At 39.5% G+C, this 144,179-nt stretch overlaps 1 protein-coding gene across 7 annotated transcripts; it reads right to left on the reverse strand.

The window, feature by feature from the left end:
- Positions 1 to 6,100: 6,100 nt before the first annotated feature.
- On the reverse strand, positions 6,101 to 112,414 carry ZMYND11 (zinc finger MYND-type containing 11). Of its 7 annotated transcripts, none has more exons than XM_040055380.2 (16): positions 112,169 to 112,382; positions 67,963 to 68,097; positions 50,162 to 50,321; positions 37,064 to 37,108; positions 34,144 to 34,305; positions 25,128 to 25,205; positions 24,671 to 24,763; positions 23,137 to 23,224; positions 21,968 to 22,023; positions 21,068 to 21,145; positions 20,400 to 20,518; positions 18,352 to 18,559; positions 16,484 to 16,552; positions 14,476 to 14,748; positions 13,214 to 13,399; positions 6,101 to 8,590 (listed from the first exon to the last, which is right to left on the reverse strand). In XM_040055380.2, the coding sequence occupies exons 2-16, from the start codon at positions 68,076 to 68,078 to the stop codon at positions 8,468 to 8,470; spliced, it is 1,854 nt and encodes a 617-aa protein (XP_039911314.1). In that variant the 5' UTR covers positions 68,079 to 68,097; positions 112,169 to 112,382; the 3' UTR covers positions 6,101 to 8,467. The 7 variants fall into 7 exon arrangements, with proteins under 7 accessions (XP_039911314.1, XP_058275433.1, XP_039911333.1 ...); XM_058419450.1 differs by lacking the exon at positions 112,169 to 112,382 and adding an exon at positions 111,690 to 111,791; XM_040055399.2 differs by lacking the exon at positions 112,169 to 112,382 and adding an exon at positions 110,779 to 111,075.
- Between the last annotated feature and the right edge of the window lie 31,765 nt (positions 112,415 to 144,179).

Consider the following 144,179-nt stretch of genomic DNA (forward strand, 5'->3'; position numbering starts at 1 on the left):
AGGATAAAGACACCAATGGAGGAAGCCGTAAATGAAGGGCAGTTTTAGGAAAAGTGTTTGGTGTAGAAGGGGAGGCCAGGAAAAAGAAGATTGTGCATATGGAAGTAAAGATCAAGCAGCTGAGACTATCTAACCCTGTGGCATCAGGCACCCAGTTTTAGGGACCCACATTTTCATTTTCTCACCTAGGAGTGCGCATTTCAATCAGGAAACTCCAGATGCTGGGACACACCTCACTGCTCTTAGCCACCGGTTCTGACTGGAGGCTTGGATCAGCTACCCCTGCTGAATTCATCCAAGGGAGCTGTGGTAAGACTCAAGGGAGGAGGTGGATGGAGGTAGGACAGACGTGGCAAGGCATGGACAGAATTTATCCCAAACCCAGTGGTTTGGGAAACTGAAAAACAGCCAGGTCTGTATCAGGTAAGTGTCAGACTGAAGAACAGAAACCCTGGGAGAAGACAGGAGTAGGAGAAGCAGCTGCAGGCTAGAAGAAGATAACGTTTCCATGAAGCCAGGTCAGGAGGCGAGGATGGCATGGGCAGTATTCACAAAGCAGCAGGAGAGGAGAATTTGAGCCAACAACTGCCCAAAGGAAATGAGTGGCTGAGGAGGTACGAAGGAATTAAACTTTCCATTGCAGACACACGTGCTCATTAGCATTTCTAGGATGCCTCTTTTAAACATTTGGGTTTGGATACTTTCCTGAAATCCACAGGAGGATTTTTTTTGCATACCCCCCTGTCTCCTAATCACAAGCAGCTGCGGGCTGGGGTGGGGCTCCACCCTCGTGTGTCTTTGTGGGGTCCCTGCGTGGCTCAGTCCCGGCTGGCTGCCGCAGGGGCAGGGATGGATTTGCACTGCCTGAAAATGCCTCTGGCTGCCGGGGCAGACATTGGGCACTCACCGTGGAAACCCACAGCCTATCCTGCCAGTCCAAGGTGTAAGGCCACTAAAACTGAATGGGAATGTTTAAGTTCTTCTCTTGCAGCTCTTTGGCTAGCAAAAAGAAAGAAGTGTGGTCTCAGCTAGAATTTTTTTTTCTTTCAGAGGAGGGAAATACTTTTTCATCTTGCAGCAAAGCCTTTTCACAGTACAAGAGGGTTTTAACTACTGTTTTAAGCCATAATAAAATGACTGTTAGAGATCACTCAGTTATGAAAATTTTCCAACAAATCCCATTTTTTCTTAAATGGACACTTCCATTGAAAATTCCTGTTTCCAGTGGAGCACCTAACAGTGCCATAGCCTTGCTGCCAAACTGGTGTGGCTGCATCTTCCTATGCCTGCATAAGCCACATGTGCTGTCATTGCCCTTTACTTACAACTACCAGCACCATTTATTTCTACAGCATGATAAATCCGCAGGAGGGACACAAAGTCAGGATGCAACCTGTCATTTTGGGATGTGGCAAAGTCCCATTTTGATTGGGAAATGCTGACCCACAGGAACAACAATATTTAGATAACGGGACAGGCAACTCCAGACACTGCTTTCCTTCACCAAATGGTGATAGCAGTAGTTGGGGGAGATGGAAACACTCCCTCTGCCGAGGGAGGTCCGGAGCAGGATCACAATTGGGAAAAAAGGGCAAATTCTAAACAAGGTGTTAAGAGAAGCCTATAAATAGGTTCTGTCTCTGCAGAAGATTCTGCAGAGAGAGTGTGCTTCCAGGAGCCTTGGGCTAAAGAGAAAGGCTCTGGGAGTGGGTGTAGTACCAGGGGCAGAGGTTGACAGAGGCCTGGGCTGTGCCAGGCTAAGGAGGAGCTTGGGAGGTCTCTGGCTTTTACACTTGGGCTCCTGCTGCTCTCCTGCTGCAGGGCCCTTCTCTGTGGCAATTGTCCATAGCTTTCCAAGGGAGGTTCCTGCATCAGGAGAAGCCAGAGATGGCTCAGAGCTTCTCAGTGGCACTTCAGGACAGATCCAGTCCCTGCAGCAGGCACCTGCTGTGTGAGCAGCCTCCTGCTCCCCTTCCCAGCCCCGAAATTCCAATGCCACCCCACTGACTGAGGGAAAGAAACTCCAGGGCTTGGGGGCTTTCCTAGCAAATGCAGCATTGTCCCTCCCAAATTTGTCAGCGAGAGGCAGCAGGAGCACTGCTGGTGGGGCGGGCTGGGCAGTGCTGGACTCTGGCTCAGCATCCAGCGCTGACTGCCAGCAGCTCGGCCAGCATGGAGCAGCTCCCTGCTGAGGCAGCCACTGGCACTGGGGAGCCCGGGGTGACAATGCTGCTGGCTCCAGTGTCAGTGGGGAAACACAAGCAATTGCACGACCGAGCTGCACATCTTGCGTTTCTCTGGGGCAAAGCTAAAAGGCTTTCCAGCCCTTGTGGTCTTGAGGGACTTGTGAAAAGACAGGAAAATGCTCTGTCTCCCAGTCAAGCCTTGTATCAGCCAAAGAAATTCTCTCTCCAGCGCATAAGCCACGCATGGCAGAGTTTCTGGCTGCGCTTCTCCTTTGGGAAGGAGCCAGGGTTGCTGCTCCTTGGCGGGGCTGAGCTGCAGGGCTGGCAGCAGGGGATGTCCCTGCCTGTGCCCTGGGGTTTGGAGGCCTCATTCTGCCAGGGGGGTGGCACACGCCAGCACAACCCTCTTTCCTGGTGACAGGGACTCCAAGAGTTGCTGTGTGCAACTCTTTTTTCACTTTTAATGAAGCCATTTTTCACCTTGAGGGCTCTGTTACAAGGGACAAAAGCACATTGCTGTGGCCAAGCATGGTGGGATCATGGCTCAAAACTGGCCCAGTGCAGAGCTGGCTCCCACAGCTTCCATGTGAGTGAGAGCAGGAGAGAGGCAGAGCTGGAAAGTGGCAGCAAGATGGGCCCCAAGGAGCCTACAGTGGCTATTTGCAATAGTTACCTTTCCTGTTAATGAAGTAGTTACAAATTAAAGTGCTCTGGCTTTATTAATAAACACTGTTTTCTTCTGCAGAAGTCCTTTTCCAAGCATTAGTAAAGCAGTTTGTGTAACGGGATTCACAGTGTCTTCTGATGCAGAACTCAGTTTATTTTTAGATACCTCTCTAGGGTAAATCCTATTTCCATTGAAGCTTCATGCCAGCTTAGTTTTCACTCAGGGAGTTTACAGCAACTGGCCCTGGCGTGTAAACAAACACATCGCTCTGTCTTTTAGCATGCAGTGTTCTGGCTCTCTTGGCATTTCTTCTGAATAATCTTATCAGTCCCCTTCTATGTACAAGTTATCTACAAAGTAGGTGCTGTGCTTAATTTCAGCCTCTTTGTTGTTGTTTGCCATCCCTGAAGGATGAAACATTCTTTCTATACCTCATTAGTGGCTCCACATTAATGGGGCTGGAGAGGTCCTGGGGCAGGCATGGCCATGGGGAGCAGGAGAGGCAATTCAGAGTTAATTTTTTCTTGGTTCTCTTTCTTTCTCTGATTTTACAATTTTGAACCTCGAGTAACCAGCATTTCTTTTTCAAAGAGCATAACTCAGAGTCGATCATACTTTTGAGGCTCTTGACATCTGGAAATAGGTTTTATTAGGGTAAAATATGGGGTTTGAAAGGTCCAGGATAGTTGGTGTTATTCCTTTTACATTACCTATAATCATCTTAACTTAACCTCAACAATATTCTAGTATTCTCCCAAATGAATGGACCTTTCTACTTGCAATTGCATTTCCTTAACATGAAATGACACAAGAAGGGCCTCTCTGCTTTAGATACCCTCCCTCAATTTGATTTATGAAAGCATTTGAGAAGCATATACACAAATCACGTATGTACTCTCACTCAGGGGTGCTAAAATTGACAGGGTGGCCCCTAACTACCAGTAACAAATCCCAAACATATTTCACATACTTGGTCATTTACAATTGTGAAAGGCAAACAAGCCATGAGCTGGGCAGCTCACTCCACCTAAAGGAAGCAGGAGGGAGAAACCACAGCTCCTCTTTACTAAAATAAAGGAATAGCCAGAGTTAAAAAAATAATAAAAATTAATAAATTAATGACAACAACAACAATAATGATAATAATAGGAAGAGCCAGCAATAAAATGTTTGCACTTTTAAGACTGGTGTTCTAGGACCACCGCGTGCAGTGGTGATGCTGCAGGAACTCAGAGAAGCCCCCACTCCCCCTGAGATTCCGGATGGAAGGAAACTTGCAGAGCTGGGGCAGTGCAAGGACAGCTCTGCCAGCTGGCAGTGACAGGGCCCAGTGTGGGGCAGGGATGGAGTACAGCAGGTCGCAGACGATCCGTGTGTTACACTGCAGGTGAGAGGCTGCCTTGGCACATCCGAAAATCTGCTGTGTCCTGATCCTGGCCACACTGGTTACTGGTAAATGCGCATGGGGAGGGGAGGAGCATTTTCACTGGCCACACTGGTTACTGGTAAATGCACATGGGGAGGGGAGGAGCATTTTCACTGGCCACACTGGTTACTGGTAAATGTGCATGGGGAGGGGAGCAGCATTTTCACTGGCCACACTGGTTACTGGTAAATGTGCATGGGGAGGGGAGGAGCATTTTCACTGGGGATTTCTGCTGTTTGAGTGCTGGTGAGCAGTGCTGAGCTTGAAGAGCGACCACAGTCATCAAAAAGGGAAAATGCCCTGGACAGGAGGTGAATGGAGATTCTGCTTATTCCTGATCCTGCTTTGCCAGTTTATGTGATTCGCTGTGCTGGCTGTGGATATTTAATTGAGTTTCATCAAGATGAAGGAATACAATTTGGCTCATGTAAGAACAGGACTGTTTGGATAGTGAAATAATAAAAGAGTCTTTGAGGGATCCCTTGGGACTTGCAGGTCTTGCCAGGTCCTAATTTCCATAGGAAAATTCTGAATTGCCACACTGAAACCCACTCCCAGAGAGTCCCTGCTGCAGCCCTGAAGTCCCAGTGGAATTCCAGGGTGACCCCCTCTGCTCTTGGGTTTTTCTCCCGAGATTCAGGTGGTTTTAGAGTCTTTTTGCCTTCTGCAAAGCCCTGAGCCGGACACAAGAAAGAGACGGAGTCTTCAGGTTCTGTTTTTTCAAGGTTGCGCGCTTTGTTTATTGTTTCTTATCTTACAATTCTCTCAGTGCCCAACTAAGGTCTGTGCAGCTGCTCGGGCATCTGACGACTCCTCCCGCGCTGGGCTGTCACTACCTCTTATACTAATTGTTACATACTCTTTATTTTTCATTATTTGCCAATACCTATCACTTACACTAAACAGGTAATCTCTATTCTGACCCAATCTCCTTAAACTACTTTGTGCCATCGTCACTACAGAAAACAGAGTGAAGGAAGAAGAAAGAAGCAGGAGGAGACAACGCCCCAAATCCTCCATCTTGCTCCCATCTACTTCCATACTAAAACCCCAAAACCAGTTTTTCATCATCTTTCACACTCTTGTGGCCTGTAATTCATCTTGCAGTGCAGGAAGCCTTTCCCATGGACTGAGCTCAAAGCCAGTGTCTTCCTGGGCTCTGTGCCAGGGTCCCAGACCCCCCTGTCCAGATCCCCGACCTTCCAGGGCAACCAAAGGAATGCCCTGGGCCCTGACACTCTGTCTCTGGCTTGTCCCCATGTGGCCCTTTCTCTTGGGGGGCTGCAGGATGTGCTCCATGGGCCCTCACTGGCACCACGTGGCGGCTTCCAAGCGAGTGGGACTGTGCTGCTCAGCGCTTGGCAGGAGAAACCCCGCTGCACTCAGGTGAAGCTGGGCTCCTGCAGCCGCTGCAGAGGGGATTACTTCATGGATAAAACACGCGACAGGCACAGGCTCCGGGGGGGGGTGAGCGGGGGAGGGAGGAGGCAGAGCGGGGCCTCTGGGAGGGGACGCGCAGGGTGAAGCGGGGCCGAGCCCTGACTTGGCTGCTGCTGGAGCAGGATCCGGCTCTAAACCTGGGACTCGATGGCCCTGCAGGGGCTGAAAGCATTCACTGTGGGTGCAGAGAGCCATGTTGGATGCTCAAGCCCTTGCACGGCCCTGCTGGCTCCCCTCGAGTCAGGAACAAGGTTCCTGGGAGTTCAGGCACAGCCCCCCGTGCACAGCCCCGGCCTCCCTTGGTGAGGACAAGCGCTGACAGCAGCCTCGAGCCTGCCCACCCCAGGATGGCCAAACTCAACACAGACACATTCGGTGAGGGGTTTTTTTTAAATACATTTATTAACCAATGTTAACACATTAAATGACTCTATATATTGCTAGTCAGAGCAGCTTACAAAATGCCAGAATGCATCATAAACTGGACAGCCACAATGAATAATTACAATGTGCATAGTGGCTAAGCTCAACACTTTAATATAGCTTTATGATTTGCAGAAAAATTAATTTTAAATCATGGTTCCTAAAACAATCAATTGTAATTTTACCTAAAACTTATACAAAACCAGGCCACAATCTTTTTTTTTGTTGTTTTGTTTTTTTTTTTTTCTTTAAAACACACAGTTTTCACACTGTAGTAACTTGGAAATGTGCAACCGTGTCAACAGAGACAAAAAAGCCAAAGTAACACGAATCTTACTTTCATGCAGCTATCAGTTAAATATTACATATTCTGGAATGATTTTACACCAAAAATATTTCCACAATACTTGCTTTCATAGGGGTGGATCGAAGTTTTGGAACTCGTAAAGTAATCGAACAGGATTGATTTTTAGTTGTGAAGTGTTTTACAGTCACAACACAGAGGCGACAAAAGTTAATTACACATTTATCAGGCAATAATGTAGCTGTGGTAATACAAGTTACCATCTACTTACTATTTTTTTGAATCAACTTACCACTTAAGTTCTGCAACATATTGGGCATTATTTGGCGGTATCTAGTCAATTAACTTACATCACCACTTTAAGTAAAAAAGGTCAGGATTTCAGTGGTAGTTCACAGAAGTCTTAGTTATATTTTTGTCTTTACAATGACCCTGACAAATCCTAGAGAAAACTTTTTAAAAGGCTTTCCTTCTGATTCTTCAGCTTCCATCGTTCCATCATGTAATTGCTTTCAATAAATATCAAAGATCTAAATAAATATTTACAAATTATTCCTCTAACTTCTCAAAAAATAGCTGGATGATTAATGGGCGTATGACTCAGTCTAAGACCAATCTTTGAAAGAAACTAAAATGTGGAGACACTTTAAAAGAAAAGCTATTTAAGTAAGCTTTACATCTATTTAAAAAATTGTCTCTGAACATGGATGCAATTCATATATCTATATATAAAACAAACAAAAAGAAAATAATTTTTCAACTATCGATCCATTCCTATTGGTAATGCTTCTTAATCCAGACATTCCGCAAAATACAGACTTTTTACAAATCACGGCATCTTTAATACAAGAAAATTAACATGCATTATTCTTCATTCTGAGTACAGTGATGGAGCTCATTATTAGGCAATGACCCATTACTACAAACATAACGGCTTCTGTGAAACTTAAGTGCTTTTTCTCCTTTTATTATCAGTTACTATGGACCAGGTGACATCAGATCAGAGGTCGTCAAATGACATTGCATTGGGGAGGCTGAAGGGGGGGCGCAATAAAGTAATTTGTATGCCTCAAAATTCCGAGTATGAATAAAGGTAGTTGGGTTTTTTTGTTTGTCTGTTGTTTGTTGGTGGTTTTTTTGTTGGCTTTTTTTTTTTTTTTTTGGCTTTTCTTGTTCTTGTTATAAGCACTCATGTTAGAACAAAGACGAAATGTGCAAACTTCAAAATTTAAATATTCATTTTTCTCTAAGATCCAGCTCAGTAAAAGATTACCCCAGTTCCCTGTGATTTTAAACTACAAGATCAAAGCTAATATTTTGTTATAAAAGTTATATATTGAAAAGAAATAATGAAAATAAAACACAGTTGGGAAATATTTAAGAAAAAATACGCAGGACTAGCACCTGCTGTGTGAACCCTGTTCCCTAAATTCAATCATGTACCCACTGGTATAACCAATAGATAATGCCTTTAAACAGTAAAATTAAGCTGAACAAAACCAGCTCAACAAGGTTAGGAAATAAATGTTACATCAAGGTAGTATGCTTCGTTTTTCTGAAACAGTTCTGTACTTCTTACATTCAGAACTAGTTTTTAAATGTTCCTTTCATTAAACTTGCATCATTTTTTTGTTTTCAGATCTGCTGTTTTTAAAGATTAAAACCTCTGTAAAACCTAAAAATGTCTTAAAATTTGCTGAAAATGCAACAAATCCTCTAGTTTAAAATTATTTGAAGTAACCTGCTCCCACAGATGTTCAATTCATTTTGCCGACAAAATTTTGGAGGAGCGTTTTTTAACAGAAGACTGAAATAACTGTGCAAAATCTCATTTTACGAAAAGCGTTTAAAGGCTGGTGCAAAATGGGAAGCAAATTCTAAACAATTTTGGCTTTCTTTTTTTTTTTTTTTTTTTTTGTTTTGTTTTGTTTTGTTTTGTTTTGGTTTTTTTTGGAAACAAAAACCGCTCTGTCTGAGAATAGCAATCATTGGGGTGGTGCTCTAGGGGAGGAGTAACTCTTTCATCTTTTCCTGCGGCAGGTACGTTTGTGTTCGGCATGCCAGTGCTCCTGCTGACACTTGATGGAGCAGTAGGAGGTGTTCCAGCAGCAGTGGTACATGGCCTCCTCTTCACAGTTGTAGCACTGGGGAGAACAAATGAGATGGGATTACCCCCCTGGCAGGATCCCTCCTCACCAGCCCACCAGCGTTCCCCCATCCCTGCACACACCAGCACGTGCTCCTCTTATTTATGCTCGGGGCACCCAGGGGCATGAGGGCATTTTTCACACGTGCTGAGTGAAGCAGCAATCTTCAGCAAATCCGCGCAACGCTTTCCTGTTTTCCAGAGTCTGGTTTATTGCTTTTCAAAAAATCACCTCTCACTTAAGAAAACTCATCTCTCAGAATGGTGGACTGATGTTTTTCAGCCACACAGCATAGGAACCATCTTTTACCCTACATTTGTGTAATAGCACCCTGATCTATGTCTTAAAAGCTACAGTAAATCAAATGCTGGCGTGAACAGGCTCTGCACAGGCTTGAAAATCAGTGTTTCTGAGGTTTCTTTATAAGCCCAACCTGTCCAGGGGTTGCTGGGGAAAATCCTTTTGGTCTAGAAAATCTCAGAAGTCACAACAATAACATCTCAGGAGACAGGAATTATTGGTTGGTTATAGCCCATCTGGGGTCAGGCTGCGAGGATGCTGCCGTCACCAGGTTTTGCTGACTGCCAGCCAGCACTGCCACCTCGTGAAGGGAAAACCTTGTGCTCCATCAGTGCTACTGAGCAGATCAAAAAAGTGATTTTTCCTCCAAGTTTTAGATAAACCCAAGAAGGGTTTGGCTGCTTGGGCTTTTTGACCTTTGTTGTGCCTGCCAGAACTGCACAAGACTCCTGAAAGAAAGATGCTGTGCAGCCTGTGATTTATGCAGAATTATTTGGTTCTGAGGAAAGCTGCAGCAAAGATGATTTCTACCTTGGAACACAGAGAATGCCCCCAGCTTTCTGACAGCTGAAGGAGCTACTTGGAAAATAACCCTGTGGCCTCTGAGGGACTAAGAAAGGGAATGCAACATGCTGATCAGCACTACGGGTGGCCATCAAGGAGGTCCAGTACCCACACAGGCTGTCTTCAGGTGGGTTTATGCCCTGTAAGAGAGTGCTGCAAAAGCAGTGACTGTCATTTTGACAAAACTCCATAAAGAAAGGTGGCATTGCTGCTAAAGGTAACCATTTATACCTCTGAGCCAGCTCTTAACAACCTCAAATTTGTCCTTCTGAATGTGGTCTGCTCAAAATGAGGAAGCATCTTTAGGAATCCAGTCTGAAATGCTTATTGTGTGATGGGGAACAGGGGGAGAGATATCACACAGTCTGTGCAGGCTGCTATCAAACCACAAAATAACACACAATTTACTTTTTATGTCCGGAACTAGCTACAGCTTTGCCAATAAAACAAGGAATTACAAAGAAAACAAACTCAACTGCCCCAAAAGAAAAACCACAACAACTCACACTACTGAAAGACAGATCCAAGAAAGCCAACATTTACATTGGCTAAGCTGATAACCATTTGTTTACATCAGCAATAAAGGGACTGCCCTAGCTGTGTGAGAAGGGAGCCTCTCCATTTTCCTTTCATAATTTAGCTCCTGGGAAGTTTATTTGTAAAAATGTCTGCAAACAAGTGTCCTCTCGAGAGCTGTTTTCCTGCTTTTTCATGTTGCTGGCTGCCCACAAGCCTGTGGGAACCGTTAGGATCATCTGCTGGAAAGGTGCAGGGAACAGCTGTGTCTCTCCATTATGTACAGCATGGGCCTCAGCTCAGAGACCAAATTCACATCTGCTGGTTTGGAGAGATCAAAAAATGCTACGACAGGAGAGGACAACTGATCTGTGGGTCCTGCACTTCCTTTTACATATGCTGGCCATAAGTGTGGGATGTAAATCTCCACTTACAAAAGGAAAATAGTGTCATCTGTGCTGGAACCAGCACATGTGGCACTGGAGGCAACATGCCAGCTGGCCTCAGGCCTCCTCTTTTCTTTGTATTTTCCTCTTTCTAAACGTTATCAATCACTTGGGGTTCTGTTTCAGACAGTACACATCACAGACAATGCTCATTCACTTAAAGACCACCTGTTGCAAGTTGAAATAAATATATGTGTAAATAAATCTGAAAGAGAAAAAAGTTAAAAGCTGTCTATGGAAATTACCTATGCACCAATTTAAATGAGGCTTATACACAAATAAAATAACTTGGAGAAACTAAAACAGAAACATTGTCAAGACCAGCACTCCAGCCTGCACCCTGAAGGCCATCGAGCTGCATAATCTCATTATCGTTATTCCTGCCTTTACATTTCTTCCTTTTGTTTGCTATTTGCTTGAGGTATCTGTATTAAACCCAAATTTTCTGAAGGTATAAAAATGAAATTGAGCTAAGCCAAGGCGACTGTGACCAGCTAGAGAAAGAGGAACTGTTATTCTTTAACTATGCATTAGTTTTCTGAGTGCTGGAAGCACATCTCATGTCCCTGTACACCACCAGCAAAATGATCCCTTCATCCCCAACTGAACGTTTTTTTTAGGTATGAGAAAAAGACAAATACAGTGTGAATAATAGCAGCTGTATTCCCAAGCCTAGACATCAGCATTTCACAAAACCAGAGGTCTCTGCTCCTAATTAAAAAGCAAAGACACCAAAACTAATTTAGTATGTGTGTTAATTACATGAGATTTTGGTAAGGAGGTATCATTATAATAGCAGCATACAAGTGCAGTACTACACACCAGGGACTGTCATTAGTACCACTGAAGGAAGAATCGCTGGGGAGTTGTGTAATTGGACCAAGTCCAGCTGCCTGGGGCTGTGTGTTGGCAGGCAGATCCATCAGCTTGAATGCAGAGGTGTTTATCCTGACCCTCCCTCTACTGCCACATGCAAAGCAGCTGCCTGCATGATGCCTTCATTTAGGGTGGTGACTGACAGGCAGTTTGAGGCTACAGAAATAGGCAAGATTGTCAAATACTCTTTCTATCTTTTGATTGTTTTGCTTAGTAAGAGAGGCTTTATGTCCTCATTAATAAATTCAGTGATGTGGTACCAGGGCACTTTCTGATTATTCTGAAGGATATGGTAAAGGCACATTGGAGCAGATAAAAGTAACTCCAGTCTCTTTTGAAAATCCTGCCTTCAAAACCACCAAAAAGCAGCTAGAGCTGAGTCCAGCCTCACAATCAAGATACTGTGCCTGAGTTACTGCATGTCAGCTGAATGGTGACAACCATTCACATGTGTGCTCTTCACTTCTGACAGAGCAGAGGTAATTTGACATAGTCTATAGTGGGCAAAGGCAATTGCATTTTCCTGTCCAGTGCCACAGGCAAGCCCATGCACACAGGCATCAGCAGCTGGTGACACACTGAACACAGTAACTCGATCAAGTCAGTCATAAATAACTTCTCTGGTCTGCAGAGACAGGTAGACAGGGAGGAATTCTCTTATTGACAGAGACCCAAGCACTGCACCATCGTAACACCCCAGTAAAACCTCTGTGAGGAACAGAAATAAAGACTCTACAGGAGCTCTGGCATTTGAAGTAATTCTTCTCTTTCCAAAAACCAAACTCATAACTGTGACAGTCAGCGATCAACTTTCTTGACTGAGTATTTTTTCCACTCTTCTCCAGAGTAGACCCCTCCCTGCAGGGACCATTGTTTCATGTAAGCACAGGGACTAATGAAGCTGAGCAGCAGCAAAACAGCCCTTTAGAGCAGAAGGCAAACGGGGCTGGAGGGGGGTGGTAGGACTGGCTGTCCCTTGGCTCATGCCATCTCCTGGAGGCTCCTACTCCTTTCTAGCCCCACCAGTGCTACAGACCTGTGCCCACCCCCCTGTGTGTTAGAGACAACTGTCACAGTGCTGTGTGACTTCCTGAATGATGGCTTTCACTCCCCTGTTCTGTGAAAATCCGCGAAGGAATAGCAGAGTTTGTGTGTGTGCCAGGTCCCAGCTCCTGAGCGGAGCAGTTTCCACCTGCACTCTGCTCCTGGCAAGCAGAACACTTCATGGTACTTGCAGTGTTTGGCTCTAGGTGCTGTACAGCCATGCGGGAGAACATACTTCAGCCTGAGAAAACATGAGCCACAATCCAAATAAAACCAGGGAGAAGTTCGTGGCGTGTAACAGAACAGTAAGTTAGATGTCTGTCTAAAGGGCACACCAACATGGTTTTTGTAGCTGATGCTGCAGGTTTGCACTTAAGGACCAAACAAGAGAGGAATACATTTCAGAATGTCATGTCTTAAAGATAAAGGAATACAAAAGAGCTGTAGAAAAAGCAAGTAAAGGAAAAGGCCAAAAGGATATCACTAATAGCCTTATTAGCAGGGGAATCCAAATTGTTGCAGCCAGATATTGTACCCTCTGAGGTCTCAAGATCAAAGGAGTGTGAACATAATGCAAAGTATGTCTTACACTGAGTAAAACTGCACTTAGAAAAAAAAGATTTTTGATACTATCTGATTGGACTCGAGAAGTTGTTCCTGTTAGCACTAACAAATTAAGATGGAAAGTAATCAAAGCACCAAGTTGAAATTTGGAGAAGAGTTGAAACAGTAATGTGAAGGAGAATGCCTTAATGCTGAGAGACCAGTGAAAGAGCAGTGCATTTAAAAGCAAGGAAGAATTCCCCTTCAACTGGCCTGCAGAATACATTATACATTTCCACTTACTCTTTTGTGATAAATTTCTGAAACTTACCCACTGCTTCTTCTTGGTCTGGGAAATCAGTTGCTTGTGCTGACCTGCTAGTTTCTTAATTTCTTCTAAAAATTCTTCTTTGCACTTCTCCTTTACCTGCTTACATTTTCTGTCCATCTCTCCTTGTGCGTTGGCCACAGCTTTATTTACAGCCTGCCTTTTCTCTTCTTCCATTTCTGTACGCAGCTGCCAAAGACAGTCAGCAAAACAAGTCAAGGGACAGTTATTGGAATTAAAAGCGTCTTATTTAAACCTCTACTTTTTAAATCTCTATTACTGATGCAGGTGGATTTCATCTAATTTTATTTCCTATTTAGGAAATAAAAGTTACTCAATTAGAGATAAAACAAAATCAGATTTAATCGAAATAAAGATGTCATGGTATTTCCACTCTGCTAGGCATCTACAATAACAGCTAAATAGGTTTTATGTATATTTGGTCAATGATCAGTTTATAAATTTATTAATTTCCCTTATAAAAAAGATTTTGTTTTTTCCAAGTCTACAACTGCATATAAATCTACAGCAAATGCACAATGGAAAATACAAAACAGAACATCCCTGAGTTCATTAAGAGGTACCTTTTAGTATTCATTGTTAGTGAGGTTCCTTTGCCCTTGCTCAGGTATCTAAATGTTCAGTGTCTTAATCCAACAGGATTAACACTTGAACTCCCTAGGTTCATTTCACAGTCCTTCATCCAGAAGGAAATTCATCTTATCTTAAGACAGGTACCTAAGAGAGGTCAGACAAATCATTCTCCAAACTGCCCTGCTCTCTCCAGCCAAAGGTGACCAGGTCAAGCTTAGACATTGAATTTTAAACAGGTTATTATTAAATAAGAAAATTCCAACAAATTTCAGTGACCCTATTTGATCTTTAGGTCAGAAGATGGACAAAAGAAGAATTATTTATGATAGCAGTTAAACAATGACATTGTTTAGAATCACACTTAACAATGGAGAGAAAGGCTTTGGAAACAGATCCTCATGAATAAACAATTAGTTTCAGTTTTGGATCACACACAGATATCACTGGAAAAGAAATCAAAAAAGCCAAGAGTCTTCTGTTTAAAGTAGGTTTGTTGGTATAGAAATGGTCTAAAAAAGCCATAATGGGGACTATTTTTTGTGGTCTCTTTGGAAAAGGTTTTTTTATTCATTTTGGTAAGAGTGGTTGTTACAAAAACAGAAACGAATGGGAAAAAATCCCCCAAATCGCCTCTCCTCAACCCAGTGTAGGTGGTGTTCAACAAGTGTTACCTTTTCCACTGCCTCTCGCACAACTCTCTCAGTTTCTCTTTTGTGATCAGCTTTCATCCTGTCCTTGAAATCATTAAAGATTTTGGTGTATTTGTCATGGCACATGTTCTGACACACTCCATCATTACTGGTCTGGGTGCTCCGATGCAGCATTTTTGGAGAAGAGGCACTTAACTTCTTGGTCTGAGTTGAGACTGAAACTTTTTCAATAGGCTGAGGCATTGTGGGAATTTCCTGGCTTGAACTTACTGCTTCAGTTTCAGGTTCTGGCTCCTGCAGAGAAAGAACAAACTTGTAAATCAGGTATCGAAATAGAACAAGTCAACCTGTTAACTTCTTGGTTCCCCCTGAAGAGAAGATGTTACATGACTAATATTAGTTTAATTAATGTGAAAGGTGTCTCTTGAAGACCTGTAGTGCTAATGGGATGTGGGATCCCTGTGGAAAACCGGCTAGAGAGTGGGTAGGCTCTTGGGTCAGGCTTTTCTGACTTCAGCCTCACCTCCCCAAAAGTATGAAAAACCTCAGAGGCTGCGCTGACTCCTTGGGATTGCTAGAGGTTTGCTAGAGGTATTTTTCCCCGCAATATTCTGCCTAAAGAGACTGTAGTTGCATGGCCAAGGCTTCTGAATTGTTTTGGCAAACTCTGGGCTTACTCTGACCCAACAGGCTGCACTGGAGTCTGTGATATTCCACTGATTCCATAGAACTGCTGGAAAGATTGATTAGTACTTCAAAGGTCCTTTGAAGATGAAAGGCTAATGAGAGTCTACGTCTTGCTTCCAATAATATAGAACCAGACTTGGATGACCACAGAAGCTCTGTATAATTACACAATTACCAAGAAAGAAGTCACTGTTACTGTAGTGTACTGTGCTGAATTCAGCTGCCTGTGTTATTACAATGTAACACCAATTGCTCCTGCTCTTTAGAACAGATTGAAGTTATACTCCTGGAAATGCTTATTGCTATTTGAAGTGTCTGAAGACACAAACGATTTTTTTTTTTTTTTTTTTTTTTTTTTTTAAGTTAGATGTTTTATTGCTTATTTAGCAGCGTAGAGACAAAGCCTTGCTCAGGACCGGACTTTGTGCCTGTCTGTGTGATGAGGCATTGCTCACACCATTCAAAAGGCTGACTTGTGTATTCCCTTTTGCAATCAATTACTCTCTAAGAGGTCACTGTGATTGACTTCCGGATCACTGATCAGAGCTAAGAATGCAAATGTTAAGACGTAAACATATGAAGCAAATTACAGCATTGACAGAAAACACAGTACGAACGGCGAGACATCCTCCTGTAATGTCGCTATCTTGCCCTCAAACACAGTCCGTGCCCCGGGGCACAGCCTGGGTCAGCGCCTCCATCCACGACTGCCTCCCGCAGGATGGGGCACAACGGGGAGGCACTGCCCAGGAATCAGGAGCGGCCATGTCCCAGTTCCAGCCACCGCAGAGAGCTCTGCCGCTTCAGTACCTGCACCTCCTCCGCAGCGGCATCCCGAGTCCTCTTGCAAGGAACGGGCACAGCTTTTCCCCGGGCGGCTGGAACAAGGCCAGAACAAGCCCTGGGCGGCTCGGGAACAGATTTACGGCTCCTCTCCCAGTGCCCCCTTGTGTACACGCGCAATAACGCAGCCCTTGGTTCCCGGATCCCGCAAGGACAAAGCGGGTAAGGTAGCTCATAAACTTAATAGTCTCGACTGCACTTCCTAATTTCTGCTGTTTATGCACTTACTGATATCCTGAATTTGTTATTTAATAAGAATTGTGGTAAGCTGGCTTGCTTTACTCTCGATACAGAATATTCCCATGATGACACACGTTACTTGTGTGTGGGAGGCACAATTACATTTGTTAGGAAGAGGCACCAAGCTGTGGGGCTGGAACTTCCAAGACTAATACTGCAACATCACTAAAAGGTGACTGAAATTGAAGGACTATCTATTAAAATTTCAGACATTTTGTACTTTGCTATCTCTATAAACACAGTAATTGAGGTTACTCACTTCTTTCTTGAGTTCCATACTCTGGTTACGTCGTCCTTTCTTAGCTCTTGGTTCCTGAGTAACCTTCAGCTGTGAACGTTAAGAAAAGCACATTGAATCAACCCCAAAACCAGTTCATGTAAGTAGCTTTCATTGTAACATGACTGATGTGCCTTTTATTTGTCATTATTTACAATTATTAAGGGTATCAGGTAGAAAAGTTAATTCTTATGTTCTTAAATAAGAAGTGCACACAATAAACTTTCTACATTATCACTGATGACTATGACTGCATGAAGGAACAAAACTAATGAACAAGTTCTATCATTCAATATGCACTTTGTAAAATACTCTTAACCATTCCTTTCTTCATTGCATACACAAGTTCAAACACTTGTTTTCTGAGATATTCCAGTATCAGTGGCCCATACTTAGAAATCAGATCTTGTTGTATGCCAGAAAACAGCAGCGATTATGAAGAGAATGTAAGTATGTAAATATGGTAAGATCATCCAGGCTGGATTATAACTGGAGGGGTATGGAACTTTATGCTTTAGAATAAAGAAACAAGGATGAGCTCTAACTGGATGGTAATTATCTCACAGTAGAGATTAAAGCTTGTAGCGAAGTTCTTAGGCCTGCTTTTGAAGCATGCAGTATTAGCAAGTGTTAGTAACAGGATATTGCAGACTACAGCAGACCGCTGAGTTTGATGGCTACTCCCGTTCCTGTATCTGGGAAAGCAGTTGAACAGGTATAAGCATTAACCAAGTCAAGGATGAATAGCTGGCATCGAAGAGAAAATATGTAAATGGACACTTCAGACCCTGTGACTGATAATTTCGAAAAAAAAAAAGGGAAAATATCAGTTTTCTTTTATTTGTGACCATTTCCCTGTTTTACCACAAGATGCTGAATGACTGCACATGAGGCTTTAAATAAAGGGGCTACAAAGGGGTAGCTAAGCAAAATAGGGTAAAAAACCACTTTGATAACTAATAACCTCCCACCACAACACAGAGTTTTATAAACTTTTAAGTTTTTAGTTCCAAATTGGATGATAGACCTGTTTGACAAAAGGACAAAGGAAGAGGGTCAAAATACACCGACTTTTTTTTGAATACAGACTAGTGGTTTTAAATGAGGAAAGATGTTGCCAGGGAAAGGGCTGCCAAAAATACAGAGAAGCATCCTGCAAACTATGAAAATCTTACTGCCAAGTCACTAGTAGTGAATACACAGCACCCTCCTGGACAATGAATGATTAGTAAAGATAGCTATGATAAGGGAATTTCCATGTGAAATGCAGTTTTGCATCTTGTGCTCTTTGTTAAAACAATATAATTTTTCTTGTTTTGCAGAATTATTTTTAATTACTTTAATCAGTTGCTGGTCACGTGATCCTCAAGTGCAACATTTGCACCTAACTTTAGTTGGACTTGCTGAAAATGTCATGGCTGGTGTTACTTGTGGATCTGAAGGCAGAACAGAGCTCAAAGTGAACATACTCCAGCTGTGAAAAGGCTGAGCAGCTACAGGGCTGTCCCTTGATAGGGCTCCAAGAAGGCAGCGTTGCAGTCCATCTGATATCTGTGACATTTGACTTGAACATTCCTATTTAACTTTAGAAATCTTCATCTGCCTCATCAAGGTGCTGTACGTGACAAATGCTTTGAAACTTCACAAAGGTCATCTGAGAAACTGAGGAAACAGGAAAATCTATATTCTTGCTATTACTGAGCTACAAAACATAAGTCTTTGAACCCTCTTGTCATCACAAACCTGCAGACAGAGCACAATGCTAATTTAATAGCACATTAATCAAAACCACATTGTCTTTGTACTCTTTAATGAATTGCCCCAACTGCTAATACTGTAGCAGCACTCACTTGCTCATTGCTAGTGGAAGAGATACTCGACTCTGCCTCCTCTTCCCCTTTGTCCTCGTTCTTTGATTTCCAGAATCTCCCCTCACGAAGAAAACGCTGGTGCAGCTCCAGTTCATCACAGGCTTTCTTCCATCCCATACTGCGCTTCACGTGCAGCCGGTGGATGTTAACTGTGATGTCTTGAATGTTTTCAGAGGGGATCCAGGCCCTTTTGAATACACAGAACAGACAGCTTCAGAAACATTAAATACAGGTGAAGGATCTCAACCTGAGAAACTGACTTCAAGAGCAAGTTTTTCACAATGGCCGATCACTGACAATTCCTTTTTACTTGGATATTTTTTTTTAAACCCAATACATTCGGAAAAAAAATGGACTTCACGCTGTTAGAATTTTTTGTTATTATGAATAGCTGTTGGTGCTATGGCTAAAAGTCCCTCTCATTTTAGAAGAGCCACAAACCTTCCCCAGCACCATCTCTTACCTGCTCTCTTGCTAAATGCCCTGACTCAGACACAGAAACATCTTTTCACTGGAGGTTAATATGCTAATCCAATTTAGTTCTTGACCTTTTTCCTAAAACTGTCAAGGAACGTACCAACTCATCACCTTGAATAGAGACATTTTGTGTCCTGGGCCCCCGTCTATCAGGACTGAATTTCCATGGGGACTGTCATGCTTCTTTGGACTGAATTCATGCCAGTGACATGGTTCCAAAGTTACTTTATCCTCTTAAATACGATCAGAGAATCCTCAGAGTTATATATTCAGGTCTGGACATTTTGAAAGGTTATATCCAGCACCAGGCAACACTGGATATTGAAGATATACAGCCACTGCCATGCACATCTGCCTAACAGATTAAACACTCAACAAATGATATGTTCGTGAAAAGATTCTCGATTCTTGCAATATAAATTTAATTTGAGTAAAGACAAAGAAACAGTGCCAATTTACACCACCCAGGAGTTTGGCCTTGTGTCCAAGTCCAGCACAGTAACTAAGCAATGGCTCACTAGTTAAACACCCTTTGCCTTTTGTATCAGCACATATTTAAGAAGTTGCAAGGACCTCATCCCACAGGTGCCAGGTTACTTTATTAAGTCATTTTAAACTGTGTGAACTTAAAGCCAAAGATAACTAATGAACTAAACAGAATTCATCAACAGATGCAAGGTAAAAAACATTCTGTGACGGAGGCTCCAGTAAAGATCCTTTACTCACTCTATGATGATAAGAAAGTCTTGGTAATTCATATAAAAAGTGAAAAGATGTTATATACTGTGCAAGTTACATGAAAGAAATTTAAGTAAACAGTCTCCTAAAACACTGTTACTGAATTGTCTAGGCCCTTTTGGGATGCACCAAAATATACCATCTCCCAAGAACTATGAATTACTTTAGAAATGTCTCCTCTCCTCACATTATAGGCATATAAATAAAACAGCAAAGAAATCCAAACCACTGTCACACTGCTACAAACCTCCCCAACTGCTGAACCACCAGCTGGAGAGAGAACCAAAAGCTGATCTCTAACAGCCAAGTCTCCAATGTAAAGAGGGATTCTCTGAAATTGCAAACTGGCTCCCAGCAGGAGGCCTGTCAATGTTCTAGCAGTGAGACACAAACATTTGTGATATATATCATGGTACTAAACCACAAAATTGTAGTGCCTCAGCTCAAATGAGAAATTGCCTGAAGTCAATACTGCTGGTAGAAGAAGTACATTTCTGTCCAATTTTCACCTTGGCCTGGATTAGCAGACTGCTATACATTTGAAGACACAGCTGAAGTTCACTGACTGACTTTAATTAAAATGGCATTAAGGAACATCCTTCTGGCAACTGTGGAGAGAGAATCTCTGAGCCACTGAATTTGGACGCTTCAGATGTGTTAGACTGAGCTTTAAATTTTCTGAAGCAATTACGGCAAAGTATTCAGTATTTCTAATGTTGGCAACAAGCTGAGCCAGTATTTACAACATGACAGTTGAGATAAATTATTTTAATATTGTTTGTAAAAGACATCACATGGAATTAATAAATTACCTTTGGTGGTGATGGCCAAAAAAGCGAACATCAACTTGATTGTCCTCTTTCTGCATGACTTTGGCTGGCCAAAACCCAAAGCCTTTCATTTTGGCCCAGACCAACTCATGATTAGGTATCTGGAAAAAAAAAAAAGCTGCACTTATTAGGGGATATGAAATATTATATTGCTATCTCCCCAAAATATTCTGCTGTAGCACTATGCTAGTACCTTAAGAGTATGGTTATTGTTTGTGTCTAGTGCTGTTTTCATCTTCTTACAATACTTTTCCTTGTTAGATTAGATTGGATTCATGTTAAAAAAACCAACTCAAAACTACAAAGTCTGAAAAGGGTATAACTGTCTATTGAAAACAGAGATCTTAAGCAGCCTAAAAATTGACTTGTCTTTCTAGCTTCATTCAGGAACAAAGTTTTAGTTCTGTAAGCTCCTTATTTTCTTGTGAAACTGTTGTAACTGGCTGATACCCAAGTTTTATAACCTATACTGTTACAGCTTTGAACTTCAATCGACACCTCACTTACGTAAAATATCCAGGCTTAGAGAGCCTTAACCATGCTTTCAAAACAAACCCCCTGAAATGAAATATTCAATGCATTAATGGCACCAAAACTGCAGGCTTTCATACAGAAAAGCAAACAAATAAAAATCTGTGTCAGCAACATACACAAGGGTAGCAGAACCAGTTGTCAGGTCGCGCATTTGACAAATAGAAACAGTTCTTGCAAAGCTGCAGTTCATCCAGCTGAAAAACAAAAAAAAGGTAAATGAGCAAAAATTATCCTATTTATGTGATTTCGGTACCATCCCTCTCCCTTAAGTAGTAAAAGTTTTCAGCCCTGCTTGCTAATTTGATGGAGATAATTCCATCCTTGCAAACTAAAGGTGTGAAACTGAGGTGGGCTGTGAGAGGCTGAAAGACAACCTGAAGAGACATTATTCATGTTTCAGAAAACCCAGGCAGAGGGAGAAGACTAACAGACATATTAATGATCTATTATAGATGAAATGCAAAGAATAGTTCTTAGAATTCATCAAATATTTAAAGCACATTGTGAAAGAAGTAATTCAGCTGTACAAAAGGAGAAAGTGTGCCAGCTCTGCAGCTGTATTTTTTGGTCTCCTCTGGAGAAATGTTTTGATGACAGTTACAGAATTTAGTAGGAATCTCATCTCAAACTCAATTTATATTAGTAAGTACAATTATTTCTAGTCCAAATCTGTATTACTTATTTTCAAAACTAAATTTTCAATATCAGTGTTTTTAAAATTATAATCTAGTTGCAAAAAAAAAAAAAAAAAAAAAAAAAAAAAAAAATCCCCCAAACCACCAATGAAAAATAACAAACCTCCAGTAACAACAACACCCAACCAACCAACAACAACAACAACAACAAAACCTAAAGAAAAAGAAAAAGGAATTCTGAATTAGCTGCTAGACTGTCTGGAAGAAATTTATAACTCAATTTCACACACTTTTTATTGTGTAATATGAAGAATAATTTCTTAGATTCTGAAACGAAAATCAAGTATTTTGACTATATCTTGGTTACTTGGTAGTACTTACTTCATGGCAGGTGTCTTTGTAAAGCATCCTTGCTATATCAGCTTGTTCACTGTCCGCTATAAATTAAAAATAGATGGCATAAACAATCCCAGTATGATCACAGTGCTCACAAAGATATGCAGCTGTCATTGCCGTGACTTTCATGCTATAATTGTCATGCTTAAGAAGACAAAACATAATTTAATCACTTGGACAATTTAAAATTTTCTAACAATCAGTTCAATATTTGTTTTCTGCGTCATATTTATATCCCACAATACTGCTTTTCCACTGAACAACACAAGTACACATCTGAGGAGAGGCACCAGCAGGGAGACACAGTAGCTTTTAATACGGGTTCAGTTCCCTTCTCTGCTTGTGTCTTAATGGCACACTGCAGCTCCTAAAACATCTCCTCTCTGCTCTGTGCTCTGAGTGATGCTTCACAGGCTGCTCATCACCGAGTCTCCCTTCACACCCGTGTACTCCTCTCTTGGCTTGTTCACATCTTCCCCCACAGCCAGTGTCAATCTCCTGGGGCTGCACTGGTGCCACTCTCCTCCCAGTCTCCTTGATGGGAGCCACATCTGCAGGGGAGAACCACATCCTTCCTGAAACGGTGGCTCTGGGAAACAGGACCTGACTACAGCTTCGTGACACGGTGGTGATGCTCTGTGACTTCCAATCAGTCACTCATTACTTTCCCAGAATCTGGCAGCTTCTCTGCTGGCTGTACCTGCACACTGCACCAGCAGCACACTCCTGGTGTGCATGTAGCTACATTTGCAGTCACAATATGGCAGATAATTGCCCAAAAGTAAAAGAAATATGTCTATAGTACATGTTTCTGCTGGCACAGCACACAAAACCCTACTGTAGCATAGGAAAACATGTATACTGGCAAAAATCTGCAGTATGGACTGACTTAGGACTTTGCTGAAGAAGAAGAAGCAGGATAGAACAAGTGTAATTTTCACTTAGAGGTTTAGCCAGGGAGGATGAAAATAGTTCTGTGTAGTAGGTGGGCCAGAAAGGACCCTAAAAAGTCCTAATGCACTTTGATTTTCAAGGGCTTTCAAGTTACCTCATTCACACTTAAGACTACTTAATACCAAATTCATTCTGGACTTGTGAGTTTCCTACAAATAAAGACAAATCAAACATGGCAAACAGTAAATGTAGTCCTTTACCTCCATAGAAAATCACTGTGTTGTGTAGAAGCAGTTGAGCATCTGCTTTGAACTCCTCATAACTCCTGTACTTTCCTTCATTCACTTTCTACACAAAAGAAAACACAAGACTGTGAGAAAACTCTTCAAAGCGCTCTGTCTGCTTTATGCAGAGAAGCTTTCACAGAACCCTGCATTATGCAACACAGATCAGACACTGCTTTTTCTGCATACAAAAGGAATACTTAGAACTCTTTGACATGGTTTGTTAGCACCTGAGCAGTGGCTGCCCTTTATGCAATGCCCAGAAGTAAAATAGATTCTTTAATACTTGACCAAGTTTAAAAAAGACTTCCTCAGTTGTAATAAGGTGAATCTGGAATAGCTGCAGCATAAGGTGTGGCCCAGAACATTTGTTCAAGCTGAAATATGTTCCCTGAGGTGAACATTTTGTAGCTAAAAATATCAGCTAGTTTCAAATCGCTGTTGACTGCCTTTGAACTTCCAGGATCTTTACTTGATAGTCCACGTTATCTGATGAAAGCTGATCTAGTCCTAGTCTTCCAAGCTCATAACAAATACCTACATGAGGCCATGCAACTAATTTTCTTAGTATGGATTTGTCCAGTAGGGAACGCAGCATTTTCAGTTGTGCTCTCTCAAGAACATCTATGACAATTCCAATCATCAAACAGAACAACATCAGCTTATAGAATGCTATCAAGGCCAAGAGACCTTCCATGGAAGCAGGCGAATTTGACAGAGTGAAAGGAAGGCCTGACCTATTTTTCAGGCTCAACCAGTGGTGCCAGCACTTCTAGACAGGCAGCAGTGCTGGACTCCAAAACTGTCAGTGAAGCTATTGTTTATTCGTGCATTTTAATAACAAAACAAAGGCTCTTCACATCTGTGCTTGTAAAGGGCAAGATACACCACAGCAGTGCAAAGCAATCCAGTTCAGGAATGAGTAAAGATGAATATGCTGTTCATTATGGTCATGTGCAGTTGATTTAAATGAGTCATGATCAGACCTTTGGTTCAGAGAAAAACGGACAATATATCTATTAGTACTTTATTTTTGGAACAATTAATGCAAAACAGATGCTTTGGGTGAGTCTGGTTTTTCATGATTGGTTCTTTATGAATCATTTAGATGTTTATAAAGCTGACACCCACACAAGGGCATTATGACTGAAATCAGAATATGGTCAAAAACATCGGGCCAGAGAAACACACACAGGCACTTGAACCTATATTCATTGATTTAGTTAAATAGTACTTTAAAGATTTTAGCTACCTGCAGATCCTAGCATAACATTAGTACAAAAGGAATTGAGGATACTCTGTGTCTGAAAACTAGGCACCACTCAAAGTGGTTTTATTCAATTACCTATTTATGAGGAAAAGTTTGACATGTTAAGCTTCCATACCTAATGCTGGATACAATACTGAAATGCTGATCATAAAGAGAATTAAACAGGATTAAGACTTTTTAGACTTTCACTGTTAAAAAACACCAAAACCAGTGTGGAAGTTAGAAAGCAAGTCACTCTACCTCCTGTATAGTAGGAACATCAACAGCTGAGTGCACCAGCCTTCGATACATTGGGTGTTTGTTGTCCTTCCCTTTCTTGTTTAGATCTATAGCCTGAAAGAACCATGAGACAGTGTTTGTTATTGCATTTAGAACCTGCTTAAAACACATAAAAGAAGATTAGAAAATGCAACAGTTTGGAATATTTCAGGTGGGGACTACACAAGGGCAAACTGGGGATCCACAACCCATGAGATCACGTGAGTCTCAAACCTGAAACTTGTCCATGTCACCTGGTGGCACTGATCCAAATCACAGGGCCTGGTAAGTGCACGTGAAAACACACACGGTGCTTATGACAGGAGAAATAAAAACCACCCTCTTGTAGCCCTCAACCCTGCACACTCACACGTGGGCAACCAAATGATCCTCCTCAGAGCAGCACAACACTGAACAAACCTCCCTGCCTCACACTCACCCGCTCCTTCATACGAGACACTATGAATCGCAGGTATGTGCTCATCTCTTGTTTACTTGTGTTTTTCTTCTTGATACTCTGCCAAAGAAAAACGGGATCATATTATTATTTTCAACTTGACTTCAAAATCCAGCCATTAAACATTTTCTCTGCTTTTCAACTTTTTCACTTGGCTTGAAAAGGTAACTTTGGATCACATAAAACACTGTTTCTTAGGGAAAATCTTTTCTGGGGAATTAGTAACACTAACACATCACAATGACTATATATGTTGTTTTGAATTACACCTGGGCTGAGAACTTCAGCTACAGAAAAATTACACGTTTTATTTCCACTTTGTATCCATAATAGTTTGTCAAAACCTCTCATAAAAAAAAAAAGTGTCTAATTAGAATAAAGCAATGAAGAAAGTAATTTTAGGGAGCAGCTAAAAATTTATTTAATGGCCTTTTTATTAGCAAGGCATTAATAATTTTAGTAAAATAAGAAATAATTTAAAAAATAATATCCTGTACCATCTACAAATTATGTGCTTACTAAGCAAAATGACACCATCTGGGAGGAAGACAAATTGGCTCTAGCCAGCAGAAACTCAGAGCACTTTTTAATGCTCAAGAAACATAGCAGACTGGGATTTTTGTTGTTCTTCCTTAACAAAATTTAATTCAGATTCTGGAACACAGATCACTACTTCTTAGCAGTTCAGGATCCAGAGTTTTCCCCTCTCATCTGAGACTATTATAGAGACTTATCCCCACCCTTCAAAGCATAACCAGGCTAGTGGGAAGCCCTGCACAGCAAAAATGTGCTGCTAAAGAGAAGGTGTCTCTCTGCAAGTGCCCAGTGTGCCCTTACAAAGCAGCCTTTCCAATCCCAGCTCACAGCAGCAGTGCACAGCTCTGCATGGTCCTGTCACAGCTGGCTGGAAAGTGCTACCTCCTCCCTGCTTTTACCTACAGTAGCTCTCCGAAACAAAAGCACAGCGAAACAGCAGCTCTATGGGTTCCAGCTCTATTACCCTGAAGTGTTTCTAACTGCTCACATCTCCAGCAAGTCATTCACTTCCTCACACCTTGTGCACTGACTGCCAGGCTGAGTTCTCTCCTTCTCATGCCTCATTTCGTCACTTGTGTGCAAACTGTGTGGACCAAACTGGCTCAGTTACACCTGCATCCACAGAATCTGGTCTTTAGCAAGATCCATGTAACTGTGTGGATGATGGTTGCTTAGCAAACACAAGAAAAAAATGAATCCATGTTCTAATAGGTCAATAAAAGAGGCTTAAAAATTATCAGTCACTGGAGGCATTGCTGTTTTTCATTGAATTACGTACATATGACTCTGGACACAGGGAGCACACACACTGACTACAGAGCACATGCTTTTACAAATTTACTTGGCAGGAGTAAAATTACACATTAGCACAAAAAAAGCTGATAGGATTTGGTTGTGTCTCCCCTGTTTATATTCCTCCTGCAAGACACTGAGAACACTGAAAACCACAGGCTACTCCCCTGTGCTACAGCAAACTTGCAACCTATACATCTCAGGACTGTACTTTCTACCTTTCCTGAAACAAAACTGTACACAGCACTACCTACAGAGCTGCTCATTTGATTGCTTAACAGCAATTGGAATCATTACAAACTGTGCTGAAATACCACTACAGCCACAAACTTACTCAGATACTGCATTGTGCATAACAACATTATAGCTTCCTCCTGCCTGGGAAAAACTGCTGTGGAAAGAGCCAGACCCAGGTATTTCTAATACCTGCAGTTCCTTTAAGCATTATTTTCATAATATTAATGGTTGCCTGACCATCCTTCCAAACTCTGGACTGACAGAGAATTTATCCTGCACTATACATTTGAATCACGTTCTGTAGATTCATGTTTCACTCTGACTGCCACGAGAACGTGCATTCTGCTGGAATTCAAATCACCTACTCAGTTTCTCATAAACCAACATTGCCACTGCAAATGAAAACCCAAATGTGCATTAAATTATCTGCATTATGAAACACTGCTGTCATTTTGTCATTTCAGGCACTGGAGTGCTGTGTGCTTGCTAATGACACAGCATTTTAAAAGACTGAAACTTCAAAGGACACAATAAAACTCACATGCACTGACTAGTCCTACACCTCTTTTTCTGACATGGTTCTGAATTTATCAACCTTTGAAAGTATTTCAGAATTCATGTGAACCATTTTTCTTGCCCTGCTGGGCAAGACACTTTGAAAGAGACTGTTGAGATAGATGGTTTACAGTCTTATCCTTGAGATCATAAGAAAAGATAGATAGCTGGCTTTGTATAGTTATTGATGTCAGCAATTAATATCAGCTTAAGCACCAATGAAAATTATATAATTAACTTGCCAATTCTGGCAAACTTTAATATTTCCACTTTTCCTTCAATTCCCTACACTGATTTATTTTAAGAAAAACTTGATCTCCATGTTCCTCTACTAAATTTTGAAAGGTAATAAATTAAGGGAATTGGAGCCTATGAGCCAGAAAAATGTCTTTTTATGGCAAGGTTGCTCACCCTTTGTAGAAAGCAAGTTACATTTCAAGCACTTTATTCACTTTTCAACAATAATTAACCACTTAGAAGGTAGCATTTGTACATTCTTTGGAAGTTATAATGGAAAATGTGTAAATTTTTAATTAAAGAAACCTCCCTCCTTTGTATTTTGAAGACTTGTAGTCTTCTCAGAGAAGTCAACCTAGAGTCACGTAAAGCAAGAAAACAGATAATACCAGATGGGGGCTATGATTTGCATAAAATCTATTTATATTGCTCTGACACAAGATAATATACCCACTTTCAGGTCCCCTTTATAGGCAGAGTGATATAGAAGCAAATATAAATGAAAATTAGGTCTTCAAACTTCCTACTTTCAGGAAACAAAAACAATGATAGTGGCAAGATCCGCTATCTTTTCCCTGTCAGATCTACTAAAATACTCCACTGGAAACCTTGTTCAGGTCCAAGTTTGTTTCAAGGAGACTGCTGAGATTCAATTCTGCCCCCAAAATGTCAGGATCCTTATACTTTTAGATAGCCTATTTGTGGGATAAATTACCTTAATGTAGGACTGTACCAGGTCTGGCTGGGATGAAAGTAATTGTCTTTACAGCAGCTTGTATGGTGGTGTGGTTCAGATTCGTGACCAAAACAGCGTTTTGGTAGCACCTGGATGTTTTAGCTCTTGCTGAGCAGTGCTTGCCCAGTGTAAAGGCCTTGGCAGTTTCTCCCTCTGCCCCCACAGTGAACGGACTGGGGAGGACACAAGAGGTTGGGAGAAGACACAACAAGGCAGACAGCCTGAACTAACCAAAGAGCTACTCCATGCCATATAATCTCATGCTCAGCAACAGAAAGGAAGACGAGGGGGCCTAGGGGGGATTTAGCCATCTTTAACTCAGGAACCGTCTGGGCATTGATCTCTCCATGAGGGTGGGGAGGGATTGCCTTTGCACCACCTTTGTTTTGTTTGCTTTCTTGGCTGGGAGTTGAGGAGACATGAGAGTGCAGCCGTGTTGTGCTTTGCTGCCCGCTGGGGTTAACCTGGAACATGGACAATTCCTAAGTGACACCACTGCTTTAGAGAAATCTGCAAACCTGCTTTGAGTCAAGGTAAACTGAAAGACTTGGTCAGGCCTATGTGTTTACAGAGGGGATGAAGGAGTGAAGTAATAACCTCCACAATAGCAATCCTCATGTAGAAGATTAATGAGATTTGGTAGGTGAAAGGCCAAGCCTGCAGCCTAGCTCTTTTCTTCTGGGTGCAGGAAATACCTTATATGAGCTTTATACCGTGCAGCACATCTGTTTCTTAGAAGCTGGTACCTTAAGGTTACATTGCTCTTCTTATTTAGTATTCCAGATTAATTATCCTGCCTAGCTGTTCAAGAGGGGTAGCAATATATTGCACCATGCAGGTGTGACTTATTTAGCAATTCTGACATGCTTAGAGTGCAGGACTTCACTGCCAGGCTTTACAAACCACATGAGGCTAGAGAAGCTAAGGGCACTTCCAAGAAACACTCCATCCTGCAGTAGCACCAGGGATGATGGAAGTGACAAACCTCTGCAATCTGAGTTAGCTCTCAACTCCCACGGTGGCAGTGGCCACTGTGCTGCAGTTGCTGCAGTCTTTCATTTGAAGAGAAACAAATACGAACACTCTAAGAAATGCAAGGTGTCAGTGCCAGCATTCTGTCTAGCTATAAGCATTTATATTACATTTGCACTGTTTAAAGAGGTTTGTTTCCCTATAACCTCCCACTAATGAATACTTTTTCCCTTCTTCTCTCACCTATCCTGGGTATACACACATCAACGAGCTGCATTTCAGTTCAGTGATGGATTATGTGAAGGCTGCTCAATGACAGATACGTGTTTGGAAGGCATCAGTTGCATTTTCAGAAGCAATTCAGGTTTCCAGGGGTCTATTTGCAGAGGGCAACTATGAGTATGAGTCTAACACACACTCACCACCGCTCTTTAGAAACTTCTTGCTTTTCATACTGCCCCTTGGACAATTTTAGGGCTTAAATTGCCAGAGGAATTTGGTGCTACATATGGAAAGCTTTACCGCTCTGCTGCCCTCTCAAACTTCCAACCCTCAGGTCCTCATGTTTCCTGTACCATTAAGAAAGGTATGCAGGCACATGGAATGGGTCTCAGAGCAATCAATGCACTGTGCCCTAAGTATCACACAGAAAAGCTCCTGCAGGAGCCTAACATGCCCAAAGACTTGCCTCTTTCATGATCAGGTGAAAAATCAGGTAAAATTAGACTTTTTAACGCATCAGGCGCTTTTTAAAGCATCAGGAAATGTTACAGCTGAATCCACAAATTGATTTCTACTTGTATGGTGCATTAAACACTTTCTGAATATGAAGCATCACATGATTTAAATAAGCTTTTATCTGCACAAAGAAGGTGGCAGGAGGCTCTAAGTGGAGGTTTCCCAGTTTTCTCACTGCTGTGGACAAATTCCTTTTTACTTCATTCAGTACTGTCCTATGCAGCACCCAGTTCTGTCAGCTCCCTGATCTGGTGCAGGGTGCATGGGAGGGACTGGTGAGGACTAACACCTCACAGGCGTGGGCTCTGTGCACTGAGCCATGTGCTGCTAAAGCTGGTCCTACTCTAGGACTTCCCTTTACCCACCAATCTGTGACTATTTGTGTGATCACATCAAATACTGTTTCAAGAACGTGTTTCCCCATACAGGTCTCAAACTCCTACCATAACACTATGAATGAAGTCAATAAAGCTGGATTCTTTCCTCCTTCCTTGTATTTTACATTAACCACCTTGACTGACAGCTGGTACCTAAACCCCCCTGATCGAAGCACTTGAGTAACTTCACTTCAGTGACCTCCATCTTCCTGTGCTTCTGTCTACTGCTCGTCATACTCCCTTGTCAAATTTTGTCTGAAGCTGATTGTGAACTGCATAATGGTTTATTTTTATTTTTATGTACTCCAGGAAATGCTCAGTCCAGTACCAGAACTGAGAAAAAGCCTATCTACAGAATACTTACCAGCACAGTATTTCATATCTTAAACTCTACAGATTACTTTGGTCTCTTATGTATAAACCCCAGGAATATTGGAATATTCACCATGATAGGTAAATTGGCTCAAAGCCCTTGCAAACAACATGCATGGAAGACCAATCTCTGATCAGATGACTGTAAAAAAAATTTTAAGTGAAACCACATGGCTAATTCTTTCCTTCTGTTTCATAAATCAAAATCTATTTCTCTGGGACAAATTATCAAAATGCTAATTTTGCCTTCTTATATATATTTTTTAATTTGGATTTTTAGACAAGAAATAATAATAGTCAGTTACATGAACATGATCAAAAATCTCTTATTCGTAATTTTGTATATATCTATTCCCCCTCCAAAAAATATTAGTATTTTGGCAGCACTTTTTGTAGTCTTTAGGTACTAAATTAACAGCTGAAGAAAATGAATTCCCTTGTTTTATTTAACTGAAGAGAAGCAATAAATGTACAGAAAGCCTCCTACATCCTTCAGAGACTGAATTGACTAACCTTGTCTAGAATGGACTATTCCAGTAGTGAAAAATGTAATCTCTAAGCTCATTCAATATTAAGTTTTTCTCTTGTGACCTGTCTACCAGGAATTTTGCTGATAATGCCAATTTATTTCATTTAAGGCAATGATTAGTCAACAGTCAGGGAAAAATTTCAATCAGTGCAATGTGGTTTGAATTGAACTTTCTTTGACTTTTGACTCCGGCTGAGAGTTATATAGGGTACAAAAATATTCAGAGTGGTTCCGTCAATTAAAAAAAAAGAAAAAAATGAGGAACTGGACATTGTTGTTTATGGATGCAATGGAGAAAAACTACAGGCAGGCAAACAGAGTTCAGAACAAGGTTTGAAATTACATGGGAGGAAAAAAAAATAAGTTATGAACAAATCCTCAGCAATGGCCTTTATAAAATATTTCTGAGTAGTCAAGTGTGCAAGATAAAGCTGCACAGGTTGATCTAATGAATACAACTAGCAATTGTGAAACGAAAAATCCAAAGGCTTGCTGACCTTGGCAGCATTACAGAAGCAATCTTTACATAAGAATGAAGTGTTCTTAGATTATTTCTACCAACATATTCTGTTTTAAACATACTTTTACTTCATCTTTGTAAAGAGCTTTGAAATCTCCAAGTGAAAAGTGTTATGTCCAGTTATGGAATTAAATATGAAAATATATGTATCTCTTTGTCCCAGCTATCACTTTTCTTGAAGATACACATTTACTGCTGATAATGCAATGTAAATCCCCCACTGCCCTTATGCAAGATGGTTAAGCTCTGTTATGCCCTCTGGACATCAGCCAGGGTTCTCTCCACATTATTAGTTTTTTTGAATATAGGCCACTTTCTTGCTTTAAAAATGAAATTAGAGCAGTCATTTCCTAGGAGGGTGGGGAGAAAGTAGCAGAATACTGAAGGATGAATACTGACACAAGGATGCTGACTCCCACACTTACAGGGACAGTGCAAGCCTCCATAGTCCAAGTTGCAGAATTAGGGCTTGAAGGGATTTGAATTAACAAGAAAAATAGGAGCTGCTGGCACAGGGGGAGAAAGGATGCCATGGCATTCACAACGGCAATATCCACAAAAATAGGCTGATCATCACCTGAGGCATTAAGCCAAAGGCCTCTGGGGCAGGAAGTACTTAAGAGCCCCCAAAACCTCTCCTTAATATTTGTATAACAAAAAAGATACCAATATGCAGAAAGACAGGCAGAGAGCACATGGATCAAGTTTCACAGGAGGGTTTTTTTTAGGTAAACATTTATTTAATATCATTGCTATACAGGACTGCAAGGCTTCATGATGAAAGTCAAACTGTGCTCAAAGCTGACGTATCAGAGCATATTTCAAGCAATGATTCAGCATTTCTACTTTGAGGACATCCATGGTACAAGATAGATGTTATGAAACCATCTCATACACAAGGTGGCATAAAGCATGTACATTCTCTACTTTCACCAGGTGTCATCTAAAATTCCTGGCAAACTAGAGTGGAGACTGGACACAGTTTACCTAATTTTAACTATTTATAGGAATTCTCAATACTTATTCTACAACCCAACAATTATTAAAGAGATTTATTTAAAAATCTGGAAGTAATTAATCTATATATGGTCATACTATTTGTTTTTAACAGAGGGAATACTGAGTAGCTAAATTAAAATGCCAGCAATTCAATATGGAGAGATAACAATATACGTCTTTATGCTTAAAGGTTTTTTTCCTGCCACTACTTTTTTTTCATTACTTTTAGCTTCCTTGAGGCAGCCCTGATTTTCTTGCTATTTCCCTAAACCCTGAGAGCTCCCAATCCGAGGCAACAGCAACAGGTTTTCTGGAACTCATTCTAAGGTAACAGCAGTCAAAAAGTGCTGTTTTGAAACAACCAATCCACGTGTTTTCAACAACTGCTTCCCCATCCCACAAAGTGCCTGAAACCTCACATTCCTTGCAGCACAGATCATCTTAAGGTCAGTCTGCTGCCCTACAGCTAATCCAAGCTTTTAGCAAAGGAATTGCCTCTCTCTCCAGCAATCCTAGGCAGAGTGGAACTGGCAGTTTTATGCCTTTCTGTAGCAACACTTTTATCTGAAACATTCATACGCATTATTCCTTCCACAGGAAGGGAGCCTAGCTCTGTAGGAAGCCTAGTGAAGTGCTCCATCTGGGGAGGTGACACAGAGAGGACAGCAGCTCCATCTGGGGAGGTGACACAGAGAGGACAGCAGCAACTGGTATCTGGCTGATTCAAGGCTAGGTACCAGTAAGCACCACCCTGACCAGAATGTTTAATCTTCTAATGACATGTAGACAACATATCTGCCCATTCTTGGAAAGTATATAGAACATGCTTCTTGCTGTCTTCCTGCCATACTCATAAGAATAGCATCTCTAAAGAAAAAGCAACATAGATATGGATGCCATGAGTGAAATCCAGATTGCCCTTTTTGCACCAGAAACCACATTAGTAAATGAAAAGCAGGATTTAACTCCATATTTTTGACACTAGCCTCATCATGATTGCTGCTTTATAACGTAAAATACCATTCCAATAAAATATTAAGAATGCAAGTCATCAAAATACAAAAATGATTCATTAAAAATGACATTAACTAAAAACAGTAACATCTTACACAGCAATTTGTTTACTCTTGTTGAAGGTTCCCACACTCTACTGGACTCAGGTGCACAATCTCTGGCACAGGGTACAGTGCAAGTAAAACTTGCTGGAGTCTTCAAAAACGGCCATCTGCTGCATGCACCACGTTTTGGTACCTCTGTACAGATGCTCTAGGTATGTACCATCGTTTCAATATTCAGTTCTTTACCCATTAACCTGGCCAGACCATCTGGACACCTTAATAAATCTATTAATGATTATAAATCCTCTAATCAGCACATGAAATCTCATAGGTACTCACCCTGCAAACTGGGCACTGCCAGTGACTACTGCTGTCTCTAAGCCTGAACTCATCAGACAAACACTTGGAATGATACACACGAAAACACAGGTCACATATCAACACCTCTCCAGGCAAATGGCATTCAAAACAATACCAGTCATGATTTTCTGTTTCCCAGTCCTACAAAAAATACAAAATATTTTGGTATGACATTCTGTCAAAATCTGCAGGAACTAAGAACAAAATTGATATGTCTTGAAATCCAGCAGCAATTAGACATTATAAACATTTTTAAGAAGTGTATAATGTTTAAAAAACAGGGGAAAACCTACGTGCTTAAAGATCTTCATCAATTTAATACACACTAATTCCAATAGAATATGAATGCCAAGTTTTAATTTTTTCAAGTGTCTGATTAGTTACAATTTCAAATATGAGCTCTGTCCACAATGAAAAGTGGGTTTGTTCTCTACCTTTGTGTAAAACATTTGTTGACCTCTCTGTATTAGACTGCAAACAAAAGCTTGTGCACCTCAACAGACCATACCAATTTTCTTGGACTATTTCCCTTAGTTTGATTGTTACATTATACTTTCAACTGTAATTTTCTGAAGGGTGGTCCCTTCCAGACTTAACTCTCTTAAAACTGACAACTTTTCAGCATCAAAGTGTTGAGTTACAGAAATAGATGAAATCATGAACCAATTACTGCAAGAAATGTTTCTGCTAAGCAATCCCAATGCAATTCAAAAAATATAAAATGTTTCACTTGCCGTGCTCAATAGCACCCGGCTCATTCCTGAAATGTTCTACAGAAGACAAAGGATATGGTTCTGCTGATGCACAGATGCCTTTAATATACTCTTCCTTGAAAATTCACCCCCAACGGCCAAATTCTGACCTTTGAAACATGCACAAGCTTTGCTGAAATAAATGAGAGCAGCATGCATATAATTTGGAGGCAGAATTTTGCTCTAGGAATCTATACTTCTAAAAACAAGCAGAATTGCCAGTGGCCACTGTTAAATGTTTATGTTTGTTATCTGAAATGCCACAGTTTTCTCTACACTTAGAAGACAAAATAGCTGTCATACCTCAGATAAAACTCTCAATGCCTTTTCATGTCAAATGTCACTTTTCAATGGGTTCAGATCTCTGAAAAAAACTACTCCTATTCTTCAATGTATTATCTTGATAAAAATGTGATCGAGCTATTTCTAATGTCATGTTGTAAAGGTGGTGTTAGCAATTCCCGCCGACTGCCAGAACTGGCATTTGTCTGATTTTCATTATTCTGTGCCTGGGAACTGCAGTCCTTGCGTGAAAGGTCTCCTCCAGCGGAGCAGCAGAAGTGCCACACTGAAGTGGCGCTTCCAGTCCCTTGTGCTGAAGAGTGTTGAGTATGGAACTCATCTGACCAGAGCCCCCAGGAACACAAGAGATTTTGGGACAGCCTCAACCCAGACTGCCTGCACTAAAATCAATGTACCATGAATGTACGTGATTGCAGGGGCAGCAAGTTTAGAGGGGGAAAAACTGCCCTACGGAATCTTAAGCAGTGATTTTTGAACTCAGAACTTTGCCCTCCTTTGTTGTGCAGATTAACAGTGTAACTTAATCTTTCGTCATTTCTCCTCGTTCCACTTTATTGGCAAATGCTGTATATCTCAAAATGGCATGACACCACCAAATTTAGCTATAAAGAACACATTCCTGTTTCACCAAATTTTTCCCTCCCAAGTCTTGTGGCTGTGTACTTCGGGAGCCCCTTTCTTTAGGATATTTCGTAAGCAACTAAAGATACTGCATTGTTAAGTGTACTTGATTTGCCTTCAGACTGAGAAAAATCAGGATAAAGTAGTGCTTTGTATTTCATTTATATTAACTGTGTGTAGGAAATGGAAAAAAAAAATCAGATGGCAGTAAAGGGCCAATTAAGCAAGAAAAAAAATCAGGTTTGTTTGAATGTATATTTAGATAAAAAAATTAAACTGAGAAGACCCCAATAGGTCCTGCAATTTCACCACAGAATTGGGATTCCAGGATGCTTAATTTTTATTTGTACTAGTTACGTATTCACATCTCCCAGATATTCCATTGTTAAGAAATATGCTGGCAAAGAGATGTGGAATTTCATAAACATACGGAAATATACTTGCTGGCAAGAAAACTCATACACTCAAGCCAGAAACCATGACGTTAAATAAAACTCCAGAAGAGGCTTCCTTCAGTATTCAGACCGTAGAGTTTTGAAAACCTCACTATTTCTAAATACGAGGGTTTTCACAGAAAAAAAGTTTTAGTTTAATGCAGTATATTTAGCGCATAAGTATACATAAAACATTCATTTGTGCAATATATTTTAAAAGCCAGTAAAAAACAATTTTTAAAAGGTACATAACCCTTGCGGACAACCGCCCTATTGACTTCAATAGCGAGGTCAGAGGCATTAATTTTCCTCCAACAGCAATGAAATGCCGGTTACCGCTTCTCTCGGCTTACCCAAGCGCGAACGGGAGGGGAACGCGCTCCCGGCACTTTATTTATTTGCTTATTTACTTATTATTTTCATGCAGGAAATGGGATTAGTTTAGCTGCGCCCAGCTCCGGCTGCCGGCGCTCGGGGTCGGGCAGGTCAGGGCGCTGCCGCGGGCGCGGCGGGGCTGCAGTTCCCGCTCGCACCGCCAGGTGTCGCCGGGCGCTCCCGCAAGCGCCGGCCCAAGGGCGGCCGCGGTGACAGCGCCGGCAGCTGCGACAGCGGAGCGGCGCCGGGCCCCGGAGCCCGCCCGACACACGGGGTGCACGCTCAGCTCGGGACCGGGAGTGACATGGATGATGGTGGTGGCTAAGAGAGTAAACTAAGCTATCCTAATGGAAGACAGAAACGTAATAGAAAATATGACAGAATTCAAAACCACATAGTGCAAAAATTGTTCACCTTGTTTTTTGCTGCTGTCTGGGAAAAAGGCTGCATACCGTAGGCCTTTCAAAATAAAAACAAAACAAACTTTGTATCTATACTGTAAGCCATCTGATTATCAGGATATACACAAGGCTAGAAAGAATTCATGCACAGTGACCGGGAAATCAATCTGTTAGTTCTAACTTCTGGTTGCATACATTTCCTCCTGCATTCCCGGAATGCAACCTGACACTTTCACCACATTTTATTTCTTTAAAATATCCCACGTATTTTTATGATTAAAAGAACCCAACACCCAGCATTCTTATCCATATACACACCCACCACCAGGCCAATTTAAAAATCATCAAGAATATTAATGATTGTTAATAAATGCACTCTCTTTGATGCATAAACCTTCTCCGGGCATCTAAAAAAAGAGCCTTCCGACAAAATTTACTGCACAGGGAGCGTCCCCACCGAAAGCAAAGCGACACCTTTGCCGCGTAATATCAAAGGTTAGGCTATCACGTTCTCAATAAAACTCACAGTCCTTATTTGTCTATAGGAGGTGAGACATTTTCCCAGGGCCATGGCGGCTGCAGGAAGGATCTCTGCCACAGCGACCGGCTTTCCTGGCGCAGGGCAGGGCAGGGCAGGCCTCCCGGGTCCCTGTGCCGGCACACAAAGGCAATCCTCTGCCCAAGTTCAGCGGTTCAGCGGCACCAGTGACCGGCGCCGAGAGGGAGCGGGTTTGGCAGCAAAGCCGCGTAACTGAGATCCAACAGGAGGCCTTCCCCCTTCCTTCTGCCCAGCTGCCCGCTGCACTCGTGGATCTCCGCATCAGCGGGGCAGCAAGTGAGGTTCGGGGGACTGCGTGCAATAGCCAAAGAGCTACGCTCCGTTAAGCAGAGCGGGATCTTGCAATCGTGTGGGTCGCAAGTGGTCACTTGTTCTTTATATTCAAATCTGTCAAATATTGTATCATAAAGGTCACTTTGCACTGACATAAATAGCTGAGATTTCTCAGCAACGTGAGTGAAGTACGGCAACAATTTCAAAAATACATCTTAATTTATGACCGGCATGTAAGCTTACTTTTCTTTGTCATTTGTCTTAAGTAGGTTGTCTTAAAGCAAATACATACATTTATTCTGGAAGTACAGAAAAATAACATGGGATAGAAAATGTCAGGCTATCCAGAACACTTGACAATTTAAATACAGATAAACCCAACAGAAAGGAATGAATCATCATGTCGTAGCCTTTACTGTAAAATAAAATACATAGTTGTTGTCAAGGAAAGAATAATTTTAGTGCACAAAGAAAATGTCCATTATAATGCAAATGTACATGGAAAAGAAATGCTTACTCATTAGTAATGGAGATTTACTTAGCTGTAATTGAAATAGGGAATCTGTATGTTGGAGAATGTGACATCCTGCTGTACAATTAGCATACCATTAAGTAGGAGATGTGAAGCACATACTGGCAGTAAAATTAACAATAACTTAGAGGTCACAATTGTAACTATTAGGTCACTTCCATACCACAGCAAGCCCGTAATTATTGTAAAAAAAAGATGCTAAAACAAGTAATAAATTTTCATTTTCATATAAATTATATGTAGGCATAGCAGATGAAAACAGTATAACCTCCCTTCTTAGACTTTGTCTAAAAGGACCACTTTGGCTTTTTATAATGCATATTCCATTAACATAGCTCATTTCTTACCTGTTCATCTGTTTTCTCCAAGTCCCTTAATGGTAGCCCAGATACTCGGTATTAAGTCACTCTACTATCAGGTGGAGAGAGGAAAAGGGAGGGGGGAAAAAAGCAAAAACTCTATTCATGGAACTCCCCCTTATGGGGATTTGCTGGTTTCACACTGTTGAACTAGATTTCCCAAACAATCCAAATTATGGATATCCTTTGGACCCAACCAGTAAGCTAAAAAAAAAAAAAAGGGTCACACAGATGGGAAAGACAGTTATAAGTCAGTTATCCCTTTGGAATGATCACGTTTATTTACGAATAGTATACATACAGTTCTGTTGTCCTAAAATCAATATGAAGCAAATGAAGGAAATCATTTCCCACGGAGTTCACGGTACCCAGCATTTCCTGTGTGGTACTTGTCCCATACCACTCTTTGCACTTTTTTACCCCAGCTGTTCTGTTTCAAGTGCTTCTCCAGCGTTTCTTTTACGTGTGTGCTGCTGTGGTGTTCCTCTCTCCCTCCCCAGCACTCATGCACACACAGCTCCTTCCAGATCACCGGATTTCCATTCAGACCCTCCTGTGCACAAACTCACTGTCAGCCCTGCACGGTGTCTATGCTTTAACAGCCCCTAAAGCTCCAGCTGCCCAGTGGATAAGAAACTTGGAGCAGTTTTTCACTAGTCTAAAGGAAGAGTATTAGCAGATACACAGTAGATTTCACCCACTGTGTATTGTAACACTTTTGGCCTGTCACAGTGGTGGAATCTAGAATGGCAACAAGGTCCTTGCCAGCAGAAAGAAGTAATTTAAAAAATATAAATTATTTAAAAATTGCAGTATTTGCATGCTATGTTTATTTCAAGACTTTTTCAAATCACCAGCCCAAGACTTCAGTGCAATCTTTCCATGACTATTTCAAAACCCTTTAAAGAAATGTCAATAAAAGAGTTCCTACTATTTCTCAGATTCCCATTTCTTTAACATGTAATGAGATAGGCCATACTGAATTTAAAGATATAATTTCTGAAGCAAATGTTCTGGATTCTGATATTTTAGGATTTGGGAACAGCCATAAGGAACACTTCCACCTCTTCTCACCTCTATCAGCTTTAACATCAGTGTTCTTTACGTTTTCCCCCCTTCAAATAAGAGAGAAGCTTTTAAAATCTTGGGTACTGATGTCAAGGTTTCTTTGCTGGCCTTCAGTAACTCTTCACTGGAATCTAACAGAATTCATACCAGTCCATATCAATTAGAAAGATACACTGAAATAAATGCCTCACAAGAATGATGTGCTTTTTTTTTCACTTTTTTGATTTTGCTTAGGTTTTGCAACATGCATCAATCATCATCTGCTGCTGGGAAGTAATTCCTATCTTTTCTACTTAAACTTTCATATTTTAAACTTTCTGCTGTAAATTAAAAGCCTTTGTTATCTATGAAGTGGTGGTACTGCATTCTAGCATGGATGTAGTATACATTTCATTATTCTCCTCTGGTATCCGGATCCCCTCCTTAAGAGGACTCAGAGTATGCTGCAGGAACCTATGCCCCCACTCACATTAAACAAAGCAAAATATATTTCTGTCTTAACACACTTTCCATTCTTAATAAATCAGTTCCTTTCTGTCTTTTTTAGGCAGCATCTGCTCCATCAAAGCTTTCTCAATTAGACATGAGCTTTACTAAAGGTAATTGCTAAAAGCTCGCAGCACATCTTTATGACTCACAGCTATCAGGAACCACGGTGGGGGTGCACTGCCTATGAGATTTCTGTCCTCCAGTACAAAACCTGAAGAAATGCTTCTTACTTCTACATTTGCTACAAATAACTACTGCCCACTTCATTTATCTGTTTTGTACTTCTCTCAAGGTGTAAATACTGGAATGTCTGCCCCACACAAAAGGCAACCTGAAACAGGCTTGGACAGGAGCAGTTGCTAACAGTCCTGATGTGATGCAGAAACACTAAACCAGCATTTAGCTCAGTTTTGAAATACCTCCCTTTGCCCATCTATCCTCTGCTTTTGCAGTTCTGTTCAACTTCCAAGTAACTGCTCTGTAGTAAGAGGAGTTTTACAAAGTGTGGCTGATTATCTGTAGAGCTGCACAGATGGGAGAATTACTCTTTTTTTTTTTTCCCAAAGAGTGCAAGTGGATGTGGCACGTGCACACTGGCCTCTATTTTAAACAGGCTCTATCTCATTGGGTACAGCAGCCAGTAAGAAATCTCCAGCTTATCAGGGGTTTCTGGCAGATGTACCAGTTTCCACTCAGACACCAGCATGCACCAAATAATACCTGGGTTGAAAAAAAACATGGTTTCCCTGTCAGGGAACATCATTCCCAAGGTTTTTCCAAATGCAGCGTGGACTCTGTGTTTGTTTTTCACCAGAGGCCTTAGCTTGCTCTGAGGGCAGTTTTCCTCCTGCCCCTTGGGTCAGCTTTCCTTCTCTTCGTGCCACATCCCCGGCTCCATCTATTCCTTAGCAAGCATGAATCCTCTTGTAAACATCCTCTCAGTAGCCTACAGGATCTGCTTTTATCTTTTCATCAGAACAATGATGAAAAGGTTGGGCTTCAAACCGAGGAAGGTGTGATTAATTCCTTGATGGCTCAGAGGGTTTACTCCATCTTTGCAGCAGGTAAATGGTGAGTTAGCTGTTTAATAAAGTATTTCCCTTTCATCATTGCTGTAAAGGATCCATATTTGATCAGGACGACTGCTTTCCAATGATAAAAGTTTCTTAGATCATCACATGTTTTACATTTAATGCTAGAGCAATGCTTTGGGGGAAATTCAGCACCAAAATAAGCTGATTTTCACCCCTGCAGTTTTCCTGTATCCATGTGTTTACTAGATATATTTCTTCCTGTTTTGCATCTATGTTTTTCCTACTGCTTTGGCTCATCTTTTATTGCTCAGCAAATAAACAAGCATCCATCTCTCTTTCAAAGCCAAAAAAGACTTCAGCAGCTAGAAGCCCTTTGTGAAAATTGTTTCACTTTATCTTTTCCTTCTTTTTCTAGAATACTACCACAGCAGGTAGCTACAATGTGTGCTTTTACAGACAGGATAATCTATCCATTCAGATCTGTTGCCTTTATAGACTCTTTCCTTCGCTGACCTGGACTTTATCTTTAAAATGGATTCCCATAAATTGTCTCTGTAGGATACTTTGTAGGTACTTATTATTCATTTTCTATCACAAAGAAATCCTAAGTAATTATGAATTCATATGTCCTCACAACTACTGAGGCATCTTGCTTTATATCAAGTACACTTATTTATTTTTTTGTTAATTATGGCCAAGGTTTTAGCATCTCAGCAATTACTTGGAATTTCTTGTTTTACCTGATTTTTAATTTCTCTTATTTTAAAAACCCCTTCTATTCTAAAAAGAACCAACACAAAACCATCAGTCAGGAGAGAGACCAAAATCTCCTTCTCCATAGTGCACATATTTATAAGCTTGCAAAAATCCATTTCCATTGTCTTTACTGGTAACTGCTTCCTCTTCTGATGCACTGATGCAGGAAGACTCTGGTTCTGCAGAGAATTCCACATCCTCTCAGAACACTTTTGGCTCTCTTTCACTGAATTTAATCTGCAAGACTAAGTTTGTCTAATTAATTTATTGCCAGCTAGTCCTAGGAGTCTTCAGTTTCTGGTAGAAACCACCCAAATCTTCTCTGAATTCCTGCCAGGACAGGTAGATTTTTATTCACCTTCCCACCCTGCAGCCGTGTTCTCAACAATTTGGGGTGATAGCCCCCAAAGCAGAGAGTCAGGCTCTAGCTCCCAATGCTAAAGAAGTGAGTTTTTTTCAAGAAGTGTAGTAGTATGTCAGCAGCCAAGCTGACTGCTTCTACCCCTGTGACACTTAGGTGCTCAGCCCATGAGCTGTGCTCCTGAGGTAATGAATAAATCTCAATTTCCTTCCCAAGAAGATCATATTTGGGTAAAGCAGCCTACAATATTTAAGGTGAGACAATATAAGTATTCTCCTCCAGGACATTAGAAATAGAAAATAATTTCAGTTGAAAATGTTTTTTCCTTTCTTCACGTTCTAAGCAAGTTCAAGGTCAATCGAAACTTTCAACTTACGTCCTCAGAAACTGGATTCGCTCTGCTATTAATGTCACAATTTTTGACTTAGGTTGAGCCAGGAGGAGATTTGTAGGCTATTTTCATTAGGGAGATAAAGTGAGGTATTTATCAGGTGCAATGCCTTTCATGTCCACATCATGGCTTTGTTCCCCTAGAAAGAAGGTGAATCCAGACCAGAAATAAACCATCTCTTCGCTTATAGTTCCAAGTCTCCTTTCAAGAACTGTGCACAGCAGTGGTCTTCTTCCCTTTTCTAGATTAAATTATGTTTACAGTGCTTCTTTGGTCCTAATTTGTAGTGTTTCCTTAGGCTGGTGTGTCAGCACACACAGAAACATTTTATCTGAACCAACAGCAGAACCTCCTACACAGGTTCTTTAAATCTCTTGTCCATGCGTCCTGTCCTGTAGTGTGACTAATAATGTTTCAGCTGTCAGTTGACAGAAAAGCATGGAGACTGCATTTATTGTGAATGTAGCATGAAGATTAATAAGCCTATCAGCTTCAATGAAGTTTCATTCAGTGACCAGTAATGACACAATAATAAAAGATTCAAATCACTTGCCAGAGATACAGAGCATTTTGAACCCACAAAGTTAATAAAAACAACACTACTAGGTCAGGGTGGGCACAAAAGGGGTAGAAAAATCCCAAGATGCATATTTTCAAAACAAACTCAAGTCAGACTGATCTATGTCATTATTCTATTAGCATAATTTAAATCCCATGATGGAACCTTTCTACAGACTAGTTTGACTAGTTTACTTCAAACTCAAAGGTAAAATCTCATTCTCAAAAACACCCTTTCAATCAGAAATTGTGAAATCTGTGAACAACATTATCAGTACCTCAACTCCAGAATGGAGAGTGAAGGCCTCAAAGAAGAATACTGCATTACATCAACTGAATTTTTAAAAGTCAAGTTGGCAAAGCTGAGAGAGTGGCGTGAAGATGCTGACAAGGTTGTTTTACCAGTTTAAAAGAAGCAGCATCTCTCTGCAGTCAGATGGAGTCTAGTAGTGTCACCTTCAGTAATGTGAAGATCCTGCAAACACTGTGAACTCCCTTTCCAGAGAACAAAAATTAAGGATGAGCAGAGGAGAGCGAAGAAATGCCCCTGAACAGATGGGAAGGGAAAAACAAGACTAAAAAATGAATGCTGAAAATTGCTCACTCTTAATCCATCTAGAGGCAGGAAGAATCACTGGAATGGCTGTGAGACCATTCTCATAAGCTGCATGTTAACAGCCTTAAAGACAGAAGAGGGTCTTGACTTTATTGCAGAAAGAATTTCTCATCCTTGAGTTGGACATTCAGAATTCTAATTTGCTTCTCTAGGACAAAATAGTCTATGCTTTGATTTGATGATTTGAATACATTTGCTTTTCTGAACTTTCATAAATCCACTTACTTTTGGTTTATTAATAAGCAGAGCCACACCTGCAGTTTGTGACAATAATTTGCAAGAAAAATCATTGCATTTAGCACATGGAGGATTGATTTCATGGCAGTCTTTTGGAAAATTAAGCTCCAAATGATGGGACCTTAAAGGATGGAAAGATAGCCAGAAAAGATCCAAAGAGTTTCAGAATCTCATCTTCCCTGAGTGTTCTTGTGTGACCAGGCTGGTATGTGGCTTGACCTCAAAGCCTTCTCATACTTTCCCTGATGTGTGGTAATAAGGGATGGAAGCCAGTTTCAATTTTTTCTCTCACGGGATCAATCATTAACTCTTTGCATCAGTGAATCACCAACTGTAAAGAATGCTGGCACTTTCACAGTAATTAGGAAGCTATCTGGAACATTCCAGCCTGGAAAATTCTCAGTTTGTTCAATATGTGAAAAATATTAACTAATATGGCTTGGGCTATGTTTGGCTTTGGATGAGTGAATTCACACAGGACCTTACACTAAAGGCATTATGGATAGATAAGGCAAATGGAGAATTTTTTTGAAACACTGAAGGAGATTTTTCTTCATTTGGTGTGACATGTTCTTCCTCTTTGTGCTCTCCAGTTGTAAGAGCTTTCATGATGAAGGCACTGGCTGTCACTATTGCTGTTTCATATTATCCTTCTGCCCCTAACTGAAAAGAATGGGATGCACATTAAAATCATTCCTCAGCCTAGTTATTTAGAAGCCCCCAGCTTGCTAGCAGGAACCGGTAGCTATTCAGGCTGGTTTTGGATTGAGTTTGGTTTTGTCTGTTGTTTGGGGTTTTTTTATTATTTAAAATGTATTTTATGAACAGAAAAGATTCAAACCCTCACAGTTAACAGTTCTTAAGCTTTTTACAATTATCTTTACATGTATGGAGACTGAAGATGTCATAGCCAGTTCAAAAAACAGCTTCTGGCTACAAATACTGACCTAGCATGGAAAAATCAATACAATTACAAAAGCAATTAAGCATGGCAAGCAAGGAATCAAGCCTTTGCTCAGTCTAAAGTAATTTAGATTAACACAAACATAACAGCCAAAAATACTCCTTTCTCATAGACTGATCCTGGTAAAATTGAACCTGCAACACATCAAATCACAAAAAAACCTGGGTGTGTGCCTAAGGTCACTTGGGTTAACAAAATCACCTTTAAGACTCACAGCGCTGGCAGTGGGTTACAAAAAATGTTAAAATGATGGGAGTACAGACAGAGTGGAGAGATGGATTATTTAGGCAGCCTTGTGACTTGCTTTGAGCAAGCACCAGTAGTTTCTCAATTTAAAATACCAGAAAAATCCCCAGTAATGAATGAGCACTTTGAGAATACATGTGCATGTTGGGGGAAAGCACATTGTATTTCTAATGTTTACTGAAAACATGAAAAAGCAAGGAAACTTCCCCTCCAACAGTATGCTCTCCACTAAACTGAAACATCTTTAGAGGGAAGAATTGGAAAGGCAATAATTTACATACAGAGAGGACCAAATACACATAAGAATGACCCCCAAAATCACACTTAATTAGCCAGAATAATTTCTGGCTCTTTCTATAAGCAATCGATTAAATGATCAGAAAACAGAACTCTGTAAAAGAATAATTTCTTGAAAATATAATCACCTTTTATGCATTCTTCAGTGAAGAAACAGCTCACAGTGCCTTAAGTAAGTGCAAAGCCTCACTCTTCACATCTCATTAGAGAATTTGGCCACTATGAACCATTTTTAAACCACAGCAGTGCAGTGGAATATGTTGCAATCAGATGCAAACAATGAACCCGTGTTAAGAACACATCTCCATTTTAGAAGAGCACAATATTGTTTGGCTTTATGAACACAGGAAAATTGGAATTACACATTCAGAAAGCCTCTCTCTGGGTCAGAACAGTTTTATGACTTTAATCATGAGGAGAAGAATTAGCACATTAAATGCTCAAAAGAGCTCAGTGCACACTGTCTGTAGAAAAATGTAAATGAGTAAGACAAACTGACTCTAAAAACTGCATTTAACCTGCACCCCCCCCTCCCCCCCATAAAGCCATAGGACATTGGTACTTAAATTCAATTTCTTTCCTTGGGGTTAGACACAGTATTATGTTACACAGATAAAAGTACATAAAAATCATGGCAGAACAGAAAATAGTAATGAATAGGTAAGAAGATTCATTATTATTTTCTTGAAGAACTACATTTCCTTTCTATTTTATCAACTGCATTCAAAACATAGTTAACAACACTGATATGCAATTTTTGTTCTAAACCCAAAGAGCAAGGAGATTTTTTTAATGCTGATAATAAATAGCATGTCCATATTCCAGAAGTTCTGTGAGAAATAGAAATAAAGCATTTCGAAAAAAAAAGAAAAAAGTAAACTTCCATTACCAGACTTCAGGACTGACATTTCCCTTGCAAGGCAAGAAGCTGAAGAGATTTCGTTCAATTGTATAACAATGCATCAACAAACAGAAGAATGCAAAATTCCTTACTAAAATCCTGAATAAAAATGGAAAATAAATTCTTCTCTCATTTATTTTGTGCAAATGCATTAATCATCTGCAAGATAAGAAAGCCTGTAAGATGAGAACACATTTTGAAAATGTGCAAAACATCTGGTGACATGGCAAATGAGCAAAAAAAAAAAAAAAGAATACCTGCACAAGCCCTGGAGGTATAAAATTTGCAGAAAAGTTCTTGGTTTAGGTACCAATCCTTAAATGTCAGTTGGAATACTGTACCTTTTGCTACTGATTCCACATTTTATATTTAGTAACTTATACAAAAAAAGTTCTCCCACATGTATCAGATAGAGTAATTTTATACTCTTAAATCTGATCATTCTCACTTTCCCCTAGTTTTTTTGAACATTAATTTTCATGAACCTTCCCTTTTGTAAGAGCCTCCTGATGCCCTCAAACTGTTTTGTCTTTGCACCTCAGCTTGTCTTTTGTATATTACTAAATATGTGAGGTTTTGTTATTTTTTTTTTTTTAGTGCAGCTTCAACATACTGCTAGAACAGTGAGAGCAAAGTAGTATAATTTTTCTGAAGGCTAAGAGTAACCCTATCAGAGATCATGTCCTTACTGCACAGATCTATCATTATGTCAACCTCTTGGATGGGGCAGATGTTTGGAAACCCCTAAGCAAGCATCACAGATTGTGAAATGAATCTTTTCCAAATAAAGCTGTGTTTTCATCATCTCTATACTTTCGTTTATTGTCACTATTTAGCCATCAGTCTGTAGTCACCATCACAACCAGTACTTTCAGGTCATGTGGCATCCTCTAGTCTGGCACCTCTTTACAGTAACAGAAAAAGGTGCTCAGCTGTTTTATGGCCAAGGCCAGTAAACTTTTTACTTGCTACAATTCAGATTCTAAACTTCAAAATTGTAAAAAACCATCAAGCAGATACTCAGATAAAAATGAACGGAGGGATGATAAGAATGTGTCCCTTTGCTACCTCCTTGGAGCAGCCTGTGTTTGCTGACTTCCACTGTGGTACCAGGAAAGACGCTAAAATCCAAAAGCGTTCCTGCACTGGTGCCAGTGGGTGGTGGATCAGTTCTTAAGTCTCCTCTTTCCTATTTAGAGCTTTCCAAGTTCCAGTAGTACCAGTCAAACCAAATGTGACAATCGGGTTAAGTAAGTGCTAAAGTTTGAGCCTGAAATCCCTACTTTGATATTAATAACCCTGCTTCGAAGAGTTCCATTTCCTCCAAACACAATTCCAAAAAGAATCCTGTGTATTTGTTGTCCTCATTGAAGTATAACTTGAGCTCATGGTTCAAGTCATTAGTACCCGATTTGAGCAGTGCTAAATTACAAAGAACTACAAACTGCCTCTTGATCAAGTGCAGACAAAGCATCTGTAAAACTATCCCGTGTGTCCAAAGCAGAGAACATACCAAACTTCATGGGTTTGCACCAATTGTCGGAGAACGGAAAATACTTGATCTGATGTCGAGTGATGACAGTGACATTTTGCTACTCATTAAAACTCTCTGAATAAAAGAACAAAGAGAATGACTTTATACCAAGTCAATATGTTTTGCTTCATCTGTCTGCAGCATTTTGACCCAGGATTAGGATCACAACGTTCGGGTTTGGGTACTATTGAAACATGGCCTGGATCAGAAGCTGATTCTTATTCTTGCATAAAACTGTAAAGTCAAGCGTAGTGTTCTGAACTACTGAGATGGCCACCATAGATATGGTCACAGCCCAAAGCATCAGTGCTCAGCAGTCATGCTGAAAATGCAGTCAATGCTTCTAACTAAAGGGTTATTCATAATGTGACTTCTACTGCATCTTCAGTCTAGTCAAAGAGAATGTTTTTTGCTCAGACATAAATAATTGTGTAATTCTAATAACTCCCTGGGAATTTACAGGACGGTTATCTTTCAAGTTTTGTTAAACAAATGTTGCTAATATGCAGGAGGAACATTATTTGAATGACTGTATAACACATGGCTATTGTGAGGCATTTTGATAATTTTTTTCTTTTTTTCCTTTCCCTTAGCAATAGAGGAAACAAACACAGAGAATACTTGAGATAATCACAGATCTCAGGTTTTATGTCTTGTTGAGCCTACACAGTTAATATCACCTCTAAACACATAAAAACTGATGTAGGAAATACATAAAAGAGCTAAGTTGGAGTTTTGAAATGTTTCTTCCTAGGGAGAATACTAACATACACTTTAAAGGTTCCCTTGAGGGTTGCTAATGAAATTAGCCTGAAAATCTTAACAGTGACATAATATACATTAAATACAATGTATTGAAATGAAGGTATTTCAATACTCTAAATTTGTGTAAGTGTGATAATTTTGATGATAATATTTTCTGTTAAGGATATTGCTTGTTTCCACTTAACCAAAACCAGTACATTGTTTCACTTTCAGGATCTTACTGATAACTGCAATACTGGAATGAGCATTTTGGTGGTTTTTAGAGTTTTTCTGTGTTTCCTCAAAATTTAATGTATTAGCTATGTCTGAGACAATGCTGACCCTTTAATCAGTATTTAATGCAATTTATATTCCAAAGCAATAGTTCCTAGTTCAGGTATTTTAAAGCTTTGCAAAACTCTTTCTAGTTAGGAAAATGTTTTCTTGTAAATGGAGAGATGGGGCTTCTGAACAAGACCAAGGAATTGTGCAAGTTTTTCCTGGTCTATTTCCTGGACTATCCTCACCTCGTGTGTTCCACCTCAGCTATGGAGAGCTATCAAAAACATGCTTTTTTTTTTTTTTCCTTCACATAACTTTCAACCCATTTAAATAGATTTTAATATTTATGTTACACATCCAGTGGAACAGTATTTGGATGCCTGTAGCTGATTTGCTGAGAAAATCCTTTCTAAATGAATGCCCTGGTGTTCATGAATATCAGTAAAACACATCTTTTCATGCGTGTTTGTGTATAATTTTATAATTTCATGTTGCATTTCTGAAGGGGAGTTCTTTGTTCTTCAGATTCAGATTAAAGCAAGATTAAAGGGTTTGTGACTTTTTTCTTTTTTAAATACACCATCTTTGGGCTTTGAGAACATCTGAGGATTTCAAGTAATACCAATAATATTTACTGTCTTCCTGTACAACTGTAGAAGAGAATACTACATAAAAGTGAGGCATAACCGAGCAAAGGAGTTTGCCAGTTTTTCATAGCAGAAAACTCAGAATTCAAGAGTAAAGAGCTTCTAGGGAATAGAAAAGGTAAAAAAAATTAAAGAGTGCATTACTTCCCTGTTCACAAGCAACCAACACAGAATCTATAAATAGCTTTAAATATAAATTAAAACAAGTTTCATGCTAAGATATCAGAAATCGTGATTTATTTTCTCAAAGACTTTATACTCACAATCTCATCTCCTGGCAACCAATATCCTTCTTGTTCAATACCAGCTTTTGACCCTTTACACCCCACCGTCAGGGTTTCCACAATGAGACCATCCTTGACTGCTAAACTCAGCTGACGTGTGGTTTCTTTAGGATGCATACCATGGACTCGAGACATATACCTGCACGCAAAGCACAGAAGTCTTTTAGTGTTTGTTTTAAATTATAAAATGTGTCAGCAAAACAATACACGTTGGCAAATGAGCTAAAATAGTACACAGTCTAAGTTTTAGATTGTTTTTAAAGTCAAAATTTATATAACTTCCCCCTTCAAATCAGCTTTTTTCCTCTTGCAGCTATCATGTACACATTTAGACAAGCAGTAGCACAGTAAACTTCTACCAAAAAAAAAAAAATCCCCAAATGAATATAGGGTGCTTGGGCTTGTCTCTGCCACATCCATTTGTGCCCTTTAAATCACTTTAAACTTCTATTTCTCTAGCACTTCCTATACCATACATACCACTTCCTATACCATACATACCAATGTACCAATGAATCTTTGTGATGCTTGTGTGTGCAACACATTTCCGAAAAATACGAAATTTATATAACACATATGAAAACCCAAGAGCTCAAGTTACCGTGCTAAGTGGTTTTTCTCCTTTTCTTGAGTTAACCACAATGATCACACTGTGACAAACTGCCTTGGTGGGAAAAAAACCACTTGTAGCCTTAACTGTGTATATACATGAGATTCAGCTGGGTAGTGTTGACCTTTATCCAGTACAATTTGCTTCTAGGCCAACACCAAATATTAACTTGGAGTAAACAACATAAAATTATCTTCTCTTGAATAAAGATGACATATCTGCCTTAAGATCATTACAATTCAGGTTTTTTTAACAAAATTCTGAGAACATATCTAGGAGTCGCTGCACAGAGAGAGCTGCAGTCGCAAGCAATCAGCAGATATGGGAATTGACTTGGAACCAGTTATTGTGTGGACAATATTTTCCTAGTTATGGATCTCTTAAAGTTACAGAGCTAACTGAATTTCTCTCCATTTTTGTTTCCTCCAGGTACTCTGTCTTTACCTGATTCCTAAGAGAGAAATCTGTAATTTGCCTTCTTTAAGACAAAGCTGTCAGCTATAGTATCCTCACCTTCCTGCTTCATAATGAATTCCAGCAACCACGATTCCTTTGTGACTGTCATCACAAATACCTTCACAAAAAATGTAATTATGATGATAAGCAAACTCAAGAAAGATGTATTTTAAAGCAATAGCATTGCATTAAAAAGGAGAGTTAAATCAGTTCAGATTTTTTTAATAACATGGCTGACAGGAATTTTTAATGCCTTAGAAGTTATAAGCTTACAATAAGGAGTGAAGACCACCCCAGTGGTTAAGTCCTCAATCAACCCCTCTCTTTGAAGACATCTGCCTTTTGAACTTCTTACTGTTTTGTATGAATAAAGGTATTTTCTTTCCCTGCTTTCTCTCTCAAGCTTTTGCTGGAACTGGTATATGCTAATCTGATATTTTTGTTTTGCTCTATTCTGTATATAAAATCATATAGTAGATTTCTGACTGAGTGGAAGTATATATTTGTACAGTAAATTATACAATAATCAGAGCAGCACAGGACATTTATAAATTTTTGCTTGGTATCAGAACCATTTACATAAATGCAGCATGTTTGCAGGATCTTGAGGTTTATTTTTTTTAGCATAAAAACTCTTAGAAGCAGATGCTGCCATTTACCATATTTTACAATGTCTACCACAACATGGTCCAAGCCTAACTGGTGTGTGCATGCTAGCATTGTATAAAAGGCAAGCAATTGATACAGAAATAACAATATTCTGTGCAAGCCTGTGTTCCAAGCTAATATAGATGAATCTTCTGGTGGTTTGCACATAGGGTCAAGGGCCAAAATCAGAAGATAAGGGACTTCAGGTCTGTAGCACCTTGGCTGGATGCTCATCAACCCAATCGCTCTCTACTTCTAAAGAAAACAAAATTCAACATGAGCACCTGTTCAAGTGAGATTAAACACCACAAATAAGTTTTCAAGGTTTTCCAAATTCCAAGGTCTGAACAAGGCAGAGACTCAAGTCTATTTGCTTCACTTCCAAACAGAGTGCAAGTGAACACCATTGGTCTATAGAAGCATAAAGTGTTCAAGCTTTAAAGCCACATGAAAACGGCTCATTTGAACACATAATCACCTTACATGTATTTCATGTACACATGAAATACATGTTAACGTGATTATATAAGCACGCATGTGCACATATGCACATATTTATGCAAACACAGCTAGCTTTCTTAAGTGCAAATTATCTTTCTCAACATTTGCTAATGTTACTCTTTCTTTCACCAAATTTCCATTTTTAACTCAGTACCAACAACCTCCCCAAAAGAGCCATAGCTTTCATGTGCCTGTAATGAATTCAAGTCAGGAGGTCTCAAAATACAGAGAATCGGCTAACTATCATTCTTCACCTTCTACTGACAGAACAAATCAGACTCTGAGCATGGAGGTGATTTCCCTACACTTATATGGTGGGCTGCTATAGGTCTGAGAACAGAAATCAGGTATTAACCCAGGGTATCCTGCTGAAGAATCCATGTATTTTGCACTGCGTCATCCCTAGCTGCAGAAACACAGCCCAGCCGAATTCTTAAATGAAAGCTATAGGTTTCATGACTTCTCACTCCTATCTCTGAACAGAACAGATATATGATACAAACCAAAAAGCCTTAAACCAACTCTAATCAGCTAAGAGGTTTAATCTGCCTATTTCACTGTGGCAGGTTGTGCGCTAGTGAAAAGGAGTACAAAGCTCAGAATTGCCCATTTCTCAAATCCAATCTGTGTTCTCAACCAGAGTAAAAGTACTGCTAGCAACTAAACTATTTCCCCATTTTCCCCAGCTGTAAATCAGGAGTAGGAAATTCCCAGTGGCTTTTTGAAGAATACTTTAGTCAATGTTCAGACTGTGCCACTGGAGAGCCACAAGGGCTATGTTTTCTATTTTAAAATAAAATGCTATCAACCTTCATAGGAAAGAACACAAATGTAAAGAGAATGATTTTACTTCAAAGAGAACTGCTGTAGACAAATGCACCCTCCCCCAAATTTTTACTTTATTAAAACCCATGAAGTGTACATGGCTAGATATTCACAAAGACTAAAAAACAACACTGTAGGGTTTGGATGAAAACTTCTCTTGTTTCTTTTCGGTCAGAAGGACAGCAGGTAAGCAAAGATGTGACTAAGGCACAGGACTCAAATCAGAAAAGATAGTTAAAGTTCTTTAATAATGAAATGTGAAGAAATGTCATGACGTGAAAAATGCTGAAAACATAGAATAAGTTCAAATCCAGCTCAGAGACAGAAAGCATGATGTTTGGAGTCCCAACTGCTATGTCAGCTTCATTACTAGATCAGGGAAAAACAATATTGAAATGCGTTTGTGCGGAAGTGACATCACTAATCCACGGAGTGCAAGTCTTCTGGCACTGCATGCACTGAAGCATCTGGCATCAACAAGTCAAAAAACAAGTATGGGAGATAGAGCAATCCCTGACTGCTGTTTCCAACAAAAGCTGATTAGCCTTACCTTGGAGACAGGGAGTTGAAGGAATACTGGTTTGTTACGCTCTTTCCCAGTCCTCCGTATCACCAGGTTTGGGAGTGCAATACAACCCAGCCACAAGAAGTAAAGCAAATACACTCAAATGAGTGAGAATTAAGCACAGAGACCAAGTAAAATCCTCCACATCAGCAAACCAGCCCTAATCAGATAGGGGGCTGAAGAAACAATTTCAAAATACAATTTAACTGTGCTAATCCCTACTATATAAAATGAGGGTCTGGCTGATGAAAAGTGGAGGTTAGACCTGATAATCTGCATGTTAAATTCAAAATCTCACCAAATGAGGCTGCTTGTCTGCAGAATACAGAAGCAACTGAACTGCTGCTGAAAATTAGAGTGTTTATAGGTCACTCTTTTCTCCATTTATGAACTAGCAGTGCAGACCCTATTGACATTAACACAGAAGAATCTAGCAAATCTAGCAAAATTACAGTTTTTGTAATCAGCTTCTAAGGGCCTAGTAATGCATGTTTTCAATTACTGCAACACTACTTGGAAAGCAAAGGATAAGGATCTTTAGCATGGAGTTTGTTCATTACCACCCATAAGCAAACCTCAATACCATCAAATGTATACTTAAATGTGGCGACCTTCACAAACAGGATACTATCGAGAGAATCAGGGAGATGCACATGTGCATATACCTAATATATGTGTGCATGCGTCCAATGGCAAAAGAAAACACTTAGAGGAGACTCACAGGATAATAATTAGTAGATTGTATGTGGACGTGATGCTCATCTGTATTTAGTCACAAAATACCAATCAGAGAAATGTGAAACAGCAATTTCAAACCCCTTTGGGACTGCAGGTGAACAGTAGTGAGGTGTAAATAACAACAAAATATTGTCATATTCTTCAGTTTATATTATTATATTATTAGTGTTACCCATCCTAAAGTCTTGACCACCATCAACACCACAGGGACAGCCCAAGGGGTCAGCACATGTGGAGGGTGGTCCCCCAGCAGTTCTCAGAGGGGCCACACAGCCACCTGCTGCACACTCCACCGGAGCAACGCTGAATGCTGGGGAGGAAACTTGTGCAGGGAAACCTGGTACAGGCCTTTCCAGGCTCTCTTTCTTCACAGCAACAAAATCTCCTCTAACTCATGCCCTACCAATTGACAGCTGGATCTTGCCACCTCCCTTTGCAAAACAAACCGGACCGCAGGAGTACCTGATCCACCTCTAAATCACCTGTCTGCCCGATATACAGGACATTCCAGAAGCACCAAAGTCTGTCAGCGTATCACCAATTCACTCCTAAAACTTCAAAATACTTTTCTCAAATTAGCCAGCATCCATAATGTTTTTCTATAAAAACCTACCTCTAGTATATGCGCTTCGGAACACACCTTAAAACTAAAGAAAGAAGTTTGGTTTGATCTTAGGGGTGTGGAGGAAGAAGACTCTAAAGCTGTGATCACCATGGGAGCAAAATAGACACAGAAGTAGCCAGCACTTGCAGGGGATCAGATGGTGAACTTTTCACCTACAGCTGTCACAGAGCTCACAACTCCTGCCCGGTGCTCTGCAAGATACAGCATGAAGCTAAACCCTGTATCAAAGAGTCAAATCTATATGTCTTTAAACAGAGCATGGAAAAATAGCCAACTCTGCTCCCAAAGAGTCCTCTTGAAGGCATCTGTAGTCTGCTGGGTGGCAGAAGATGGTTTACACGGGCACTGCTGTACTGGGGCACAAATAAGAAAGCTGGGCAGAGAAGGAAGGAAGGAAGGAAGGTTATTTAAGGTAGGAAGCTGACACAAGTATTTAAAAAAAAAAAAAACCTCCATTTTTCTGAACTCATAAGGAATTGCATTTTGGGCCACCTGAACTCAATTGAAAGAAAATAACTGAAAAAAATGTCACAGCAAGTGTATCTGTACAAGACTGAAATAAAATACATATCGCAAAAAGCTGCAAAAATACAACAGTGTGGCAAGTGAAGGCAGATGTTAATTTTCACGGCACACTCTGTAATCTTGCTCTGATCAATTATCTCTCTCTATGCTGGATGCCTCCACCCTCCCCAATGCAAGGGGAAGTAGCAGCCTGCTGCTGCCAGCAGACTATCTGCTGAGCAACTCATCCAGGCATGAGTTGAGAACCGATAAATTTGAGGTCTGAGAAACTGAAATCTGATAAAATTGAGATCTGAGAAAATACAGCAGATCCCATTAAACTCAACTGAAAGTCTGCGATTAATTTTAAATGCTAGCTACAGGTACTTAAAAATGTCCTAGATTCAGGGGCAGACTTTAAGGAATAATACATAAAATAAAAGGAAAGCAGCCAAAAATCTGTTCTGAGTTTTATATTGTCTTCCTACCACTAGTGAGAAATTATGCCTTTTGCCTCAGTTTCAGGGCATGACAGCTACTTTATAGAAGGCCCACACATTTCTTAAGAGTTTTTTTTAAAACAATTTGCAAAGAATAGGCCAGTTGGTCATAGTGAAAGAAAAAGTTGAAGAGATGGCTGTGATTAATTTATTTTTTTGAAAGAAATACAGCTCCATGACATAAGAACTTGAAAACAGGCTCAAATCCCAGCTCTCCTTGTGGAAAGCCAGGTGAAGATCTGTGCTCACAGCTGTATCTCAAGCTCTGAAGCTCAGGTTGCCTGCTGCCACCACGTAGCACCTTGGTACCAATCAGCTCCCATAAAAGACAGGGAAACATTATGGGCATTTGACACTGATATTACCTGCTTGCCAGAAACTGAGAGCTGCTCTGAGAGCTGAAGACAGCACAGACACACAGAGGAAGTGGAACTGGCTACAGTGGGGACGTAGCAGCTCCCTTTTGTTTTCTAGGATACCTTTTGATGTGCTTACACTTTCTGAAGTTTCAGTTATTCGGATTATATTCACTAAGATGAACACAATCAAGGCACAAAGTTCTTCCTGTGTATTCATACTCCACAATGAGATGCAGGTATATGAACAGGCTGCACTTGATTTCCACTGCACTTCACATACCAACAGCACATGCATAGACCACGCAGGCACTGACAGTGCTGCTGCCTCTGCAATAAAATAATTCTTACATGAGCTACATTTTATGCAGTCTGAAATTCCAAGAATTACAGAGAAATAATGCATTTACTTTTCCCTCTGACAACAGTATCTGCAACATTCATCTTTAAGACACATATAGTATCCAAGCAGGAAATGTTTTTAACATTTGTTTCATCTCTCCTTTGTAGTCTAGAAAGTCAGAATTTGCATGAATGTGGAAACTAATTTTGTGCAGTGTTTTTATAAAACAAAAAGAATGCATAAACTTGATAGTACAACAGGGAAATCCAGCAGTTCAGCTAAATTCAGATCTGCCTGACGTTTGTGCTGCTGCTGCTAAAAGGAAGTTAAAGAATAATCTTGTTTGTGCATACATTAGATATCTCAGGCACCATGCATGCACCTATAATGGTAACTACCTGGGTCATTTCTGCAAAAAGCACAGTAATGTTAACCCAGGTAATTCCCTGATTCAGTAATTTAAACTCCTACTCATAGAACTTCACTACACACTTTAGACTGTGTAACCCACCAGCATGACCATGAAAAGCAAGTTAATTTAGGTACCACACCATTCAACCCATATCCAGAAAAATCTCCCCACCACCTTCTTAAGGAGGAACTTATCTAAAAAAGGGCTCTACTCATTTCTCCAGCCTCAAAGCTCATATGTGACACTGCTGGTAATGCACACGTGTGTGCACTGAGCACAACTGGCAAACAAGCACTAATCATTCAGGGGCACTGCATGCCCAGGTACAATTGCTCCTGTATCCGCAGGGCCACTGCTCCACCCAGCTCTTTTCTCTAGATGTACTGAAGAGGCAAACAAGTACTACATGACTCAGAATGTGACATCCTTGCTAATACCTTGCAAATGAAATATTTAGTCAGCTCATATTGAGCATCTCAATTCAAAACATGTTAGAAAAATGAAGAGTTGAATGCTTTCATGATTCAGTTTTTTAGAGCTTTCTATCTAATTTAATTTCCATTCCTATCTGGGTCAAAACCTTTCTCTTTTCTGTTTTGGGGGTTGTTTTTTTGTATGTGCATTTTTTTTGTTAGACGACTTTTAGTCTAGCTGAGTTTCAGAATCATCCCTCTCACACAAATGTTCACCTTATTACCATCTAGGGAACAGCACAAGGGCTGGAAAAGCCATCAGGGCAGGGCTGCTGCTTTTGGTGATGATATTGTTTATATGAATGGGAATATGAAACCACAGCCTAAAATAGATGGTATGAGTAGTGCTTTGGAGATCATTCTCTCTCCACTGATTACAGAGAAAGCCTTGATGAGCACTTCAGGTCAGATAACAAGCTGTTAAATGGCCATGTCCCACTCATTTTTATCTCTTACTTCTAATAGAAAGTCACATTTATTCACAGCAAAGAAACCAAACATAAGCCAGAAGTTCCACTTTCAAATATCCACTTACAAAGATGTTATGATTTGAGCAAAAAACGTAATTGTTGTGACAAGAAAATTGGTTTGCTTTTATTAATTAGAAATAAAGTTAGCCTTTTAGGTATTTTTCTGTGTAAGCTTACACAATTTCAAGATGAATATTAATGGAATATGGAGTGCATGAAAACGGGGACAGTGATTTTCAAATCAGTTCCATCCCTTTCCTTCTCAATATTCCTACTGGAGCTCATAGTTTGCATGTGTTATATTAAACATTGAATATTACAGATTTTATAGTGACACTCAATAAGGAGAGTTTAAATGACTATGCACTTATTAACAAACATCAAATAAGGAGTATGGCTGAGGTTAATAACAATGGGTTTGTGCTGTTAGTGTGAATCATTTTATTTACCATACTCATGCTCAGCCCAGAGATGACTTCACCTACTGAATCAATGAAGAACATTGACCTCTGAGACAGAAAAAGAAAAATGCCACACTAGCAATACCACGTAAGAGCATTCCCAAGAGAAGAATTATTAGATAAGGAAAATGGATCAAGCAAAATTTGTCAGAACATCTGAGCACCTCTTTATTTTTTGCCGAATGAACTGTAGGAACAAGATGTGCCTGCAGTTATATTTCTGATCAAAGCAAATACAAAAAAAAACTCCACCTCAAGCTCAAGTCCTCAACAAAATAGACATTTATGCTAAAACCTTAGGGGTATAATGGTTGCACAGCCAGCTACAGCATCCTTTCCCTTCCCTCTGTTCTGCATAAAGCAGGAAAAAAAGGCAGCGAGGCTGGAGCAATCTGTCAGTGCCCTGGTGAAGAGTTTTCCACACCAGGCACTGAATTAGTCTTTGACAACCAGCACTGGAAAGCAGACCCAGGAACTCAGGAAGCAACAGAGGACAAACTTTCAGCACCAAGCTGAAGGAAAAACCATCCCTAAGAAATTACAAAGAACACTGTTTAATGCACATGGACTTCTTTTTATATATTTCTTTAACCAGTTTAATTAATGTGATTAAATAGAATTGTTACACAAATTGAAGAAATAAGCTGTATCAATGAAGGACCCAAATGGGAAAAAGAGTAATTATTAATATACATTATAAACTCAAGATAATACTTCAACCAAATCTACAAATTTAGCAATTTTAATTCCACTACTACTCAGAGCAAATACAGAAAGTTCTTCATTGCCTTTTTATAAGAAAAGTTTACATTTTTTTACTGCAATCCCCATCTCCACTTTCTTTAGTCAATTATGTCTAAAGGCAGCACTTAAAACAGACCATTAATATGAGCAATATTAAAACTTAATACTATCCAAACCAAAAAATCATTCCAAAATCTTAAACAAAATTAAGATTAAACACCCTAAAAAAAGATAGGTAAAAGTTGTATGGTGAATGCATCTCTCTAAAGGGAACACAGGTGAATATACGCCATTGTAAACAGCCCTTGTGCAATTAAATCACAATCTTTCATTCTTTCTTAAGAGTTTTATAAAAAGAGCTTAGCTTAGTTTCTCACTTTTCTTTCAACTGTTTTTTAACTTTGGTATTAAAAATCATTATTAGCTTGGTGAGTATTACTTCATTGGTCACTCTCAATACAAACTTACAAGCAAAACTGTGTATCAGTTATGATGCAATAGCAGGTGAGAACCCCTTTACTTTCCTGAACATATGCAGCTCTCAGTGTTCTGTTACTTTATAGAATATAACTGAGTTTTTAAAATATAAAACAAATTTAACCCGAATCCATCATCTAACCTCACTGGAAAGCCATCAGTATAAAAAATTAACGTGTCAAACAAGTCAAGCACTTTGGTGTCCAGCATATTTCTCTGCAATGTATTGCTATGCTTGTAACTGCTGGTTATGCACCCCTAATACAATTTTTATATATGACCAAAGTAGGACTTGTACTAAAAATTCTGTTATTAGGGAATCGAATGCTCATTTTTAGACTGTTTTTTTGTTTTATTGATATAATGATTTTTAACTAAAACGGTCAAAAAATTACTGAAAAAGCAGAGACTTGTTTTCTGCAGTATGAACTCTGACGAAGGATTTACAAGCCTTAAAACTCCAAACTCAGTCCATTGATATGAGAGGCGAGAGTTTTCTTCTCACACACAGAGTCCTGTACCAGGGTTAAAAGATGAACAGAACTTGCAGCTTTAGTCTTTAAAGACGTTTATTCATTTTCTTATCTCAAGGTCTGCACGTCGCCAACACCTAGCTTAGCACGCTGGAGAACACAGCTGGCAAGAACCCCAGCCAGAGGTCTTTTAGAGATCCAAGGTCTTTTAAAGGTTTCTACTCCAATTAACTCTTAACACATCCTATATTTACAGTTCTGTGCCAATAATTGCTACCTATTCTAAATTTCTGCAATTTCTGCATCAAACCAATTCTACCAAGGTCTTTGTGCCACCATCACAGCAGAAAATGGAGTAGAAGAAGAAGAAGAAGAAGAAGAAGAAGAAGAAGAAGAAGAAGAAGAAGAAGAAGAAGAAGAAGGGGCACTGCCGAAAATCTTCCATCTTGCTCTCATCTATCTCTATACTAAAACCCCAAAACTACAAATTTTCACCCTGTGACAAACTATCAAATCTTTGTTGCTTTTAACTCATCTCTAAGTGTTGGAAGTTTTTCCCATGGACTAAGGTCAAAGGCAATGCTTTCCTGGGGTCCCAACCAGGGTCTCGCACCCCCCAGGGCAGTTCGAAGGATTTTCCACAAGCATGTTATGATTTAACATAAAAACAGTCTTCTGAAAACAGAAAAACCCCACACTGGTTTGGAGCTTAAGGAAGTAGCTGAAGTTTATAATGAGAAACAGAGAAGGAAAGTAAAAGAAATTTTAAAAGAGATTGACGTAGTGGAGTCAGACAGGAAAAAGTGCCTTGTCTTTACCTGTAACACAAAACACATGAGGAGGTATTGAAAGAGTTTTCTACCCTATCACCACCCAGTGATGTATTTTGCAATGCATATTATCTGTAATTCTGCCAATCCAATACAAACTGAAGTCAGTTTTCTCACAGGTGAACACTGAATAGACAGGCTGCCTCTGGAAGTAACTCTGTGCGCTGCTGAGGAAATATCATGCTTTTTATTGTCGGACCTTGTACTCCACACTTGTGCTTACCCTTGCATAATTAGAAATTGACATTCACTGCACAGCGCAATAAAAAAATCTTCAGTGTATTGACCAGGGCTTCAATAACACTGCTTCAAATAGTCACATTTAAAACATACATGAAAATGATGTACAGATATGGAAAAGGAGCCAGTAACTCTGGTAAAAAGTGAACTCGAGCGATCACTGCATTCTCCTGCATAACAGGAGGATGTTCTACTTCAAACAGTTGCTTCCAGATAAGCCTGCTCTCCAACAACAAAAAGACAGATATTTTAGGGGTATGACTTGACAAATGTTAAGAAACCAACACTGGAAACCACCCCCCATTCCTAAGCTTGTATTTCAATCAAAGAAATATCTTCTTCTGCTCATAAAAAGTTTAGTAACAGGATTATCTAGTTATAAATCCAGAGTCATCTGCTCTTCTAATCTTTCCTATGGCATACTATTTTTGTTTAGGCATGACTATTTAGTTGCAACATGCAGAATACTAGGAAGACTTAAATTTTCATGAGTACTATGAATAATAAAATAGCTAAAGAACTAAGGGAACAAAACTAGGTATATGAACTTCAACTCTTCTCAGACACTGACTAGAGAAATTCCAAAGACTGACATTTGGAGAAGAAATCTGCCTCCTAGGTCCAAATGTCAAACTGAGAGGGTCACATACTCAATCTACAACTGTTACCAACTCCATCTGTGAGACCAGAAAATCTCATTATTTTACAGTAATCTTTCATATTGAGTAATTCTTTTCTTGCATGCTCTCCCATCAATGCTGATTAATGTCAGTCTGCACAGAGCTAACAGAGTCTACTCTAGCTTGGGATCTGCTCATTTCTGTTTGATGTTCTGACTCAGCTGCACTTAAATTATGATATAGCAAGAATGAGTCCAGAGAACAAATATGGGAAAAACAGCTAAGAACCCTGTGATTTAGGGACCTAGTACTGGACCATCCTATTTGAAAGCCAATTAAAAAGGATGGAAGTCTTTGTATCTATTAATGAAATAAAAATTTTCTTGTATCACCAATGGGGTAAACAGCTTTCTGATTGATGAAACAGATGGTTTTGGTATCACTTTATTTGAAAATAATATAAAATGTTGAATTATAGCAATATCTGTTTTATCCTAGCTAATGGTCTATCCATCAGCTTCATCCCCCACAAAGCTGTGATACTTCTACCCTGTGTCCTACAGCCATTCTTGGTTTCATTCCCAAACTAACTTATTCTCAGGCTCCATTCCGGAGAGAGACAAGTTCTTCCACCCAGGGAAAAAGCAGAGCATGGCCCAGGGGTTGGTTTGCTCGTGCCAGAGAACCCAAATGTGAACCAAGCCAACACCATCCCCTTCTGCCAAGGGCACCCAACCCTGTTGCAGCACGCTGTGTGTCCTCAGATGCCTGCACATCGTGCCCAATGGCGAACTATCGCGTCTCAGTCTTCAGGTTTCAAGAATAGCATTGCTGTGGGATGTGCTATTTTTGGTGCTTAGAACTGAGGAACCACACACACACATATAAAACAAACAAAGAATATGTCAGGGCCAAAGAAACCCTCTGTGAGCTAAAGGCAATGAGGTGTAGCCCCAGCATAAATGCTCCAGAGAGTGCAAGGGCATTCCGTGTCATGGTACACAAAGGTGGTATAGACACAGCCTATATAAGGGACAGAGAGAGAAGCAAATCAGCTTAATTAATCATGGAACACAACAAAGAGAAAGAGAGAAGAAAATACTGAGGAAGGATGTGCAGAAGAAAAGAATTATGTTCTGGTTCTTTATACTACTTTTCCTGGAATAGTTTCGAAACCAGAATAATTATCTGTTTACAATGAAAAAACTCTTGAAAGCTGCCAATAACAGTTCTGGAATACCAGATTTGCCAACTGGGTATGTTAATAACATTAACTTAATAGCTAATGAACTATGAACTAATCATAAAGATTATGAAATGTTCATATATTGCTACTGAGGAAACCAAATATTTTGTGAGAAAAGGGGTATATATTTAATTAATAGTTAATTAAATCTTAGGAGTCCAATTACCTGTAAGGGAATTATGGAGAAAACACTATAAAAGGAACTGGAAGATTGGAATAGCCAAAAAAAAAGAACCTTAAAAACATGTCTGTACAGAAACACTTACCAATCTGCTATGCAACTGAATGTCAATAATTTATCCTACTCATCTAAATATGGATGCCTTTTTCCCAGTGTATATTAAGGCATTTTATTCCACAGAATCCATTCTCGAGGTTACCCCAAAACCAGAACAGATGGAAGATAATGAGGGAAAAACAGGAAGTCAAAGCATAGTTATAATTTTTAACACAATTTAGGGATGAACAATTTGTCAGGCTGCACTCTTGACAGGGAATTCACAGAATATGGAAAGCCATTTCTTCACTAGCGCCTACAGCATAACAAACACCAATAATGCTCATCTAAATAATTGATACACTAGGGTCAAATTATCCCAATATCAAGTCTAGATGGAAAAAAAAGTAATATTTCTTGATAAATACCTCAGAAATGCAGTTTTGTTTCTAAGAAATGTAATGATTTAGAAATTTTATCTAGTTCTTGCAGTCAAATTTTAAACTATTGTGATTCATTGACTTGTGATACCCTGTGACAATATAAACCAGTCAAGAATATTTATTTTCTGTACCTTTACAGAAATGCAGCCACTGCTTTCAAGTGAGTTCTACCATTAAATAAAAATGCATTGAATATAACAAAGCTTATGTACAAAGGTAGGAACTTAAACATGTATTTTAAAGTTCTCTTCCAAAGGTAGTTTAGATTCAGAGTACTAATTCCTTTAAATTCACATTTTTCTTGATTCTTGTTAGTATTGGTTTTCAGTCCTTCATTCAGTTTTCAAGTTATTGAAGAATGCTTCTCTCCAACCCATGGAAAGTGCATTTCCAACCATAATGTACCTTCACAGAAAGTCACTAAAACTGCAGAATCCCTTTCATATGATAATTTGTTGAGGCGGTTTGATAATTTGTTGAGGCGGGTTTTTTTTGTTTGGTTGTTTGTTTTTTTTTTTTTTGTTTTTTTTTTTTTTTTGGTTTTTTTTTTTTTTTTTGTTTTTGTTTTTGTTTTTTTGTTTTTGTTTTTTTTTAACGAGACACTGAGTCTGCGCAGTGTGGTCTCTTCCCTAGCAATGTTTTAAGTATTTATATAAAATTCCAATTAACTCTATCATATTCTTTCCATTTTTACAACCGCATTTTTAATTCTTTACAAAACAGACACCTTTCTCGTGTTTCTCATTACTTCTCTGCATGCAATGACTTTACTAAAAAAATTGCCAGAAGTTCAAAAAGCTTACTAATTAATTTCTTAAAGGCTCTAACTTGCATATTCAAATTTTCCAAGTGACTCTTCCCTTGATGTAAGACAGTTTTCAATCACTTCCAATCACGCATTTTTCTGTTCTTTCCTTTCTCCCTCACAAATTAAAAAAGCAAAGCATACTTGATCTAGTCTACTTTTAATTAAAGGGTCTCTTTCCTTATAGGTTTTTCCTGATAACATCAGAAGTACCTTCTAGTGCTCTAGACCCCTCCTACACTATCCTCCTACTCTTATGTTCTCTACAGAAAATGCATGCCTGGTTCTGTAGATTTTTCTCATCTACTCTCCATTAACAATACCTTATGGAAGTCTTCCTTCACCTAAGTAATCTTCTATCAATTATACTTAAAGTGCTCAGGCAACAATTTGCATACTTGCATGTGTTATATAAATTTGTCTGTTTTGCATATTGAGTTGAAACAGTTCATAATCTACAAACAATGAATCCTCTTTTTATATTACAAACATTTCCTCCCATGTCATGAAATGTAAATGTTTCTTGAGATGCACAGTGTTTTACTCAGCATCAGAAATGTAAGAATCAAATTAAATAAACAAGAATATAAAAAGAAGAGGGAGACAACCAAGCTGAATGCACATTAGGAGAGAAGCCAACAAACAGATTTCCTTAAAAGTAACAAACTGTCTAATGAAGAAAGCAACAGTTCTTCACAGCAATTTGCTATAAAGGTGTTCAGACTAACAGGTCACAACATACAGAGGACAACTTGTCCCTAGCAGCAAATGAATGCTTAAACAAGATGAAAAAAAAAACAATTCAAAAACCAAATCATGAATCATCTTTTCAATGTGTGAAGTTCTCTGAAAGTACTCATTTTTCATCCACTATATGACACATCGGAAGACTGTTACCTACCTTAAACATGGATTTATTTTAAAAAAAATCCTTTTATGTTTAATGTATTTATGTATTCTCACTCAGGAATATGACATGCTTCCATAATGCCACTGTCATTATTTCCTTCTATCAATCCCAAGAGGTATTAACAGTTCTGAAAAATGTTACTAATACAAATAAGAAAAATCTTTCTTTTAGCTCCAACTATGTACACATGCTCATAATTTTCAATTTTGACCACTGGTTTTGAAAATTCTCTGAATTCGTATGTTTGCCTATATGCCCAGACACTGACTGATCTTTCAAGGAATTGCAGTTGACCTGACCAAGTGATTTTGAGCCTGGAAGAATATATTAGCTGCTCAGTTTTCATCAGAAGAGATATTCTGATGCCAAGCTAATTTTGGAACTTTATTTTTAATATTATGTATTATGCATACTCATTTACTATGTCATCCGTGTTTCTTCATCAACCACTAGTACCGTACAGCAATTCAAAGGTCTTTATCATTTCCTTGTCAAAAGTTACCTCCTTAAGAATGTCACATAATAGAAACTAGATCAGTGTTCATCACTCTTGTCACTGATGTGCATGAGGAGAATTCACAATGCCCAAGCACTTTTTACATTACTCTTCACTGCTAGCACCTTGTTCATCTTTCTCAAAGTACTAAGGCTTCTTGCATTTCTGTCTAGTCACTTATTTTTCTTCTGACTGGAAATGAGTCATACAATCTGGATCTAGACTTCTTTAAAATATCAGACTATCCATCAGTTACCAAGAGCAGTACTTATTTTTCTAGTATCTGATTATTTGTTTTCTCAGCCTTGTTTGTAATGTTTTGTCTGACCTAACTTTACCCAGCTAAATGTTATTCCCACTATCTTAAACTCAGCATCTCTTATGAGAGTGGGATGAATTCCCAGCTAGACATGCCTGTCTCCCTTTATTACATCTAAAAAGAGCACAAACAGCTAACAAACTCAACTAATATGTAGCCTAGAGCAAGTAATTTGAAATGTTAAAATGGAAAGTGTATAGCATTAGTTTACCCACTTGTCTCCTTGGAGACATGATGAAAATACATATATGCTTTAATGCATTCTAAAACTCCACTGCTACCTCAAAAGTGAAATTCTCTAAAATATAATCTCCTTCCAAACCCTCTTGGAATTCCCTAACTCTGGAAAGTTGCTTTTCAGTTTGATGGCCCATTTTTCTTCTTGTAGAAGCTTCTTCTTGTAGAAGCTAGGTACACATTAACTAATTTGGGACATCATCTTTCTTCCTGTACTTCACTGTTCATTATGTTTGGAGAACCTGAACTGTAACACTTCTTCTGCTTATGAAGCCAGTTTTGCCTGTCACTTCCACCCCAGAACTTCCAAATTCTGTCAGTGGACCCTTGTCATGGACCATGTTATAATGATTTTCACTTCGTTAGTCACCTGCACTGTTTATAACTCTCCCTGTTAGTGGGATCTGGCTTCATTATCGGTTCACATTGGTTCTGGCAACTGAAGAGTTGCCAGCTGGTTACTTTAGTTCTTTTAAATTATTCATATTGATTACTTTGACAAATGTGACGTACATGTCAGCCTGGAAATGCAGACAAAGCAGAGAGAGGCACAAAGCCCTCTGTTTTTATTACAGTGACCACTACAAGTAATATTGTAGACCTTTCTACACAGTGCAAGCTCCACAGAACAAAGAATATATATTTCTTAGTGTATTCAGCACCTAATACACCTTAGTGAATATTTTAACAGTATTAATCAAAGGTGGTAATCACCTCATCTTCTTCAACAGCATCTTATGCACATCTCAGCAAATATGGCTTCTGATTTATTTGAGCAGCCTAACACTTCAGAATTCTCTTTGCCTTCTGGAAAAGTCCTACAGTAGAGTAGCCTCTCACATTTTCCTAAAGGAAGAGATTATTCACAGATTTTATTGCCCTTTTCTCCCTAACTGTTATATCTACTTCCTGTATTTTGACCAAGCTATCAACTCCAAAATGCTAAATTCAATTAAAGTACTAGAAATGTTACATATGTCCTAAAGATGCTTATCCAAAACAAACAAAACAAAAACAGGGTAAGATCTCAATTCAATTAATTAGACCTTGCTTTCAGATCTTCAGGTGCTGAGTTTGGTAAATTTGGTTTTTTACAGATAATTAATTAATTAGTAACATAGAATTGCATGTAGCTGTTTCACAATCTCTCGCAATATTTTCTATCTCAGTCTCCAAGAGCTTTTAATAGTATCAACCTTCCCCCTACCAAGACGTTTTTCGGAGAAGGTCACTTACTTTGTAATACGGTCAATGTTAGCAATTTGCTTCTGGTTGCGGATTATTTCTATAGCTGCCCAAAGATGCTGGATAGCCTTCGTATCTGCCTGTCGTCTCTTCGTTAGGCGTGCCATGACCTGTGTACCTGGTCAGCTGCAGCCAATAAATAAAAAAAAAATACACCAAAATGTTAACCAAGAATTATAAAATAAATTACATGAAATATGTTTACAAGGAAAAATGTATTGCATAGCCACTCAATTTGTATATAACAGCATGTTTTCAAGCGCTTCAAGAGCAGTAAAAGGTGGGAAAAAAGTAGTCTGCAAGAACCCCTTTGACATCACGCAAAAGACAAGCAGTAAAATAAATGAAATCAATAGCAAATTTAGTTCATATCTCAGTTCCCTGTATTTGGTAAAAATGCAAAACTACACCAGTCTGAAGCTGCCATAGCCTCCTGCATTGCCTGAAGCCCTTAAAAAGGGCAAGTGGTACTTGACTGTATCATATGGGGTTAGCATGAATTCCAACACAGAAAAAGCTAGACCCACAGTTTAACATAAAGCACAGTTCATGGAGTAATACCTTCATGTTCTTATCATTTACAGCTATTTTTAAAAAGTCCATTCCATGAGGAAAAACTAGAAGTATATTTTCATGGATGATAAACATTAAAAAGATATTTTGGAGCAGTTCCATTTTCTGTAACATCTTAAAACCCAACAGGACCAAAGTGCTTCTGATGGCATTTACCCATCTAACCAACCCTGAACAGGAACATAATGAGCATCTGGCTTTGTTTACAAATTTTCCAAAAGCTGGAGGCAATGAGTACAGATAAGCCATAAATCGCCTACAGCTCCACTACAGGCACCGAATCCCTTTTTAAAAGCTTAACGATGCATTTTGATCACTAAATAACTTTCTTGCATTGCCACCACTTTCTCAATGAAAAAATGACTGATTTATGAGTGCTACCAAGGTCTATAATTTATTTTAGAGCTCTGTCCTCAGAATGAACCCTGTGGTATGCACGCGGGTATTTGTAGCTAGCAGAATATTAACTTCAGTAACCCAAAATAATATAAAAAATGCAAAAACATTTCACCATCTGTGCAATGTTAAAGATGGGAATTTAAGTACTAAAAGTGTCCCTGCTCTCAAATCCAGAAAAATGAAACAGATCTGAGTATTCCATCAGATGTAGCAATGTAATTTTCAAGTCTATGGGACCTACAGGTACTTATCAAAGAGAGCTCTCAAGTTTTAGATCTGATATAAGCTCGGCAACACTCACTAACTTTACAGGTGCAATGAAATGAACGGCAACATTCCATTATTAGGATAAGAAATTATTTAACAGCATTGTACTTTATGTTATGCAGCCCATTTAAAGAAAAAAAATAAAGGAAAAAAGATGACGATGTGAAGTGGCATGTACATGCCCAGGTCCGTGAGGCATTCCTGCCTGCAGGATATCAGATATCAGGGAAGGGCAGAGCAGAGCAGCACATGAGAAGATGTGGTGTGGTCACATATTGATCCCACATTTCAGCTTTAGAAATCTCCTCTCTCTGGGGTTTAAAGCAAGGGCGACTAGAGGGATCCCCTAGAAAAAAAAGGCCAAGAATACAGTTTTGAAGGAAGGATAAGAGGGAATGTGACAGACATATAACTAAGAGTGACAGCAGTAGATAGCATTGCCTGACAATGATTCCGAGAAAGAAAGTCTCTGTTGGGAACAGCGGGAAAAGACATTGCATCCCTGTGAGCTCCTCTGCATTCATTTCACAGAACATGAGGCCATTGCAAGTTTAAAAAAAAAAAAAACACCTGCCAATTTGTAAGAGGAACATGTAACTATTTGTAGAATATAATTTTTAAGAGAAATAAAGCAGAAAAAATAGTTAGCTCTTAACACAAAGAGCGGCAATCTTCACAGACCTAGCATAAAATTGTTTTAGCATAAAACTTCTTATTCCAGCTCCCTACAAACTCTCTGCCACAAAAGCTGTCAGACGATACGGCAGCCAGCAAACCGGACACAGGGTCTCTTGCACAGCATCACATCCCCACACGAGGAGCAGGCATTCATCCTTCTTGACCCCGATAGCAGCGTGGAACAACAGACCAGTTCTCAGTTTATTCAGTAATCCCAACTCCTTTAAAAACAGCCACCACTCCTGGCAGCCCAGCATACGGCTGCCGTGCGAGCGTCGCACCCGGCACAGGGACGCCGGGGTTTTCTCTCACACCCCCGTCCGTGATGGTGATGCCTGCGCCCAAGGGCCCTGGCACAGCGCAGGGTCCTGGGGAGGCCACCTGCCACCTCTGCACGGCCCCACGGACGGCCCTGCGTGCAGCCAGAGGGAAGGCCGGCCTTTGGGGGTGAGGAATGCCCACCTCTCCGGGCCGGGAGAAGCAGCACGTGCTCGAGGCAGGGAGACGGAGAGCCAAGGAGCGCTGTAACCACGAGTTCCTGAAGCCCTGTGGCTGCAGGCTGGCAAAGGCCCTGGGGATCACTGCTCACCCTGGGATGTGCTCTCAGAACAAACTCTCCCACCAGCCCCTTGTCCCATCCTTGCCTTGAAGCACGTCCAGGCCGTGCCCTCAGGACAGGCGTGCACCTCCCACCCCTGAACGCTGCAGGGGTGTCGCAGCTCTGCGCCAGAAGTTACCCCCAAAACACAGCCGCTGTGGGTGCCCCCCGACGGCTCCCTGCTGGCTGGGCCCTGCTCCCACTGCGGCACACGCGGGCACGGCCGTGGCTCTTCCCATGTGCCGTCTGGAAATAACAGTGATGGGGGCACACATGCATGCGACACAGAAATCACACCTGTTCTAGTTCCCTTTTTTTTTTTGTTTTAATTCGAGATACAATAATTCTAGCAGGTGTTCTGCCTTCAAAGAATATACCTTTCACTTTCATAACTTTGGTTTACTATTTAAGAGCACTTTAGTTAAACTCAAGAGTTGACACTCTGCTACTGAAATAGCAGTTCTTACACACCATACCGCCAAAAATACAAAAATAGGTGGTTATTTTTTTTTTTTTCCCAAAAGCCCAGACTACTTTTGTGTTATTTTAATCTTTTAATTGCATGGTGTAGAAAAAAAATAGAGTCTTTTAACATTACAGAAAAAGATTAAAAGATTGTGGCATATTTCTTGCTGTTCATTGCAGTCACTCTTCCTCTATGGTAAAGCTAACCACAACCCTGCACTCCTGCAAAAATACAAGCAGCTTTCTATATTATTACAGTATTTCAAAGGGAACTTGTATCCAACTGTTAATAGTTCATACAATGCCTACGAGTGCTACTTCCATGCAACAGAAAATCCTCCCAGCGTCTCCACAGGAAAAACCTATTCATGCAAATAGTAGTTTACATTTTAACAGGAGACACGTTAGAGTCTTAAATCTGTATTTATCATTCCTTATTTGCTTATGTGTGGGTTCACACGCACACACAGTGAGGAGAACAAGCATAAACATGCAGTGTGTGTGAGAATGTGTACAAATCTATGGCTCAGAGGTTAACTATCGAAAGAGGCTGATTCACCCATGCAGTCTTGTAGAGAAGTTTGAAGTCCAGCCTCTTCAAAACCATGATACTGGATTGTACCTTTACAGATAAATGCTTGAAAATGTTACTCATCCTCTTCTTTTGGTATAGCATTCATCTAAAAATCCTGGAAACAAAAACTAATAGCTGAAGTAAACATTCATTTCCTTTGTATGGTTTGCTGGGCACTATGTTCATTTAGCTATGGTATGCCCTGTCCATACAAAATTATTTGCTCCATGCCACTTCTGTCACATTTTGTTAGCAAGTTTATGGTACGAAACAGCTTCTGAGAGAAAGATTGACAAACACACATGACTGAAAATCTAGGAATTTATATCAGCAGAATCTGTCTTAGGTTTTGTAGGCATCTACGAGACATGCAGAATATCCTCCTAACAGAGAAAGTTTTGTGTGGCTGAGGCACCAGCTCACACACTTTCATCATACCCTCACTCACACAGGGCCCAAAGCAAACTATTTATGTTTTCAATTTTCAACTCTCTAACTTTTCCTCATGCACTCTGAGTATGGTTTCACTGTACTTTGTATTTTGAATCCCTCTTTAATATCCTAAACACATTTTGAAAAGTATACCACTTTACTGTGCACAGCTTTCCTCAAGAGCCAAGCGCTACCCACACTTCTCACAGGCAGGCTCAACAACCTGTGCTTTATCTTGTGAATACATAAGATAACACACAGAGCACAGCTTATCTTCCCCAGGCCCCCAGCACAGCCTCACTGCCACGGCAGCAGTGGCACAGCAGTGGCAAGGGGCACACTGTCAAAACAACAAGGCCACCAGTCATTACCACACACTTGGCTGAACTAAATGCTGTACAGCTGTCTGCTGCAACAGTGGTGCATACAGAAATCTGAACTGCAAGTCAAAATAAACAGAAATCACCTTGCAGCATGTCAAGGAATTTAGCCCAAGGAACCTCCTGACCTGCTGCTTGCATCCAATTTAGCAGATACTATCAAGTACTAAGTTTAGCTAGAAACTCTCCCTACACACAGAAAAAACTCAAAGGTAGTCAAATCTTGCCGTGTGTTGGTTGTTAAACACCGTCATCCAAGCAAAATATGATGCTTCTGAAAACTTTAATAATTTGGACTTTGCACTGAAGCAGACGGCGCTGCAGTTGGGTGCTGCTACACTGATGGGAGCTGCTAATTAAGAGCTGACAAGTAGTAGCTTGTTAAATCTTGTGCTTGTACTCCACTGTAAGTGAGGCTACCTGTGGTGCTCAGCCCTTCCAGTGCAAAGTCAGACAGGTTAAACTCCATCCCTGCTATCAGCCACCATTTGGCTGGGACTCCATGTGCACTTAATTACAACGAAAAGAAGGATTAAGGAGTTGATCCTTGCCACTGCTCAGCTACTGGCTGCTGCCTTTTGGCCTCACAGCCCTGGGACTTGCTGTTCTTCCTTCCACAATACACAGTGAAGGACAAGGCTCAACAGCAGGAAGAAGTAAGGCAGGCTCAGTCCTAGTTTTTGTGGCTTTGATGCTTAGTTTGGATGGTTTGGGAACCTAAACACAGACTCAATTTCATATTTATAAGTGCTTTATAATATGGGGTCTGGTGTTTCTTAAAGTGTAACTTTTTATAGTAGTTATAAAACTATATATCAGCAGTACAAAGAGTTCCAAATGTCCAGCTTTGTTCTTGTACTAAATAGGAGTCTACCATTAAAATCCAGATTTGCAAATTGATGCAGAGTTTGGGTCCCTGGACTTTATACAGATCTTCATTGTACTGTGAACTTCTGCAAGCTTAAAATTTAGTTTACAATTTAAACTGCTGTTAAATCGTGTCTTTCATCACCAGTATAGTGGGCGTGTGAACTCTTAGTCTTCCCTTCCTACGACAATTGTGATTAAAAGTGGTGATTATTCTATTTTTACATAGGAAAGGTACAGGTGAAAATGTCTTGACTGAGAAGCAGTATAGGTCATGCACAGGGCAAAAACAAGAGAATGTTTAATTTCATGTCTGCCTTCCATAGCTGGTGATCCAAAAATGTGGGGAGAAGCTGCTAGGGTGAGGACAAAGTTTTTGGTAGGAGAAATTCCATATTTTGTTTACCATTTATTTGTCTTCATGAGTGTGCAAGATTATAGGCATAACCAGAGATTTTCTGGGCACCTGGTAGCAGGAGACTCTCTTTTGTAAGACTGAAGATTATCAGAAATAAAGATTTTGCATACAAAGTAATTCTCAAATGTTGAAGAATAAGCATATTAGATATTTATTTTGGACTTAATCCCAATCCACTAAAAGCAACAAATGCCTTTCTGCTGACTTTCCAGGGTTTTGGAGTAAACTTTCAACTGCTGTCTGATTGCTACATCCTCACAATGAAAAACTTAGGGATGTGTTGAGTGATGTTAGTGAAACTGAAGGATGTAACAAAGGCTTGTGGCTGAAATAGGCAAAAAATCTTTGTTAATTAAACTAAACTCAGAAAATTAGACTATAAATTAATAAAAGTTACTGAATTCTTCAGTGTGGTGGGTTGTTTTTTTGTTGTTGTTGTTTGTTTGTTTGTTTTAAATTAGGAGTTTAGTTCAGGCTGTAATGCTGTAGCTTTGGAATTTATTAAAATACAGATTTCTGGATGTTGAATGAGTGTCGTTCCTAATGAGAATCTTTTCATTTCACTGTTAGCTTAAGGTCTACACAGTCCATTCAAAAGAGGAAAATTTATTAGCATAATTTTCCTAAATATTTCCCACATGTAGGTGCAATACCCCTGCTGATCTGTGCAACTCCTTTTGCATTTCCCAGCTGCAAGGTTTGTAACCTTGATGCCATGCAACTTTTTGAGTGAGGTTTTGCATAGCCCCCTGAAGTGCAGTACAGACACAAAACAGGCATGCATGAATATAAAACTGTAATGTTTTGCTTCGTTCTCTCTGCATTTTCATTTCTTCCCAGCTCCTGTACACAGAATACAGGAAAGCTTTTGCTTTTACCTTATGCCATTTTAAGATGGCAGTGAGCCACTGTAGAAATCTGAGCCAAGGACATTACCGAATTAAAGGCCCCAAGAATACTTTTACTACACATATGTGCAAGGTCTATTTTAATCCCTGATACTGCATTTATTTCATTTGTATTGTATTCCATTCATAATGATTAAGTAAGTGACCTTCACTAGGGCTAAGGCACACGGCACTTGAATGTTAAGCTCAGACATTTTGAATCATCAGTATAGAAATTAATTCTATTTTTCTTGGACCCAAACTTGAAATTTCTTGTTTAATCAACTCACCCTGTTAGAGAGAACTTGACACAAATGTTGAGGTGCCATCCCAAAAGGGAATTTCTAAAAGTCTAAGTGCAAACAGAGTATAACAAAACCTGACATGAAGTATCAACACAAGATGCTGAGAAAGACTGAATAATAGCCAAACAGAGGCTGTCAAAGTGGTCTTGTTGGCTATCAAATACAAATATATTTCCAGGACTAAAATGCATTCTGTTGCCTCTCCGGCCAATCGCAGTCTGGAATTTCACCGACAACAGCAAATGCCATCCTAATATTTGAAAGAAACTATCCTATGTTCCTCTCTGGCAGAAATCAATGAATAAAACTTTATCTAGCAATGCAAGTTTGGAAAAGAGAAGAGCATTGCTGCCAAAGAAAGTAATGTAGTTGAAAGAGCTGAAAGCAAAGAGCCAAAGCTGTAACCAGCAATGTAACTACACCAGCTTCTTTCAAATGACTTTTTTGTTAATGTTTTTGTTGTCATGTTTTACTCTCAGTACTGTGCCTAGGTAAGCTGAAGCTCATAATACATGTTTTGCTATGGATCTGTGTTAAGACACGTTGATATTCTAAAATATGCAGTATTTTCCTTAATATTTCAACTTTTAATTGGTGTTCAAGGCATAGAGAGTTAGTTTTAACAGCCAGTAAGAAAATTATGTTACATAGGAATATCAAGAACCACAGAAGTTTCTGTTTCACTTTTGTTTCAAACCAGCTCTTGGGAGGTTTAGACTGGACATTAGGAGGCATTTCTTTACCTGCAGGGTGGTCAAACACTGGAACAGGCTTCCTAGAGAGGTGGTTCATGCCTCAAGCCTCTTAAGTGTTTAAGAGGCATTTGGCATTTTCCCTTAATAACATGCTTTAACTTTTGGTCAGTCCTGAAGTGGTCAGGCAGTTGGACTATGATTACTGTAGGACTCTTACAACTGAAATATTCTTTTCTATTCTACTCCTATTTTATAGGACCACTGAAAATGCATATACTGTTAATGCATTTATCAAACTTTTGAACATAATCCCAGTTTAAAAAAAAAAAAAATTCTTTGATTTGGTTACGGCTTAATTAATGAAATTAAGTTATGGCAAACAGTTTCCACAATGGATTGTTAGACTGTATTTCAGATGGTTTCTAGTGCTTGCTTGCAATGCACTAGTGTAAGTTGCATTAAAAACACAGTTCTTGCAAAACATGCAAGTTTCTCATGCAGGTAAACAGCTTCCATAGTAACAAAGCCTCTTATTTTCAGGATGATGATGTACTAGACTAATATTAAATAAATGTGAAGCTGTTTATCTCTGAAGACTACTCATCTTCGGGCAAAGGAAATTTCTATACAAAAGACAGTCTAACACAAGTAGCTTCAACATCACTAAATAACACATGGCTCATACAAGGTGTTAAAAAATCATCCTACACCCTTCTTGTCATCTATAATGAAAAACAATGAATTCTCATCAGATTTGTTTGTTTGTCTGGGGAGTTATCAAAAATAATGCTTGCACCCAAGTTGCTGTCAGCAGCACTCTGTGCTCCCCTGTACAAATGCACAGGCACATGGACACAAGCAAGCCACACACACCTGCCTTGATGAGAGAGGCTTCAACTGACATGTTTTATCTTCCATTTGCTACAGACCAAGAGCAAGAAGAGAGTCACGTACAGAAGATTAAATGACACGTGGAGATAGGATCACATTCTGAACCCACACTGCTCACTAACACAGGCTTCCTGTGGTTTAACTCCACCCACTACCGAATCCCATATTTTCCAAAGCAGCCTGAAGCTAAACCACTGAAAGATGCTCAAGGAGAATCCATGGAAGGAGTTAACTCCTAATGAGCAGCCTAGGCTATTTCCCCATGTAGACAAGCCCTTAGTAAATAGATGCTTCCTGTCCTCTCACTTGGCTGTAGTGAGCAGAGATGATTAATGCAGCTATGCATCCTGACAGGCTCCAATGCTCACTTGGTCGTAAAACAGGAAAAATCATGGCCAAAGAAGGCTGATGATGAAGGCTGGAATTTCAGTTTGGATGATAAATAGATGCCACTTTGATTCTGCAACTCCCTCTAATAAAAAGTGATAGGTGGAAGACATCTTAGAAAATGCTAAGAAATATAAATGAGAAGAGTTGCTCCTTCTCTGAAAGCAAGCTTTTGATCATCATCTTCCTTTCTGCTCTGAAAGCCAAGGAGCTTCGTTGTTCTGTAAGCCTCAACTAAACTGATGCAGTCAATTTCTGTGTCAGTAAGTAAGGTACAATAAATAAGGTATGATGACATAAATAAATAAAATTTCATGGAATGTAATTCTGCATAAGGTCAGTTTCACACTAAACAATCAGAAAGAGAGACACATTTTCCAGATCAAAGAATTATAAATGTATGGAAAAGTACTAAATCATGAAAAAGATAAATTGATTGCAGATTATGTAAGCTACATGGTATGACACAGAGCTGATGTTGACTTTTTTCCAATTTAATGTGAGATTCCAAATTGCTGGGTTTTTTTCTCTTTCTCTGAACTACACACAAGTGACACTATCTTTAAACTACAAATTGTGATTCTGGAGGTAGCAACAGGACCTAAACCTTAGATGTTTGTAACAACTATTCCTCTACCAGGCTGCATTTTTATTGACAAAAGGCAGCTGAATCAATTTTTGTTGCTTCTTAACAAAAACAAAGTCTGCCTGAACTTGTTTCTTTCAAAGCTCTTCTTTTTGGCCTCTCCCTCTCTATAAATAAAAGCACAGCTACAGAACTTCTAAAACTGCTCGGATACTGAATTATTTTAAAAGTGAGCATGTTATGCAGGCATGACCACTTTTCTCCAGTAATCAGGCCACAAGCAACATTAGCTCAGAGGAGACTTTCTCTTGTCAACAGTCACCACTGGGAAAGCTGATACTATATAAAGAAAACAAGCACAATTCTGAAGCAACTAAAGTTTCCAAACTAAAGCTCCTTCAAGGCCAAAACACCTGAGCTTGCCCTTGAAAACCTTCAGAAATATACTCAGAACTTAGACCACTAAAACACATTGATCTGTAACACAGGTAAGATGAGCCTAAGAAAAACACCACCAAAGCTTACAGGCTTCTACAGCATTAATCAAAAGAAACTTTCAGGCAGGGAGAGGATCAAATTGTAAAATCTGAGCTTTAGATCCTGCTTCTGAAATTCAAGGTGAATATCAGAAATAATGGAGCTGAAAGTTTCATGCAACGCTCTCCCAGCTGTGGGACAGTTCATCATGAGAAAGAACAATGCCTTGTGGAAATGGAAGCCTTTGCCCTACTGCTCACCTTGCTTAGCTTTCTCTTCTATGTTTTTTAGAGAATGTATTTCCTAGGTTGGGCACAGACATCTGGCTTAAGAGTACAATCTGAAGTATATTTGGAGTGTATGTTCCCTTCTTCATAGGCAGTACCCAAACTCACTAATTACATGCATTCCTACACCGCTTTCTTCTCATCCTGCCCCAAACCAACTCCATCATCACTTTCTAGTCCAGCCTTAAGCCCTATCCATGTCTAAGGACCATTTTTTTTTTTTTTTTTAATACCTCAAAAGCAGGTCATTTATTAAGTTTGCACTTTCTTACTTCAGATTGCCCTCAACTCTCCCCCCAAAATATTCATGTCCGGACAAGGACAAAGCTTGCCCAGAGGACAATTTACAGACATGTGAGAACATCAGTTTTCATGAAAACCAATGTACAGTGAAGAACAACTGCATTCATAACTAAAAGAATCCTGAAGTGGAAAACAGCTGAGTATAATCATGATCCTTTTCTTTTTATCTTTGCTGCAAAAGTTAACAAATGGAAAAAATGAAGAAAATAAGTTTCAAAACCATAAATTTTATAAAGAGAAACCTTAAAAGTCAAAACACTACTCAAACAAACACAGATCTTCCAATGACCAGAGCAGATGATGGAAGTACGTTGCCATTACAGGTAACACCAGTTTCTCAGCAAACCTGGAAATAGCTGATATCAAGAAAACCTCAACCTACCATTTCAGGTTGGTATGTCCTTCCTATATGCTCTTTAAAAGAGGCAGGGGGGAAAATACCACTTAACTTTATAACCAGCTCTTGGTATGTCTCATCGGGTGGCAGAGGTTGGGAAATGGCTTTTTCTGGCACAGTTTTTCCCAACACTCTAATCTGGGACTGCACTCTCAAATTTGTTGAGCTGTTTCAAAGACCTTGGTGGGAGTTCTAGTATGATCTCTTTTCATGTATTTTCTACAACTTTCAAATGCTTCTAACTCCTATTTCTCATCTTCTCTTACCTGAAGCCGACTTACATGCCTTTATTTTTTAATGCAGACAATTCCTCTCCAGGCTTCTCAAGGAGAAGCTGCTGGCAAACAGAACTACACATTTTTTTCCTGAAAATCCATTTCACATTTCACATCAGCCTGATTCTTGCATGTTATCTATGTGCTGTACCACTTCTTTGGTAAAATTAATACTTGGACCAGCGGCTTGCTATTATATTCATATGCATGTCCATGGCACACGCTGGAGCTACAAAGACCCTGTGCTGCTCTGGGACTACAGCACTTTCCACTTGCAGAATGATGCTCTGTGTCTCCCATGGCAGGTGCATCTGAAACCTATTTCTTCGAGCACTGATGATGGTGATTTTGATGAGAGAGCAGATCACAAAGGCCCTTTGGGGAGGACATTACTTCCTGAACACTCAAAAGCTCTTCCTGCTCTATCTAGGGCTGAGGTTTATTAAAGGCAACAGGACCATACTGTTCTGTTCTCAGCTATTTCCTTCGGACACTGAAACATGGGATTAATAATTTTGTCTGCAAAACTAGGACTTCATTTTTCAGATTATTTCAGTTTTCACTACTGCCAGGATTTGGGCGAGGTTTTATTTTATTCTTTTAACCTGAATGCAGATGAATGATAGGGAGCTCTGACATCGAGATTTCGCCCTACAGGGTGGGGGAAATTCCTAGATGTGCAGGACATAACTGAATAGTGTGCCATCCCTGTGGCTACCAACAGAAGTAAAAGCCCAGAAAAACTAACTAATCCTACAATCAGATTCCCCTAAATTTCAGAAAATGTCATTCATGACATACAGCCTCGCGTTGTGATTTCTGCAAAAATCTTTTCTGCGTAATGCAAAGAAAATGAACTGTGAGAATATCATAATATTATGGTATTATCACAAAGGCCAAACCTGTTGACTTGGAATTTGGATTTTCAATACACTGTTCTGCAGGAAATGAAAATACTGGAGTTCTGACAATCTTTCCAATCGATATCTTATTTCATCATGTGGAGCTCTTTCAACCTAGGCAGAAGACCTGGCGTCCACTGTGCGGCTGGAGCACCTGCCTGGAATGACTCCAGTTGCGATGCCTGATGCTGAATGAGGCATTTAACTTGGTGCTACTTCACCGAGCACTAGAAACCATCTGAAACACAGTCTAACACTTCATCATCGTCTTAAGCTGCTCCCCGTCCTACAGGACTGAATGCAAAGTGGAAATGGAGAGGGTAATTTGCTCCTGACAGGGTTTTTGAGGCTCGATTACTAGATTCCTTGATTTCAGACAGCTACTCCTCAGGAAAGCGTTTTTTTTTTTCTCACAGGGGTGTTAACTTTTCTTCTCATCGAAATCAAATCCATTAATGAAGAACACAAGTCTAAATCTGGGAGGACTTCATAATAGCAATGATTTCCTTACAGGCTTAGATGGCTGCTTCTCCTTGATACACTTACATGCTAAAATTCCTTCTAAAATGTTTTCTAGAGTATTCTCAGTCCCTATTCCTCATTTGTTCATGCCTGTTTCCTAGAGATTTAATTTAATTTAATTTTTCATTTTGCTCTTTGAGTGTGACAAGACATAAAGCAAAACTATGAGAGCTTCTTTTACATTGAGGAGCAAGGTTTCTTTGTTTCAGTGATGCTGAGGCCTCGTGGGTGACCACAAAGTGACCAATACCTTATTCTACCCTATATCATGAAATCCAGTATGTTTTTCACTGTTCTCACCTTCATTAATAGAAACAGAATGTGTTCATCCAAGTGATGACATGCTGATGGAAAACGCACGGGATACTGAACTGGTCATTTTAAACTGAAGAAAGACAAAAAAGGTATTGCTTTTAAACACTTCACATCTGTTCCACCAGTGCTGAGAGATTCTGACTTATAACACCTTTTTTCTGTTGCAAATAGCCTGTTATATATTTTTAGACATGAGATTTCCTACTGAAATCAATTGCGGGTTTACAATCTTTGCTGAGTTTCAACAACAGAAAAAAACTCCTTTTGAGGAGACTTTTCAAGTAGTGTTTGTTGGAGACTGCTGCCACCACAGCGGTCAAACTAATTTAAAGCACTACATTAAACCAACTGCAGGAAATTTTACTGTCCAGTCTAGCAGCATGGTTGTTAAACTAGACACTGTCCTGTCTTCATTCGTACTCTTACTGCAGCCTTCGAGCCAGAAAGGTTTTGGTGTGCTAAAGAAGACACTGACATTCATGTCAGCCTCTGGATTGCAGCTTCTGAGTTTATGACAGATGGGAAGCCAACAGAGGAGTTAAAATCCTGTGAATCCACTCACAGCTTATAGCCAGTAGCCATCTGGCTGCGGATCTACATAATGCCACAAGAGGATGACAAAAGAAAAAAAAAAAAAACAGGCAGTTTCATTTGCACTTCCATTTCTCATCCCCTTCTTTGTCCTACCTGGTCTGAATACACTATTTTACTTATTACAAATTACAAATAGATGAATAGTCCTCCAGCTATTTCACAACAGGTTAAACTAAAGTATTTTCTTACTAGCACTTTCCACACAGAAAAATAAATTCAGTGTTAGGCAAAAAGTCCAACACACGACAGCATATAAGGTTTTCTATGGTAACAGACAAATAGGCAGCACTTAAGTCAAGTATAAGCATTTGAGGAAAGAACAGAGAAGGCAAAGCACCAAGCAACCCCATTCAGCAGTGCTTCCAGTTGCTCTGAAAGCGATTCCAGGCAGAAAAAATGTAACACAGGGCCCCTAAAGCATAATTACTTCAGAAAAAAATGTGGCCAACAAAAGTTACCTAACCTGTTCAGAGAAGAAAGAAGCTCTTTACCCCCAAAATGTGCTGGAAAGGCTGAAGATCTAGTTTTCAAAGCAAAAAAAAAGTAAAAGCTTTAGTAAAAAACCCTTTTGCACAGCAGTGTGTTTAGCTGGCTTGAAACAGGAAACATGCAAACTTTCCTTACAGACAAAACCCCTTTTTTTCCTCAAGCTGATGAAATGTTTAGCTAGGCATTTTCAGCCCCTGCATGTTTGTTGGGGTTTTAGCTTTCTCAAAAGAGCAGATTTTTGATGTAAGGAAAGAGGAGAACCACTACACTAAGAATTCTTTTCCCTATGAGCTATGTTGCAAAAATGAGAGCATATTAAGCAACTCGAGAACAGGAAATAACACTGACAAACAAAACTGATATTCTTTCCATAATGTGGTCACTCAGAGGAGGACATTTGAAACTTCATCTCCCCAAATCAAGAAATGTTTATTCTACTTTTGGCAAGGCTGCTGAATGCCTGTGTGCTCCCTCCTTCTAGTCCAAGTGTTTTATGATCCTTTCAGTGAAGCAGATAGCCACACTAGAGTAGAAATGAACACTGAGCTGCAAGTTTTCTCATAAAGCTCTCTCCTTCAAAAACTGTTGTTTCATTGGTCCCAAGAGGGTTTGTGGAAATACAGCAGCAGACACGTGGGAATGTATCTGAGATCCCCTCAGCTCACCTGGAGCATCAGGCACTGCAGGTGCTGGGGGTGAAGCTCCAGCTCCACAGCCAGAGTCCTCCTGTGGCTCTGTCCTTCCCTTAACGCAGCCTCCACAAACGGATTGAACGCCGACGTCTATTCCTGAGCTAATCACTCCACGCTCCCTTCACACTTGACATGATCTACTCAAGGCTACAATTCATCTTGTTGTGAAGCAGACGTCGCAAATAGGTCAGATGAATTAAGCCCTAAAATTAACCATTTCTCTCCAGGGAAGATAAAGTGAGATTAGGATGAGAAGTTCATGCGGCTGGATTTAAATCACACACACTGCACTCAGGCTGCCTGTTTTAACCAGTGCCTACACTTGCCTGGTATAAGGTCGTGCTTACAACGATTTCTAACATCTCAGCTAAAGGCTCTAGCCAGCATATTATTGATTTTTCTGCTACTTTGCCTTTTTTGGATGAAAAATGTCATCAATATGTTTTCATTTTCCATATGGACATCTTTGAATAACTGATGATATCTTACTTTCCCCATCTGCCTAAAGAAAAAAAGAAAAAAAAAAAAAAAGAAAAAAAAAGGTGCAGTTGTGTTTTTCATTGAGAAAGACTTAAATAACGGCAATTTTCCTAAAAAACTCCAAACAAACCAGGTTCCTTTATAACCCAAGTAATATTACTGTAATTCTAGTAAAATGGCTTATTAATGGCAATGTCTGATATATACTATAGTTTTCAATGGGAATAATGTATATTTTGATTTTTTTTTTCTTGTCAGATTGAGTTTTTAATTAAGAAAAAGTGCAGTGTAAGACACTTTTTAATTTTTCTTGTAAGAAGTGTGATTTTAATAAATGTGGCTATCTATCCAGACAAAATGAAACTGCAAAAGTATAACTGCAGAATTTTCTTCAGTGTTTTACAACAATACTTTGATCAAGGAGACACTGAGCTTGAAAAGAAAATTAATATCCTTAGTTATTTCAAGAGGTTAACTTTCTCTAACTTTGACTGCTAGGTCACAAGGCTGTTTATTTCAGATCAGCGGTACCTTCATTTAAAGTACAAATTTTTCATCCCTTTTTATAATGTTGTGGCCTTTGTCCTTTATATCATATCACTATTGGAACCCTCCTGTTTTTATCAGCACTCAGTTAATCAAATTTATTTGGTTGGTCTGAACTTGATTTTTCCATGCATTCCCTGATTACCTCCAAACAGTTTAACAAGTCCAATAAAAAGAAGCTGCAAACATCTAAGCAGAAAAAAATTCCCATACTGATGTCTTTGTCTTCAATAATTTAAAATACACACCTTCCTTTATTCCTTCAATTTGACCTTGACTTTTACGGACTCCATGGAAAGTTATAAAATAGAATGTAAAATCAATTTTAAACTGCTGGAACCCAGGTTTCAAGCTCTGCTCCCAGAGAAGCTGTATATGGAATCACATCCCATGGGCCAGTGAACCTGAGCCCAGGTCATGCCCAGTCCCTCCCAGGACTTCACTTGGGAGGAGTCACCCAGGACTTCACAGCTAGGAACCATCCGACACTATGATTCAAGCCTTCAGCCTAGAAAGCCATCTTTCTCTCTCCCTTCGATTTATTTAGGGTTAATACAATGTTCTTCTACCTGCTGAAACATGCCACTGTTTCCTAATTTCCGAACTAAGAGGAAACTGTATCTAAATACATTCCTATAGGTTTTACTTACAAAAGAGGACCTCACATAGGATTTAATTCTGTATATACTCCTCATTTTGCACTTCAAACAAAATCTTTTAACCAGCAGTTGTTATTTAGAGCAAACCACAGAAATAAAAAGCAAAAGCAAAAATCAGATATAAAATACACTTCCATTTTTATGTCAAAAGAAATTGCCTACTTCATGCATTCAATTATCTTACTGCTGCTTATAAGAGATGGGGGTTTTTTTGCATGAACTATAACAACTGATTTTTACGAAAGAGTTGAATTAATTCTCAAAGCAATGTGCAAAAACCGTTCAAGTTCACTTCTATTTGATGTTGGCTCAGGCAATTTTGTGCTTTCACGGCATCACATTGCCAGGATCTTTTGTTTCAGACCATGCCGGTGTTGTTCAATGCAGCAGCAGTACAGGGAAGCAGGGCACTGTTCTGTGAGAGCATTTGATATGATTTGATGGCATACAGAAGATTGTATCCTACCCCTAACAACTGCTAGGAGCAATGCTTCAAAGGAATTAGGCACTACAAATAAGCAGAATGAACCTTACTAATTGCAGAAAGCTTTGCAGGTGACAGAGAGGAACGAGGCCTTTCCAGATGCTACAGGTAATGCGCTTATGTCTTAAATCATGAGATTTGATTACCCTTCTCTAGGCATGCTTTGCTGCCACTGATATTAGACTTTATATCATCAAGCCCTTTTTGAAAATTGAACCGCTATATTTAACTATATGACCTCCATGGTATTCTACAGGCTAAATGCCCACTGTCCAAAACATTATTTATACCTTATAAAATAGCAAGTTACTCATAAATATCTGGTTTCTTGATCTTGTTTTATGAAGCTAAAAAAGAAAAAAGAAACACTGCCTGATCATTTCACCTCGTATTTCAGATATCTCAAAACTAATTCTTTTTACTCTCTCATTGCCAAAATACACAGACTACACATCCATCCCACCCCGTCACCTCACAGACAGGACCTATCACTCCTCTTTATATTACTTATACTTCTATACTTTATAGGACTTTGAAAATTTTAGAATTTTAATGTTATGACTGAAAACATTAAGTCTTTATCTCTTTGGTTTTTAGTCTCGCTCTTATGGTTACCAACTGCAGCAAGATGACTTCCTGATACAATCCTTTAATCCAAACCCCTCCGGCAGGACCACAGAGGAATGAAAAGGACTTCCAGAGACATTTTTTCCCTTTCAGTTATTCTCTTTAAGAGTTATGGATTTTTCTTTACTCTTTGAAGACATCTGTATTAAATTAAGTACACAACAGTAATCCTAACAAACACAAAATTTATTAAAACAAAGAGAAAATGGAATTAAACCAAAATAAATTGTTTGCTTAACATAGCTGAATTTACAGTTCTCATACATTAAACTAGATAAGGCAAAAACTAGATAAGCTTGACTTCAGATAAACAAAACAAAACAAAACAAAACAAGAATCCTGTAGTTTAACCTTTGAAATTAAATATCCTTTCTGACCACACCAGTCAGCCTGTCAATGCCACTTACTGCTTGGAGACCAACAATTCTGGTTTTGTCTCCCACAGATATGCTTAATAAACCCTGGTTAAGGTTTCCTAAACACTTACCTGAACACAAAAAAAAAAAAAAAAAAAAAAAGGGCTCTGGTAAACAATTTCAGTCTCCATTCTCTGAAGAGTTACACCATCGAGGAAACAAAAAAAACCTTAATTATGATTTATGACTGCCTTTTCAAGGTTTATGACCCAGCTCAAATATTGCCTTTTGCTAACCATCTTGGCTGGGTCTCTAGGTTTTGGCCAGACCCATGGGCAAATCTCACGTAAAGTACACTCCCTTCCTCTTCCACTTGTCACACGTGATGAGTTATAGACAAGGAATAAGGGTCACTCTAAACATCAGCTACGTTTCAAAACAAAGTCCAATGAACATTTAGAAAAAATCAGCCTTGGCTGATGTCTTCAATGATAGATTGTTCTTTGTTTCCACCTTTATGGGTTTTAGGAACTCACAGTTACAGTTTTTGCACGAGTACCCTGTGTCATTTAGCAGGTGGTATTTCCCCAATATCAGCAGAGCATGACTCTTGGACGGATATAATAAAAACTGATCTGTAATGGAAACTTTTGCCACTTTGGAAGTATAATGAACATGGCAGGCTTGTTTCTTCTCATATGCAGCCATGGATGCAAACATGCCAGCAAAAATGGCTTAGATAAGCAGAACTTCTTTCTGTTAAGCAAATAAAGACCGAGTGCAAACTGCAGAACGGGCTCCCCACCGGGACACCAACACTGAGGTACCAGAAGAATGAGGAGAGCAGTGGTGAACAGATCCCATCGGTATCCTGCGATATTAAGTGTAACTATTCTCATCTTAGCACACGGTCTAAGCCATTTCCAACCCCTCACTCTCCAGCCTCTAAAATAAACTTGAAATGACAAAAAAACCCCCCAACATCCCTGACAAGAAACACTGAAGCCATGAAAGTAATGGAGGAATTACAGAGCTACCTAACACAATGCACACAGGCTTGTCTGACGTGATACAACCCCAGAGCTAAACCAGGGCTACTGTCATCAGCCAGGAAAAAGAAGCAGATTCCTACAGGAGAAGGATGGCTTGTGACTCCCAGAGGTGGAACTGTGTCACATACCATTTTTGGTGGAACTGAAGGCTTCCAAGAAGCCTTTCACCAGCAGAAATTCAGGGCTTGGCTCTACTTTAGGTTCCCTAAAGCCAAAAGCAAATGAATTGTGATCTCAGATTTGTTCAATAAAATGTATTATTTTATTTTTTTTAATTATGAAATCATACATAGGACAGTCTTTCCAAGCTCCAGATCAAGTTAATTTCAGTCATTACAGATGCAGAGTTACTCCAACATTCAATTAAAATAACCTTACAGAACTGTATTCAAATTGTATCATCACTCTGATGATATCCAAAGCAAAACATAAACTAAAGGTCAAACTAGAAAACACTCTGGAGCAAGTTAATATCTATGAAAAATGAGCACAAGGAATACAAAACTATTCCCCTGTGAAAAATGGTAGCAGAGGATGTGAGAAGGGATGTTATTCCTCTTCTTTATTGCTGCTCGTCTAACAGAGAAAAAGAAAGAGAAAAGGAACTTCAAATTTCTAATGGCAAAAAGACAACCCTGCCTTACCACATAACAAGGAAACAAAGAGTTAGAAAAGAAGGTGCACAATCAAAACAGGAGGACCTCACTGCTTGCACATTTCCCTCTCAAGCTCCAGGACACACAGACCCTGCCATAGGTGATTTTTTTTTAGTTTCCTCAACAGTTTCTTACAAGGAAATAATTTTGTAATTGACTTAAGGCAAGGATTCCTTCTTAAAAACAACCAGAAAAAAGTCCTAATGCTTTGGTAATCTCTCTCTTAATCCTCTGTGTACATTATCACTGGAAAAGACTTCAAAAACTGATTAATCCAAAGATAATTACACTCAGCTGTTCACCAATCAGAAATTAGTATGTATTGGAAGGCACCTAATATACATCTTCCTTCAAGAAACAAATTACATATTCTTTTAAAATGCTTTCAGATATCGATAATAACAATAAAAGCTAATGAATCTCACCTAAAAATCTCTAGTTGATTCCTTTAAAAAGCAAGTTTTTCTCAATTTAATAGAGTTTCTGCACACATTTGAGATGAGTCCAAGAATCTACCAACGCATTTAATTATTTCTACTGCAGAAATGTTTAGATAGCATGCCTAGATCTGTGAGAAGGGAAAGGCCTCCTTGTTTTTACAGGAAAAATATGTAACATGTTAGCCATAAATTAGCATGCTACTTTGAGTAGTAACCATGAAAAATCAACCTTGATACGAAATTCAAATTATTCAGAAATACATTTATTTTAGATCCTGACCTTCTGGCTACCACTGCAGTGGAATACAATTAACACTCTTCTGAGGCTCTCACAATGTATATTCAGAGGGTTTATGACTAAGTGATATATGAAAGGATATAAGGGACTCCTTGAAGTACTGCAGACAAAAAAGAACATTGAAAAACAGTATCTGCCATGTTTACACACAAATATTCTGCATAAACAAAGCCAAGCTGAACACATCACCAGGACAGTTTCTTTATAGGTGGTGAACTTAGACAAATATTATTTGCCTTACATTAAAAATATAACAGAATGGCAGAAATGTGTTAACAAGCTAATGTTGTAAAACAAGAAAGTGAGGACAGAGTATATTTTAAGGACTCATTTAAACTCTAGTGTCAGAAAGGTCAGCAGAGTTTTCATAATTATCCATACTCGGGGAGGATGCTGGAAGAGTGGGAGTTGAGGCCCCATTTCAGGGGTAGGTAGGTGTGTACCAATGCTGCTAAACATGCTGAGATTTTTTATTTAAAGACCTTCGAGTACTTTTAGTTTTAACAACTGAATTATCCTATTGCCAAAACCCTACACAAAGTGATTAACAGCTGTGAATGTGCAATTCATTTAGGTTCTGGCGCAATCATTTAGGGACCACTGCGGGGTCAACCCAAAACAAACATTTGTGTCATCTCTGCCTTAGTATTTCCAGTCATTTAAGGAAGTTAATGTAGGATCATTTAATACTTGGGCTAGAAAGGTTTGTTTCACCAGGGCTCTTGACTACAGCATGGTTTACCTGGGATTCAGGAATGCTCAGCACCACCCTCCAGTGCAAGGAGCTGTTCCACACCAAAACTGGAGCAGCTGCTGGACAGCCCAGGCTGGAAGTGCTCAGCTGCCCTGCTGCAGTGCTGCCACTTGCACAAGTAATTTAGTTATTCTAACATGACACAAACCCCCAAATCCTAGATAACTGCATACTCCCTAAGGTTAGAGACCAAATGTTCATGTGCCTCACTTACCCAATAAATGTAAAAGCTTAAGATCACACTAGGCAGGAGAAACTAACTCTCATGTACACTATAAAAACCTCCCTGAATAAACATTCATCACCGTGATACTGACTATTAGTTTGTACCTGGAATTTAATTTCTTCTCATCCCTGTGGAAGCAAGAATTAAAATTACAGTGGTTTTTCTTCTTTTAATTGTACTTTTAATTGTACTGACTGTAGAAAGCTTACAAAATACAATACAGACTCTTAAAAAATACAGGTATTTTTAAAAACCATACCTATTTCAATTTTCACAAAAGAATCTTGAGAAAGGAAATTATGTGCTACATTTTCTTAATACATTATGCCTCCAGTGACTTTCAGCTCTGATGAAAACTGCCACCACTCATTTTTTTAATTACTATCACAAAGCCCTGGATTAGTTAAAGAGCTTATGAACTCTTCAGTACTTTAAATACATTGTTAAAGGCAAAAATGTAAATGGCCTTTATTCATAACATTTTAAACGCAGGTGACAATTCTCACAATGGCACTGTAAGAAAGCAGAGGAAATCGCTCTCAATGGTTTTGAATGACCCCAGGACAGAAGCTGGCGTGTCCAGACCAGTGTGAGTGGAGATGCTCCCCAGCACCACACAGGAGCATAAAGACGAACAGAAAAGCCATTGTTCACACGTGCCTGGCGAAGAAGAGGCCCCACAGGGTCAGGGCCTGAGAGGGAGAGAGCTCCTCAGACAGAGCCCCATGACCACAGCACTGGGAAATGCTTTCACTGGAGATAGCCTGGCACCACTGTGCTCAGAAACCAGGGTGATGATGGGATGGTAGCACGAGCTGCACAGAGGCAGAAAATGGCAAGAGAAAAATTCTATGGAATGATTCAGGCTAATTCTGGAGGAGAAAATACTATCCTCCACTGGCTCATGTCCACAAGTTGATTCCATGGCAAAATCCCACAGCTCAAAACATAAATGAATGTATTTAACTAGTACATTCAATACTGGACTTGTCATAGGATACAGAGCTCCAGGGTACTAAATATTATCCAAGCCTCAGAAAAATATTTAATTTCCAAAGCTCATAGATAACCCTTCAAGAAGATATTAAGACCAGGCGACTGGGTAATGATTTTTCTCTAGTGTAATTCCTAGCACCCTACAGAAGTGGATTTTTTTTTTTGTAAGATCTTCTAAAGAACTTCAAATGCCGGCCCACAATCCAAAGCTGGGGGAGTTGAGTCTTTGAAAGGTTAAAGGGCTTGTCCAAGATCTGTAAATAGCAAAAACAAATCTCCAAGCTCCATCTCTTCTCTCTTACTTCACCATCACGAGTCAGAAATAATGCTGCACCAGAGCTTTATCCCAGGGATTACAGAAATTATTTTGAAAGCTGCATATGGGAAAAATACATAGATCCAAAGTTCTGACATGAACTCTAAATTATTATATTTTAAGAGAAGTAGAGTTTCAGCTCAATTCTCTGCTCCAGTTATAGTCTCTCTTTTAAAAATCAACTAAAAGAAACTCATTTCAAAATAACCAAGATGAATAAACAATCTTTTCAGCACAGCAGCAAATCAGGTAGATGGATGTCTTAAAGATATGAGTTCCAAGTTTCACATCTCATTACTGCCTACAGCCCTCCAGTCTCAATCCTGACAACAGCCAATAGCTTTTTTGAATAAGCACGTTCTGGAAGAGACACTGGACTACACGGCTGATAAACAGACAGATAAGATGGAACAGAAATACAAAACGTCAAACATGCATTTACCACAGGTACCAGCCCAGGAGCCTGCAGTAATGTTTATGCAGATAGGGAAAACAAAGATCAAAAAGAAAGCTATGCAAATAGTTTGGTTCTATTATTTATTATAAGATTTTGGCTTTGAAAATATAAATCAAACACAAATGTACAGCACTGCCAAGGAAATAAATTATATTAGATATCTATACATTAATATATTCCAGCAAACGAGTCTAAGAAACAAATCTAGCCATAATTCAGTCAAGAAACTGTACAGAACCATACTATTAGATTTCTATGGTATGTGAAGAATAAAAGAAGTTTAAGCAATGCAGTTCTTCAAATTATATCAAAAGCAAAATGACTGCAAACTCCTAAAGCAATGTTACTAATTTATCATTGTTACAGCTTAAGAATGTAGCCACATCACATAAATTGCCTCTCCCTCATGTAGTATCTTTGAATCACTCAATTTGGAAAAAAAAAAAAAAATCTGAACTGTATTACAAAGAGACTGCACATTTATAGCACAGGAGGTAGCAGACGGTGAAACAAGAAATAATATAATGGCATGAAGAATTATATGCATTTTGCATTGGACTTATCATTTATATGATAAATAACACGTGCACAAAAATTTGAGACAATTGTTTTTCTTGAAGAAAAAAATCTGCTTGGTATCGGGCAGCTAGTTGGAAGACACATAGATTTTTCAGTAATTCTGAAATTAAAGTCGTCAGTAACAGCTAAAATGTATCTCGTAAGACAAAATGCCTTCCTAACCATTTTGGGATGTTCAAGGTGTGCAATGATTTCAATTAAAAACAGGATAAAGATATCTGGAATTCTCAACAACAGCTTTGCCTTCCCTGGATCTCATCCAAGAAGGAACAGTAGACTTCATCATGTTTTTTCTCTCATAATTAAAAAATGCTGGATTTCTCTTCCACTGAATGACATATTTTTCTGCAAATCCTTATTTTCAAAAAACAGGAAGACAAAGAACAAGGGAAACATCGGGGCACTTTATTTCCTTCAGGTAATCCATCACATTGATTCAGTTTTGGTACCCTAAATTCAATTTCTCCCACACTCATGACCTGCTTACTGCTCTTCTCCTTAGCCATAATATCTGAGTACTTCTCTGCTGAATTCAGTTTATTTTAGTCATTTTCCCACACCAAAAGCCTTCTCAGTTTTCCAACTGATTTGCTATAAATTTTCATGGATTATAGGCCACCTCCCTGACATCCTCCCTTCTCCTTATATCATGTTTCCTGCAGTCGTGGGAAAGGGATACGAGATGTTTCATCTGTGCTCCGCCTGATTTTCTTGAAGGTCCTTATTGCCTTTTATTTCCCATTTGCCCACATCTCAAAAAGCCCAAAGATTTTGTAAAAAACAGTACCAATCCATAAATTATAAATATTCTTTTAAATGATCCCAAAATTGCTTTGAAAGTTTAGCACATATAGTGAACATGAAAATGCTAATTAGAAGGAAGAAAAAATAAACTGACTTATGTTTTTAATTGGCCACAGCTAAGAGTTAGAAGAAAGCAAGCAACTGAAGTACATATTGGAAAGCAAATCTCATTATTTAAAAATGCAATAGTTCTTTTTATTGGGAGTGTTTTAGCTGCTGCTTCAAGTAAGCTACATGAGGAAATGTGAGAAGTAATTATATTGTCTCCATGCATTCAATGAAAAAAAAAATCAGTTTTTTTAATAATTTATGATCCTAGACAAGGAAGTTTTCTTCTCAGTCTACTTTCTCTTGTTTTTCTTTAGAAAAAGAAAAGCTTGTGTAAAATCTGTGCAACTATCTTTTGGAGAAAGAATTAAAACAGACTGCCTGACCTGATAAGCCCTCTGGAAGACTCAGCTGAAAGTCTAAGAAATAGAAAAGCTGAGCTGCAGGAAGATTGCACTGACTATTCTGGTACTAAGTCTCCTGTCACATGAGCCACTCCCATCTTTTTTAAGCAGAAATGACAATGTATGGCCAGTTGCTGACATCCAGCTTCAACAGTACAGCAGACAAATTTGATTTAGAAGGTCTGTCCAGCAGGTATGTCCAGCTTCACTTCCCAGCAGTGCTACAGGCTTGCTGTGACACCAGGAATGTTTCTGAATCAGTTAAAAAAAAAAAAAAATCTATTTTCTCGATATTTCATAAATCATTTTTCATAAAATGGAAAAAGCCGCCAGCACACACATGCTGATTACTGAACTCTCCAGTCACTCTTGAACAGTGGATATTAATTCCATGAGTGCACACTCAGATTCAATGAGTGAACATTCCTGTTTAATTATACTAAGAAAGAAATCCAAGAGGGTGTTTCCAAGCATAGGACTCGATCAACAGCACAAGCACCCTCTGAGCTGAAGCCTGAAACCTGACGATTTCTGTAACAATATTCAGTTCTCTCAAAAGCTCTGAGGGCAGCTCAGTGAATGCCTCAGCTTGTTGATGACAACACAACTTCTGACGTCACAGCAAAAAGTAAAAAAATGGGCTATGAGCAAATGTAAATTGAAATACATTTCACTCTTCCCAGAGTTGAGACATTCACTCTGAATGAAAAAATAGCAGTATAGTGCTGGTAAGAGAATTGCTAGCAAGATTAGTTGTCTCTCGGTGAAGATTTTAAGGAAGATATTTCTCTTGAGGAAAATGATGCAACTTCTCAGGACATTCCTTCCCAAGTTATAAGTAGTTTCTCAATTTGAAAGTAACATTAATTTAGTTACTAAGTACAAAACTTTCTAGTTTTATTGTAACACTTTTTTAAAACCAATCCGAATATCATAGTAGCAAGTGTTTTGCACTATTTCTAGGACCCAAGCACAATTCCATTTCCTGCTGCTATGGGGCTACCAGCAACTTGAAGTTCCAGCTATTTTTACTGAGCTATTAAACAATTTAGCACAGTAAATCTGCTTCCCTTTTGCTTTTGCACTTGCCTTCATTGTTATCAATACCACTTTCTCTCCATCTTGTCCCTTCTTACTTCTAATTTTCTATTCTTCTAGTGCTAAAAGTATTGGCATATTATCTTTATCTCTTTCTCCCTTAGAAGCAGACCTGTTCTCAGAATGAAATGGAAGTATATGCTTTAGCACCTGTTCCCCCTGTAATTTATACTCCAAATGCCTTGTAATACAGCAAAGTGCTGATACTGCTACTTTACAGGGAGGAAACCATGCCATAGAGAAGTATATTCAGAACCTATGACAAGCACAGAAATGAGACTGGTAAATCACTGCAGGAACCTGATGAGTTGCTCTCACCAGCCCATGGTGGGCAGCCACAGCTCCTGGCTCACAATATTTCAGGTCCAGTTCTTGTGAGCCTGCCAGTCACGTACCTGGCAGCAGGGCCACGCTGATGCCAGGAGCGCTGAATAAACTCTGATCACTGGATTTGGAAGAAACCAGTCAACAAGGCTCGCTGAAGCAAACACCAGCCTAGCACTCAACACTGAGACAAGTCTCAACCTCCATTTTGGGAGCCCTCAGCTATCCAAAGCACAGGGCATAGGAGTTTTGGCTCATATCCACATAGGAATTTTAGTGTGCAATCCCCATGGGTGAGCCAATTTGGCCACATTTGCCCTACACAGTAAACACTTAAAAGCAGTCACAAGACAACATGTGTGATATAGACATCATCTCAGGGCCCTCCATCTGAAATGCTCATGTTTAGATCCGACAGCCTGGCTTCCAATTCACGCTTACCCAGACTGGCTGTGCGCTGTCATCCTCACACTAATACTGTGGCTTAAGCGGCTTTTTACTCTCTTCCACAATCACCTCCCTCAAGACATATTTATAGAGATCGTAAGAACCACAGGGATTGATCAAAGACACATTTACCAAATTCCTGGTGCACGACATGAAGCTACTCAAATATACGGGATACTCCAGGGCTAAAGATGGAGAGGGTAACGTAAGTAACAGAACAGTTTCAGCCTCTCTGTTGGAACACCAATGTAAACATCTAATTCACAACAAATCTAAATCCTAGCTTATTAATATAAGCAGCCTGTAAATAAAACTAGTAAAGATTAGGTATTCTTACTGTCTCAGTAAAGAGACCTGCGTGTTTCAACCACACGCCTTGCCATCTAAGACACCAGTATGGCCCACAAATACCAGTTCTTTCTCTAAACCAAGCTCTGACTAGAAGAACTGACGCTGCTACACGGAATCTGGAGAATCTTTTAATTTGAAGAAAACATTAAGGATCCTGAGCCTTTTTGCTGTGCCAAAGAGGAGTCCTTGAAGAGAAATCTGTCCTTAGCTTGGGGCCGCGAAGGTAGTGTTGGCTGCTTGAATCTTTGGAGGCAAGGGTCTCTAGCCTTTGGGATCAGGAACAAATAAATCTCACCTGAGGTTACAGGAATTAATTTAAGGAAAACTGACCATGTCTGTTCTCCTGCCTGAAAAGTTTGCTCTAATCCACTTCAGTTGATGGGGTAGAGAAAAGCAAAAAAACTGGGCCAAGAGCTCTCAGAGTACCTACAGAAGACATTCCTCTGCAGTCAATTTTGAGAAAGCAAGGCGAGAGCAGCGGTAAGTACTCCATGGTGGGCAGCAGCTGGATAAGGTAATTAGTGTTTTTTCCGCAAACCATCTTGGCAGAGGATCTTGTAGCCTTTAACATTTTTATGCCCACAGAACTCTGGGCATAAGATTTTTTTTTTTTTTTTCACTTTACTGTTGGAGAACCATTACACAAAAAGCTGACTATGGAAGGCCTAGTGAAGGTACCCAACTTCAGCACCAAATTAGCAGGGTGTGCAATTTAGGAAGCCTGATAAGTGGCTTTTATGCATTGCTCTCCATGAGATGAAAATAATTACACTCAATAACTAACACTGTCCAGGCAATTCTGCTGTAAATAGTCCTGGGCACCTCCAGTTAGCTTACAGCCAATGCACTATTTTGGCGACTTTATGCAATACAGAAACAGTCCCCATCACAAATTTCTACCATAGACAAAAATAACATGAGCACATTAAGCTGCTTTCCCCTGTCACCCCTGATGAACTTCATATGGCAACCAGACCAAAAGCCCCCGCTGAGCCCCCGAAGCTGAATGTGAAACGGAAATATCACAAAAAAACACTGCCAGCATCCCAGAACATGACTCACACTGCGTAAGTACCAAATCACTACATTTAGAAGATTCTCGTCTGGTTGTTTTGTGTGGATAGATCAAGCACTCTCAAACTCCATTTGCTGAAGGAAGCAGACTGAGCGCCAGGGCTCCTCACTTGGTAGTTGCCTCCTGTGCTAGTTAACTTCAGGCAAGTCACTGCATATCTCTACACTACCATTTCCAAAAGCAAAACTAATTACACTAATCCCTTTTCTGCAGCACTTAAACATTTATGGATGAAAAGAATTATCCTAAGAACTATTTACATTATTAGAGCAAAGAAGTAAAATACTGCATGGAAAGCCAGGGCCAAGTCTCTTCTGTCAATCTATCCCTCCTGACAAGTACAAACTGTTAGATACAGAAATTACCACAAAATGCTGTATAAAATTGATGGACCTTCCTGACCAGAGTAAAATGGGGAAGTGCTAAGGGAAAACCACTGAAACAAGAGAAAGGAATATGTAAACTGTTCCAAGGGCCAGATTTTAAAATATGCCTGAAAACAGATATGATGTCCATACATGATGAGATTTTCAGAACCAACATTTATTTGAAGTCCTGCTAACATCAATTGCAGCTAATTAACGCTGCCTTTGCAGACAACTGCAACTTTAATCACTCTGATCGCTGAAAATCTGACCCAAGTAAACAAACTAAAACAACAGTGCTTAATGTTGCTTGTATGACTATTGCAGAAAACGTCTCTAGACAGAAATGTGACTTTTAAACTGCAGTTTAGCAATCCATAAATGCTAATGAGATCATGTGCTGTTTTGTCTTGTGATAATTTTTTCCTATTAAAATCTTGTTCTTTTTTTAACCTAATAAGCACATCACTAGTCTAAGCACATTCTTTGTTCAAAGTTTAATTTTGCAGCTAAAATAAAGAGAGGTTGCTTACCAATAACCAGAATTCTTTGAGACATGAATTCCTCACATATATTCAAACTACTGGACTACATATATGTCCTTTCACTTAAGACCAGTTTTTCATCTTTGCAATGAGTAAGTATATAAGGTACTGACTGTACCACTTTTGGTTTCCTCCCAACCATAGAAAGAAGACTCAGATAAATTAAAAAAATTCTGAGGGAGAACAAAGCAATCAAAATAGAAAACATTCATGTGAACTAAATATGTATTTTTTAAAAGTTTCCTATTGGTAAATCAACTCTTTTTCTATTTTGAGTGCACTAGTACAGTTTATCATAGTGACTTCAACAGCTACACCTGGCCACTAAACACCTGAGGGCATGGAGTCTTTTATAGAAACCATTCTATGAGCACTAAGAGCACATGCTGAAGCTACTGATGGGGCTACAGATAGCATCACCTCCAGTACCTCAACTATTTCTTAACAATGTTTTGTACTCCGGAGAATTACTCTGTAGTGATAGCAGGAGATTCATCTTAGCAGTCTGATAGCAAATTTTGACACAGTCTCCAACTGACTTCGACAGTCTTTGTGGAAATGCTTGAACTGCTAAACCCCCCCAGAAAACACACAATGAATAGCCTGAAGCACTTAAATGTGTGAATATAGGAGAAGACAGCCCACAACATAAAAGTATAAAATAACAAATTCTGGGGTTTTTTTCTTTAGAGGCAGAACACCAGCAATAAAATTTTGAGTTTAAAGAAAACCTGCTGATTAAAAAGTAAAATTCTACCATGATTTGAGACAGAAAATGAAAAATATTATTCATAAGAACGTATGTCTCCTGCAAAAGCCTGTGAGGAAGTGGCCTTGATGAAAGTAGAACTAGTAAGCACCAAACCCAAGACCTTATTGAGGCTAAGTGAGAATTCAAACTCTTTTAGCCTTAAGCAGATATTCCATAACAGCTTTAATAAATGATACAGAAGGAAGGAAAAAAAAAAAAAGGTAAGAAGCCACATGGATCTTATTCCCATAATGTGCAGCATGTGGATGCTGGATGGCTTCCCACGTTGAAGTATTCCTCATTTTTTTTTCATAGGAAAAAGTCCACAGATGACAAAAAATCCACCTAGACTGACACTAAAGTGGATAAGATACCTGTCTGTCTCAGAGCACTGACAGATGGGGCTTCAATCCTTTCACTTACACACAACAGGTTGGCTGCTGTCACAAGGGCCTGTGATGGCATTTTCACTGGGTTTGATACAGAAGAAATAGGTACAATTATTTAAGCTGGGTTACACAGAAAAATTCTTTCCAAAAGTAATGCCAAGACATTGAACAGACCAAAATTAAAAGAACTGCAGTTTTCAGAAGCCCATACATTGTTTTAAATTTTTCTGTTGCGTAAGTACATAGTACATTATTTACTATTTTTACTATTTAGAAATGAAGTTATATAAAAAGAACTACTAACAATAAGAAACACCGGTGTTAATATGTAAATTCTAAGATAGCTTCAAAATATTTTTTTCCATTTCTAGAAAATTAAAGAAATACCAAACTTCTTTTTGTGAACAATCTATTGATGGGTATGATTTCACTCACAAGTACTAGTCAAAAGCATTTTTCTTGAAATAATTTTCAAAATGAAAACTGCTTTTCCATCTATTTCTAATATCTTTGTCTAATGGGGTACACATGCACTGTGGATGAAGCATCTTTAAACAGACAAGTTATTTTTGGAAGAACACTGCAACACTGTAAATATTAGACTGCCACGGTTATGCAGTATGGTCTAATACTGGATTATTTTGATCTCCTCTGGAAATCCATTCCAGGTTAATATTGACTATTAATATCAATCAGTTTTAAGAGCAAGCTTGCAGATTTGAAGTTCATTTTTCTGCAAAATAGCTCTCCACAACAGGATGTGGCTTGGGCTCTTTTTCACCTACCTCTTACTCTACACTAACAAACAGCAAGTGCTTCCTTACTGTAATTTAAGCAGGATTCTGAGAGACTGAGTGGTAAATGATAAAATGTGCCTTTGTATGTAGAAGAGAAACATTTTTGTGCCAGCAGATGATTGCCACGTGCAGATCCATGATTGCCTAAGTCCTTTTGACATCGCCACATAAATTAGCTCCCACTCCCTTGTTGACACACATGTAAAATCCATGCCTGATAACCTTGTAAAAATATATACAGTTTAACTACAATACAAACAAGCATTATTTCTCCTACCAGTGAATTATATCCACTCCTGCTGCACAATACATCATATGCTTAACAATGCACACTACTCAGCAACTTCACCTATTTCATAAACTTTGAAAACCTATGTCTTCTATGGATGCTATTATTGAATATGCCACTTCATTTTTTTTTTCTGTATGTTATCATGCCACACTATACTTATTAATGCACAAACGCCAAATGTTATTTGGAGCATTTTTTTTATCCTGTGTTGTTATAAGTCTCCAAGTACATATGCATTACTATTTAAATAAACAACAGTAACAAAATCCAGACAAAACTTTACAATAATGTAGGTACTTAGAACGTAATTAGCACTGGAATTCGGCCAGGGCAACATCCCTACTCCTGTGGAAAATACCAACAGATCATACTAATGGCTTGAATGGGTCAAAACTGTTAAGTACATAAATATACACTTTAAATGAAATTTCCAAACACAATACACCATCATCTATCACCTTCTGATCATCTAGCATAGCTATCAAAGGTGCTAGAGCCTCATTAGCAAACACCTTCTCAAGGCTACCTCCATTGCAGCCTGCTGTAGCCTGAGACGCAGGAAGTGAAGGTCATCATTTAAATTCAAGACAAAGCCACTGTAAATCAGCACTTCTACCCGGTGTGGGGCTCCTGCAACAGCGGCTCACCAGCAGCTCGGATAATTTCATTAATTCAGTGGAACTCGGAAGAAACGTTGGAAACCAGGGCTGCAATTTCACATAAACGTGAAAATGTTTGATACCCACTGCAATATTGCACTTCATGTATTGTTTGATAATCATCTCATCACCACACCCACCAGAACGGGCTGAGCTCAAGGGATGCTTGTTCACTCTCCTGCCAGGACTTCAGCCTCCTTTAACACCCAGTCCTTTGACAGCTCCTAAACTGCATTTCAGCTGACCAAACCCTCTTTTAAGAGGCATCTTCAGCTCTTCAAAACCTGAAAGTATGTTGCATTAACTCTGACACTTTGCTTTTACTGTCACTGAATTCTCATTTTCCTTTGACATGCTGCTGATTTCAGCACCTTTCTTTCTTTAACCTCACCGAGTTGCCTTCCATGACCGAATTCCCTATTTACTGGTAAAGAAATACAGTGAGGACACAGCACATTCGTCTGAGTTTGCAGCCCTTTCAATGTTCTTCCAAAAGAAAGAGAGCAAAAGTATAATATCCCTATTAAAACTGCTTCACTGAGGTCTTACTCAGCAGTGCGATGGCATTCATTAAACCTTTAGTCAAACTCCTCCTCTACTGTCAAACTCCTCATGTACATATATAATGTCATGACATTACTTTTAAAAAGGAGTGACATCCCAGAATGCTCACATGAAAGTATAACAAGAAGTCACACCAAAATTATAATAAACTAACAAAATAAAGCAGAGGAGCTATTAGAGGTCGGAGAGTGAAAAATTCACTAATTAAGAAAACACTAAATAAGACAAACAACTGACCCTCTCCTCTGTTTAGAGCCTCTCTGCTGAAGGTACAGAGAGATACTTAATATGATCAAAACTCCTCATCTGATGAAGCTTTCAGTGTAGATCAGAAAAGCACAAGGAAATAGGCCAAGGGATGCAGACACAAACAGATGGAATTGGCACATCTGGATTCTGAGCCTTCGTGGAACAAGGGGGAAATACAGTTTCCATCTTCATATGAAACACGACTTCCTTGTTCCACCTGCACTCAGACAACAGTACCTCACAAGAGCATGAAATTCTCTTTTCATCTCTGCAGGGAAATGACGGAAAGCACATGGGTGACCCTTTAAGAATCATTGGTGCCAAGTGCATCACTACCAAAGAATTTACCATCTCTCTCTGGAAAAGATACTTGCCTACTGCACACCAAGAGGAGGTTTATTTGATTGTGAGTAGCTCCCTCTCACAAAATACAGGACACTTAGAAGCAGCATGACATCTTCCTCTGTTTTTCACTGCCACCTATTAGCTGCTGCTACATTTATTTCCCTCTTTATGTATTTAGGCTGTTGGGTTTCTATAGTTGCAGTATTTAAGTCCAAGATATTAAGTTTTCTAATTGATGTTGACATAAAATACAAACTTTTCCCACTTTCTTTCACATAATTATATTTACAGAATAAGACATTTTCAGAGTAATATTTAAATTCAGAAAGTTATTTGTGGTTATAATTTTAAAATGTGGCTTTCATTTTCATGCTCACAAACTATGTCTGTTACGAAAATATTTCATACAAGCTGCTGCCTAATTAGATGACTTAATGTTGCAAAACTCTGTACTTAAAAGTAAAAGAACTGCCAAAGAATATCAAAATCAGATTTTTTCCTTTGTTTGCTATGATGTGCTTTTTTCTTCTTATATTATGTACAGAACAAAAAAAGAGTTGAGTGATAAGACCATGAATTCACATTGTGTTTTCCTTTATAATGTTCATCAGCTAACTGGGGTGTTCATAGGTTGTTTGCTTTTTTTCCTTCTTTTTTTTTTTCCATTTTTTTTTCAAAAGTGACATTTAGAAGCCAATAACCCAAAGTGTATTACTGAACACTTTAACAGTGTCTAATAGGTAGATGACCTAGCTGCACAGTGATTAAATGATTTCACTGCTAGATCAATGAATGCAGCATGAATTAAAATGGCTGCAAGCTTTTCCAGGCATAAGATGAGACCTAAAAAAAAAGATACCTTACTTTTTATTTCACATTACAAAGAAAATGTAACTATTTCTTTTAAAAACAAAAAAACCCCCCACGTTTTCCTGACAGAAATAACACAGCTTTATTCTAATATATAGTGACTAAACCATATATTTTAATTGTCAAAGATTTGACTACATTTTACCATTCTCATACTGAATAACCTCACTCAAGAAAAAAAGCGGTCTCTGCTCAGGAAACATAATGGTGTTAGGATCCGGTCCAAAGTGAACTGTTATCTCACGCGTGAAGATAATGAATGTTAATTTAAAATAATGTTCTTTCAACTCCAGGGTTTTTTTCATACAATCAATCAGGCCTGAAAGTGCGTGCGTGCGCGCTCTCTCTTGCATGCACTCTCTGTCACTCACCCATGAACACTTCATTTTATATTCTCATTCCCAGAGATTCAGGAGAAAAATTTCTGCAGGTGTAAACTAATATTGCTCCACTAAAGTCAACATAGCTGCACCAAACAACACTGGCAAAGTCAGTGGTTCTTTCTCCTGTCACAAGGCTGTGTACCTCGACTTCCACTTAATGTGCATCTCACAACAAACTCTCCCTTCTTTTCATATGCGCATTTCCCAGCTCTCACTGGTACCAAGCAGACAACCACTACAGCCTCTCACTAACTCACCCCTCGAGGTCTCTTATCTCCATCAAATCCCTCAGAGAAGCAGGTGTAGCATGGCTTTTTTCCTGCGACCTAGGAAGAAGCTCTTGGAAAATGTGCAAAGAGAAAGAGCACTGCAGTGGGAGGCTGCAAGGCATGTGGAGAGGACAGAACAGGCTTGACCTAAAAAACAGTAGGCTTCAACTTTACAGCTAAAATATTCAGTTATTACAGGAAAGAGAAATGAAAACATTCAAAAAATGGAACAAATAAAACTTCTACATGTGTAAAAACAGGAGTCATAATCTAGATTACTATTGTTTGGAACAGTATGGAAAACATATATTCTATAGCTTTCTACCTCAGAAAATGGCCTGATTTTTGACACCTTTTTAGGAGACTTCTGATGGCTGGAAACAAGACTCTGGATTACATGACATGCTAGCTTGATCAAGAGAGGCAGTTCTGGAAGAAGAGCCAAGCAGAAATTTGGAAACCATTCCTTCCCACTGGCCCAGGAAACCCTGCAACTGCTTATCCACTAACTTGGCAGAGCACACCGTGTTCAGCTCCTCGCTCCTTGGTGCACCTGTAACTCCAAGAATCAGCACCACCACGCAGCTCTGGCTGATGTTTATTGGTATTTCCTGTGCCTGTGTGAGGAACAAAAGTTCTTCCATTTTATGGAAAGCCCCAGGAATTTAGTTTTCAGGAATCAGTGCTACAACTTAGGCTAATACTTTGTTGACTAGAAAATGGGTTATTTTTATAATACTTTTCAAAACTATTGAGAAAAAGACTATTAGCATGAATTAAAAAAAAAAAAAAAAACACAAAAAACCACCCAAACCAAAAACAAAACAAAAACCAAACAAAAAAACCCAACCAAACAAACAAAAACCCAAAACCCAACCAACCAACCAGCCAACCAAAAACACCAAAAAAACCCACAAAAAACCAAACAAACAAACAAACAAACAAAAACACCACAAAACCAAAACAAAACAACAAAAAAAAACAAAAAAAAACCCAAAAAAACAAAACCAAAAAAACCCACCAACACCCAACCAACAACAATAAAACTGTCTCCTGGAGATGGTTGACTCTTAATCTGTATTTCCTAAAAGGTGCAAGTTCAATAACATGAGGAAATTTCATGTCTGGAACCAGAGAGAACTTGGGAGTATGCTTCCAATTAGGAGACTTACAAAGAAGCCTTCTGGGACCCAGCAGAGTGGAAAGTGTGCAGGAAAAGGAAGAATCTCTTTCTTACAACAAATATTTCCTGTAAATCTATTTCATTCAGGTCAGAGTAAGCTGAAGACAAACACAAAGCTACAAAACTGAAAGACACAATTACAGACTGGGAGTGTCCATGTTTCTCACTTTCCAACACTGTCAGTCTGAAATGCTCCCAGGTATGCATCAGCACTCTCCTTCAAAAAGTTATGCCAGTGAAACAAAACATTTTCTTTTAACTTGCAAACAAACAAACAATATTTTAACATGGCAGCTTTTAAACAGCCTGATATTCCATTCTAGTCAGACTGCTAAGAGGTGAGACACTCTTGAGTTATCTGTGAGCAAAGTGTAAATCTCCTCTCACTGTTCCTCACATTTTACTAAGACCAAGAAGTTTTAAGAAAGCTATGTTTTTGGGGAACAAAACTTAAGGTTTTCTTTCTTTTTCTTTTTTTTTAATGTTAGAGCCAATGCCAAATTATCCAGTGCCTTATTGTATTCAAGTGTCAGCTTGCATGCGATGACTGGCACTGAAGCTTCCTGAGAAAAGTCCATTCAGCCAGTTCTTAGGAACGTCCTAAATTCTCAGCTATAGTTATGTGAAGCTAAAAATGGTGTCAGTCTGGTTCCTGAGAGAACAATTAATAACAATTCTTCAATTTTGATTAAGAAGAAAGAAAAAAGTTTTCTGCAATTTTGAATGTTTAACAAAGAAGGAATAGAAGCATAAGGTAAGGAGAAAATTACCCTCTCTAAACAATTTGTTGCGTGGAGCAGAAAGGATTGCCTAGATTTGCCTACTGTTTGCAGGTAAATGATAAGAACAGGATGAATTAAGATAGCTTTCAGAATTCAGGGTTTTAATTAGTGTTCTATGGTAAAAAAAAAAAAAAAATATTACTTAACCTGCTTGAACATTCACAATTTCCATAATTTTGAAACTATGTTAAAATACAGAGTTTCCTGATATATCTGTTTTCTAGCTTTCCTGATGTAAGAATAAACCTTTCTTCTCATAATATTGTTAGCTTTTCCAGTAGGAATTTCTTCTTTTACCATTTTCTTTATCTATAAGTAAAGTTTTCTATAACACAGAGGATTTAAGATATACAGAATATGGCAGAAATCACTAACAGAAAAATATTATCCACCTTTTCTCTGTTCTTTGAGAAGCACTGTAAATTCCTTCAAAGATTAATGTACATGTAGGAAAAGTGCCTTAACTTCAAAGGAAACAAGCATTAATGTAAAATTTAGCATGTGCAAAAAAACCCAAGTCATTCTGTTGATATTGAAAAGGCATAAAAATGCCCATATAACACTACTATGTAACTCCATAGAAGAATCAAAATACAGCATTACGTTAAACTATATCGGCACAACTAATTTTGACTGTGTTCTTCCTTGAATACTGGAGCAGTACATAAGATTTTAAAACTATTTTGTGTAACTAAACTTATTCATCAGTATGTTCCAAGGCCTATGCATTTTCATGCCTGTGGGAAACAAGTGCTTATATGATCAAGGTCTCCATCATTATATTAATATTAATCTATGGGTAACAATGAATTTTCTGCAGTGAATATCAATTTTCATCAGTGAACAATCAGTGACTGTGTGGCCTGTGATTACATTTTATGAAACAGCAATTCTTTTGTTTTGTTTTTGAACAATTTTGAACCTGGATCCTAGTAATTGCTTAGGGGAAGGAGCATATGCATAAACTCTGGGTTTCAGCTTGTCTCTGAAGTCAATGACATCTCCTAAGACACTGATCACAAAATTAACAACCGACCAGAAGGAAAACTGGAGAAAACCCCCACCATTCTGAGGCAGAATTTCCACTTTAATTTGTGCATGTGAATGCACACGCTGCAGTGTTATGCAAGGCACAGACTTGGGAAGTTTTCTTTTACAAGCAATGACACCAAGAAAATAGTAACAAGGCACAAGCAGCCAGTGCAGACTTGGCTGGTGCTTGGTTTCTGGCTTGAGAAGCATCTGTAATTGCAAACAGGTATCTGTAGTGTGAGATCCTCTCTTACTGAATGCATAAATGCTGTGTGAGACTTAACAGAAAATGATAGCATGCTAAGAAAGATAAAGCTCTCAGATCAGTCTCTCAGATCTTAAAGATTTGCTAAGCAATAAACATATCTTACATACTTTTAATTTCTTTTTCACTGTGTACTATTTCTAGCTACTCTGGGATTCTGCTAATCATTTTCTCTCAGCTCCATTTTGTTTCACTTCATTGCTTTTCCAGAAGGTTCAAATAAAACCTAATGTTGACAGATAAGAATCGCTCAGCTAAAATTAGTAAACTAAGTGCCATGTCCCGTGAGTCACAGCACACAAGTCCCATCCAGCTCTCTTTAAAAAAGACCAGACAACAGTGCCATGGGGTCAAAGTACAAATACCCATTTGCCAAAACACTGCTTCAGAGTACTACACCTACTAACACAGTCTTACAGTCTGTAACCAAAACACCATTAAGTCAACTGCATTGAAATCATAGTTTTGAATATAACTCAAGTTGATTTAATATTTAACACAGTAACAAACACAGGAGAAATTAGAGGTAAGAAGGAATATCTTTAGCTCTTCTTTTAAAATTACTAGACCTCAAATCAGCAATATCCTATTATGGAAAAAAAATTAAGACAGTGAGCCCAGATCTTTGCATGCAAAATAATGCAATTTCCACAGAAAGGGTGAATGGGCTATTACTGGTATTTTTGTTGGCATGTTTAAATTAATTTTATTAATGAATAAGTGGAATTTAGTATTTTAAATTTCGCTGTGTCTGGTGTTAAAATTATTTGTTAAGAATCAGTTTTATATGATAGTATAAGTAAGGGTTGTATGAAGACTCATAATCATGAATTCACAATATTTTATTTGGCAATTATTTAATCCTGGAATTTAAAACTAAATATAGTGTAAAGGTACATGAAAAGATATTCTGATTGTTAGTAAGTTACACCAATAAACCATATTTTACTTATATTTTTAAAATATATTTCTAATTTTGAAATTACAAATATGACTGCATTTTTAATCAGTAACATACTTTAAACTCAAATTACATTTCTCTGTATTTTCGTAACAGACACCTTTTGCATTCTAGAGAAGCGTAAAATGAGAGACTGGAAGAAAATCAAACCCAGCTTTTTGTACACAAAACTCTACATAGCTACACTTTGGATTTATCTACATGGTACAGCTACAGGATCAGGACCTGATAGGATATTACCAAAGCTGGCTAAAATTAGACACCATGAGCTTTAACTTGAGTTCATGGACATGTCAGTATGTACCACCACTGTGCCTGCTGTTGCAGACCCACAGGACTAAAAGATCCCTGGTCATTTCAGGGAGAAAAGAAGAGAAGAAACAAATGAATGAAATCTTACCAAAATGCTAGGTTTGCATTTTTTTTTTTTTTTTAATAAAATTCAAAGTTCACACATAGACATAAATAAATAAATAAATAAATAAATAAATAAATAAATAAATAAATAAATAAGAGTTCAGGCTTTCAAAATTTACTTGATGGCAGACATTGGTTTAAAGAGATGACAAAATTATGTTTAAATCCTAGAACTGAAAATATGGTGAAAAAAATGGGCTCAATCTAGCCCTGGTGTTTCTGAGAGCTGCACGTGGAGAGCCCTTGGAAGCCAGATGGTCCCAAGTGCCACAGGAGTTCACCTCTGCAGACTTGAGGACACAGCGCTTATTGTACTGTACACAGCCGCTCTCGTGTCCACCAGTTACCTCCAATAAACCCAGGACTGAAGGGGTTTGTGGAGTTTTCCACATTTGTTTTGCATTTCATGTACTCTCACCAATAACGAATAAAGAAATTCCTGAAAAATGGAGTCATTACATCATCTTATAAACTACCTATTTTGCAGGCTGTACTCTCACGAATGGAAGATTAAACCCTAGAACAATAACCCAATTATGAGCTAAATTTACATTCAACTGATGAAAAGTGATCCAGAACCTGACAAGAATAATCTTTGTTCACAATGTTTAGCACAAGCAACACTGACAGCCTCAAATGTATGAGCTATATAAAAGATGACATATGCTGCACTGCCCAGCTACCAAGGGCACCATGCTCCAGGTACTACACACGTACTGTGGGAGTGTTCTCCACATCCTGAGACTAAACAAACCCAACAAAAACCAAGGCACAAAACCCTCTGCAGATAAAGAACATGATCCTACACTACCTCCTAAACAATCAGGGCAAGAAGAATGGCTAAACAAAATCCTATTATATGGAAGGAAATCCACTACAATTAATAAAATCTCTGATCAGGATTAAAACAAATTTATATATTTGTTGGATAAATATGAGAAAAAGAATTACTCCAACAATTCTGACCTAACTTTTGAAAAAACCTCCAAACTCTACTTCATTCAGGAAATTAAAATCTTGTGTGCATTTCGCCAGTAATTTTAAACAATTCCACATTTTACAAACGAAGTTCACCACTAGACTGAGGTACATATATCTTGCACAGATTAATTTTGTTCATAGTTCTAGTTAGCATTTGTAACAACCAGCATTATGGGTAAAAGACATCTTTTATTGGCATTTACGCTAATCTGGATCTAGCTAAAAAATCATTTAAGAAGCAAATCAGAAATTTCCTGAAGACATCCTAATCATCACCTCGTCCCTCTTTAGAACTTTTAGCCTGGACTGATTCACACTGTCTGAAGTCTTCACACACTTCCAGAGATAAATGCTCTGAAAGACTGTGGAAGGCAGTGAAACTAAGTTACTTACTATGAAAATAAGTTACAGGTATGTCCAAAATTTATGAACTTTAGCTGACTGAAATTGGGTCCTCAATTTCAAAACATGTCACCTAATTCAAAAATTGTCCCTCATTCTCAAACTGCGTGAAATGAGACCATTTGCTAACTAACTAGACAATGCAGGCACCTACAGAGATGTTTAGATGCCTAAAATTAAGAAAAAAAATCTTCAATGTCATCTTTTATTTATTTCCTTTTGAGGTATTTCATTCTAACTCAGCGACTGCAGATGGCACAGTTCAGTGGTCCCCAAGGTGTGGTGCACTGGTAGAAATGCGCAACGGTCTAGATGAAGCCTGAGCCACTTCAAGGTGAGTTTTAGGCCAGATTCATAGTCCATCTGCTCAGGGAGCACCACGTCACCAAGAGCACCCAGTATGTTTTATTTACAGCAGAAATATCAAACACGTTTCACAGCCTTTCAGTCTCACTTGCTTTTGAGATGACTTTAGGACAAAACCGGGACCCCCAGGCTCTTCTGCTGCAGAAGCCTCAGGTCATCCTGAACAGTCCCTTCTCCTCTCTGCTCCAAGGCAGGGGGAAACCCAGGACACTTGAACAGTACATGCCCACAGAATGCCCACTGCCTGCGAACAGTATGAGCACACAGCACACAAACTGCCAGTCACACATTGTGTGCACAGAGATTCCAGTCATGAAGTTCTTGTCACTCCAATGCTACTCACTTTTTTCCCGAAAAGTTATGAAGCATTGCTCTGGCTCATACTAGAGAAGGACTACATCAAACTGCTAAGAGTTTCAATTTCCGGTGAACAAATTCAATTTTAAAATATATATTTATGTTCATATTTAGATTTAGATTTAATAGCTGCCAAGTGCTTGCTTAGATTTAAAAAACAAAACAAACACCACTTTCAGAGAACTACCTGTAAATTTTTCCGACAAAGGTTCAAACTGTTGAAGGGTATCTTCTAGCACATCACCAAAGTTTTAAGATCCCCTCCCAACATCCACAGACTCACAACTCCCTTTACAAAGTTGACTTCAACACAAGACAATTTCCATCACATTATCCAGTTCATGAAGTGGAGAGGAAGAGAGGAAGAGTCATTTTTCTCACTCAGACCTTTGCTACTGAACCCGATACCAAGTATTAGCTTCAGATGCAGAGACCACTATCCATAGCACAACCAACAGAGCCATCAACACAGTCACTTTTTTCCCCACTAAAACCAAACTCACCGTCAGCAAGATAAAGTGCTCTCTGCTGAACTACCTATCCCACGAACCATTCCTTTTCCTTCCTTCCCTATGCAACTATCTGGTCAAAGCAGAGAGGGTTTGTTTAGGCATGGAAAAGCTGGCATTTTAAGGCCATAAATCCACAGCAGGAGTTAATTAATACCATAAATCCCATAAAAGTGGAAATTATTTTGTGGGCACTTCCACTTTTATACAAAACATTAGTCAGCAAACAGTCAACTTCCCTAAAGACTTTCTGCAGCACACTCAGGAGTGGTTGATAATTTAAAAAAAAGGTGGAGAGATGCCAGGTCCTTCATACTGAAGGATGAGGAACTAGAAAAACCCAAAGCAGTGTAACCTGAACCACAAACTGGCATTTCCCCTCCCCACACCTGTCTCAGCATTCACCCTTAAAGAATGAAACCATCTCCTACAAAAGCAAGAGAAATGAAAAAAAAATCAGAGTTAAGTAGGATAAGAAAGCATTTTCCATTTTCTTCTTTTCTACTGCAATAAGATCTTAAGACTACAAGAAATAGAATTACTCCTACAACACAGAGACCATGCCAAATGATTCCAGGTTAAATTAGAAAACCAAACAGCACCAAATTAAAGTTTTTTCACTTCTTTTCTTCTTCTCAAAACACCCCATCTCTAGAATCTGTAAAGTTCACAGAAGATCAAAAACAAATTCCCAAAGTCTGTTGGTTTCAGCATAAGCCCCAAAAGACACACAAAGTTTCCCAAATCCTCAACATCAGCATTTTACAGGGGGGCTGCTGCCTTGAACACACGGAAGGTCAGAAAAGCGCATCGAAGCTCCCCATCATCCTTACCACGGGCACTCCCACACCTACACTTCCATCCTTTCCCCGAAAAAAAAGGAGACAGGCCCCTGAGAAGCCCCGAGGGAGGAGGTGAAGGCGAACTCCCCACAAAGCGCACCGATGGCATTTATCTGCAGACACGGCTTCGGGGGTGCACACACACAAAGATCCCCAGGACGCAAACAAAAGCGAGCCCGTCGCCAGTTCGCATTCCCCGAACCGCCGAGTCCGGCACAGCCCCGGGGGCCCTTCCCGGCGCTGCCCCGGAGGGCGCGGGGAGCCGGGCGGGGAAAGAGAGGAGAAACTGCCCCCTTTGCTCCCCGGGCCCCGTCCCAGAGTACACGGGGGAGGCAACGAAGCCCCCAGAGCTGTGCCAGGGGGCAAAGCGATGCCGGGCCCCCGGCGCCCCGCCGGACGGCGAGGCCGTCCCGGCCGCGGGGGTGGCACCGCCCGCAGCCGCCGGGGGAGGAGGGCTGGGGCTCTGAGTTCACCCTTTCCCCGTCCCCTCCCCTGCCCCCCGCGGGCACGGCAACCATGGCCCCTCGCCCGGCCTGCGGGGGCCCCGCCGTCTCTCTCCTGTGGAGCCTCGGCGCTGTCTAGCAGCTGCCATTACTCGGGCCAAGACCCGTCCTCCAAGCAGGCATCCCCCTCCCCAGCGAGGAAATGCGGCGGCGGCGGGGGTGTGAGAGCGAAAGGAAAGCGGGGGAGAATGGGGAGCAAAGCGGTGGCCCCGCGTGTGGGAGAAAGCGGAGCCGGGGGGTGACGGGGCTGAGGCCGGGCTGCACCACACCCTGCCCGGCCTCGCCGCTCACGCGAGTCCCCGGCTCCCCCGCGCCCTGCAGGCCGGCGCGGAGCGCTGGAAGCGGCGATTCTCCCCGGAGCGCCCCTCTTCCCACCCCACCTCCCCCCGCCCCGGCCCCGGGGCTGGCTGCAACTCGGCACGGGGGTGTGGGGGACCCGCCGCCGCCTCCCAGCCGAAATTCGACCGGGGAAGGTGTGGGGACAAAAATAATCGCTGTTAATAATCACACGCGCTCCGCCGCCGTCCCCTTCTCCTCCTCGGTTTCCAAGCGGGCTGCCAGATAATCCTGCCCACTCCGAAAAATGAAATAATAATAATAATAAAAATAAAATCCCGCCTTCCATCTGCCCCCCGGAGCCCCACACGTTTTATTATTAAGTATAATTGCTCCCCCCTCCTCATACGGCACCCCACGGGGAAGGATTGCCCCCTCCCCTGGTGCCCAGCCCTTCCCCTGTCCCCTCTCCCCCATCTCCTTGGAACAGTGTGTACATGATTTTGTAGTTTTTTTAAGGCGCCATGTTTATAATCCTCCATCATATTAAAAAAAAAAAAAAAAAAAAAAAAATCCACCCAGCATGAGACACGGCGTCTCTCGCACCCCAAAGCCAGGGAGGCAGACACAGAAATATCCACAGGGCTGTAAATTCACCCCCCCTCCCGCACACACACACCCCTCCTCCCCAGACTTAAAAGTCTCTCTCACCTTGTGCTGCTGGCGCTGCTTCTGCTGCTGCAGGGGGGGAGAAGTTAAGCCAGGGGAAACTTTTCAATCCCTTCCCCAGGCCGCTGCTGCCTCCTCCTTCCACATATTTTTCCCCTCAGAGTTTTATTGTGTCTGAATTTTCTCTCTCTCTCTCTCCTCTTCTGTCTGTCCACAGTTCAGGTTTCTGGGGTAAACAGGGTTTAGGATGGTGCTAGGGATATTTGGGAGAAGGAGAACTCTAGTGGTGTCTGTTGGAGTTGCTGTTTGTTTCTTTTATTATTTTTTTTTAATAATACATTTGAAACGGATCTTTAACTATTTATTATGTATGTATTTTGTCATACTCTTAGGTCTGGACCCTCTCTTGTTGCAGAGAGAAAATGTGGTGCTTATCTGGCCCTGATACATGAAAAATCCTCCTATCATGAAGTCCAACTTGGAGTAATGACAGGTAATATTTTTGAGAGTAGACACTCACCTTGAGCAAGAGAAACTAAAACACAGAGAGTGCATCAAGGGTCTGTCTCAGAGTTGTCAATATGTCGTGAGCTGTAGATCACAGAACTGTAGAATAATTAAGATTGGAAAAGACCTTTATGGTCATTGAGTCCCACTGTTAGCCATACTTGCACGGCAGGGTAGGGAAATACATATTAATACAAAATACATAAAGTCATAGGAACATATATGTATATGTAAGTAGCAAGAAACCATGTATATTTAATATTTTTATGGACTGTGAGATAAATATTAATAAATGTCTATGGTAATATATTCTGAAGTTTCTGAAATTCTTCAGGAATTATTAAATGGATAAGTAACACACTTCACAATTAATTAACTTGACTATAATTTTACTTCTATTAAAATATATAGTAAGCTTAGTTCTATAAATATGCATGCAAAAAATTTTGTCATATGAGATAGTCATTAATATTACTAAAATAGTAGAAGGAAATAGTAGTGCTAATGTTGAACAAGATGCATCCATCCATTGTGCCTGGTCAAAGATTAAACAGAGTTTGCACGCTGAACAGTGAAAGTTTCTCCAGTGTGTCCAGTAAATAAAATTTCTAGTAGTGTCTAAACCCACAAAGTTTCTTTGAGACTGCTGCATCAGGACATTACATCCACTTCGAAAATAAAATGCAAATAATGGTTAGTTGCTCAGCTGTGATAAAGTCTTACTTCTATTATGCATTTAAATATGAAAGAACATTTTACATTATCTAAAATAAATAGATAGAAAAGAAAGTGCTGGTAATATGCTTTCAAAGAGTGCTTGAGGCGTTAGGCAGATACCCAATAGTGGTACTGTAATTTATTAACTGCATTATATTGCTTGCATTAATAAAAAAGCAAATGAAATTTACAGGCAATTTTTAAAGTAAAAAGGGATTTACCATCAATATAATTACAAAAAGACTACCTTATGTTAAGCATTGTGATGTTGGCTGTGATTTTGTTAAGTCTTGTAGTTCTCAAAAGAAGTTTGATAGAAATGTATGCCAAGTTTCCATGGGATATTTCTGGCCAGCCTATCTTAGCTTTCTTTCAAACCTTCTCTGTTCAAATTGCATCTGAGCTGTATTTATATGCAGGGGGCAAAAAAAGAAGTTGGGGTCGTTACAGTTATTGCTGTTTCTACCAAGCAGTCAAGCCAACAGCTCTGCTCAAGCTGACATGGTTAAGGTGCACTGATTTTTGCATCCAGAATCAGAGGACAAACATAGCTAGCAGCCACATAACCATTTTTAATTCTTCACCCCAAACAACCAGGTGTCCCTAACAACTGAGTTGGCTTGGGGGATTTCGCATAACTCCAAAACAAAGCTCTAAAGCCCGTCTCAGCTTCTCTAGTGAAAGATTTATTGCTCTGCCACAGTGCCTTCTCCTTACCTATGTAAATATTTATTTAAGGCAGAAGTTCAGCTATCTTCAGTATAAAGAGGTTTTAGCCCTTTATCTCTCACAGGACCCATAGAGAGCTGTCAAATAAATACTTAGGCCACAGTTTCACCAGCATGGAAGCTCATGGAGGGTGGAAGACTTATGGCTTGCCTACCGTACAGGTTTTTACCTGGAGTCTACCACTTGCCAACAATCTCCTGTACTTAACATATTTATAAAGGCTAGTCTGGACCACCTCCAAATATTTGTTTCAGGATACAAATATTTGATTTTGGAAAGAACAAGGTATCCTAAAGCAAACATGTAGGGAGTGTCTGCAACCATAGCCACGTTACCTTCTCTGAGCTGGTGGGCAGTGAATTAAATCAAGTGTAGAAAGACAGGCATAGAGCTCATAAATGGGTGTTCGTAGGCCTGGTTTTGGGATATTTTGATATCCTCATTAGGTCCCCTGAGTAGTTGTTCGCAGTATATGGCCTTCAGGATGCACGTTGAAGGATTAAAAGGATGCATTTTTGTCTCATTTTTAAGTGTATTGTGAAGACTTTTTAATGCTCGTCAGTGTGGAGCCTTGAAGGCCGGCTAGCCGGGCTGGGCTAGCCCCGGCTCCTGCGTTTACCCGCAGCAGTTGGGTGTCTAACGCGAGCCCTGCGGCGGGTCCCTCCCGGCCATGCACTTTCACTGGGAGCGGGGGCCGGGAGCGCCGAGCCTGGCAGACAATGGGAAGGAAATCCCCCCTCCCCCAGCCCCGGCCGCGGCGAGTTTCCTCATCAGCACGGGGAAACGTTTGTTCCAACAAAAAGCGGGCTCGGGGCCGTCTGCAGCCCCCCTTCCCGGGGCGAGGGCGGGGGGCGGTGCGAGGCCGCGGGGCCGCGTTTCCTCCCGCCCGGCCGGGAAGGGCCCGGGCAAGGACGAGCGGACTCTGGGGCAGGACCGGCACCTCTCGGGCTGCACTGCCTCGGCTGGGGAAAGGATTTGATGGTCCAAAAGGTTCATGGTGAGGGCTCAAGTCGCCTGCTTGCTTACGTGGTTGTGGGGAGAGAAAACGCACCACTGCGTCATTGTTAGAGAGAAAACATGATAAAGTTACTTCCTTCCGAGTAGAAAGTACTTGCCATAGGAATACATCCGTTTGCGTTTGTGCTGTGTGCTTTTGCCAGTATTGCTGCACTGGTGTGTAAACAGGCGATTTGTAGGCAACTGGTGTGCAAACAGGCGATTTGTAGGCACTGCTTCCCTTGGAAAGGAACTTGGAGGGGGGAGAAGAAGCTGCATAAACAAGAAGCACAGAATTAGCATCATCCAGACCAAGAATCTTCTGCTGTGAATTAAAAGGGGTGCCAGGCAGGTTCATGGGAAACAAATCCTTTGCAGGTAGGAGACACACAAACCATGACTTGGGAAATCCCTGAGCTGACCGCAGTTGGAGGCTGGGACATGAATATCCTGTGTCCTGGCTATTACCATATTCCACCAGGTATGCCCACTACACTTTCCAGGCATGAGAAGACCAACACTCCCTAGTGTCACACAGACTGATAAATATGCTTCCATGTTCCTTTTAAATGCTACTCTTCCCATCCTCCTTTTCAAAAGATTGTTCTGTTTTCAGTTCTAATACTGGAGAACACAATCCTGTGTGTATGTGGCTTTTTATTCTTGCCATGATATTCTGCCATTCTCTTGTTTCAGTGGTACAACCGTCAAACCTGCAGGTGAACAAGTATATCATTGCAGGTGGGTTCTAGGTACTGGGCTTGGTACCATCAAATCATCCACTGAATGCTGCCCTTAGGAGAACAGGGAGCATTGTGTCCTCTCCATCACAGGACTTGTGCTAGGCTAATGAATGCACATCCCTGCCTTCTCCAGGACTTTCTACCATCTTTCTGTCTGAATCAAACCACATACTAGAAGCTCAAGTCTTTATCTGGCTTTGTAAGATAGCTGTCTTGCTGGTGGTGCCAACCCACTTCACTGTGTACTCCACTCCCAGCTGCACTGAAACAAAAATAATTTGAATGTGTTTCCTGAGAGGCAGGTCTGCTGTGTTGTGATCACAGAAGTATTAATGCAGAAAATTAGTGTAAATTTTTCATCAGAACGAAGTTTAGCAACAGTTTTCTTTGCAGTAAAAATCTCAGCAAGGCATTTAATTTAGGAAGCTGGGGGAAGGGAACAAAGACTTAATAACAGGCTCAGGAAATCCATGGAGCTGAAAACAGTTGGAGGATGGGAGAGTCATAAGGAAAAAGTTATGCTGTTCCTTTTTTCCCCAGGCATCGTAAAGAAAATACCAGGCTCAGGAGGGGAACACAGAGCAGAGAACCCTGTATGTCTGCTGCTCCATGAAGCTGTCTAAGGAATGAGTTCAAGTCACTCAAAGGTGCTTCCTTGCAGATGACATGATGAGGATTGAAGTAGACCCTACAGCAGCCAGGATCCTTCCTTTCTTTTCAGCTTCCCTCTCCTTGCTATGTACCTGGACATGCACCGCTGGCTGTGTGGTGCAGGCTACCCACAGTGCTCAGAGGAGCTTGTACAGGCAGAATTTCGAAAGACATTCTGGGGTGTTTGTTGAAAACACTGCATTGTGGGGAGGTGGATCTTTGGTCTGACACCCTGTGGCCAGTACTCACATGTGTGAGTTCCTTGTGAGTATAGTTGGTAATAAAAAAACCCCACTCAGAACTAAGTCTAGCAGATATAGATGTAGACTAAGATACAAAAATGCACTTTTTTTTTCTTCACTGTGTTCTCTCTTTACATTTTCATGCACAACTGGGAATAGAGGTTTATACTAAAAAGTTTACCTGTGAGTAAACTGACATATGTTTATGACATATGACATGACATGTGTTTACACCAGCATTATGGTTCATGAAAAGTGTATTCCTGATTCAGCACAGAGTCTGCCAAAGGAAACTTAGCTCCATATTTTTGAACTAATTCTAAACAACAGAACGAGTTTGCACTGGTCGCATACTTTGTGGAAAATGAAAAGCTTTAATGTCATTTTCCAAGTGTACATCAAATTTATCTCACATAGGTCTGTGTTGGTCTAAAATAGGAAATAATTTATATCTATGCAGAATAAATGCTCAAAACTTACGTTTGATTTTAGACTGAAATAGCATCTATTGTTATTTTATGAGGATGCTGTGACTGGAGAAACCATAATTTACCAGAAAACCTGCTGGGATTATGAAGGAATAAGTAGTATCATTTGTTATTAAATAACTACAGAACTAGAACTTTCACATGGATACATGGTGAATGCTATAATTTTAGGGAAATAATAATTACACTGCACATCATATTAAATGCCAGCATAGAAAATAATAATAATAAAAATTCCTATGTTTAAAGTAAATGGAGTCTTCCAAGACAGGGGATACACATTGATAAGGGAGGTGCATGCATTAGGAGTGTGCAGAGATGTTCAAGTGCCTTTTAAAAAAGTTAGCTCATGACAAGCCAGGTTGAAACTGTTTTGATCCAGCGCTGCCTTTGAGCTAATTAGTGCAGAAATACTCTGTCTCTGCCCTTTGTGTCAAAGCTTTCCACGTTCAAACTTGGCTTGTCAGCTCCAGCGTAGTGCTGGAACTGGGCTGGTTCCATGCATTCGTGTGGTGCTTCTCTGGGCCTAACAAGCCCTTCTAGTGTACAAACTTCTGTTCTTGTACAGAGCGGAGACATCCAGATGTTTCTGAAAGAAAGAATGTGTTATCATCAATACTTAAATAAAGCTAATAAGCCGTGCTAGGCCAGAGCTGATCACCTGTTCTGACTGTACAGCTTTTTCCCAAGCTTCAGTTTCCAGGAATACACTATTTTGCATAGCATTAGCTCCAGTCTCACGCTGTTTATTTTTCCAGTTGCAATGCTACAAAAAAGAGACAAAATTGTTTCTGGAACAGAGCTGCTCTTGAATCTAACACATTGCCTGAGCTAAAGCTCCCTACCAGGCTGAAGCTGGCCTGGCATGAAGCCATTTTCATGTGCTTGGAGCTTTGATGTGTCCTGATATCATCTGCAGCTTGACTACACCTCTTAGAGATATCACTGATTGGCTGTACAAGGATGGGTTTAATTAATAGCAACATTTATGTCAGGTTTGAACCATTATGGTCAAAATGAAAGCTAATGTGGGAACAAAAAAACCCCCACATCTGTCATACTGTATTTCAGACACCTTATTTGAAGGCTTTTTATTTTATCCAAAGTTAAAGATAATATGTTGGATAAGATAAAATAGTTGTGATCTATTATCACAATTTTTTTTTTTTCATTCTATAAGGAATCAAATACTTAAAATCAATTGTAATATTCAAGTCTAAGTGTCCTTTCACTACCAACCTTCTTAGACTGATGGAATTGGAAGAGAATGCCATGACAAGTTAACCAAAGTGGAACTTACACAGTGCGACAGATTGAAACATTGGCTTTGAAAAGAGTACTGGGACAAATAGATTTTGTATTGCTTGATCTTACATGTCATGTGGGATATGTATTATGTCTATACAAGTAATAGATTTCATTTACATATTTGTCTGTTTACCTATTTATCTTAGTTAATAGCTGCATTATGTTCGGCATATGGCAATGTAATCACTTAAAGATTTCTCATTAAAAAAAAAAAATTATTAACACCCTATTAACCTTGATAAGAATAATGTGGGGGTTTGAAATATCTTGTAAATTTACCAGGCATGCTAATCAAAATCCATGGTTAGCTAGTAGCAGGGTAACTAATTACAGTTACCATTGAAATAGTAACTCTAAATATGCTGCATTGCTGAACTTAAAATGTCTGCCTTATTTCCTTGATCTGAATAATTAAAAAAAAAAAAAAAAAAAAAAGAAAGAAAGAAGGAATCAGATTTTGATATCCTGCACATGTGTGTCACTCAGTGCAGTCTTGATAATACATTTTCTGTTCAATACCTGCACTTAATAAATTTTTTAACATTGAGACATAAATCCACATATTTTATTTCTAGTACTTGCATGCTTTATAGCCCTTCTTAGTGTTGGACTAGTTCTAATTTTGTTAATTTTTTAACATAACAGGAAAGATTTATCATCCCCATGTTTCAATTCTTAACTATAGGTCATGCTACTTTTCATCTCAGTAATTTATGTGAATGTTTTCCTTTCTGGGTGACAACTATATTGCATTCATTATGAAAATATTGTTGCCTTTGAATGGTTTAGCACAACTGCAAGGTGTTGGGACAGACATACAGACATGTTTTTCCTTCTTTCCCCCATAACTCTACAGAGATTTGGGGAATCCTGGCCAAGTGCCAATTAAATAAGAGTTGTATTTATTTTCTTTTTTTTTTTTTTTTGGGGGGGGGGGTGGAAATAAAAGCACTGCATATAGTTTCTAATGCATTACATAAGATCAAGCTAAACATGATGTGTAGCTACAGTTTTGGAGTCTAAGCAATTCCTGTGTGACTTTTTAAAGAAAAATAAAGCATAGTGTTAGTACTGAAATCTGTGGGTGAAATAAGCAGAAAAATTATGAAATACCAAAAGTAGAAAGATTTGTACATTCAGAAAAGTTGTAAACTGGTAGGTGTACACATGGTAGAGAACAACACAGTTCTCTGCTGATAAAAACTCAGGAAGCTGCAAGGAATTTACAAAAATAAATCAAAGGAGATGCTGTAATAAACATCAAGCAGCAAAGAATTGTAATAATTCTTCATAATATTATTATTGGAAAAGGGAATGAATTTCCAGATGGATTCTCTATTGGAAAAGGGGGGCAGAGTTCCCCCAAATCCTCTTAGCTAGTGTGCTGCATTTTGGAGTTAAATTCACAGTGCTTGATAATGTAAAAACAGGAGAAATCAACTCACACAAAAGTCCATGTTTGAATTCTTAACCTGAACAAATTTGTGTCTGTAAGAAAATTTTGCAGAGCTTTTAAGTGAAACACTGTATAAATTAGTGTAACAAGAAGGTGGCCATTCACTTAAAGAGTTGTACTTGCTTTCAACAACTGAGCTGTGAGTACATGACGATGTAGTACACACCATGCATATGGGGGAATAAGGAAGATAATATGTGTCTTTTTAAAATCAAAGGACTCATGCAGGTGATAAAAAATATTAGAAGAGTCAAAAAACCCCCAAACCTCAAAACTCCTCTAAAGCTAAAACACAAATAGTTTTTAAATAGCCTGAAGATTCAGACTGAACCATCTCAAAATATTTTTTGTGCATGTAGGGATTCCTGAAGAGACAAATTAATCCTTTTTGTCAAGTTGTAAGCACAGTCCAGTGTGTATGAATAGCATGTTCAAGCAAGGACTACAAGAATAAAATCTCTCTCCTAGAAATGTAGTGACTAGTAACGAACTCAAAGTATCCCTGTGGTAACAGTATGGCTGCTAGTCATGTTAATGTATGGGAATCCTGGGGTCAAGTGTCCCAAATTTGTACCCTCTTCTATATTTTACTGGTTAGTAAGGCTGCCTAGATGAGAGGTGACGCTGGTGCTAGCAGTGAACTTCTACCTTTTCATTACCACAGTGAAATTGTTCAGGTCCCCCCAATGGTGAAAATGTAGAACAGATTTATGCCCACCATATTAAAACATGGTGTCCATAGGGAAAAAAATATAAACTACAAAACCCTTGCAGAACACTAACTGAATTGTTAAACTGTGTCACTTTACAAGCATTTTCATGCAGTCCCATGAAACTCCCAAGCTGAGGGGATGTGGGGAGGTATAAATTATTTGTAAGCAATTAACTTGCCATGAAGTAATAATGGCAGTTTTGTTGGAGTGTCTTCATGGAAACAAAGTGTGATAAGGAGACATTCCTTTGGAGGATTGGAGTCTTGATTATTTTTTGCCTCAGTTACTAGATTTACATGGCACAATGAAGACTGGCTTGTCTCCCTCACGGAGCCCCGGCTCTGTTTTTGCTCTGGCTAGCTCGAGAGACAAGCCGCAGTTGGAAGGATTTTTCCTCAGAATCCCAAAACCTAGAAGTGGCCAAGAACCTTTCCCTTAGGAGAGAGAGCAAGTCACTGTCGATGGCAAAGGAAGGTCTGCACTTGATCCGAGGGTGAAACCAGGGCTTTATTCAGTCTTTCTTCTGTGGGCCTGCCCCAGCCCAGGTCAGGAGCCCCTTCCCACCCCCAGAGCCAAGAGGGCTTGTCCCCGTGCTGCTTTGGCTTATATCCAGAGAAGGGGCTAACGGCGGGGACAAGCCACTGCCCAATCAGGGATAAGGTGGGAGTGGAACAAGGTTGGATTACCTTCCAGGAAGGGAGCAATGTGGGAGAATGGGTGGGGAAAAGCAGGGACAAAGTTTGGGATAGTTCCTTTTCCAGGGGAACAGGGGAGTACAGAATAAACCATTATAAAACCCAATATAAAAATGAAGTGCAATATGAAACCAAATAATACACAGTAACAGAAGATTGAAAAAATTCTGCTCTTGAGTTCTTGCAGAACTTTCCTGGAAGTGTTTAAGTCAAACCTGAGCTCATTATATATGACAGGAATGTAATTGTACTATCTTCTTTGGGGACTACCTGTTTAAGTGTGTTACTGAAAAATATAAAAAAGCCTTTAAAATTTGCAAGCTCATGAGCTGTTAAAAGTGTTAATAAAGAGATGCTTCCAAGCTTTTTCACAGATGGCCCTTTCTTTAAAATAAAAAGTAAATAAATCATTCTTAGAGAAACGAAGAATAAAGGCCAGAGTTATAAAGCTACAGAATGTAAGACATGTAGTTTAGTAACTCTGAAAGGAGCCAATAGTCACGTTGGATAATTAGTTGAACATGAACTTGTGTAGTTAATGAAAGGAGAATATTGTTGCAATAAGTAAGGTAAAGTAGAACAGATTACAGGAGGCGTAAGGAGTTGAAGATCAAACTAAAACCAAAAAGCCTTTGCTACATTTGAAACAGTAGGTCTACAGAAAAGTTTTTACACAATTGACTTAAAGTTTAGATGGTGCATTTGGACATTGTTGTTGTACCTGAGACTTCAGAAAGAGGTAGTAAAGAATAAAATGCCAGAATAAAATGACATCTGTACAATTTTTTAGTAGAAGATTGTGTTAAATCATAAGTAAAAAACATAACATCCCTCACTGTTATCTAGCCCTGGTAACAATCTATACAACATGTTTTACATTCAGGTGGCTAAATTCTGTTACCTGCAAAATACAGTGTTCTCATCTAAACAGTACATTGGGAGTTGGTTGTAATGCCCTTAAATCTGGCTTGGCTTTTTTTTTTTTTTTTCTCTTCAAAAACCATGTTAAACATTTAACAGAATCTGTGACCAAGTGCCAGTGCCTCTGCTTGGAGCTGGACATTAGCTCTCCTTTGTTTATCACTACTGATATTGCTTCTTTATTATGCTGCCTGCACACTCAAATGGATAGAAATATATGTGAGTCCAGTTAATCTTAAGAAAAGTTAATCTGTGCAAATAACCCTAAAGTCAAAGCAGAATTCCAGTAACCATTGCCTTAGACAAATAACTTTCTTGCTATTAATGTGAGCAAAGTGTTTGCTACAAGTCTAGCAAGCAGTGAGAGATTGATTGGAATGTGCGTCCATGGAAATACGGTTTACAATTACTAGAATTAAATGCATCACGTCTAGTGCCTGTTAGTGTGTGAAAGACATTAATTTAACTGTTTACTCTAGTTTTCTTCATAATATACATTAAAAAATCTTGAAAAGATTACTTTCTCTGTATGGAAGGCCCATGATTTCCAAGCAATTAGGAGCTTCTATTTCTTAAATAGCTTTTTTTTTAACTTTTCAAGACACGCATGATTTAACAAGCACAATAATGTCTTAATATTTGAGCATACACATACAACCTGTCTTAGTTAACATCAGAAATGTTAAAAATACATGTATAAAAATAAGTTTTCTAAGTCAGAAAAGTTAATACAACCCCAAGCTCCTCCTAGCCTTTGTTTTGAAAGAATACAATGTGAAAAATGGAAACTAAAAAAGTATGTCCTTTATTAATAGCAACAGCTGTCACGTATTCATTTTTGTCTCTCTTGGATATTAAAAATGGCTAAAAAGAATTGATTAAACTTTGCTTTAGAGCTGTCCTGGGAAGGAAGTAGCTATGACTGATATCATCCAACAAATTACATATTTTTTTTTTTAAATTGAGGGTTTTAATAAAAATGTTTGGAGATATTACACAGCATTCCTTCTGTGATACTATGAAATAGAGAGAGGATAGTGGAACTCTACTGCCATTTGTCATTTTAGAGCCCTAGAAGCCATCTGCAGTCCAGAAGACTATTGCTCAGCTTGCCTGTGGTTTGCAGGACCATATGTGTGAGTCATTTAATTCAACAATAGAACACAGATCATACTGATTATTTCTGTTACACGGAGATATTACTGATCTTTTCCACAGTTTATTTTGGAAAAATTATTCTGATTTTCAGATAGTCTCAATATTAGTTGTGCTAACATTTAGAAAGCACAACAAGCTATAAGATTTCACTGGAATTTTGGAAGGGGCAATGGGGGGAAAAAAGGATCTGGTCCCCAATATCTTTTTTCCAAACACATCAGTAGTAGTGTATGCACCTCTCATTTATTAAGGCCATGAAAGTTGTAGTGCTTAGATATCTAAATAGAGGTATAACAGTTTATGTTTAAAAAATCACTTTTTTTTTTTGCTGTGAACAAATGTCAAATCTTTAAACATGATGCATTGGTAAAGAGACACAGAAAATTCAAGTTACAGTGCCATTTTAAAATACCTGCTGAGAACCATTTGAAAATATGTAGAATTCTGAGCTTGCTTTATAGTCTATAGTAGGAGTTCCAGCAATGCCAGAATTTCTAAGTATAACTATGAGAGACAAAAAAAAAAAAAAAAAAAAAAAAGGTCATGACTGATTTCTTGTGCTTTCATATTTCCTCTGCATCTGTACAGTCAGACTCTCTGTTAGGCCACACTTTACATTCTAAATTCAAAGGTACTTTAAAGTCCTCTTGAAGTCAAGAAAATTTAGCTTGAGTGACACCTTTAGAGATGTTCCATTTCTTCTGTTTACATTGAAATCTAGCAAAATAATCTCATAGATTTGAAGGCTGTTTTTGCAGGCATGAATACAAAAGAGAAATAGGAGCTCACTTTTAATATTTTACAAAAATGATTTAGCAAGGCAGAACAGGAAACTCCATTCTTTCTAGCAACTCAATAAATCACTCTCATGCTACTGAGTTTCAGAGTTTACTGAAGGTCTCACTTGTAAGTGAGCTGGGGCCTGCTTTTTCCCTGGGAAATTTTTGTAAATGCGAAGGTGAATATGAGATGAAATAAACTTGTCTGTGATGTAGGAAGAGCCTATCTGAATTCCAGTGAAACTGCATAGAGTGAGTCTTCTGCCTTACACAACGGGAAAGAAGTCACAAATCACACGCATCACTTACAGAGCCCATGCTGCATCAGACTAGAAAGTGATTCCTCAAAGAGAAAAAAGCACAAGCCCCTGTATCTGAGGACAGCTGTATCCATTTTCTGTCTCCTGTGGGGCAGTGTTGGTGACAGCCAGGAAAGTGAAGGCAGGAAGGACTTGAGACCCTGCTCAGCTGGAGTGATCAGCAACTGCACAGTCAACAGAGACACCAGGGAAAAGAGAGGCCAGGAGAGTAATGGGAGGGTTTTAACCAACCGTGTCGTCTTTATATTTGGTCTATAATTTTATCTCTTTTTCTTACCACTTTCAATATTGCTTAAGGGAGCACCGACTGTGAGAGTGTTCCATCACAGAGAAGGACTTATGTGGACTTTGAGGGAGGAAGGAAGACACTGGAGGCACAGATCTTCATGTCTGAGTGGACATTGCTCAGGAGGGGATCAACATCGTGCTGGTGTGGCCTTGGTTGAATCTATACTTTCAAATCTTAGAAACATTTGTCTGCAACTGGGTCAGTGTTTTATTTTCTAAGATTTTTCTTCCCTGTGTATTTTCTAAGCAACCAAAAGCTTGAGGTGGGGGGAGGGAAGCCTTTGCGCAAAACACTCAGCCCTGTATATTTGCGCAAAATGTTAAATAGATGCCTGGCAGGCAAACATGGAGTACATACTGCCACAGTAAACTGGTGATTGCTTTCAAACCACCGCTTTCTACTTCGCTGCACATAAATAAGATCCTCCTAACCTCTTTTCTTGAGTCTGACAAGAAGAAAATCACAAGACTTCCATGCAAGAACAGCTAAAAACCAAGTAAGAAAGATCATCTTGGAGAAAAAGGGCACATGGGGCTCACTGCCAGAGCGATGGACCCTAAAGCACTGGTGCTCCTGGTTTGTATGGCCTAAGGTACCTTTCTCACTGCCAACTCCAAAGATGTATAACTGTGACCAGGTCTGCATCTGAAAGCACTGTTTGTTCTATCCTGGTAAGGCACTGCAAATAGAAATGTAACCTGATTATACTGCCTGTGAATGGTTACATGATTTTCTATCAGAAGGAGGGATTTTATCATTCTGGTTATTGTAGGTTAACCCCATTGAAAGATCAGCTCCACACAGCCACTCACTCACTCACTCACTCACTCACTCACTCACTCACTCACTCACTCTGCCTCAGTGGGAAGGAGTAGAGCATTGGAAGGGTAAAAGTGAGAAAGTCATGGATCAAGGTAGAAACAAGTTAATAGGTAAAACCAAAGCTTCACTCTCAAGCAGAGCAAGATAAGGAATTCATTCACTACTTCCATGGACAGGCAGGTGTCAGCCATCTGCAGGAAAGCAGGGTGCCCCTCAGGCATAACAGTGACTTGGGAAGGCAAACAGCATCACTCCAAGTATGCTCTTCATTCCTTCTTTCCCCAGCTGTTATTGCTGACCATGACTCCCATGGTGTGGGATACCCCTCAGTCAGGTGGGGTCACCCCTTCCCACCTGTTGTGCACCCCCAGCCCTCACTGCTAGGGTGGGGTTGGAAGCAGAGAAAACCTTGACAGTGTAAGCACTGCTAAGCAATAACTAAAACATCCCTGTGTTACCACCACCACTGTTTTGGTCACAAAAATTAAGAAAGTTAACTCCATCCCAGCCAACACTAGTACAGGAGATAAAGTTATTACAGTTCATCATATTCCTCAAATCCATCGAGAATGGCATTCAGTAGCTTCTTGCTAAATAGAATATCTGCCATAAACATTGGACACAAGTGCTCTCTGATCTCTGCATAAAGTTCAGTGTTGACTCCTCCATGTGTACAGATGCTCAGTCTGGCACTAGATTGCTAACTAGAAGCAGGTTCTCGTGATGTCCTCCGTGTGCATTTTTTTGGAGCAAATTCTTTAAAAAATCACTTTTAAAAATGTGTTTCAGAGGTTATTTCTATTTGTTGCCACACAGTCATAATTTTCTTTTTCAGCCGCTATTTTATTTGGGAACAGGAAGCTGGGAACAATGTTATTTAATTCTGATAGTTGGAGATTCAAATACAGAAGAAAATTGCTGCTTTCTTATTTTTAAAACAAATTCAACCAATGATAATACATTAATTTTGAGGTGGACCTTTTAATTATTCTTAAATAAAATAATTTTTTAAAGTATTCTGGAAACAACGAATGAAAAATGAGACATTGTTTTGGAAAGAATGAAGCCGTTAGTAACAATTCATATAAAAATTATAATGTAAGGAGAGATTGCTGGAGGTGACAAAGAGGAACTTGAGGAGATGGGAAAGGAGACATGATTGCCACCATGAAAGTTTTTTAAGAGAGAAGACTTTTAGACTTGGTGCATAGCAGAGGTGGAAACAGCACGTAATATTTTATTGAGGTTGGGACATTGCTGGATGTACTCTATTCACTTTAGTACACATATCAAAATGTAAATGAGAAGGAAATCAAATCTTGCTATGGATGCTGACACTTGTATATTGGAATGTATGAATTTGCCATCTATGAACATATCAGTGCTAAACAACCCACATCCCTCTTATTTGCATGAACACCTTGAAAGACTGCTGGTTTCTCCTACTAAGTTTCATTGCATTTGTAGTTATAAAAATAAAGTATAAAAATCCATTCACTCTGTGGTTTTAAGATTTATTTCTTATATATTGTGGGGAAACTTAGTCTTTGTTGGATTCTTTTTCTACTCTTTGAAAGAACATGGGCAAGTTAAGAACTATTTGTAATTTCTGTTCAGGTCTGTACGTTGCTTATCTTGCAAGGCTGCTATCAATGTCAGTCCTGTGATTTGGCCGGCAGTGTTGAAAATGCTTTTTCTCTGTTTCTTCCAGACACTGCCAGTGTTATATTATATCAGCTGTTGACAGCACGTATGGGAGTAAAGTAATGAAGCTCAGCTTGGAAAAAATAGCAGTCCTGGTGAGGATGTGAGAACACCTCCTGGGTTTGCCAGCATGGCTTGCAAAGTTTGAATTGCCCCGGGCTGGGATCACTGCTCGTGTTGTGCCCCTTCACAGCACTCGTGTCTGTCTGATTTGCTGGTGCATGTTGCCAGCATCACACCTCTCAAGAATTCAGAGCTTCTTTAGCAGGGAGTTCATACTTCTGCAGCCTGCTTGCTAAAATGCTAAAGTTTTGAAAGCCCAATGTTGCAATGTAAGAAGTTTTTTACATTCATTTCTGTGGAGAGGAAGTTGGGGCATTTAGTGAGACCTTATTTGATTAATTTATCTGGTAATGACTGGATTTTAATTATTTCAGATTCTCACATGCCAAACTTATGGGGCATGCGAGTACATTTCAAAGAAATGGGGTTTTTACTTTAAATAGGGATTTTGAAAAAAATTTGAAAAGTAGGGAAAAGGGGAGTACAAAAAGGGATAAATGATTCACATGCTATGTTTTCCTGTCTAAGATAAACATCAAATAACAAACTCAGGCCCAAAGGGTATATGTTGGCAATCAATTCTGCTCAGCCAGACATTCATAAATATGATTTATTTAAATTATGTGGTGTTCAATAAACATCTGAATCTTTATTTATACCTCTTGACTTGCCAAAATGTTTTGCTTAAAATCTAAGGCTATGAGGAAATATGATAAGGACTACTGTCACCATCTGTTAAAGGAGAAAACTTGACATATTTTTGGGGAGAAATATGCATATTTTCTTCTGAAAAAATATTTTGAAAGATTGCGTATGTCATGGTCAAGGAGTGAAAGGAATGTAAAGACTATTTTAACCTACTTTTTATAGGCAAGTAGATAAAATAGTAGTTTCATGAATGTAGGGGAGGTATAGAGAAATAATAAAGAATTTCTGTAATCTTCCACTACCTTTCCTTAGACAAATGTTGCAAGTGGAGACAGTTTCCTTACCTTTCCTTTACCATGTTTGTTATGACAAAAGTGCATGACAGGTCTGTGTAATTTCAGAACATTATGGGGAAAAATAATGAAAGTAATTTTTATGTGAAGCAAATTACAAGCAAGCAGGAACATGAATTTTTGGCACATTTTAGGAGATTGAACTTCATGAAACTTGTTAATCCCTATTTACAATGGTCCCTGTAGATATTCTTGGCTTTCTTTTGGCTTCAGTTTACTTTACTGTTGTGACAGCTAGAAGATATGTGTTAACTCTCTAAAGCCATAAAAGGATTAGGCCAACATAGCACTAGATTCTTTAAGAAAATATAGAGAAATTATTTTCCTTCCTAAAGGTCTTACTCTCTTGTCTTTAGGGTTGGAGAAAGAAAAGGCAGGGAGAAGATATGTGATATGTACGTAGAAATATTAATTTAGTGTGCAATTTTAGTTGTGGTTCTTACTTGTACTTTATTGGATCATATGTATACACTTATTATAATTTTATTATTCTGTTCTACAATGGTTTCCTTCCCAAGCCCTTTTTGAAGGGAAAAGGAAACTAAGGAAACACACAATCACGTTTTGTTTGTGTGAGACAGAGGAAGAGAGAGAGAAAAAAATTGTTACAAATTTGGTGGAAAGTTGTAGTAGGATGGAGAGAGGAGAGTCTGCAGTATATTTACTAGATGATCCAGATCCACATTGCTACAAAAAGCCACTGGAATTGGCTCCTCCCTCTGAAGAACTGCTTTTCCTGTTGAGAAAGGTCTATGCTGTCACTTTGTTTCATCATATAAGATGGATTTTAACTGTTAATGTGCTCTGGAAAAGGAAGGGAGCTATCTAGATGTGTAATAGGGCAGTTGGGTGCTTAATTTTATAAAATGTTTTCTATGTTCTTTAAAACCCAGAACACTCTGTTTTCCTTAACAAACAATGTCCTTCAGCAAGGGATTAATCACAAACAAAGGAATAATATTTGATAAATATTGGATGTTGAAAATCACCAGGAGTGGTAAAATAACTAGCCGATCCCATAGGAATCCAAGAAATCACAACAGGAATATTTCCAGGACTAGTAGTGATAGTTAATAAAATGGTTGCCTCCAGGCATATAACGCACCTTTCTGTCACCTTTGATTGTTCAATCTGTTGTGTCTGCAAACAACACGAATCCCATTGTCCTACAAGAGACAAGACTCTCAAAAGCACTCCTTTGGGGGTACTGCAGTGAGCTTGGAAGTAATAATAGCTTCTGAGAAGACACATCTATCACTGCTATTCTCTTTGCATTTATCAGGAATGCAAAAAAATGGAAGAATTACAGGAGATTTTATAGCAAAATTATAGATGAGATACACATGTCTGACTTGGCTTAGCTTAGAGGAATTTTAATCAATTTCCCAGTGAAGATATTTCAGTGTTACACATTTAGAAGCTTTTATTTATGATAACCTGTTAGGCACCTCTGATATGAAGCTTTGGCATGAAGCAGTTTGCTTTCAGCTATACCTGTGCAATTCTTCTAAGTCCAGTATAAAAGGCTTTTCTCATATCACTCTCGCATAAGTATGATTACAGAACTGAAAACACGACTGTGAGCAGTGAAACAGTGCTGATGGAATTGGAGCACAAAGACTTGACATCGCCCTTGGTGAGAAGGTACAATACCTGGGCAACCACACTGAACAGCACCTTTGGCATAACCAGCATACAAAATGCTTTCATTTAAAAAAAGATCTGATGATAATCAATTTTTATCTAGACTCTCAACTGTAGGATTAACGAGTTGCGTACATTCAGTATTCTGCTGGTAGATTAGATGGTCTCTTCATTCCAAAGTGATTTGAAGTAATGAAGATTTTATTGACTAAACTTGTCAATCCTCTGAATGCTAAATCCCTTCAAAGGTTTACAAAAAGCACATCTGAAAACCTGGAAACCCCATTCTTTGTCCAGTCTTTAAAAAAATGAGTTCTGAAATAAAGAAGAGGTTGCTTGGTTTAAAACCTGCTTTTATTTCCATTTAACTTAAAGGTAAATATCTTACAGGTTTAAAAGGGAACAAGAAGAGGTTCTTGATGTGTTTTGTCTCAGATTTGCAAGCTGTTTTGTTTCTGCAGCACCCTGAACTATGGTTTAATTGAGTTATGCTCACAGGAGTTAATTTTTCAAATGTAAAAAAATGCAATCCAAAGCTTATTTTTTCAAGTTTTAGTCTGCATATTCCTGGGGATTTTAATGCTGTCTCAGTTTAGTAAGTTATATTTATATGTTTTTAAGAAAATTAACATTTAAAAAAAATCAGGCTCTAGATATTTGAATATTGTCTCATGAGACAATTCTATGTATATATAGAAATTAAGATATACCAGTTTTGTTGGGGTTTTGTTTGTTTGTTTGTTTGTTTGTTAAATTTAAGTCATATGAAGCAATTTTTCAGAGAAAACTCATTTTCTTTGAACAAAGACTTAGCTGGCATGGGTTTACTATTGGTTTTTAGGATTAAGAATAAAATTTAAAAAGTGAATCTTCTTATAATAAGGCCAGATCCTTAGAAGGTGTAAATCATAATGGCTCAATATAAGTAAAGCAGGCTCTGACAATTTACATCAGTTTAGGATTTGACCTTCTCCCCAGAAAATTATTTCTCTCAAGATCATACTTCCTATATTTGTCTTACTTTGTGCCTGGCAGAGAATGAATTAACACATAATTGCTTTGGTGAACTCAGGATAAAACTTCTCTGTTCAAGAACTCTATTCATTTACTGATTAACTTGCTTCATGGCTGAGTTAGTTCTGCAGGGTCATGCTGTACTAATGACCAGAGCACAGGAACGTTGTCAAACCAATGAGGACAAGGTAGGCTTGGAAGTATTCCATATTCTGTTCAATTAGTCACTGAGATTTCAGCTTTGGAGACAGAGTTGAAAAATAAGTTGAAGAGAAAGTGCTTAAAGAATCAGATTCCTATTCCAGACAGAGGGAGTGGGAGGGAGACATTACTGGATGAGACTTGGAGAAAGATGAATTGAACAAAAATGTGAAGATATAATTTTTTCTAAAACTGCATAAAAGATGTTACTGATTAGTTTTCAGAGTTGCAATTATTCCTTCTTTAGTGTAATTTAATTTTGCTCTTCTCTGACACTGCTTGATAGTGCAATCTCTGCTAGTATGATGACCTGCATACATAGTGACCATGCCTACATGGAGGCTCATCAGGTCTAGCTCAGATGTTTTTTTTTAAAGTTTCCTCTTTCTTTTTCACAGCATAGATTTTATGCCACAACACACTACTGTATGTAATGCAAAAAAATGCTGTGTTTAAGACTCAAAACTTGTCAAGGTCAATGAGAGGTCAATTGCAAATATTCAATATCTCTCAGAGAGGTCTCAGAGACAGGCATGGTCTCTGGACACATGGTTCCAAATCCATGAGCACTACTGAGATAATGACACGTGAACTCAAAGGAAAATAGGCTGCTCAAAGCTTAGGGGAGACTGTGTTTTTCTCCTAATCTGCAGTCCTGTTATTGATTTTTTTCTGTAGCACTCAGTTGAAAACTTTCAGCAGGTGCAGTACCAGTCCAGCTTCACACAGGCTACTGCAAAAGCTGGATGTCAGGAAATTGGGCGAATCTTCCTAATTGTGTCTTAGATTTTCAGCTGTTTTTTAGGCTGCTGAGAATTATTGTAGCATATGACTTGAACTTGAATGGTAGATACTAAACACATCGCAAATGTAATTTTTGAAATTACTCTGCTGTATTTTTTTTTTTTTTCTGGGCGAAAAAATTGATTTCAGCTTTACCTAATTGAATCATCTCTGGTGAATTAAATTCTATTGAAAGATAAGCTCTATTTTTAGCTTTCACATCAGTTAGTAGGTGAAGTAAAAGCTATACCTATGAGCTTATTTTGACCTGCCAGCTCCTGTCAAGGTTGCAAACCATCTGGACCTCAGTGTTACCTTGCATGACTTCGCAACAGTATGAAAACTCTAGCTTTTCTCCTGTAAAGAAGAGAAACTAGTACTTCTATTTCTCACTCTCTAGAATCTGGTCAGTATTTTGATTTAATTTTGTAAGTGAGAAGTGAAACTCAATTCATTAAGTTTCAAAGATTCGTCAGAATGTGAGATAGAGAAAATCATTAAAGTTGGTGCTGTTAACAGAATTTCAGCAACGTATGTCTAATACTGTAAGCACAATACAATTATGATTGAGCTGTAAAAATTGAGTACAATTTTAATAATATTTAGATGCATATCATAATAATGTAGAGTTTTAGCTTAATTAGAATGACAGATAAAGGTTGATTTGGTTGGTTTGGGTGTTCTTTTAACTACAGTAGTTTCCAGAAAACCAGCCAACCAGCTGAACCAAATAAAAATTGTTTCTGGTGTTGAAATTTTTCAATCTATTTTTTTAATCATTCAGTAAAATTGAAACTTTTCATGTCTATAAATCTGCAATACTGCACAGCTGGACTCTGGTATTCTGTTTATTATGGCAGAATATTTCTGTAGGAGTTTCTTCATACCTCTCTGTGAACCAGTGAACGTGGTTGAAAACCCTGCCACATTCCGGCTAACAATGTATAATAATAATATACTCAGGATCTTCTAGTAGATCAAGAGCAGATTGGATTATTTTTTCAATCATTTGTCTGCTTGAGGCTCTTTCTTTTGGAGGAGTGATTTTGTTTCCCCTTCCTCTCTCACCTGCAGAAGACAGAGTTATCCATGAAGAAGCAGAAATCTTCAGTAGATTTCCCCCCTGGTCTACCAAAGCCATTGTCACACTGGGCAAACAACTTTCTGTTCCTAAGCTGGCCCAGATGCAGGTAAATGTTACAGATTGTGCAGTGACTGTCATCAGCCTTTGCAGATTACAGAATTCAGCTTTAGGAAAGGCTTTGGGGAAGGTGACTGTGCTGTGTGTCAGACTGAAATCAATTTAGATAATGTAAGTCTTGCAACAAGCCCTGGTAAAACATGTTACAATTATACAACATTGACTGAAATGAAGAACTGAGACTAAAATGAGAACTGTTCTTTAAATTGATACTTATTAATGAGTTGATACTGTATTTTTATGATGGGAATGGCATTAACTTAACCAAGGATCTACATTTGAGCTAGTTACAGTAGTCAGTGGAGAAGCACTTACTTTTGTCACTACGGTCTAGGTATAAATTTATTTTGTTCTCCAGATAGATAACTGAAGTGCAGCAGAACACAATCCCAAACCACGTTTCAAATCCCTATAAAAAGAAGCTGAAGTGACTTGTTTAATTGTAAATCTCCATGTGGTTGGTGCCTGAACTTAGGTAAGATGAATACCATAAATCAAGAGTAAATAAAATCTTCTTATTTAGAGGTGTTCTCTATGGAGAGTTTAGGACTTTGTCTGTTACAGTGCATTCCTTAATTTGCAGTCAAACATCAAGAGACCCCTACATTTACTAAATGTCCAGAAGAGTGGGAAGAGACAAATCCTAAACCCTGCTGTGGCAGATACTCATTTTATGAAGAGTCACAGAACTCAGTCACACATCGGGGAAAGGTAGATGTTGTCAGTAAAAGTACAGAGGACTTTACAAGTTAATTATATAAATAAAATATGCTGGAAATTTTTAAGCATAAATGTGGGCTTGCTCTTTTCTTTAATTTTTGAACTATATATAAAACTTAAGGACAGAATAAATCACACATGATTACTTGTGCAAGTAAAGAGTAATCAGAAATATGATTATATATATATATATATTATATATATATTTGCTGAATTTATATCACCAGAAATATGTAGAGGCAGCGATAAGTAGAAGCCTCTTTTGTTTCTTCCTTTACATGTATATATTCCACACTTTTAATTCTCAAAATAAAGATGTCTCAAATTAATAAAATACAGAGGTAACAACTTTCTCTTTGGAAAACAGAAAGAGAGCAAGGTCTCTGAAATAAGTTATCCAGACTGTCCTTCCAAATGGGGCTGTGGGGAAGCGATAGACAGTCAGCCCACATCAGTCCAGTCTTTCTATTGGACCTGTCACGGGGTATTTGCAGAGCAGTTCCCCAGTGCTCGCCCCAGCTCCATGTCACAATCTGCACTCCTTCCACTCGAGCGCTGAGGCAGAGGCTGTGCACACTGATATCACTGATTTCCTCACTGTGTGTCACCTCTCGGTCTCTTTGCATCCAACAAAAGGAACTTCTCCAGAGGAGGCAGCAGCAGCTATAGAACAGCTTCCAGCTGGAGATCTCTGGAGCTCCGAGTGCATTGATTGCTGAGGGAAGGATCTGATTTCCTGAGTGCATCCATTTAACTTGTTTACCTTTGCAGGTAATTTGTGTAATTCAGAATAGAGGCATAGAGTCCTATATTACAAAACAGTTTGGAAGTCAGCATCTGCCATGGAATTGTATCTTTTTTTGCCTCAGCAATCTCACAAATTGCCTTCTGTCATTATTATTCTACTGACCCTAATTTTTAATCTAAAGTGTCCCAAATTCCAGCGTTGCTGGTGTTTGGATGAAAATTTTGAAAGAGATAACTGTTTGAAATTCAACTTGTAGTTGAATCCAATTAAGAAGTTGATGCAGAGCCTTCCTCATCACTTAGATAACAGCAGGAGTGGTAGTCCCAGGTTATAGACCCTCCTTTGGCTTCCAGTCAATGTCAGCTTAAGGTTTTAGTGCTAATTTTCAAAGCAGTGTAAGACTCATGCCACCAACTACCTGAAGGAACAATTTTTAAAAATGCCAATCTGTTATATAATCAGTGTGCAGAGCAATGCAGAGTGTGAAACCAGCATCTGAGAACTGAAGGTGAAGCCTTGGCAGCTAGAAAGTTCCAAGAATCTTGCAAGAACGTGGTTGCATCAAGTAAGCGCTTGCTGAGAAACACTGCATTCTGAAAGATCTATTTCAGAAAATGAAAGATGTTCAAAGTCTTCAAACTCTGCCAGTTTTCCCCCTCAAAAGACAAAACAAAACAAAAAGTTAACTGGCTTTTTATAATTACCATGGCTTTTTCAAAATGTGTCCTTTGTTCCCAGACTTGATCCTTGTCCAAAATGAGATACAGATGTTAAGGGAATGTGACTTTGTTATATGTGAAAAAATATTCATAATTGCAGTGATACATGAAAGTTTAAGATTTTAGACAAATAAACTAAAAGTGATGAATGACCTGTAGCTAGTTTGCAGACTGATTGCAGGCATTCGTTTTCAGTAGCATGCTACTGCAAATTGCTTGTAACTCCCATTTTACAACAGTTGTAATACATTTGTCAAATCCCAGTGCACAAACGGTTCCTTTGCTTGTCACAAGATGGCAGAGTAAGAACACACGTAGCATTTGTTCACCGAGTGCTTTCATTGCCACAAAACACTGCCAAACTCGCCTGCAGATCCCTCAGGCCCTGGCAGCCAGAGCCCCTAGCAGGACACGCTGGCAGCCGAGCGCTGGGGCTGCTCACGCAGTGTCTGCAGGACATCTCTGCACTCCCCTCCTCTAGGGCAGCAGCAGTGCAGGTGTGCAGGACCCGCTCCATCCTCACCGCACATCGTCCTTGCGTGCAGAGCATCCTCCTTGCTGATCATCCCGTGAGACGGAGGGGTGCTGTGTGCATGGAGCCTTTATCCCTGCTCCTCCTTTCTTGAGCCCAGGCTCAGCTCTCTGTGGTAACAGGCTCTAGTGACAGAGAAATGTCCTTAGCGTGGTAGGGTTGGCCGTGACACAGGACGCCTGAGGGCTGCTGCTGTGTTGTAGAAGAGGCAGATGGAGCAGGCAGGGGCGAGTGCAAAGTGCTGTGTGAAAGTCCCTGCGGTGTAGTGGGTGGTTTGGTTTTGGATGAGCGGGATGGTTCTACCTCAGACACTATGTGAGAGATGTGTAAAAATAAAGGTGTCATCACATGCTGTTGTTCATCTACACTGTGGTTTCCAGCACCATGTGCAGGACTCCTCTAATCCCTTTGGGATCTCCTTCCCATCTCTGAATGCTCACAGCAGTCCACAGCACGATGACAGGGAAAGGGTCTGAAGTGGGTTGTACAGAAAAGCAGGGCTTTATGTTACCACTATTCACCCAGGATGTCCCATAGAAACCCAATAAACTGACATCCTGCCCACTCTGACTCACTTTATGAAAAACAGGGAAAGATTTCTAGCACCTGGCCCAGCTCTGGGCCATTTGCTCTGTGGAGGGACAGGAGTAGGGAAGATCTACACATGCTTCCCCCACAGACTGAAAGATGAGGCATGTCTTTTGTTTGCACTCAGGCAGAGTGGTGTTCCCTGCCCGTGTCTGCCCTGCCTGCAGGTGACAGAGGCTGAAGCTGTGGCCCAGCCTGCACAGCTGCCACTGCACAGCACATGGGACTCTGGAATGTGTACTCCCCTCCTTCCACGGGGTGCAGTCCTTCAGGAAAAGGCTGTTCCACCATGGGTTCCTTGGGATCAGAGGTACTGCCAGCAATGCTGCTCCAGCGTGAGCGTCCCTTAAGGTCACAGTCTCCTTCAGGCATCCACCTGCTCTGGCATGGGGTCCTTCCCAGGCTGCAGGCGGATCCCTGCTCCACCATGGACCTCCATAGGCTGCAGGGACCCATCTGCCCCACCTTAGTCTGCACCAGAGGCTGCCAGGGGCTGGAACACCTCCTCCCCCTCCTTCTACACTGACCTTAGGGTCTGCAGAGCTGTTCCTCTTGTGTACTCTCACTCCTGTCTCTCTTGAATGTTCTAGAAGTTGAGCACTTTTATCCCCCTCTTCTTAATACATTAGCCCCGAGGCATCACCACCACCACTGGTGAGCTTAGCCTGGGCCACTGGTGGGTCCACCTTGGAGCTGTCTGGCATTGGTTCTGTCAGACATGGAGGAAGCTGCCGGCAGCTTCTTCTCACCAAAGTCACCTCTGTAGGCCTCCACCACCAAAATCTGGCAAAACAAACCCGACACAAGCCTGTTGAAGAATTTGGAAATAAGTTCTATAATGGTGTTGTCAATGAGCTGGGGCCCAGGCAAAAGAGTGATGAGTCAAACTGGTAGTCTCAATCCACCATAACACTGGATGTACTCATGCAAGCAATTTATCTCTTTCCAGACAGCAAGGACATTGTGCTTGTTTAATTTTCCACCTTTCCCCTGACTAATAAAATCATTAGTCATGTAGAATTTTATCTTTTACAGATTTATATACTTTTACCATATCTGCGCTGAAAGCTAAGTACTTTTTATTTTGGTTTGAAAGTAAATTGACGCTTTTGTACTGGAATGAATTAATACCTTGTGCTCTCTTGTGCTGGGTTGCTGGCCTGTGTGCTGTGAAATAAGCAACTATTTCCTCCTATTCTCATATTTTTAGGCTTTAAATCCTGGTTTGCCCAGGGACATTTCTGGTCCCTGAAATGCTGTTATCTGTCTGATAAATGGTTTGAACATTATCTAGCAGCAGCTTCTTCTGTCCAGGTCAGACTTCCTTTGCACTCACCCTGCACAGGAGCTCCTGGCAGTGAGGACTGGCCAGCCCAAAGAAGCATTTGCTTGCAGGTCCTTCTTTTGGAGACAATGACAGTTTGCTAACGCGATGTCTTGGTTTAGGGACAAATTTGGGAGAAAACTCCTGAATAGGATCCTGCTGGGAAGCAAACCTAAGTGGCCCCTCCTTTTAACCGGTCCGGTAAAAAACTTCTTTGGAGGAAAGTGGAAAAAACTGTTTTACTTAACAAACAAAGTGCATACAAGTATAAAGAATGAATGATATGAAACAATAAAACCTCTCATTCTGGAGTGAGATGGCAAACTGAGAAAGTCCTTGCCGTGGGTGTAGCTCGGCTCTCTCTCAGTCTCTCCTCAGTCCCAGTCCCTCCGGCGCTGCTGGAAAATGCCGAGGTCCAGGCCCCGGTGGGCCGCAGGTGCAGCCCCCAGTGCTCCCCTGGGTTTTCAGTCCAGAGCAGGTTTAAACAGTTCCAAGAAAAAGGAAAAAAAAAACAGTCCAGGGAACTTCTCTGCCCTAGCTAGCTGAAACTAACTAAAAGCAAAAAAAAAATTTTGTCCTGCAGTCTCTCCAAGCCTCCGTCCAACACACCGTCCGGAGAAGAATGTGTAGGAGTCAGGCAGTTTTCTCAAAACAAACTCTGAGCTTCTCCTTGCTCTTAGAACTCGCTTTAAAGGCACAGAATTCAATATACAGCACAAACAGAACAGACAATTGGGGATACAAGCATCATAAAGTTACCCTAGGACACACGGATACAGAGCGCTCACTGCCTCTTGGTCTCTGTGCCCAGGCATCCCCAGTTCAGCTGGGATAGGCAGAGCACTCGTGACCAGTGTCTCTAGATTCTCACCCCAGCTGAACGCCTTGGTTTGACTTTCAAGCAGTGTCTTAATCTGATGGACAGATGGTTGTATTTCTCTCATGTTTTCATATAGTAGGGGAACGTGTGCTTTTTACAACTTACTGTTTCTTGAGCACTGTCAACATAATTTAAAAAAAATAATAAAAGTGGTGAATTATGGGTTAGAATTACAGAAAATTCCATGTTGGAAGAGACCTCTGGAGATCATCTGTACCAATCTCCAGCCAACAGCCAGGCCTTAGATTCAATTTTCCAGAGGACTGTCTAGCCAAGGAATATTTCTAAGCCAAGGGGATTCCACCACTTTGCTGGGCTGCCTCTTCCAGTGTTTAATTCTTCTCAAGATGAAAAATCTTTTTTCTTTTTTCATTTTCAAATGAAAATTCCTGTGGAGCAACATGTACCTGCTGTCTCTTGACTTGCTACCATGCATCCTAGAGAAGAGGGCACTTCCAGCTTCCCTGTAACTTCTCTAAGGAGTTGAAAGACAGTGGCAAAGCAGTTTCAGGTAGAGGTGGACCTTTTAGAGATTTCTGTGTAGTTGTGGGCACCCTCTGTTAGCTCTCTGTGGTGATCACATGAAATATTCTGTGCTTTCAAAGGTTTTGTGAATATATTTAATTTTGTGAAGATTCAGGTAAGAGGATTAAATGCCTTAAATAATGGGCTCAAAGCCTTCATCTTTTGATGGGAGCTGAAACAGAATCAAAATCTGCATCTTTTTAACTCCAAGTGTGTATGACAATTTCAAAAGAGCTTGGCATTTGAATCAACTCTCTGTCTGTGAGGATTGAAATCCTAACATCAGCTGCAGTGTGGAATGGTTTCATTGTGAGAACTGGAATATCACTTGATTGCATTTAGGTTTTCCTTGTCCTGTCAATGTTGCCTCTGCTTGTTCTGAATTTTTCCAAATTACCACAAGTCAGTAGTTGATCACAAAAATAAATCAGGTACTTTCTGCTGATTTTTTTTTCCTCCTATGTCTTCCCTATTTCCTGTGGGAAATTTCTATCAATAAGCTAGTTATGCTGAAGAGCTGAGTTGAATTTTTCATGTAGCCCTTTTCGAATGAAGCATCATGTAAAAGCAATAACGGCTCTTAAATAACATAATAAATTTTGAGAATAGAAATAGCAGATGAGACTATCAGCTGGTCAGAGGATATCAACATTTCTTTCATAATCTTTTTCTTTTCCTTTTCTGGGAGCTGGGGTAGTAAGGAAAAAGCATTTATAATCTTGTTATATAGGAGCTCTCCAACAGAGGCAGGAGTGATACAGCTCAATTTTCCAAGGAGCTTCATTGTGGCCATTTATCACAGTCAGATATTTGACTCCAGTGCAAAAATGTAGAACACTAAGGTTATATCAGGTCTCCAAGAAGGATTAAAAGTAACCCAAACATTAGAGAAAAGAACAAAACAAAACAAAACTAAAAAAAACCAAAAAGCAAACCACCACATAATTTTCCTCTCACAGACCGAAACTTTATCTAAATTTGCAGCCAAGGTGAGAATATTTTCCATGGAGAAAAAGGATAAAAACAGGATGAAAGATATATGCTGAATCTTATTCTCTCCAGAAATGTGCAATCCAGTTTCCTGGTGGGGATGTTATAAAGTGTGTAGCTGACACTAGGATAATTTTCACAATCTTTTTGAAAGATGGTATGGTGGAGGGGGTTGGTTCCATATGTTTTTGGGAAAATAACAAACAGTAACTGGGAATATGAGACACGTGGACTATTTCTGAGTGACCTATTTTTCAGATTTTTTAGAGCCTTGAGGCAAGTCCCAAATTTTGACCAAGTATTTCTAAGATACAGGCAAGTTGCTTCTTCAGTTTAATACCTGCAGTTTCCACATTGCATGTAAAGAAATTATGTTTAACATTATCGTAACCTTGAAGCCAAATCAGCTTTAGGAACAAAACTTGCTCTATATCCAGGGGTCCTGAGTGTCAGACTGCTTGTGTGAAGGGGGCACATCCTGGTTTGTTTCATAAGACAAAACTGTGGCTGCCTTTTTGTTCGGCACCTCATTGCCACACAAATGGTGGCTTTGATGAGGCACGAAGAGCACGCTGCAGGCACGTGATGTGCATTGCCACTGAATTTCATGTGCCAGTCTGAGAAGGCATTTTATTGTTAACCATCAGGACACAGCCACTGTCTCACTGGTGAAGTCTTCACAGCAAACCACCACATTTACTGACCTGTTTTTCTAGGCAGAGGTCTACATTTGGGAGAACCAAAAGGCAAGGACAGTCCTCAAGTTTTCGCTCAGGTCTCAAACACATTGGGGTTTCCTTGTTGGAAACTGCATCTTCCTCTGCTGAAGACACTGTAACTGCATTTGGGAAAGACTTAGTTCACAAGTTCTGGGTTTTGTTTTTGTTTAATATACATTCACAGAAAATTCACAGAGCACCATGAGTTGCAATTTGCTTTGGGTTTTTTGTTTAAAATAGGAAGTATCTTTGCACAAACCAAATGCTTGCAAGTAGATAACTGAATTTTCTAAAGACTGCAGATTTGAGCTGTAGCCACATTACATGAGCAGAGTATAGATGAGTGCAAGCTCTAACCAGGGGCTGGTTAAATACTTGCTGGTTTTACAGATATCCTCTTCAGCCATTAGACTGTGAATTCTTGTGTATTGGATTTTGATGGCAAGGTTTTGGCAGCAGGGGGCTACATGGGTGGCTTCTGAGAGAAACTTCCAGAAGCTTTCCCCATGCCTGATAGAGCCAATGCCAGCTGGCTCCAAGACAGATCCACTGCTGAGGCTGAGCCCATCAGCAGCAGCTGTAAGTGCCTCTGGATAACATAATTAAGAAGGTTAAAAAAAGCCTCTAAAACTGCAATAGCAGCTGGGGAAAGCATTGGGAAAATGCAAGAGAAACAGCTCTGCAGACAGCAGGATCAGTGAAGAAGGGAGGTACCAGACTGGAGATTCTCCTTCAGGCTGTGCTGAAGACCCCAGAGAGGAGCTGTGCCCTTGCAGCCATGGATTCCATGATGAGCACCTGGTGTCCATCCAGGGCCAGCCCACCACACCTTGCTTAAATCAATGTCAAAATTCCTCTTGGCCATAATGTCATCCAAATAAACTTTTTCAAAATTCAGGAAACTTTAGAATGTGACCAGCCTTGTGGCAGTTTTTTGTAAACTTGGGGTGGATTTATAGCAAGAACATGTTTGCAAGATCCATGTTAATGAAATGTGCAGCAGGAGTTCTCAGCATGCACAGTGACATTCATCACTGTCAAACTCCCTCTTTGAATTCACATCCTCCCAAGGTATTAATGAGGGCTTTAATCTCAAAAGACAAATCTGATCCACAATTGAATTCGTGGGGAGTCACATTCCTCATGCATGAGTATAGGAAAACCTTGTAAGCTCCCAGCTGAGCTGCTAAGGCCTTTGCAGTGGTTTGTGTGTGTCCCCCTTACACTGACATCACACCAAATCCAGATTTTCTGCTTTGTGTATTCAATATAAATTCATAAGGGTTTTGGTCCTCTATGTGCCAGCAAGATGTACCAGATATTTTTAGAAAGGAAAAGTGTCAAGGACAGATTAAAAGGGTTGCAAAAATTTCCACCAATGTTCAGCTCATGGGACAATAAGCTTGTAGCTTTGAAAAACAGACCTTGTTTTGTCTTTATGCCTGACATGACAAATCCTCTGTGTTCTGTAAAATGTTTTTCTCTCATTTACTTCTGTATAAACCTGAGGTTGTTTGGTAGAGACATTTCACCACCGTGTCCACTATAGGCATGTGTGAATGAAGGAATTAATGAATGTTGGAAAATGCAAAATTTGTAGCCTTGTTACAGGGGTTATGAATACAATAATTTACTTTTTTTGTTGTTTTTCAGTTATATAAAGCTTTTCTGGAGAAGTGTGGAGTTAATGGCACTCTTAGAGTTATTTTTCCAAATGAATATGAAAAAATATTTAAGAGTTCTCACAATCGATCTCTAAAAGAAACACAGCTGATATTTCATTTAATACATATACAAAAACTAGCTAAGCTTTCACCTATAAACTTCCTTTAAATAAAGCAAATAACAGAAACTTTTCCAATAATTCATTTCATAAATATTCTGATAAAATCTCTTACAATGTTGTTTTTCTGGAACTCAAATATTCTGGAGATAATATGCTGGCACCTTCGAAAGAACTGTCGGTCTGTGAACTCAAGTGATCATGACTGACACTTTTTCAAGAGCCAAAATACTTTCTGGTAGTAGTACATCAGGTCAACTCATAAGAAGGTTTTATTTGTGCTTCAAGCAGTTGCTGCTTGGGTGATTTTTTTATTCCAACTGTTTCAGAAGTCAAAGTGATAAAGAGCTGATGTAGGTTAAAACATGGTTTGAGTAGTATAAGGTCACTACTTTGTATCTTCAGGTTTTGATTTTGTTGGAAGAAGTCTCATTATTTTTTTTCTCTATTTGGTTTCATCATGATTCTTTAATTCCTGGTTTGGGACAGTGCAAAAAGCACAATTTTATAGAGTACATAGCAACAGCCAATTTTGTGGGACTCCTGCCCTGATTTCCCTCGTAACCATGAAATATCATGAAGAAAAATAGTAGTTCTAATAATTTTGGACTTTTCCCATCCATACTGCTTTTTCAGTAGATAGAATATATCTTCCTCAAATTGTCTTGCAGGCAGATTGAAGCAGGCTCCTGCATTTTCTCCTGTCCCAATCTGCTCCCTGCCATGCATCATTCACTTTACTAAAAACCTCATATATGTGCTGTCTTAAAATGCCTTGTCTTCTGCTGTCTCTGCAAACTCTGGTGTCTGTAGGCTTCTCTGGCAACTTCTCTGCTCTATCCAACATTTTCCACCTCTACTTTTATTAATCCATGAAGAATATTACTGGGAAACAGATCTTTTTTTTTTGCTTGTTTATAATTCTGAAATAAGAAATAGGAAGGGAAAAGGGTACAAAACTATGTTATTCATTACCCTTATTTATGTAAATACATTAAATAGTAAATCACAAAATTATAGAACGGGTTCTGTTGGAACCCATGGGCAGGGACACTTACCACTAGACCAGGGTTCCCCATCCAACTTGGCTTTGAACACTTCCAGGGATGGGGCAGCCACAGCTTCTCTGGACAGCCTGTCCCAGTGACTGACCTTCACAGTCAAGAACTTATTTCTAATATCCAATTTAAACTTACTCTCTGTCAGTTTAAGGCCATTTTCCCTTGTCCTGTCACTCCACCCATCCTTTCCACTTGGAAACAGTCCCTCTCCAGCTTTCCTGTACTATGAAGAGTTGTTACAGAGTCCCCTCAGAGCCTTCTCTTCTCTGGGCTGAACAGCCACCGCTCTCCCAGCTTGTCTCCACAGGAGAGTTGCTTC

Source organism: Hirundo rustica, chromosome 1, assembly GCF_015227805.2.
Source record: "Hirundo rustica isolate bHirRus1 chromosome 1, bHirRus1.pri.v3, whole genome shotgun sequence".
NCBI classification, from domain to species: domain Eukaryota; kingdom Metazoa; phylum Chordata; class Aves; order Passeriformes; family Hirundinidae; genus Hirundo; species Hirundo rustica.

Excerpts from the sequence above, each read along its gene's own strand:
- ZMYND11 (XM_040055380.2), bottom strand. The coding sequence starts at position 68,078 with ATGGCACGCCTAACGAAGAGACGACAGGCAGATACGAAGGCTATCCAG. Across the intron at positions 22,024-23,136 it reads CACAGTGATTTTCTATGGAG|CGGACAGTGAACAAGCTGAT; the intron begins GTAAAGGACTAC and ends TTTAATTTATAG. Across the intron at positions 13,400-14,475 it reads TGCGAGAGGCAGTGGAAAAG|CTGCGTACAGAAATGGAAGA; the intron begins GTAACACTTGTT and ends TGTCTTTGGCAG.